Below are 144179 nucleotides of genomic sequence, written 5' to 3' on the forward strand. Positions count from 1 at the left end.
TTCTCCTCCTGTCTGTCCAGTAGAGTGGTTACTTCATTGTGTGTTCTGATACCGCCCTCATGCTCCTGGATCACTCCCTCTATCTTCTTCAGAGAGTCACGCATCTCTCTCTCAAAACTCTCTCTGTCGTCTCTCTCTGACGACAGAGTTTTGAGAGTATTTCCTCTCCTCTCCCCCTCTGGATCTTTCCCTCCATCTCTCTAACCTGGGCCTCTGCCTCCTGGTAGGTTTGGCTCTCTCTGTTTCCTACCACTGTCTCCTCTACCTGCACCAGCAGCTCTGGGACCTGAGTGCCAAGGGCCCTGTCCTTAATGTTGAGGGCCTGGTACCTGCTCCCACACTTCTGTACAAGCAGCTGGATGTCCCTGACTCCCTGCTTGGAGAAACTCCACAATGCTCTGCTCTTTCAGGTCATCAAGCATGGGTGAATAGAATCACAGTGTGTTCCCAACAACCCTCCCCAAACAGCTCCTCCATTCTCTCCAGCACCCCTCTATCGTCCCCTTTGGAGTGCTCCACTGGTAGGAACAGAAGGAAGGTGTGGGATGCTGTATACTGGTTGTTGGGGTGGGATTGGCATGAGGTGTGTGGGGGGGGGGGGGGGCTGTGAGTGGCATTTGATCATCCTTATTGGATTCCTCGTGTCTTGCTCATTGTTAGGAATAATTATTGTCCAAATCGGATGTTAGGTACAATATTTATTGAAGATTATATGAACGCTTTAAATAAAAATGGCCAATTGGGGGGGGTCAATCAATTAGCTTCATTTCTCAGAGATCAAATTATATTTCAACAAAATAATGTTTCAGAAATGCTAATCTCATCTGTTTCTAACTACAGAAAGGATTTTAGAACAATCTGAGATGGTGGTTGTCAGAAATCCTCTTTCTTGTGCTTTGTTTTTAGGGGGAATGACGCTGCAGTTGGACTCTGAAGTTCTCTACTTGGCTGTTCGAGTCCTGCAGGTCCTTTTCCAATGCACCCACTTCTCTTACTCTTCTCGTCCCCTTTGGTAGTGTCCTCCAGTAGTCTCTCTTTCTCTCTGACTTGCTGGGTTACAGTCCATTCAGAAAGTACTCAGATCCCTTCACTTTTTCAAAATGTTGTTACTTTACAGCCTTATTCTAAAATTTATTAAAATAGTTTTTTCCCCCCTCATCAATCTACACACAATAACCCATAACGACAAAGCAAAAACAGGTTACAATTTTTTGCAAATGTATTAAAATAAAAAACTTAAATATCACATTTACATAAGTATTCAGACCCTTTACTCAGTACTTAGTTGAAGCACCTTTTGGCAGCGATTACAGCCTCGAGTCTCCTTGGGTATGATGATACAAGCTTGGCACACCTGTATTTGGGGAGTCTCTCACATTCTTCTCTGCAAATCCTCTCAAGCTCTGTCAGGTTGGATGGGGAGCGTCGCTGCACAGCTATTTTCAGGTCTCTCCAGAGATGTTTGATCGGGTTCAAGTCCGGGCTCTGGCTGGGCCACTTCAGAGACCCGTCCCCAAGCCGCTCCTGCATCATATTGGAATGTGTTCATCACGTTTATTAATGTTGTACATCAAGGGAAAGGGATATGGGCAGTCTTAGAATGACTGAATGTTTCACAAAGCCTCTACTTCGTTATGGCATCATACTGCAACACTGGTCGGTTCTTTGTTATCAATAATCAGAACAGACATATATACATTATTACTCACCATATAACCTAGCTAATCGTTCCGTTATCCAAGATGGCGATCCATGAATAATGATCATGTAAAACAGAATGCAGGCTATTAGTTATCATTGTTACACTCGTTAAATTCCATTTCTGATAAATTACATCATTCGATCAAATACCATGCATAAAATTGGAATGACTGTTCATCAAATTCACTACTAATTTGCATAAAGGGAAAGGGATGTAAGCAGTGTGACTGTGAGCAGTCTTAGAGTGACTGAAATGCTTCATACTAGGACATCAAGCTAAATTCAAGCTGATTCTATATTCATTTGGAAGTGTTTAATGTTGAGTTCTAAGGCAGAGATCGTGTTGGAGGAGGCAGGGCTATGTAAATGCAGGACATCTAGATATTATCTAGATATGTATCATAAATGGAACAATTGGGAAGAGTGCTGATAAGTGTAGAGTACTCAGGAGCCTTGAAGAATTTATGCACTCACTGCTGTTTACAAGGCCACTCCTTCTGTATGGTATCAGACTGAAACACTCTGGTCTATTGGTTTTGTCTTATTGGGTGTCAATAAACAAAGCAGCCAAATAAGTAATCACTCACCAAAGTCCAATCGTGATCCTTCATTATCCAAGATGGAGAGTCATGAGTAATGATTTAAAAAAAATGAACGGATTAGTTATTATTAATACCTTCAAATCATTGATTATCCAATCAAATTCCAGGATGATGTGATATGCATCAAAGGGGTCATGAGTGTTCGTCACATGCATTACTAATCAGAAGGAAGGGACGTGACCAGTTACGCTGGAATGGTTCAAGCGCTTTAGTTTAGGACATCAAGCTCAAAGCTCAGAGTGATTATCATACGCATTATTATGAGTTGATGGTCAGAATCCATCTAGTCCAATCTCTAACTCTTACTATGAACTCCTAACTACATGAGGAAGTAGCAGTGTGCTGTACAGGGAAACAGACTGGTTGTTATTGTTACTTAGGTGTATATTAACATGTACTGTGGTTACAGAGCCCTTACCACTAGCAACCTCTAAACCCACTGCAGCCTCCTCCTTCTGTTCTCCATGGATGACCTGACATCTGTACCGTCCTACGTCTGACCTCCTGAAGTCTCTCAGCCTCAGGGACACATTGCCTCCCTCCAGCTCCGGCGCGGTCAGACTGACTCTGCCCTCGTAGCCAATGCTCTCTGTCACCTGGCCATTCTTATACAGGTAAATGCACTCTGTCCCTTTAAACCACCGGATCGTCATGACAACAGCACTGGTCTTGGGGGAGAGGTGACAGTGGAGGGTGACATCATCACCAGGACCAACCCTCTCACTGTCTTCAGCGGTGGTAAGTTTAAAGTCAGCTGTTCAGAGAGAGAGAAAACATTTCTGGCTTAATGTCATCTTTCTGGCTTAATGTCATCTTTGTCAGGTACACAAATACTATCAGTATATTCATGCAAAATAAAAGAAAGAAAGATAGGCATAAAATGACAGGGACAATATTAACCTCTAAAATACAAAGACACTATCCCAGGCAGACTTATTTATCTGACGGAAATGATAAATATAGGATAGCAGAACGTGAATACACTACGGGAATTGAAAGTAAATGTTTGGAGGGAGAGGTCACTGTGGAGCGCGCAGCGTCAACTCCTGATCTTACAAGCACATTTCATCCAATTACATTTTTACACATAAAACTCATTTCACTTTACAGAATTGGTTTAGTATTTTTGTCAGAGGAATGTGTACGAAAAGCTCAAAATGAATTCGAGCACGGTGACTTACTATGAACTCTGGACATTTTACCTGCAATCAAAAGAGAAAACATTTATACTTACACAACTCCACCATTTATTCATCAGAAAGTTTATATGTATTGTTCTCGAGCTAAAAAGATACACACATCTATTCCTCCTCCAGTCCTAATGGTTTTAAAACAGGAGTGTTGTGTCTAGTTTAGACTAGAATATACTGAGATCTCTCCATACCTTTACACGTCTTCACGTCCTCCACTTCAGAATCCAAAAAAAAGTTGATTTACATTCAACACTGCCTCACTATTCATGAAAAATATACTGTACACAAACCCATTTTTACAGACATATATTCACAACCTTTTCGTTGAATACTCCGCAGTTCAGGCCTATACAGGAAATCTACAGACTTTCACTTAAACCAGATACAGCCTCATATAAAGTCATTCTTCTCTATCACGCCTCTCTCCTCCATGCATGTCCAATAGAGAACTGTAGATAACATGAAGGCGGTTATCAATGGAACTCCTGTACTTCTTTATAGCCGCATTATGATACTGTTGAGACCCATGAACAACTCTGAGCAATTCAGCAACATTCAGTCCAGTTTATTTCTAATCGGATATTAAAGTCTGATTGGTTCTGCAGGCTTGGCTCTGAACATTCTAGTTCCAAAGTGCATGACAATGGCAAAATGACCAACTCAACTGAGGATAAACTTTGATCATAGATCCCCATTCTAAACTTAACTGTTACCTGCTGTAAGCAATTGAGCAACATTTAGTGTGTGTGTGTGTTTTGTGAAGGCAGCTCCGCTTCCTTATTAAGCCATGATGAGTGTAACACTAGGTGACCCCTGACCCCAGAGTGTTGCTGACACAGTACTGTAGGTCAGTAGGTGTGGTTTAGGAGGTCAAATCAGGCCTTCTAAGACTCGGAGAATCACAGACAGAGATAGGAGTCACAAAACGCACACGTGCGTAGCCAAGGAACATAAAGTAACATCTCTGTTTCTAGACGCACAGGTTAGACGGCATACAAACATAAAACTCTCTTCCCGGATTATCTTGCCACACAAGATGTGTTTGCACAACTGGTCCCGAGAACCGTAAAAGAGGAGCCATGAATGTGTGTGTGTGTGTGTGTGTGTGTATAGCGGACAGAGAGGACACATCCTAATGGGCTCCAGATTACCTTTATTCATCCACTGGTTAGAAATGGAGCACAAGATTATCACTGTGAGGTGGAACAGGAATCCTGCATGCAGTTTGCCACGAGGCAATATGATCTCCGGTCATCTTTGTTTCTCTCTCTCGTCGCTGTCATTGCCAAGTACCTCAACGTTGAGTGCAGACTACCACTTTATTTATTTAAAATGAACCTCTGACCCCTTCAAGGCGTTATGCGTCAATACTTAAAAAATGTCAATTCTTAAACCCTTACCATGTAGCTCTGTCATTGTGTGCCTTTGTTTGTCTGCTGAAATCAATACTTTTACAACGTTAATCAAATACAACCACCGACTGTTTCCTTGAAATTAAATTGGCACGTGCGCATTCACGCCGAATTGCCATTTTAGAGCAGCAGCAATGAGCAAACGGTGGTTGTATTTCATTATTTGATCACCGTTTTAAGTATGAATCTCAGCAACCAACGCAATGCAACAACAGAGGACAAACAACGACACAGCGAGTGTTGAAGTTGAAATTTTTGAAGTATCTGTGCATAGTAACTCAAATGAGTCAAGGATCATAAAATCTTTTTTTCTTTAAACTCTAGTCCGGGCTTAAACCAGTATCCGGGCTTAAACCAGCTCTCTAACGCCCAGAAAGCTGATTCATATTCACCAGCTCTGCAAGGGTTATAATCACTTTTATAACGCTGTTCTACACATTTTATTTGAAATGTTGCAGTTTTAAAGCTAATTTCCTGCAATTCTACACTTTTTGCCATTGGGGCAGAGATTTTAGCTGGCACTAGGATTCTTCTTAACCTCATTGAGCATTTTGCGCTGTGCTCTTGCAGTCATCTTTGCAGGACTGCCACTCCTAGGGAGAGTAGCAATAGTGCTGAACTTTCTCCATTTGTAGACAATTTGTCTTACCGTGGACTGATGAACATCAAGGCTTTTAGAGATACTTTTGTAACCTTTTCCAGCTTTATGCAAGTCAACAATTCTTAATCTTAGGTCTTCTGAGATCTCTTTTGTTCGAGGCATGGTTCACATCAGGCAATGCTTCTTGTGAATAGCAAACTCAAATTTTGTGAGTATTTTTATAGGGCAAGGCGGCTCTAACCATCAACTTCAATCTCGTCTCATTGATTGGACTCCAGGTTAGCTGACTTCTGACTCCAATTAGCTTTTGGAGAAGTCATTAGCCTAGGGGTTCACATACTTTTCCCAACCTGCACTGTGAATGTTTAAATGATGTATTCAATATAGACAAGAAAAATACAATAATTTGTGTGTTATTAGTTTAAGCACACTATGTTTGTCTATTGTTGTGACTTAGATGAAGATCAGATCAAATTTGATGACCAATGCAGAAATCCAGGTAATCACAAAGGGTTCACATTCTCTGTATGTATGTACATAAATAAATATACTGCTCAAAAAAATAAAGGGAACACTTAAACAACACATTCTAGATCTGAATGAAAGAAATAATCTTATTAAATACTTTTTTCTTTACATAGTTGAATGTGCTGACAACAAAATCACACAAAAATAATCAATGGAAATCCAATTTATCAACCCCTGGAGGTCTGGATTTGGAGTCACACTCAAAATTAAAGTGGAAAACCACACTACAGGCTGATCCAACTTTGATGTAATGTCCTTAAAACAAGTCAAAATGAGGCTCAGTAGTGTGCGTGGCCTCCACGTGCCTGTATGACCTCCCTACAACGCCTGGGCATGCTCCTGATGAGGTGGCGGATGGTCTCCTGAGGGATCTCCTCCCAGACCTGGACTAAAGCATCCGCCAACTCCTGGACAGTCTGTGGTGCAACGTGGCGTTGGTGGATGGAGCGAGACATGATGTCCCAGATGTGCTCAATTGGATTCAGGTCTGGGGAACGGGCAGGCCAGTCCATAGCATCAATGCCTTCCTCTTGCAGGAACTGCTGACACACTCCAGCCACATGAGGTCTAGCATTGTCTTGCATTAGGAGGAACCCAGGGCCAACCGCACCAATATGTGGTCTCACAAGGGGTCTGAGGATCTCATCTCGGTACCTAATGGCAGTCAGGCAACCTCTGGCGAGCACATGGAGGGCTGTGCGGCCCCCCAAAGAAATGCCACCCCACACCATGACTGACCCACCGCCAAACCGGTCATGCTGGAGGATGTTGCAGGCAGCAGAACGTTCTCCACGGCATCTCCAGACTCTGTCACGTCTGTCAAATGCTCAGTGTGAACCTGCTTTCATCTGTGAAGAGCACAGGGTGCCAGTGGCGAATTTGCCAATCTTGGTGTTCTCTGGCAAATGCCAAACGTACTGCACGGTATTGGGCTGTTAGCACAACCCCCACCTGTGGACGTCGGGCCCTCATACCACCCTCATGGAGTCTGTTTCTGACCGTTTGAGCAGACACATGCACATTTGTGGCCTGCTGGGGGTCATTTTGCAGGGCTCTGGCAGTGCTCCTCCTGCTCCTCCTTGCACAAAGGCGGAGGTAGCGGTCCTGCTGCTGGGTTGTTGCCCTCGTACGACCTCCTCCACGTCTCCTGATAGCGCCTCCATGCTCTGGACACTACGCTGACAGACACAGCAAACCTTCTTGCCACAGCTCGCATTGATGTGCCATCCTGGATGAGCTGCACTACCTGAGCCACTTGTGTGGGTTGTAGACTCCGTCTCATGCTACCAGTAGAGTGAAAGCACCGCCAGCATTCAAACGTGACCAAAACATCAGCCAGGAAGCATAGGAACTGAGAAGTGGTCTGTGGTCCCCACCTGCAGAACCACTCCTTTATTGGGGGTGTCTTGCTAATTGCCTATAATTTCCACCTGTTGTCTATTCCATTTGCACAACAGCATGTGAAATGTATTGTCAATCAGTGTTGCTTCCTAAGTGGACAGTTTGATTTCACAGAAGCGTGATTGACTTGGAGTTACATTGTGTTGTTTAAGTGTTCCCTTTATTTTTTTGAGCAGTGTATATATACTTACCCCAGAAATATATGGGGGATTGGAAATGATGCAGACAATTACACTGATGGAAGCAACAATCTATCTGTAATATTAAAGCTGATCCACCCCCTATTTTTTATATATAAGAAAATGTACCTCTATTCATGAGTTTTTGCACTGCTGGGATGGTTTATATAGGCTACACTGCATTACACACTGCAATGGCGTCCCCAACCATGAGCCCCGGCCTGCTCTCCTCTTGCTACCCTTTTGTACTACGTTAGCTAAACATAAGGCTAATACGGCATTGAATTTATTATCTGAAAGAGGTAGTCTAGGACATGTACTGTATATATTAAACCTGAACAGGATTACATACTGTAGTAGGATGCCATTTGAATGGAATTGATGGAGAGAAAGAAGGGCTGCGAGAGAGTGCACTGATTTAAAGCAATGATATTTGAGCGATAGGCTGTTTTTTTTTTTAACTCTGCAGCTGCAATTTAAAATAATAATCTTTCCAATTAAAAAATGAGACCCCCCCCCCCCAAAGCCAGATGGATATACAGTATGTAAATTAGACTGGCATTCAGTCCTTATACTACTGTATCATAGGCTATGCTGCAGCAAATGTAGGCCTACCTGTCACTAGAAAAACAGTTACCATGACGAGATGAAAGGTCTACATGCATTGTGAACTGCGCTCCATACTGAGATGGGCCGTCTGTCCCCAGCCTGATCATTGATGATTTATCATGCAGATAGCGGAGAGGAGGACATAGAGGAGCCAGATTAAGACGTGTATATCATTTAAACAGTTCCGTTTTATGTCATGCTGTTCATATAAATAACGTTTCATAATTTACCGGTTTCTCAGTTGTTTTTTTCCTGGAAAAGGGAGTGGGTTTGGGCGAGCAATCTTGGTAAATCTCTGTAACCCAGTTCCGCAACTTAACCCTAGTCTCCATGCACTCCTTAAATATCTGTGTCAGTGAAGAGCTTGGTGTGTCATGTTAAAAATCAGAGCTCGAATTGAGGGGGTATGTGAGGGTAGTGTGGCTTTTGTTACAGAAAGCTTAGGATTTTGATCTATAAACAAGGCTTTAGTCTACAATGCTTTATGCTAAAAACAAGCTGCAAATGTCTATGATATTCAGAGGCTACCTTCTATAGGAGACACAACATTGACTTTGCTTGGGAAGTAGCCTAATGTGCGATTCTGTCACAATCAATTGATGTTAGTATGTTGTTTAATAGCTTATTGAAATGTCTAACTTGAAATCAGTCAGGAGCAAGCCAGGTAGCCAAGAAAGAACAAAAATGAATTATTATTATTTCAAGGCTGTGACCTGTCATTTAAGAAACCTATTGTGAAGTATGTTATAAACGCAACATGTAAAGTGTTGGTCGCATGTTTCATGAGCTGAAATAAAAGAACAGAGAAATTTTACGTATGCACAAAAAGCTTATTTCTCTAAAATTTTGTGCACAAATTTGTTTACATCCCTGTTAGTGTGCATTTCTCCTTTGCCAAGATAATCCATCCATCTGACAGGTGTGGCATATCAAGAAGCTGATTAAACAGCGTAATCATTACACAGGTGCACCTCGTGCTGGGGACAATTAAAGTCCAGTCTAAAATGTTCAGTTTTGTCACAACACAATGCCACAGATGTGTACAGTTGGCATGCTGACTGCAGGGATGTCCCCCAGAGCCATTGCAAGAGAATGTAATGTTCATTTCTCTACCATAAGCCGCCTGCAAAGTCATTTTAGAGAATTTGGCAGTATGTCTAACCGGCCTCACAACCGCAGACCACGTGTATTGTGTTGTGCGGGCGAGTGGTTTTCTGATGTCAATGTTGTGAACAGAGTGCCCCATGGTGGCAGTGATGGTATGGGCAGGTATAGGCTACGGACAATAAACACAATTGCATTTTATCGATGGCAATTTGAATGCACAGATACCGTGACGAGATCCTGAGGCCCATTGTCGTGCCATTCATCCACCTCCATCACCTCATGTTTCAGCATGATAATGCACTGCCCCATGTCGCAAGGATCTGTACACAATTCGATGGCCTGCATACTCACCAGACATGCCAGAAATGGAGCATGTTTGGTATGCTCTGAATCAACGTGTACAACGGTGTGTTCCAGTTCTCGGCAATATCCAGCAACTTTGTGCAGCCTTTGAAGAGGAGTGGGACAACAATCCACAGGCCACAATCAACAGCCGGATCAACTATGTGAAGGAAATGTGCGGCGCTGCATGAGGCAAATGGTGGTCACACACACCAGATACTGACTGGTTCTCTGATCCACATCTGTAAATCCACAACCTTCTGGCTACTTTGGCTTCTAATGCTTACAAAAGAAATAACCGTTTCTAAAACGGCATATCTAAGGCTCTAGTGTCTGTCCTAGGAGTAAGAGTAAAAACGGTAGGTTCTCTGCTATCCACTTTGATTTCATTATTATTTTGGGTATAGGGGAGGGTCGGGTAAAAATATATTTTACTGAAGAGAAATCAGATTTTCTGCAGGTATCCCCTATCATAAGGCTCAGTCCCTAACAGGATTACAAATGAAGATAGTTGCCTAGCGAAACACCATATTTGGTGATCAACTAACGTATTTTGTTATAGCGCTTGCCGAGCTGGTGAGTGAGATTGACTCAGCTTCCTGGGCGTTAAGAGAGGTCGCATCGTACAGATGATACTGGTTCAGTCTGCGATCAACTCTGTGGAGGAGTTGAGGTACTTGCCAATCTGTCCCAGTCTCGCTCTGTCCTTTTGTTTGTTTCTCCAAGTCTGTACCTCGCATCTGTTAAAGACAAAAAAAAAAAATTTTGGGTCAATCAAAAAGATAAATTATGATGGATTATGATCCACAACAAGCTGATCAACTACGTTCAGAACTCTCCTCCAGTTCCTTTGATTTCTACTGACCTCTTCTTGTCTACAACTAGTAGTGCAGCTTCGAACACCTTTCCAGAAAAACACCATTCAGAACAAAGGAGGCTGTGGAGTTGACTTTAGAATTTTATTTAGCGTTAATACAATATACAAAACAAACTACTCAACATGCAACTTGAAGGAGAGACAGAGCTTCTGTACAGTAAAATGAAATTCAGGGCACCAGCCGTCAAACTTTACAAAATATACAAACATCCCTTAAAGACTGCTCACTTTCTTTAAATAACTTCAATTTATACCATTGTCAGAAATGAGCGAGACCAATTTCATATTGATTCTCAGTGTTTTCTACTACATACTTGTGTCATTGATTCAAAAGTACAAGTTCAAGCCACAGCCCATCTCAAAACAAGCACAGTTCACGACGCTTAATTCCACCGACTGACTCTCTCACATTTAGCAGTTGATGCATTTTTTTGCTCTCCATTGTTTTCAAGCCAACAAATTATTAACAGGAACATTCAGGTGCCATTCGTTTAGATTTTCAAAAGAGGAAGAACAACAAAGTAGCTCAGCATACAAACATTCTCTCACATGCAGGCACACAAACTTTCACAGGCATAAACTCAAGACACTAACAAACCACAAAGAGATGACTGACTATCAGTCTAAAAGGAAAACAAGAAGGTATATATTTTAAAAAAGGAGCCTAAAAAAATTTGCAGAAAAACAACAGGTATCCTGCAGCAACAGAAAGGAATATCTCACCTGTCTCTGCCTTGCCCACAATAGTATTCAAATGAACAGCCAGTTATCCTTGTTAAGACTTCACTTTGACTTCACGAGCTTCTACACCTGCATTACCTGCTGTTTGGGGTTTTAGGCTGGGTTTCTGTACAGCACTTTGAGATATCAGATGATGTAAGAAGGGCTATATAAATACATTTGATTTGATTGAAACACACGTGCATCCACCCTTCTCTAACGACCCCCCAACCCCTCTTCATGTCACACTCAATAGGGTGAAAGTCACAGGCAGGCTCACGGTTTACACTCAAAACAAGGAAGTTAGAGCTTATGCAGGACCTTCTCGCCAACACGATAATGAATAAAATACAACTAAGAGGACGACACACAGAACAAAAAGATAAACAAGCCACTCTCGGGATCAGAAGGCCTAAAACACTTGTGGGTGGGTGGGGGAATTGCTTTTCACTCAATCATACAACGAATACTCAGGCTATCAGCGTCGACACATCCATACAGCATAGACCAATGATATTACTGGGAGATTTCGCCTGTTCTTGGGGCGTTTGGAGAAACAGGGATTACTGGACCGGTTCAGTTAAATGCACAGCATTTTTAACGTCAAAACAAGACAATCAGTTCACTCACAAACCATAGCCTTATATAATACAGAGAGGCCTAGACCAGAGCGGTGTCCTGTAGATCAGCGAGCTTGGTCATGCACGTAAAGAGCACTGAATATCTTGATATTATCCTAAGGAGTGTTAACTGTAACTGAGGTACTGTATATATCCCCGCTAGAAAACCAAGGCTGGAGACGAGCTAGCTCTCTCTCACTGGAGTCAGTTGTTAGCATACAGCTCAACTAGCGTGCATTTGCAGGTCTGAGAGCATAGGGCTTTTGGGGGAGTGGGTGGATATGTATACAGACGTCCGTGTGTGATGCGGTGTCTACGTTAAGTGCAACGTTACCACTAAAGCAAGGGACAAGGATAGAGGCTGACATTTAGGTCGCTGTCATCTGGCTCTTTGTTTATATTATAAGGTGTTTTGAGTACAAATGATGTTATCAAAAGGCCAGACTTAAAAGCTACCACAAGGCTGTGAGACAGAACGTGGAAGAAAAAAAAATCGAACCAAGACGCCAAACCTGATTTCTGAGACACTTCCTTGTTTAGAAAACGGATGGGTTTACACTCACTTCTTGAGATGAATCAGTCTAGACGATTCCCGAGGTGACAACGTTGTGGAATGCGCAGCACTCATCAACACTACCAGGTCTCACCACCAGAGAGCAGACTGACCACTGACTGGTGGCCATTTCCACCGGACCGGTGCAGGGTTCAGAACAAGTGTTTTGTTTTCATTAAGGGTTAAACATTTCTAACGGTATTTGGATAAATCCAGTGAATAAATGAGTCGTGTACGTTTATTGATAGCTACAGCCATTAGAGTCTTGGTGAAGGGAATTGACTTGCATCAGAGGGAGTGACAGAAACTGGATGTGGAATGTACACAATGTATAGGCCTCGGCACTAACATATAGAGAGACACTAATATTCATATGCACACACACACACTTCAAGGAAAGTTTGCAAACACTTGTATGGTGACATGACTAAGTGGTGTGGGGTCAGACAGACACAGAGACAGGAGTGTATTAATAAAGCCACTAGGGTGGGCGGAGTTACAGCCCTCGGGGCAAGAGAGAGGCGGGGATTGATGGATGAGAGGAGAAGGATAAGAAGGTGATGTCATAAACCTCTAGATTCCACAGGATGTAGATCTGCGCTGGGAGCTGGACGGAACTGAATGAAACCACTTAAACACAAGCCTCTCATGTCTACTTCCTGCTTCCAACTACTATGACATCATTGGGCTCATCCTTCTAGGTCTCATCCATAGAGAATGATAGAGGCCTCTATTGGCCAAGAGCCCGTTTTAGCATGGGCAGCGCCATTGAGTGCTTCTGCCATTTTAAGCCAGGGGAGGGGGGGGGGGGGTTCTACTAAGCTATATGGAATTGTTTTAAGAGGTCATACCAAGGATGATTTTGTTATTTGATTTTTAAATGTGAAGACCCCTTGAAGTATAATTTTTATTAAATGTTTTGAGCCTTAGTGCTCTTAGCCCATACAAACGCATTGAATATCATTCATTACATGGAACAACAGTCCCACCCAAAAAATCTAACAGAAGTTTGTTGTGTCTGTCCTATATCAGAGATATTAGAAAGATCAGGAAATATGTTCTTTTTTATTACATGCATCTAACCCCTTATTTCTGGCACTAAACAGTCTCCATATATACGTCCATAAATATTTTAAACTTGTACCGGGGCCTTCAGACGAGTCTTGTGAGGCCTGTGGGCGTCCTAGAGAAAAACAACCGACATGTTCGTGATCATGAGAGTACCGCTTTTCCACAGAGGGGTATTAATGTGTAGCCCAAACTGTTCGGAAATTACAGACAGAAGTTGGCAGATCGGCTGTACCGACCTCAAGACGAGTCCCAAGATGGTTGTGACGGGGGTCGTAGAGCAAAAAAATAAACATTGTGTTCGTGAGAGTCCCATCTTTCCATAGATAGTTTTCTAGGCCAAACCATTCGGACGCTACGGACGATTTTGTGAGGTGAACCATTTTTCAGGACGTCTCTTGGTCTGACAAACACCGCTCTAGCTCCGTCACCTTTCACCGCAGATGCGGAAGTGTGGCATGGGCGCATGCGGTGGACTGAGACGCAGCCAATACACGATCTCCCTGGCTTAAACTGACACATTTTTACGGGGATTCTTTTGTTACGCTTGTTATGTTAATGCTAATTACATTTCCGTGGGGGCGCGGACAGCGACATAAGGGGGTTAAAGAAAACAAAAAGTAGTCAGCTGGGTCGGTATTTTTTTTTAATGGGTTGTAGCCTCAATGGCACTGCCCCATGCTGTCACAGACGACTACAACGCCACAGATGCAGAGACGAGCCCTCTACCTCTCTCTATGGTCTCATCCTAGTCATGCGAATAGAGCTAGGTTAGGAGGGCAGGGAAGCTTGAGCTTGGCTGGGGGGGGGGCTGGATTAGACAGAGTGAAGAAATAGGGCGAGCTCCAGGGGCCAATCAGATCTGTTGCTTGAAGGCTCCGCTGGCGGCGTTGGAGGCGGCGGTAGCAGCGGCGGTCTGGACCGTCTTGTTGGCCATGACGCCCGTGGCGAACTCGGCCTGGGCCTTCTCAAAGCTGGCCCCTGTGGTGCGGTACATGCCATGGACCTGGAGGGATAAGAGGGAGAGGAGGGACAGAGGAGAGGAGAGGGAAAGAGGGAGAGCAACGAAGAGAGAGGAGGAGAGGCGATTATTGAAATGAGGTCTATGAATACCCCAAGTGTTCGTCATCTCAAAGATGATGCCTGATGTTCTGATGCCTTTGAGTCTAATCTTCACAAACCTGCTGAAAGGCAGAGTTGCATTCACACCTTTATGATTATGATGAGGGATTGTGTGTGTGTGTGGGAGTACCTTTTTGAACATGATGAGCGACATGGCAGCCAGGGCGGTGAAAAGAGCAGCGATGAGGATCATGATGATGCCAACAGGGATGCTCTTATTCAGACCAGTCAGAGCGGAGATCCACCCGCTGTTGGAGAGAGAGGACAACCAGAGAGAGGATGCTAGGTACTGAATCTCTATCCATAAACAGGGTGAATAACGTCGATTCCGGGTGATGTCAGAGAACCGTGTGGCCACGTCACTTCCTGTTAATGTCTGTGACAGTGACTGTCCTCACCTGGCGCCCCAGCCGGAGATGCCGACGGACTGCATCACGTGAACGCCAAACTGACAGATGTACACGAAGAAGAATACAAAGAAACGGAACGAGCTGTCACTCCTGGAGAGAGAAAGACACTGCCGTTTAATGAACGGCATCCAAGTGTGTGTACATATGTGTATTTTGGGTACATGTGTGTGTATGTCTGTGTGTCTGTGTGTTTGTACACCCACCTGAAAGCTCCATAGAGGGGTCTGTACCAGCAGACGAAGGAGCAGGGGGTGAAGATCATGAACCAGAGCATGGCCAGACCGAAGTCCACTCCCCTGGTCGCATCCACACAGAACCAGGCCAGACAGCCAAACATGTTGGCGAACAGCGTCCCCGTGTGGACTTGAGGGGAACGACAAACACAATACCTCTGATTAGTTTCAATTAAAACGTTGCAGATAGAAATGCCAGTTGAGTAGAATAGAGATGTGCATCAGCTCTCTAAGTTAAATTTCTATGTGAAAGAGAGAGAGAGTACTTGAGACAGGTCCTATGCCGCATCCCATTCCATCTCTATCTGAAAGGGAGGCCCTGATAGGCTACGTCAGGGTCCTGCCAAGTCACGCTAACGAAGAACAGGAGGTTAGGAATAGGAGGACAAGGAAAGATGGCTGCTTAATAATTGAACACCACGGAGCCTGGTGGTGCGCGTACGCACAGTCAATTAAATAATTCACACACTGAGCAGAACTCTACTTTGGGGCTGTAATAATGGCAGGCCTCTGGGCATTGTGGAGAGTCTGGTGTGCTGCAGTCCACAGTCACTTTGGCATATAGCTAGATCGGCAGGATTCTGCACCATACTGAGGCATCTAACACTCACACTCTGGGTGAGAGAGAATACATCACGTGTAGGTAGAGGAGAGGGTGAGTGAGGGGGGGTGAGAGCCACAATGAGGGTAGAGCGAGGACGAGTGAAAGATAAGACAGAGTCACCTGACCCGGCCGCATAACCGCACATGACCTAACCATGTGGTGATGGAATTGCAAGCTGTGCGATTGGCCCATGTCTAACACATTTCCTTTAGAATCCCTCTCAATGGCCTTTTCATATTTAACAGACTGGCTGTCAACAAAAAAAATAGTATTTTCCGAAGCTGACAACAAAACTCAAGACAAAGGTTCAGGCATATTGAAAGAACAATTCTAAAGTGTACATTCACCATACTAGTGTCCGTTTTCCGACGTTACAAGCACTGAGCGGGATGGGTGAGGGTGGGGAGGGGGCAGATGACTTGACAAGAGGGCAGAGGTCACTCACACATCCAGATGTAGTACATGATCTTCACAGTCTTCTGGAACTCCACAGGGATGTCCACTGTGATGTCGTGGTAGAAACATGGGCCCACGGGGAACTTCTCCGGAAGAGGAGGCCAGTTGTTTTTCCTACCTGAGCCAGAGAGAAAGGAGCAACGCTTGAATGATTCTGCCAAACGTTGCGTGAAGGTTTGGGCTTGACAAAGCTTCTAGGTAGTTTGAGCGCAAGACCATTGATTGAATGTTGTGTGAAGGTTGGTGCCAACCTCCTGATGTGCTGAGCGACTGCATCTCTCTCTCGCGGCGGTCTAGCTCGGCGGCCTTCCTCTCTAGCTCTTCCTGTCTCCTCAGCAGCTCTGTAGCCGCCCACGCCTGCTCCTACACACACACACACACACACACACACACACACACACACACATCAAACAGTGCCCACTAACACTACACTAAACAAACAAGTGATATACAGTACAGAGAGATGTTTTAGATGTTATCCAGGCTAGATCACACTCCACATGGCTGACAAGGTGGATTTGACCGAAAACAGTGAACGTCAAGTCAACTTGAAACTGACATTGAGGCAGCTGACTTTTTGTTTTAGTAATGTGTGTGTGTGTGTGTGTGTGCGCGCGCGCGCTCGGCAGACTACTGTACCAGCACACAGCACAGTCCCAGTAGTCGTCTCTACCTCCTCTCTTTCCATGCGATTCAGAATAATTTACACTCCACTTTTAATTTGACTAAAGGCAAATCGCTGTGCAGGCTTCGCTAGTGTTTGTGTGTGTGTGTGTGTGTGTGTGTGTGTGTGTGTGTGTGTGTGTGTGCCCGTCCCACCTCTAGCAAGCAACAACTGCAGGTGAAGCAATGGCTGTATTTGATGTCACTAGCCAAACTACTGACAAAAATGCTGCCCAATGCAACTTCTTTATTCATTTATTTAACTAGGCAAGTCAGTTAAGAACAAATTCTCATTTACAACGACGACCTACCCCGGCCAAACCCGGACGACGCTGGGCCAATTGTGCGCCGCCCTATGGGACTCCCAATCACGGCCGGTTGCGATACAGCCTGGAATTGAACCAGGGTCTGCAGTGACGCCTCTAGCACTGACCTGCAGTGCCTTAGACCGCTGCGCCACTCGGGAGGCCCCAATCGTTAAAAAGGTAGGAAGATTTTTCAATAGGGCAAGGGACAGGATAGTAGTCACATGCCTTATTGCCAACTTCCTAGTTGCAGCCTGGGTTGAAGATGACAACGGTTAAGACAAAGGGATTCTAATATCCCATAGTTCCATTGTTGCAAGGAGTTATGCTAGTTTGCAGCGGCGCTGGTAGTTAGCAACGGCGCTGGTCCCAGATTTGCGACGGCGTTGTCTTAAGCTGTATATCCGATCTAGGTTGCAGTATCCTGATATAATCTTTGTGTGTGTGTGTGTGTGTGTATGCCCAAACATAAAAGAAGGTATATGCTTCAGTAGAGGTAGAAAAAGAGGAAGTAGAATAAGGAATAGTCTTCCTGTGCTACCTGTCTGCTGAGGTCTCTCTATCGCTCTCTTTTCAGCTGCAAACACGAAGTTACACATGTCCCTCAGAAAGCCGAGGCGTGGAGCCCACATTCATGTTTATGAAGTGTCTCTGTGGCTTAGAAGCATCTCCACACTGTCACAAACAGCTTTATCTGGAGCACGCCACGCTCTGTGGAGAGCCTGCTGACAAACCCACCAGAGCAGGGTGTGTGTGCGTGCGTGCATGGTGTTTCTATGGAAATGCAACGCTACATTGAGCCCTCTTTCTTCAGAGGGGGGGGAATAGCACGGAGTGAAAGGGTAGAACAGGATGTGAGGCACGTGTGGGGTACCTGTGACTGCGAGTATGCAGGAGGTTCTTCAGTAGGCTTCATGATGGCTGGTTGTGTGTTGGTGGTGGGGGCCGGTACTTTAGGCGCTGGGCCAGGGTGGACCTGGGAGAGAAAGAAATGTGCTACATCTTTTAACAATCCCACGCTGGCTGTGTCTCAAACCATACCCTTTCTCAATAGCAAGGCTATGCTCACTGAGTCTGTACATAGACTGCTCTCATCAATGGTCTCTCACACCTACCCGCCACCTCTCCTCTCACACTGTGACTTATCAACTGTACGCAGGATTTTCCTCTGTGTTGATCTCACCAACCCCCATTGTCTCACCTCTGAGAAGCAGAGCTTCCATCCCGTAGGTCTGATATCTGATTGGAGGTTAACTTTATAGTAATGCTATTGGTCAACAACTCAGACTGAATCCAAACAACTCAAATGCTTATAAGAGGGTCTTAGATTCATTGTTCTTTCTATTACATGTTGCTGACTTTCTGTGGTGAGATCCCTTCTCCCATGAGCAATTCATTACATTTTATTTAACTAGGCAGGTCAGTTAAGAACAAATTCTTATTTACAAAAGACGGCCTACCGGGGAACAGTGGGTTAACAGACTTTTACCTTATCAGCTCGGGGATTCGATCCAGCAACCTTTTGGTTACTGGCCCAACGCTCTAACCACTAGGCTACCTTGGGCCATGGCACAAGCCAGGGTTTTGTCGTCCCTGGCTTTCGTTCTCTGATCATGCTTAGAATAATGCCTTGTAATGATTTGCAAGTTAAGCTATATGCCTTGTATGTGAATCCATTCATTTAGCAAAGTACTTAAATAGACTTTTATTTAGAATTCCATCCTCAGACATTTTTTCCATTGTCTATTACTGTAACTCCACCCTAGCGTTCCGTTACTGTATTGCAACCCTAGCGTTCCGTTACTGTAATGCAACCCTAGTGTTCTTCCATATTGCTAAAATGATCTTTATGGAGTCAGATACACATTTTAGTAGGCTAATTACGAGTCGCATGTGAGGTTTTACAGTATCCCACACACACACACACACACACACATACACACGTCAAATATTACTACACTACACTGTACTCACCGGCTTGGCATCTGTGAAGGGGTTGTACTCTTCCAACCCCGGAGGAGCATTCTGTGTGACTTGGGTCACCGACGGATCCTGAGAGGAGAGGGAACGAGAGAAACTCAGTCTTCATTACATATGGCACACCGTTCTATAGTAAGGATGAGGAGCCTTGAGAGAGTCCGTCAACAGGCTACACTCCCATGTAGTAACCCAAGTCGAAATAATAGGCACTAAAAGCCAACATGAAGTCAGACAGACAAGTACTTTTCATCTGAAGAAGAGAATACCTCCACAGACAGAAAGACCCTAACAGCAGGCTACCCTTCACTGTCAACCCTTCATGGTCTATAATCTAGGGGCCGATAAAATGTTTTTTTTTTGCCTAGTTGTGTTTTTTCCCCTGAATTCCGTTTTTTCAGGTTTTCACTCTCAAAAACAACTTTTGTATTTTTTTTTTATATATATTTTTTTAAACGTCCACAATAATGTTTAAACCAAGTTTAAGATCTGGAGGAGAAAAAAAGTTGAACTGAGCACCACCAAGAGGCTCATTTGGTTCACGCCGTTTCTGTAGCACACATGTAATTGCATTTTGCTAAACAAATCGCCAATGTATTGATGCAAATAATCATGATATCAGGTAGGCATACTTTGTAGTTAACATTTAATTGACAATATTTTTGGGAAAGCTTTTCCACCTACCAGAAGACTTAACATTATTAGCATCCTATAGGGAGGAGGTCAGAGACCTGGCCGTGTGGTGCCAGGACAACCTCTCCCTCAACGTGATCAAGACAAAGGAGATGATTGTGGACTACAGGAAGATGGAGCACGCCCCCATTATCATCGACAGGGCTGCAGTGGAGCAGGTTGAGAGCTTCAAGTTCCTTGGTGTCCACATCACCAACAAACTAACATGGTCCAAACACACCAAGACAGTCGTGAAGAGGGCACGACAAAACCTATTCCCCCTCAGGAGATTGAAAACATTTGGCATGGGTCCTCAGATACTCAAAAGGTTCCACAGCTGCACCATCGAGAGCATCCTGACTGGTTGCATCACTGCCTGGTATGGCAACTGCTCGGCCTCCGACCGCAAGGCACTACAGAGTACATCACTGGGCCAAGCTTCCTTCCATCCAGGAACTCTATACCAGGCGGTGTCAGAGGAAGGCCCTAAAAATGGTCAAAGTCTCCAGCCACCCTAGTCATAGACTGTTCTCTCTGCTACCGCACTGCAAGCGGTACCAGAGCTCCAAGTCTAGGTCCAAAAGGCTTCTTAACAGCTTCTACCCGCAAGCCATAAGACTCCTGAATAGCTAATCAAAGGGCTACCCAGACCCTTCTTTTACACTGCTACTACTCTCTGTTTATAATCTATGCATAGTCATTTTAACTCTACCTACATGTACAATTACCTCGACTAACCGGTGCCCCCGCAAATTGACTCTGTACTGGTACCCCCTGTATATAGCCTCACTATTGCTATTTTACTGCTGCTGTTTAATTGTTACTTTTTATACCCAACACATTTTTCTTAATGTTTTATAGCATTGTTGTTTAATGGCATGCAAGTAAGCTTCTCACTCTAAGGTCTAGACCTGTTGTATTCGGCGCATGTGACAAATAACATTCGATTTGATTATCGCTAATGGCAACACCGTGGTCGACAAACACGCACACAGACAGCGGCTTTCCTTCGTTACAGAGTTGAAGGAAAACATGAATCACTGATGCATTTTGTTCATGTCTTATGATAATCTTGGGCATATTAATACATTTTCTAATCAGTTCAATACATGTAGTTGTTTTCCTACTAAGTGCAATACATTTCTTAATATTGTTAAAATGCGTTTTAATGTCCGCGTTCTCTGCTTCGTGGATTTTATTAGGCCTCAATACTCTGAAACTGGCAAAGACGAGATGATTACAATCATTTTCACCGCCACACAGAGCTATAAATAGGGCTGAGCCCACGAGTTAAAGACAACACTTTCCTCTGCTAGGACAAAGGACTCGCTGTGCTGAAGTACAGACACCGGCTAGGCTAATTGTTTTATTTAAAATCAACCTTTATTCAAGCTATGCAGATTCTAGGTTGGTATCAGCGAGTACAAATCTCCGTTTCATAGGCCACTTTCCAATCTCCATGTGAATCCGGGAGGCTACGAGTAAGCTATTTGAAAGTGTAGGCCTATATGTGCACCTCCCGGGACTGACGCACTGTTTAACTAGTGTGTGTCGACGGTGTCTACAGGTGTGTGTGATGCCGTCCTCTCTGAAACGGAGAATTAAGGTGTGGCTTGCAGTGGTGTAGCCCATCATCGCCGTGTGTGCGTACTGTGCACATGGATACGTGTGTGTGTGAGGTGTATTTCAGGTGGCTAGCTCACCATGACTAGTTCACGCATGCAGCATCAACTCAGACGGTACTTCGGTTCAGTGCAGCCCAAGAAGGCCTGTCCAATAAATCCAGTATAGCAGTCCAGCGTAGACCAGTATAGTCCAGTTACAGCCAGTACGCTCCAGTATCAGTCAGTCCGTCCCAGTCCAACCCTTCTCCTCTCTCCTTGGCTGTGAGGTTCTGTTCTGACTGGGAGGCTCATGTCTGTGTGTAACAGGAGGCAGGCTGTGCCTTGTCCCGAGGACAGGCATGTCATCAATACTTCAGAGTGCATCGTGATGCAACTTTAATATGGTCCTGATGCACAGCCAGATTGACACACAGTGCTCACGTACAAGCTCGGTACACCCCACGGAACTACAGGATAGGCTACATTACGATATAGATTGGGCCAATAATGCGCTAGGCCAACCTGTTGAGTTTATGTGAACAACAACACTCGCTCTGTTAATATTAGAGATAAAGGAGGGGGCTCCACTAGAAGCTGTTAGTAGATCTATTGCTCTGGGGGGGGGGGGGGGCGTCTCGCAAAGAGAAAACAGCAACGTTGAAAGACAAACGTGTGTGTGTGTGTGTGTGTGTGTTAGATAGGCCTACAAGTTCTCTCCCTCCACAACCATTTCGCTGTGACACGGACACTGCTGTGTGTACTGAATGTCCGGTAGATAGGTTTTATGAGCGCAATTGATTTGATAAGAGACTACCAGGAAGGAACAGAGAGTAACTCAGGGGAAAGCAGCTGATGTAACACTAAGCACCGGCTGTCGCCATGACAGCACCATATGATTTCATGAACTATTGAAGAGAGCCCGGAGTTGCAATGCATGAATCATTAGGCTACTGGCCGCAGGGCTGAAACGGGGAGTCAACTAACAATGCCATAACTAGGGCCCTAAAAAACAGTTAAATTTTTCCCCAAATTCCGTTTTCTCTCATAATCACACAAGAAATACAAGAGTTGGATGTTCTAAGTCCCCAAAATGCTTAAACTACATCAGGAGACCAAGTTTGAGGTCTGGGGGAAAAAATGTAATACATTTTTGGGTGTCGATACCCTTCAATTCACATGAGCACCAGCAAGATACTTGTTTGGTTGGCAGTGTTTGTGTAGCACACATGTAGCAGTTTGCTAAACAAATTGCCACTGAATTCATGCAAATAATCATGATACCAGGTAGGCATAGGCTACTTTGTAGTTAACATTTCATTTAGAAGGTATTTGGGAAAGCCTTTCCAACTACCGGAAGATGCTTATCATTATCCGTGTGGCTCAGTTGGTAGAGCATGGTGGTTGTGGGTTCGATTCCCACGGGGGACCAGCACGGAGAAAAAAAATGTATGAAATGAAATGTATGCATTCACTACTGTAAGTCGCTCTGGATAAGAGCGTCTGCTAAATGACTAAAATGTAAATGTAGCATCATCGCTAACGGCTAGGTTACACAAAGTGGTAGACAATCGCTCAAACACAGACATGGGCATTCCTGCGTTGCATCTTCAAAAAGTTTAAGGAAAATACGATTCACTGATGCATTTTGTTAATGTTTTATGATAATCCTGGGCATATTCATTTTCTAATAACTTCAATACATTTTGGAATATTGTTGAATTTCGTTTGAATGTCTGGATTCCGTGATCCTGTCCACATTGCAGATTTTATAGGGCTCTACTTAACAGACAGTTTCAGAAATGTTTTTTTCCCCCCTGATAGGTTAGCCTAGACCCAATACAGGGGATACAGAGATCCGGTCATTGAGGACTGCAGTGTCTGCTGGTTTTCATACATGCCTTTCAATCACTTTCAGAGAAACTAGGTGTGTGCTGTGCACTCTTGTAATTTATTGACCCATGAAGTGACAGGGAGGAACCAAAACAACCAACAGGGCAGCGACCCACTAGGACCGGAGTCAGGCAGACACCCATGTCCTTTTTCCAAGACACTGAAGTAACAGACTGAACGACTTCAGATGGTTACACGACGGCCTTCAAGCTCTGAAACCTGACGGTTCTAATATCTGACCAATCTTGTTTGTTCTCACACACACACACACACACACGTAGGGTTCCTAAATAATTACGTGGTGCGGTGGTCAGCGGCAGCTCTAGTGTTGAGTTACACACACATTTCTATACAGCACAGTCAGGCTAGCTGTTCATTCATTCACTAACAATAAAACCCATGCTTACGATCAATTATCGATAATCCTTACACATAAGCATCAACCTACAGACCGAGCCATAATCATCCAAACAGCAAGGAGGAGGGGACCCATTTTCCTGAGGGCAACTCCGCAGCTTCCTGGAGTGATAGAGCAGTGATTAAAGGACCAGAAAGTGCAAAGGTGTGCATGTCAGAGGGCGAGAGCCAGCGAGCAACCTTGCATTGAGAAAACTATAATTGAATTGATATAGAGAGAGACAGAGCGAGAAAGAGATAAAGGATACTAAAACAAGGAACACCAACGAGCCTGGAAAGTAGCCTAACCTAAACAACACAAAGCAGACAGGGGGAGCTTAGTTTATGAGGATCAAAGACAGTTTCTCCCCGGTGAGCCAGTCTACAAAGACACATTCTAAGTAATACCATTTTCATAATGAAACCAATGCAACATGTCATTTTACAACCGCCGCAGAAGCTGGTATCAAAGCGTGGTTTCCTGGAAAGAAAATGTGGTGGGATCACAGAATATGATGTGACATTATGACAGAACATCAAATGACTGTTGGCATCCGTCACATCATGTTGTTTTGAAGAAATGGCTGAGACTGGAATAGAGTATTTCACCTGTCAATCACAATGTGGCCTGTCCTGGATTCCAAGACAACAGCTGGGACGATTGATGTCCCAAAAAGTGGGATTATCATTCCCAGAACCACTGACAACAAAAGCCCGTCTCCCCGCAATGCTTCCATTCACCCACTCTTCAAATCCCTTGGATTATTTATTTCAAATAAATCACACACACATTGCCATAGCATGAGGATTGTGCTCAGACTTCTAATCTGTAGACTTGTTTACAGGGTAAATGAACATGGTAAAGATAAAAATCTAGCTGGTTTGTCTATATAAAATCGGCAGGACAGAACGGTGGCGCCGGGGATCCAGGACAGGCCACATTGTGAGTGAACTCTAATATAAAGATAGTCTCAAGGTTCTGCTTGCCTGAGTTAGAATACCTCATGATGAGCTGTAGACCATACTACTTAACAAGAAAGTTATCAACATTTTTCGTAGCAGTCTATTTACTACCACAAACCGATGCTGGCACTGAGGCCGCACTCAACAAGCTGTATAGGGTCACAAGCGACCAAGGAAACGCTCACCAAGGTGCGGCGCTCTTAGTGGCCAGTGACTTTAACGCAGGAAAATTGAAATCCGTTTTACCTCATTTCTACTCGCATGTCACCTGTGAAACTAGAGGTGAAAAAAACTCTAGACCCAAACACAGAGATGCATACAAAGATTTCCCTCACCCTCCATTTGGCAAATCTGACCATAGCTCTTATTCTTGCTTACATTCAAAAACTCTAAACAGGAAGTAGCAGTGATGCGCTCAATACGGAAGTGGTCCGATGAAGCAGATGCTAAGCTACAGGACTTTTTCGGTAGCACAGACTGGAATATGTTCTGGGATTCATCTGATGGCATTGAGGAGTTTACCACATCAGTCACCGGCATCATTCATTAGTGCATCAACGACATCAACCCACAGTGACCATACGTACATATCCCAACCAGAAGCCATGGATTACAGGCAACATCCGCACTGAACTAAAGGCTAGAGCTTCCGCTTTCAAGGAGCTGGACACTAATCCAGATGCTTATAAGAAATCCAGCTACGCCCTCCGACAAACCATCAAACATGCAAAGCATCAATACAGGACCAAGAACGCATCCTACTACACTGGCTCTGGCGCTCGTCGGATGTAGCAGGGCTTGCAAACTATCACGTATTACAAAGGGAAACCCAGCCACGAGCTGTCCAGTGACACTATTTAACTATCTGCATTGATTTTTTTTTTTTAACTCTTTTGACTCATCACATACAATACGGCTACTGTTTATTATCTATCCTCTTGCCCAGTCACTTTATCCCTACCCATATGCACATATCTACCTCAATTACCTTGTACCCCTGCACATCAACTCGGTACTGGTACACCGTGTTTATAGCCAAGTTATATTTACTCATTGTGTAATAATTGTGTTATTATTTTGTCTATTTTTCTTCTCCATGCATTGATGGGAAGGGCCCGTAAGTAAGAATTCCACTGTTAGTCTACACCTGTTGTTTACAAAACATGTGACAAATTTTGATTTTGAAGATTAACCTGCATTGTGTCAGTCGGGAAAGGGTGTATTTTGGACATGTATAAAGCTACATTGTTGCCCCATAACTATACAATTTGTCAGTGGCACACAGTCCACTACAAGCTACAATTAGGTCTGATGAAGTCTCATCATGTAGGCCCTGGGCTAGCTGCCTACCAACCTCAATGTCAATGAGTTGTCCTCCTTAAATTGAAAAACTCACATGTAAACGTTAGTGAATGAATCATCAAGAGATGAGGCAACAGTTAACGTTACCTTTGTGTGAGTAATGTCAGACCCTAGTTAACTATCAGATGTTAAACTTCAGGTGTCAAGACGTACCCAGAGAGATGGGTGACAAGTCATAAAATACCTAACGTTTGCTAGAAGTAGCAACTAGAAAAATGATGCCTGGCTGAACAGGACACAAAGTGATAACTCCACAATTGAATGGCAATAAGCGACATCATCAGCTAGCTTGCTTGCTAGTTAGCTATAGTTTGTAAATAAATTGCTTGATACAACTTTCTCTTTGTTGAAAGTAACGACTTGCTGACATTAAACGTTTGTTAGCAAGTGCTACAGTTAAGCAATAATGCACGAGGGGGTGTGGTATATTGGTCATATACCACCAACCCCCGAGGTGCCTTATTGCCATCATAAACTGCTTTCCAACGTAATTAGAGCAGTAAAAATACTTGTCATACCCGCGGCTGTCAGCCAATCAGCATTCAGGGCTCGAACCACTCCGTTTATAATGAACGTTCGCTAGTTAGTTTGGGCGTAAGTTATTCATTACGCCGCTTCTGTTACAAAACGTTTTGAAGCAAACGAAACCGGGAGGGATCTACCTGCATTTTCTCAATAGAAACTATCGTTTTAAATGCAAAAGCAACTGTTTCAACTAATGATTACACCGCTGGCGTAACTGCTGTCATGCCAAAGGAAACGGCTTGACACTGTCATCGCTAGAAAGCGAGCTAAATTCAATTAAACATAACTGACATTAGCAGGCTAACAAATTAGCATAGACAAATGACAGACCTGTGAGTTAGCTATTTCACTTACCTGAAAAGGGTTATTGAATTCAGGGTCCGCGAACGGGTTGTGGTCGAAATCTGACATTCTACTTTGATGACGTCTTCAATTGTTAAAAACTGATTTAGTCTTGTTAAAAAAAAAAATCGGCTGTACTTCAAAACAATGGCTGCAGCCAGCACCAGCTAGTCTGGACGCGGCTTGCTCTGAGCATCAGCAGCAAAATGGCAGGATCTCGGAAGTGATGTCTGCTTTGCTTGCCCCTGTAAAATGTGATCAACATCAATGAGTACGGTTACATGTACAGAATAATATAATTATTGTGGATTGTCAGATTAAAATAATAGTTCGTGTACATGCTTTGCAAGAAGACGGATTTCCCTATTAATAATGCTGTTTACATGGACACATCTGAAATCAGACCACTTGATCAAAATAAACATTCCACCACAGCGACCATGTTATTTTTTGCAAAGCCTATTTGATTCGGAGGTCGGACACCCCTTCAAATTAGTGGATTCGGCTATTTCAGCCACACCCATTGCTGACAATTGTATAAAATAGAGCACACAGCCATGCAATATCCATAGACAAACATTGGCAGTAAAATGGCCTTAATGAAGAGCTAAGTGACTTTCAACTGGGGCTGTTTTTCATGGTTCGGGCTAGGCCCCTTAGTTCCAGTGAAGGGAAATCTTAACGCTACAGCATAGAATGACATTCTAGACGATTCCGTGCTTTCAACTTTGTGGCAACAGTTTGGGGAAGGCCCTTTCCAGTTTCAGCATGACAATGCCCCCATGCACAAAGCAAGGTCCATACAGAAACAAGTTAATGGTTTGTTCAGATCGGTTTGGAAGAACTTGGCTGGCCAGCACAGAGCCCTGACACTTTTGTGCATTCATTTTGTGAATTGTTTGCCCTTTAATTGTACTTTTGTATTTTGATCAATTCTTCAATTCTTCATCAATTCTTCATGGAACAAAAATCTAAAAGTGTTGGTTCCATGTTTCATGAGCTGAAATTTTTTCCCCCTTTTCCATACGCACAAAAAGCTTATTATTCACAAATTTGTTTACATCCCTATTAATGAGCTTTTCTCCTTTGCCAAGATAATCTATCCACCTGACAGGTGTGGCATATCAAGAAGCTGATTAAACAGCATGATCATTACACAGGTGCACCTTGTGCTAGGGACAAAAAGCCAATTTAAAATGTGCATTTTCGTCAAACAACACAATGCCACGGATGTTTTAAGTTGAGGGAGCGTGCAATTGGCATACTGACTGCAGGAATGTCCACCAGAGCATCAGATACATGGTCTACACACACTGAGACAAAGGGGTGCTGTTTCGCACGCTCAATGCTTTATCTTAGATTGATGCATCTTTCTGTCGTTGTGCGTCTCAGTCAAATAAATGATAAATATTTCAATATTATATTTGGAAAGGCAAGGAGGTAGTGTAGGGGGGGCGCCCATTACGGCGACACCTATTACCGGCAATAAATCCTAGACAATAGTGCAGCTCTAGCGCCCACTACCAGCTGCTTAGGCTAATAAGAGGGAGGCATGCACTACCGGTGCTGGCACATGCGCAGATCAAATACACAGCTAGAATGCTGATTCATCTGTTTACATGTCCTAATAATTCTAAAGATTGCTCAGAAAACCAGGTGCTTTAATCAGCGTACGCTTGCTTTGTTTCTGACCTTTTACGCCGATTAAGATAAGCAGAGTAAAGTGGTTTAATGACTATTGCCATGCTCTGCCTACTGCCATAATCAGTTTAATATCAAATTATTAGTGTGCATGTAAACATACTCAATCACTGGCCAGCTAATCATTGAATCATCATAATTGTAGGGTTATTTTGAGGGCTACATGGAGTATTCTTCAGGGAATTATTAAATGCATTAAACAGTGGCAATGAAATATAACAAAATAGTAATCTCTATATGAGCAATGTACTGTATCTTTGATGACGCAATCCCAATACCAATTTTTTCTAATTTCCTTCATCTGCACTGATCTGGAAACATGGGACAGGAAGTCTAATATGAAATTACCATCATCTGTTCAGTTCTCTCAGAAGGAAACAAGGAAGCGATTTCCAATCTATCTAGATGCAGCCTGGTCACAAGAGAAGGGTGACCACAGGCTATCTCCAAGAAAGTCCTAGCTAGCCTCAAGCAAGAGGAAACTGAAGAAAAAAAAAACTGGGTAAATCAATGAGTATCCAAATGTTACAGCACAGAAGATACCGACACTACCAGTACGTTTGTTTACTGAGCTGCACTGGGTCGTAGCGCATTCATGGTTACATTAAGACACTGTGGAGCCGGCACCAGATATGTTCCGAAAAAATGATCCCTTTATCCACACTGCTCCATCCAGAAGATTGAAATACTGCTAGCTATCAGTAGCCACAGCAGACATTATGGAATAGCACGTCGCAACGAACAATGTTCCAAAATGGTTGCGGTGGCTACTGTTAGCTAGCATAAGGACAAAAAGGGCAGTTTCCGGGAAAACCAGCAGTATTTCAAGCTTCTCGATGTATCAGTGTGGATAAAGGTAACATTGAGTACAGAGGCATATCCCATTCCTGCACTGAAGTACGTTTTCCGACCCATATCTCACGCCAGGCTTCACGGTGTCTTAATGTAACCATGATTGCATTCTGACCACAGTGCAGCTCACTAAAAAAGCATAATGGTAGGGTCAGTATCTTCTGTTCTCCTTTTGATGATGTTGGTGAACATGGCTGGCTGAATGTGCTTCTATTTCACAGTCAAATTAAGTCAGCAGTTTGCAGTCATGCCTAATCAAATACTGGTCCATTGCTGCCATCTACAGTAACAGACATTCTTCAGGAAACAAACAGTTTCATTGATGAAACAGTGAAACAGTATTATGCTGAGCTCAGATCCAGATGGCAGCGTGAAGAGATTTATCAGAATAATAATAATATTAATAAAGAGTGACTTGCGTCCGGTTAAAAATGAATTGTTTTAATCATGTCTTAATGGACTCATTAACCTTTACATAAAATATTCTCTTCTCTCAAGACAAAAAAATGGCACAATGAAAATATATCTTGGTAACATATCAACATGAAACATCAACTAAAATCCAAATGAACAGAGCATTTTGCTTACAACAAATGCAACTTGTATCAGCTGGTTCTGACTGCAGTTCCACTAAAAAACATCAAAAGACACCAGTTTTCGTGATCTGAAAATGACAGACAAAGAAGCATTCTTCTTCAATTCATCTTCATTCTCAGAGTCTGGATCAGCTTTACACTTGACAGGTGATATCACTAACGTTACCTCCCCAGGTAAGATCGTCAGAGGGTATTTGCTGTTATTACCAAGATGTGGAAAGACTCTCTCAGTAAAAGTGTGTGTGAACGTGTGTATATTATGTGTGGCATTATCAGGGTTAGAGAATGAGAGTGTTCCTTTGTCACAGTCCAGCTGCACTCTAATTGTCCTGGTATAGTCTACAGTGAGGAGGATTTGGTCATTTGGTGGGGGAAAAGCTTTGTATGTACCATACAAGTGTGTTAAATCCCAGGACTGGTCTCTAGTCTTTATTTCTCCCTTCCTCAGGGCAGACTCTGATAGAACACCCACCATCCACTCTTCATTTTCCACAACCACAACATCCTAAGTGTGTAAGCCTGAGTCAAAGCCCTCAGAGCCCAGGACCGAGGGCCATTTATCAAACCTCTCTGGGTTGTCAGGAAGCTGCATGCTGTGCTCCAAGTGTGTGCCAATGGTAAGATCATCAGACAGGACAATTTGTGAGTGGGCAGTGTTGGGGTCCAGAATCACAGGAGCTGAGTGGAAAGATCAGAGATACTTTAGTGTTAAATCAGTGCGTGATTTTTGTTGTGGTTGGTTTTCTCGTTGTTTGCACCCTCTTCGGTCTTCTTGTTGAGGCGACAATGAACGAGTCAAATTCATAGTAGTTGTGTAATTCAGGGTAGTTCCCTACTCTCAGTGATGGAGTTAGCGTGTACATTACATAGTAACATTTGTATGCCCTAAGCCTTAGGCAAAGGCACAGATAGCTGTTGGTTAATGTGTACACCTGGGTACCAAGGCACATACCAGTGATAGTATTTTTCTGAAGGAATAAACTTCCGTGGGAAAAGTATTTAAGAGTGATGGGCACCGATATGGAAGAAGAAAAAAATCGATATCAAGATCATATCGGTTTGTAGAAAATTAGGGCTGTCGAGTTAATGGCATTAGTTAGTCGCAATTTTAGAATTTGCTAAAATTTTTCCCATTAAAAAAGCAATGCATTGAGTTACAGGCATACTATGTTTTGACAGTAAGGGACGGAACAACTAAATTATCTACATCTAAATGTTAATAGAATTTTACCATTAACAACACAAATGTCACTGTAACATACAGCTATTAATCCTCCCAATGTTTAAGTAGGCCGTCTTCCTCTTATCAATGTTCTTGAAGTTGAACACTTGTGCACAGCACACACACACACACACACACACACCACACACACAGCTTTAAGTACTGTTAAAGCTTTAGGCATTCTAAATGAGTGTGACTATAGGAGAAAAAAAAGAAATTGCTATATGGATACAAAAGAACCAGGAGCTTTTAAACTTGTCCAACAATGTTATGAAAACTCTGTAGCAATCTGTACTGTTCCGATCATTTTAGTCTTACACTCTCTCCCTCCCTCCCACACCCGCTCTCTCACTTACTCTAGCTTTCATTATTCTGTAAGTAAACCCAATACACTCCATTTAGTATGATACGTTACATTTCGTATGGTCTGTATTCACTTGTGGTTGTCCATCACCCTTTTAGTATAATATGTTACAAATTACAATTCACATTTATATATATATGATTTATATTACAAATTTTCTAAATGTACAATATGTTACGAATTCTAGCTAGGTGGCTAACATTAGCTTGGTTAGGGTTAAGTTTAGGAGTTAGGTTAAAGGGTTAGCTAAAAGGGTTAGGGGAAGGGTTAGCTAACATGCTAAGTGGTAAGTAGTTAAAGTTGCTAATCAGCTAAAATGCTAAAGTTGTCCGTGACAAGATTCGAACTCACAACCTTTGGGTTGCTAGACATTCGCGTCATACATCCACCCCGATAAACCACCCTCCTTTTTTTTGAGTAGCCTATTCCTTTTCAGTTCTTCCTGTGCCATCCAAATTTGTGCATCGCCTAGTCAGTGGTCAAGTTATCGGGTTGCTAGCTAGCTAGGTAACATGACTAGCTAGATAAAATGTTTATTATCAAACTCAAAAATACCGGCTTGCGACTAGTTTAAAACGGCCCGCGACATGCTCATGAATTCATGACAGAAAGAAAAAAAACATATCTCCGGTAATATTGGGCATAACTTTTACATGATTTTGGCAAGAGGCACACAGTCTTCAGAAATGTAAAGGGGTTGTCACTAGTTACCATAGCCACAAAGTCATAAACACCACCTATTTCAATTTTTTGTTTTCATGAAAGCAAATGTTTGTTATCAAACATTTTTTACGATATATAGGCTATATCGTAAAAGTGAATGAAAACAAAAATTTGCTTTTGGTCTTAATTTAAGGTTAGGCATAAGGTTAGCGGTGTGGTTAAGCCAATTTTGACTTTGTGGCTGTGGTAACTATAGACACAATCATGTAAAGGCGCAAGCATTGACTGTAGGCAAAGACTATGGATATACTGACAAGATTACGTCTCTCCGCCCTAACAATGGGAATCGTAGTCCACAAAGCAGAACAGCAGGATGTCTAGCTCCCGGCTATCCTTTCTTTGGATTGGTAGATACATCTCATTATTGTAATCCTTTTTTGAATATTTGATCAAGGTTGTTGACGTCAACCGCCTGTATTCAATGGAGATAAACGCTATCCTACTAGCCTCATACTACGAATATGCATAGCCACCTGGAGACAACTCCAATATAAAGTGTTTTTTTCTCAAAGTTGCCGTGATGTCACGTGTCATATACAGAGCATTCAGAAATTATTCAGACAACAAAAATGTGAAAAAAAATTCAAGGTACGTTACAGCCTTATTCTAAAATAGATACAATTATGTTATTTCCTTATCAATCTACACACAATATACCCCAAAATGACAAAGTGAAAACAGGTTTAGACATTTTTGCAAATGTATTAAAAAGAAAAAGACAGAAATACCTTATTTACATAAGTATTCAGACACATTTCATATCAACCATATCTGAAGCACTCTATCAATCAGGCCTTTATGGTAGAGTGGCCAGACGGAAGCCACTCCTCAAATCAAAATCACATTTTATTTGTCACATACACATGCTTAGCAGATGTTATTGCGGGTGTAGTGAAATGCGTCTGTTTCTAGCTCCAACAGTGCAGTAATATCTAACAATTCACACAAACTAAAGTAAAAGAATGGAATTAAGGAAAACATAAAAATTAGGATGAGCAATGTCGGAGTGGCATAGTGTTCCATTATTAAAGTGGCCAGTGATTTCAAGTCTATGTATATGGGGCAGCAGCCTCTAAGGTGCAGGGTTATGTAAACCAGGTGGAAGCCGCCTAGTGATGGCTATTTAACAGATGGCCTTGTGATAGAAGCTGTTTTTCAGTCTCTCGGTCACAGCTTTGATGCACCTGTACTGACCTCGCCTTCTGGATGATAGTGGGGTGAACAGGCAGTGACTCGAGTGATTGTTGTCCTTGATGATCTTTTTGGCCTTCCTGTGACATCGGATGGTGTAGGTGTCCTGAAGGGCAGGTAGTTTGCCCCCGGTGATGCGTTGGGCAGACCTCACCACCCTCTTGAGAGCCCTGCGGTTGCGGTCAGTGCAGTTGCCATACCAGGCAGTGATACAGACCGACAGGATGCTCTCAATTGTGCATCTGTAAAAGTTTGTGAGGGTTTTAGGTGCCAAGTCAAATTTATTCAGTCACATGACAGCCCGCTTGGAGTTTTCCAAAAGGCACCTAAAGGACTCACAGACCATGAGAAACAAGATTCTCTGGTCTGATGAAACCAAGATTGAACTCTTTGGCCTGAATGTTAAGTGTCACATCTGGAGGAAACCTGGCATCATACCAATGGTGTAGCATGGTGGTGGAAGCATCATGCTGTGGGGATGTTTTTCAGCGGAAGAGACTGAGAGACTAGTCAGGATCGAGGGAAAGATAAACGGAGCAAAGTACAGCGAGATCCTTGATGAAAACCTGTTCCAGAGCGCTCAGGACCTCAGACTGAATCGAAGCAAACAACCAAGACAACGCAGGAGTGGCTTCGGGACAAGTCTCGGAATGTCCTTGAGTGGCCCAGCCAGAGCTCGAACTTCAAACCGATCTAACATCTATGGAGAGACCTGAAAATAGCTGTGCTGTGATGCTCCCCATCCAACCTGACAGAGCTTGAGATGATCTGCAGAGAAGAATGGGAGAAACTCCCCAAATACAGGTGTGCCAAGCTTGTAGCGTCATACCCAAGAAGACTAAAAGCTGTAATCGCTGCCAAAGGTGCTTCAACAAAGTACTGAGTAAAGGGTCTGAACACTTATTTAAATGTTATCAGTTTTTACTTTTACTGTTTTTGCTTTGAAATTATGGGGTATTGTGTGTAGATTGGGGGGGGGGGGGGGGAATGTAATCAATTTTAGTATAAGGCTGTAATGTAACAAAATGTGGAAAAAGTAAAGTGGTCTGAATATTTTCTGAATGCACTGTATATATACAGTGCCCGTCAAAAGATTGGACAAACCTACTCATTCCAAGGTTTTTCTTTATTTTGACTATTTTCTACATTGTAGAATAATAGTGAAGACATCAAAACTATGAAATAACACATATGGAATCATGTAGTAACCAAAAAAAGTGTTCAACAAATAAAAAAATATTTTATATTTGAGATTCTTCAAAGTAGCCACCCTTTGCCTGGATGACAGCTTTGCACACTCTTGGCATTCTCTCAACCAGCTTCATGAGGTAGTCACCTGGAATGCATTTCAATTAACAGCTGTGCCTTGTGAAGAGTTAATTTGTGGAATTTCTTTCCTTTTTAATGTGTTTCAGCCAATTAGTAGTGTTGTGGCTCAGTTGGTAGAGCATGGTGTTTGCAACGCCAGCATGGTGTGTGCAACGCCAGTGTTGTGGGTTCGGTTCCCACAGGGGGCCAGTACAAAAAATAAATTAATAAATTAATAAATAAAATGCATGAAATTAAATGAAATGTATGAAATATATGCATTCACTACTGTAAGTCACTCTGGATAAGAGCGTCTGCTAAATGACTAAAATGTAAATGTAAATGTAGGGGTGGAATACAGAAGATAGCCCTATTTGGTAAAAGACCAAGTCCATATTATGGCAAGAACAGCTCAAATGAGCAAAGAGAAACGACAGTCGATCATTACTTTAAGACATGAAGGTCAGTTAATGCAGAACATTTTAAGAACTTTGAACGTTTCTTCAAGTGCAGTCGCAAAAACCATCAAGCGCTATGATGAATCTGGCTCTCATGAGGACTGCCACAGAAAGGAAGAACCAGAGTTACCTCTGCTGCAGAGGATAAGTTCATTACAGTTAACTGCAGATTGCAGCCCAAATAAATGCTTCACATAGTTCAAGTAACAGACACATCTTCGGGGGAGAATCAGGCCTTCATGGTTGAATTGCTGCAAAGAAACCACTACTAAAGGACACCAATAATAATAAGAGACTTGCTTGGGCCAAGAAACACGAGCAATGGACATTAGAGCGGTGGAAATATGTCCTTTGGTCTGATGAGTCCAAATTTGCGATTTTTGGTTCCAACCGCCGTGTCTTTGTGAGAAACAGAGTAGGTGATCGGATGATCTCCGCATGTGTGGTTCCCACCATGAAGCATGGAGGAGAAGGTGTGATGGTGCTTTTCTGGTGACGCTGTCTGTGATTTATTTAGACTTCAAGGCACACTTAACCAGCATGACAACCACAGCATTCTGCAGCGATACGCCATCCCATCTGGTTTGCGCTTAGTGGGACTATCATTTGTTTTTCAACAGGACAATATGACCCAAAACACACCTCCAGGCTGTGTAAGGGCTATTTGACCAAGAAGGAGAGTGATGGAGTGCTGCATCAGATGACCTGGCCTCCACAATCACCCGACTTCAACCCAAGTGAGATGGTTTGGGTTGAGTTGGACCACAGAGTGAAGGAAAAGCATCCAACAAGTGCTCAGCATATGTGGGAACTCTTCAAGACTGTTGGAAAAGCATTCCTCATGAATGTCAAAGCTGTCATCAAGGCAAAGGGTGGACACTTTTTTGGTTACTACATGATTCCATATGTGTTATTTCTTGGTTTTGATGTCTACACTATTATTCTACAATGTAGAAAATAGTAAAAATAAAGAAAACCCCTAGAATGAGTAGGTGTGTCCAAACTTTTGACCGGCACTGTATATATACAGTGCATTCAGAAAATATTCAGACCACGGTACTGCACATACACACATCAGTACACTCGTAACAACTTTGGCATTAAGAAACTTCTATTCGATCAAATAAACCTCATGAGGCAAATAAGCCATTCAGTTTTTTGTTGACCAAATTCGACACTCTCATTGATCTCCATACAAAAACTCCTTACCTGGTGGGCAAAAAAATGAGAGAAAAAACGCCCCCTGTTGGAGGGTAACAGGCTTTCCGCCGAAAATCTGGTATGAGGATAGTAGCAAAGCACCTCTCCATTGAATACAGGCGGTTGACCTCAACAACCCTCATTGAGTATTCAAAAAAGTTTTACAATAATGAGATGTATCCACCAATCCAAAAAATGGATAGGCAGGAGATTTTTGGACAACAACTCCCATCGTTAGGGCGGAGAGACATGAATCTTGTCAGTATATCCATAATTTTTTACCTCTCTTCCTCTCTGCTGTAGCTGTGTTCCGTGTCGTGTTCTGCGCCTAAAAGGGCCCGTGCGGAAACACGTGCGCTTAAAAAGTTCTGTGTGGTGAAGAAATGGAGACGTGATTAATGGCATTAAAAAAAATTGCGGCCAAAAAAACATGTAATTCCTTAACAGGTTATTAACGTTAACAGCCCTATATAACATTTTCACTTTTCTGTTCACTTCCACAGCTCTGTGAAGTCCAGACAACTGCTTGCGGATTGCCCATTGGGCCAGGTCAGGTTAACAGGAATAATAAACCTATCACGATATGCCTTGATCATATCAATATCATATCGAATTATCAATATTGGTGTCCACCACCAGTATTTACTAAGATAAAAAAATGTATACAAACTGTAAGTGACAATCCCATTCCTCTGCATCTTCTCCCAAGCTTTGAACTGCAGATTGCCCAGATGTTTAGCCATGTCAATCAGTGCTCCTGAGACCAGCTGTGTATCTGGATCTGGCAGTGTGCACTGGAAGAATCTTCAGGAGTCAGTGGGGGTTGTGCTGTGGCAGTTCCGAACACACAGAGAAGAGAGAGACAGGATGCAGCTCACTTACCTTTCCATTATAGTATTGTAGTTATGCAGAAGAACAAACTACCAGATTCAATTCCGATATTTATCTATCACTATTTATCAGTATAAATGCACCAACAAATCATGTTAACTTAGAGCAGTCCTGACCTGAAGGAATGAGGTGTCTTCATCTCACAGCTCATCCTCTATAGCTTCAATTGTGTTTACAAGTGATGACATCTCTTGTCTCCACTGGTCAATCCTATTAACCCATTGCTGAAGTCTTCACAAACTGTTCCTGCCTCAGTGTGTCAATCCTGGCCTTCTCTTCATCTCTAAGAAACTGCTGAAACTCCTTGAATTCATGCTTGATCTCCATCTCTGTGTCTTGGAATTGTCTCTGGAGACAGTGGGAGAACTGTTATTACATTACGTTACTGGAATTCTCACATTTCATCCAGAAAACCAATTCCCTGGTTTGGTTGACGGACTCTGGTCTGATTTTAGCTAGCCATCAGTACAGTAGTGAATTAATTAGTCCTACTACAGAGTCTAGCTGTGCAAAATTATGATTTAGCCATCTCTATCAAACATTTGGCAACCAAATGCAAACGTAATTCAATATTGATCTAATACATTATTGCTGCTTTCTCTTATATTAGACTCAATGTCGTCCTACCTGAATGTGAGGCATTGTGGGAGTACAGATTTCTGTAGCTTCTTTGAACACCTTCAGCATCTCCTGTGAGGGTTTTAGTGCTCTCTGGAGTTCACCCTGAAACGAAAGGACATCTTATCTTACAGTAGAATAATCTGTATACAGTATTTATAAACACCTCACATAGAAAATGTATTATGTTCAATAAAAACGTGACTCTGTAAAACGCATGTCTTTACGTCGTTGTACCTTGTCCTTGAGGTCCTGAACAGCTTCCTCTATGGGGCAGCAGTCATTACTCTTGTGTTTTCTAGAAGATTGACACACTAAACAGATGGGCTGCCTGTCCTCCAGACAATAGTACTTGAATTTCTCACCATGCAGACTGCTGAGCACTTTAGACTCTCCTCAAGGTAGGCCTCACACAGGTTCTATAGTGCCAGGTTACAGGGAGGATTACCCATTGAAAATCTCTTTCTGCAAAAGGGGCATTCCCGAAACCCCTTCAACTCCCAGCAGTGCTGCGCACAGACTTTACAGTAGCTGTGGCTACATGGTAGGAGGACGGGATCCTTGAAGATGTCAGCACACAGGACAGGTGAAATCTTCCTCTGGAAGAGATGATCTGGAACATGAAGCCATTTTCTCAGCCCCACTCACAGTCCAAGCTCCTAACGTTAGCTACATGTGGAAGCAAGATGCAGGTATTTAGACACACAGCTAACCATCTAGCTCTGACGTTTACTTGTGACAACGCTAAAACAAAAGTACTGGACGCTTTCGTTTAGCGCGCACGCGCGTCACTGAGTATACCCCCATAACTCATTTGATTGGCTTGCGGCCAAAGTTGCCATGGCAACGGGGCTACCACAGCTGCAAAGTCAACATCGGCTATCGTAAATATGTATGAAAACTAAAATTAGCCTTTTGGTCTTCATTTTAGGGTTAGGCATACGGATAGCAGTGGGGTTAAGTTAAGCTTAGGGTTAAGTTTAAAATACAATTTTAAGTAGAGAATTGAAGAAATAGGCGGGGTTTATGACTTTGTGACTGTAGCAACTAGGGACGACAGATTTCTCTTCCCCCTGTCATGTGACTCTGACACAACGTATCCAACTCATACTTCCGGTACTGCGTGGATAAGCGGAAAAAAGTTGCACGTTCAGGACAAAGTTTTGTTTTGCGTTTCTCTTTGTAATTGGCATCAACAAACTGTTAACGACTGGGATTTTGGTTCCGATAGTTTTACTTTATACAATAAAACATTCTGTACATTTGTGAAACGTCAAATGTTGAGCATGTCGACGAACAACTTGTCGTATAACGACCAAGGAGGATCGGATTCAGCGGTGGAGGTTGGTCAGGAGACTACCCCGACCTCCTCCAATGCTGGAGCTGGATTTGGCCTGTTCAGCACCAACTTTAAAAAGTAGGTAAATTAGCTAGCAAGGAAACATTTTATTAACCTACTTGTGTGTAAACTGTGTTTGCAACTTAATTTTCTATCTAAGATGGATGCTAGTGGTAACTAGTTGGCTAGATATGGAGCTGGTAGCTTCACGGTTTAAAACGCTTTTGTTGACAGCAAGCAATGTTTCATTTATCGAAGATGCCGTGTGTAAGGAATACATGTTTACATGAACAAAAAAGCAACACGTTGACAGAGACACCACCAGACATTTTCTCTAACATACATATATTTTACATTCAATGTTTTTCCACCACGTCGTTTTGTGTTTGTGCGAGAGTTGTGCGAGGTCAATGTATTCTAAATGAACATCTACACGGACATAATGCTAGCTGTGCTATGCACATAGGCTAAGCTCTGTTGTAGTTGGTCTGGCTACCCAAGTCAATTGACGTGGTCCTCCAAGGTCCTCGGTACAACGCAGGTAAAAAAAATACCCCATCTTTTCCCCCTCACTGTCATAAACTCAAGTGATTAGGATAAGTGCCAAACAGTAGCATATCATTGAAATATTGTTTAAAATCCTTGTAAACAACCCATTTTAAATAAATGGTAAAAAGTGAGATGACAAGGAACTGATTACGTGTGAAATGTGCTCTATGTCATCAATCAACATCACGTTATGATACCACTAGAGGGCAGTTCCATCACTAGGTCGGCCATCCTCATCCTGTAGTCATGATGTGTCTCTTACTGTAAATCAGGGCCTGTATTCATGTTGGATCTCAGAGAAAGTGTGCTGACCTAGGATCAGGTACATATAGCCTAATCTTCTTCATTATGATTTTGAATACATGCCCAGTAGTTGACTTACTCAGCTGTAGGATTGGGTTTACTGTGAATCAGTGTTTCCCAAACTGGAGTTGGGATCAGTTCTAATTTCACTATCAGTAGGTTAGTTTTTCCCCAGCTGGCTCCAGACAAGGCCTCAAGGCACTGTCTTCTCTGAAGGCCATTTTCTCCCGCAAAGTCTCCCCAACAGTCAGCCATTATCATATGAAAGTTTATTTAACCTGATTTATCATGGAAGCTTTGACTTATCCACTTACTGTTAGTTTGTCTCTTTCTCTACACTTGGGTCTGTTTCCCTTATCTATCAGTTCTATCAGTTTTAAGAGGTAGCCCACCCGTAGAAAGGTTTCATTGAAAATGTTTGCATTGTGCTCGTGTCATCATTATACAATGGAATGTTTACTGGTATGTCTGTTCCATGTAGTCTAGTGCTGCTCTTCATAGCAGCGGGCAGTAGAACACTTTCAACCATCTGTCTCCGTCGAGCAGTGACTTGCGTCAGCCTAATATTTAACGTGGTTTGGCCCTAAGGCAGTCTCTTAAGGCCTCTCACATGATCAGATGGTTGGTCTGTTGAGCAGCGAGGCAGGGCCAGTAGGCCAGGTCTGGTAATGGAGACTAGATGACTCTTGGTTGGGCTGCTGGAGCCTGCCGGGGGGGTGTGTGTGTGAATGATTCCACTGTCCACACACAAACTATGACATACAATAACCTCGGCAGTACTATGAGATATAGTAGGGAGTCTGTCCTATCAGTATCACATCTTAACATAATCTAGGTGTTTGTCAGGCATTCATAAGTTCACTCGCTCTATATTCACCATGAGCCTAATTCCCTTTCCATTATAGTTTTCAAACGAAGAGTGTTTTTTTCTTCTTCTTCTGTACTCCCCAAGCTCAAGTCAGTGACTGATAGCGTTGTTCTATGAAATCAACCCAGTAGTCCCACATCGCTCGTAGATCTGAATTAAATGGCTGGATGTAAGCCTAAGGTATGGTGGAGGTTTTTATCATATTGGGTACACCCATTCAATCCTATTATTTCTTCAGGAATAGCTTCAGAGGAGGGTCATGGGGTTGATTTCTGAGAATATGTTGCTCTGTGTAGTTCTCTATCTTGCTGTGATTGCACCATAGCACTAGATGGCAGCCTTGAATGGTAAGTCAGAAAGCAGCGAAGAGCTGATGGAGCTTTCATTTTTTCTTTTAAATGAAGCTATCGTCAATGTTACTTTACTTGCCTTTGACGTATATGCATGTAACACCCGTAAGCTTAATCCTCTCTTGCACTTTATTGCTCATAAAGATATCGATAGGTGGCCTTTTTTGTTAGTCCGCTTTCTCCAATGAAATGAAACCACAGTCAGTTTGCTGTTTGAATAATGTCATGTGACACAGTCAGAGTCAAAGTCACGTTCCTGTAGATTATCCTGTATTGGCTGGGCTCTTGTTACCTCACGGTCCACTTTACTGCTCTGGCCTTGACAGAAGCACAGCAACATGTCACTGGCTGGTTGTCCCCAAGTGATCACCTGCTTCCTAAAACGCCATATTATTTCACTGCGGTTCAGTTTGCCATGTTTTTATAGGGCCTCCACGTGAAGTCAGATTATTTATTAGGCTATATCACCTGAGACATGTCCGACAACATTATCATCCTGGTTATAAACACTAGAGGACATGGCACACAGTAGTAGGCTAAATAGTGTAAGCTGATTGGAGCTGTTTACAGTGCTTTACCATACTGGTCGTTATGTGAATGAATGACCAGAGAATCTTCCCGGGCTGGTTGGTAGTAGACTTGCTTGCCAGTCTTGAAAACCTGGAAAAAGAGACTAGGCTGGTTTTAAACATGAAGAGAGACATGTAGAGTTGTTGGGTGTCGTTCTAACTCTGTGTGGTTCTTCTGGTGGTGTGTGAGGCTGGCAAGGCCTTTTTTATCTAGACCTGGCAGCAGTTCCCTTGAAGGGCCCTGGGCAGGTGTGAAGCGTTGTGCTGTGGACTGGGCAGAGGTGGTGAAAGCTGCTCACTGTTTCCCCCGAGGCTGATAAGGCCTTCCTGTTTCCCCTGGAGGAAGTGGCCACAGGCAGAGAGAACCAAACTACCACCCAGCTACACACAGACGCAGAGAACTACAGTACGGTCAGAGAAGAGAAGGAGAAAGTAGCTCCTGTCCGAGAGCTACAGATCCATCAGGCAGGCAACTTCAACCCGTCTCTGGATTGCATTTACAAGCAACGAAGACTCAAAGCCTACTAGTAGCCATTTCAAAAGAGGGCCACTTCATCTTGCCACTCCCGTTATCATCTTAGAGCTAAGGATGTGGTGGTCCCTTAATTGCTTAGTAGCCTGATACGTTAGATTAAGGAGAAGGTGCTGTCAGTCACAGCTTCAGTTTACAGAGAGGGAGAGAGCATACCAGAGAGAGCATGACTAGTGTCTGTCTGTGTGTGTAGCAGAACCACTAATGCTAGATCATTAGCCGGCAGAATGGGTATCCTGTGACCACTACAGTTGGTCTCTGCCTGTGAAGTTGGAGGGAAGTAGCCACAGCGAACATTACAGCCAGCTGACAGTCAGGAAACGTGCGTGTGTGTGTGTGTGTGTGTGTGTGTGTGTGTGTGTGTGTGTGTGTGTGTGTGTGTGTGTGTGTGTGTGTGTGTGTGTGTGTGTGTGTGTGTGTGTGTGTGTGTGTGTGTGTGTGTGTGTGGACTCGCGGGTACAACCGGCTGGCCAGGGGGAGCTCTGTCTGTGCCAGGGTGAGGGCCGGAGCTTTAGCCAGCAGAGAGGGCATCCTGTGACTTCTCTTATCAGCTGAGAAAGGAGGAGGGGGAGCGAGGAAGATGGACAGAGAGAGGAGAGCAACAGACGGGCCTGTAGATGCTGTAGCAGAACGGTCACCGTGATTTTTCTCGGTGCTGAGGCTGCCTGTGAAGTGCAAAAGCGGTTGGAGGGAAGTAGCCACAGCGATCGTTACTGCCAGCTGACAGTCAGGAAACGTGTGTGTGGACTCGCGGGGACTGTGAGGACAGCTCTGGTGTCTGCTGAGAACGTCCAGCTCACCTTAAAGACCGAACTTCGCCAGGAGGAGCAGCCCTCGCACGCCAACGGAGGCCCCGACGAGGCACTCGCCAAAGGGTTCTCTACAGTAGTATCACATGCTTGTGTGTGTCTTTTCAAGTATACCAACTCGCCTAGTTTCCTCATCTCTCTAAGCTGATTATTGATTGTGACATTATCTTGAGTCACAATGTGACTTTCTTTCCTCTGTGCCTGGCAACAACTCCCAATATGGTTAATTTGTGTTGTTTTTCCATTCGCTCTCTACCCATGCGTCCTCGTGTTGTTGTTCAATGTGAAACATCTGCCTGGTGTGTTGTTGAACCCAATAGTCCATTCTGATGCAGAAACATTTTGTCTCTGTCTCTCTGACCATACCTCTCTCATTGAGTGGCCTTAACCCTCTCTCTCACTCTCTCTCTCTCTCACTCACGTGTGTGTGTGTGTATGTATGTATATTTTTGTGTGTATCTATGTATGTATATATATATATATATATATATATATATATATATATATATATATATATGTGTGTGTATGTCTATATATGTGTGTGTGTGTGTATGTCTATATATATGTGTGTGTATGTATGTCTATATATATATGTGTGTATGTATGTATATATATATATGTGTGTATGTGTGTGTGTGTGTGTGTGTATATATATATATGTGTGTGTGTGTATATATATATATACATACATACATACATACATACATACATACATATACTGCTCAAAAAAATAAAGGGAACACTTAAACAACACAATGTAACTCCAAGTCAATCACACTTCTGTGAAATCAAACTGTCCACTTAGGAAGCAACACTGATTGACAATCAATTTCACATGCTGTTGTGCAAATGGAATAGACAACAGGTGGAAATGATAGGCAATAAGCAAGACACCCCCAATAAAGGAGTGGTTCTGCAGGTGGAGACCACAGACCACTTCTCAGTTCCTATGCTTCCTGGCTGATGTTTTGGTCACTTTTGAATGCTGGCGGTGCTTTCACTCTAGTGGTAGCATGAGACGTATTCTACAACCCACACAAGTGGCTCAGGTAGTGCAGCTCATCCAGGATGGCAAATCAATGCGAGCTGTGGCAAGAAGGTTTGCTGTGTCTGTCAGCGTAGTGTCCAGAGCATGGAGGCGCTACCAGGAGACAGGCCAGTACATCAGGAGACGTGGAGGAGGCCGTAGGAGGGCAACAACCCAGCAGCAGGACCGCTACCTCCGCCTTTGTGCAAGGAGGAGCAGGAAGAGCACTGCCAGAGCCCTGCAAAATGACCTCCAGCAGGCCCAAATGTGCATGTGTCTGCTCAAACGGTCAGAAACAGAATCCATGAGGGTGGTATGAGGGCCCGACGTCCACAGGTGGGGGTTGTGCTTACAGCCCAACACCGTGCAGACGTTTGGCATTTGCCAGAGAACACCAAGATTGGCAAATTCGCCACTGGCGCCCTGTGCTCTTCACAGATGAAAGCAGGTTCACACTGAGCACGTGACAGACGTGACAGTCTGGAGAAGCCATGGAGAACGTTCTGCTGCCTGCAACATCCTCCAGCAGGACCGGTTTGGCGGTGGGTCAGTCATGGTGTGGGGTGGCATTTCTTTGGGGGGACGCACAGCCCTCCATGTGCTCGCCAGAGGTTGCCTGACTGCCATTAGGTACCGAGATGAGATCCTCAGACCCCTTGTGAGACCATATGCTGGTGCGGTTGGCCCTGGGTTCCTCCTAATGCAAGACAATGCTAGACCTCATGTGGCTGGAGTGTGTCAGCAGTTCCTGCAAGAGGAAGGCATTGATGCTATGGACTGGCCCGCCCGTTCCCCAGACCTGAATCCAATTGAGCACATCTGGGACATCATGTCTCGCTCCATCCACCAACGCCACGTTGCACCACAGACTGTCCAGGAGTTGGCGGATGCTTTAGTCCCGGTCTGGGAGGAGATCCCTCAGGAGACCATCCGCCACCTCATCAGGAGCATGCCCAGGCGTTGTAGGGAGGTCATACAGGCACGTAGAGGCCACACACACTACTGAGCCTCATTTTGACTTGTTTTAAGGACATTACATCAAAGTTGGATCAGCCTGTAGTGTGGTTTTCCACTTTAATTTTGAGTGTGACTCCAAATCCAGACCTCCATGGGTTGATAAATTGGATTTCCATTGATTATTTTTGCGTGATTTTTGTTGTCAGCACATTCAACTATGTGAAGGAAAAAGTATTTAATAAGATTATTTATTTCATTCAGATCAAGGATGTGTTGTTTAAGTGTTCCCTTTATTTTTTTGAGCAATATATATATATATATATATAGGGTCATTGATTGTTTGTGTGTGTGTGTATATATATATATATATATATATATATATATATATATATATATATATATATATATATATATATATATATATATATATATATATATATATATATATATATATATATATATATACATACATACATACATACATACATACAAACAATGACCTGCCGTGTGGCTTCACGTTCTTCTGTGGAAGGGTAAGGGTTGTGTAGGCCTGGCTGGGTGAACATCACGTGAGATTCTGCTCTTTCTCCTGGTTGACGGCGTTTCCATAGCGACGCTGTGCTATTTTCAATGCGTCCACTTGAGATGTGGCGGTACGGTAAAGGGATGAACCGTTGAAGCGGTTGTTGATAGTTTGAGCTTCGTAGACCGCGTGGAAGAGTATCCTCAGAGAATAGGTCATCTGAGACCCTATGTTGACGTTGATGGAACTAGAATCGTTCTCCTACCGGTATGTGTTAGCTACACTCTCTTGAAAATGGCTGTTTATTGCGGAGAGGTTCTCCACATGACTACCAATTTCTAGCAGGAGCCAAGTTAATGCAGGACATAATGCTCTCCATAGATCAGTATTAGTCTGGGTCTTGGCAGACCTTTGGCCTGTCTCCCACCAAGGACACGGCTAGAGATCGATCAAGTCAGGCTGCATCTCTTCTTTTCTTTTCTTTTTTTTGTGCGATAGGATTGTAATTTGATCAAATAACTCAAATCTCTGTTATAAGTGTACCGCAGTTTTCCAGTCCCAATTCAATGACGTTCTTCAACTCCATTAGCCTAATGGATTTTACACCGGTGGAAGTTTGTCAGGCGTAAAGAAGGCAGTCCGCTATGCAACAAAAAAAGCAGTGTGTTGATATTAAACAGCCTACAGCACATGTTCTGATCTCTTTCTCTTCTCCACCAGGAATGATGACCTTAAAGAGATGCTGGAGAGCAATAAGGACTCCCTCAAACTGGACGCCATGAAGAGGATCATTGCGGTGAGCACCACCTGCACACACATTCCAGGCCTGATGAGTGCACTTCCGCTCAGTGCCGTGCATTCTCAGTTCAAGTGTACTTCGGTGTTCCCGTCTCAATTAAATTAGGCCAATTGTAAATTCCTCCTTTTGAAGAATTGATGGACAATTTCCAAAATGCAATTTACAGTGCGGTACATTGTTAATAACACATTGAATACTGTGAAACATGCAAGTGATGTTGTCAACAGCTGATCGCCAAGGGGAAGAATGCCTCCGAGCTGTTCCCAGCTGTGGTGAAGAACGTGGCCAGTAAGAATATAGAGGTATGAGTTCCATTCTGTTTGCATAACGTTTAGTAGATTCTATCTAAGACAAGATGGATGAGTTCCCTCCCACTGCCAGGAGGAGACCACCGAACCACTGCCTGGTAATATTGATCAGCAGAATAAACAGGCTGTACGAGGGGGTGTGTGTGTGTGTGTGTGTGTGTGTGTGGGGCAGGGCAGCCCATGGTAGGGAACTGGAGCATGTGGGTGGGGGTAATTGGCAGAGGAGAGCCCGTGGCCACGTCTCCTCTCTCTCTCTCCCCTCACACATACCAGCTGCTAGGGTAGTGCTAGGTCCTTCTCTGTGTGTGTGTCTCTCTCTCTCCACCTCTCTCTCTCTCCACCTCTCTCTCTCTCTCTCTCCACCTCTCTCTCTCTCTCTCCACCTCTCTCTCTCTCTCTCCACCTCTCTCTCTCTCTCTCTCTCCACCTCTCTCTCTCTCTCTCTCTCTCTTTACCTCTCTCTCTCTCTCTTTACCTCTCTCTCTCTTTACCTCTCTCTCTCTTTACCTCTCTCTCTCTTTACCTCTCTCTACCTCTCTGTCTCTCTTCACCTCTCTGCGGGCAGCTCAGTCAATCTGTCTCTCTTGCCCCCCCCTCTGCTGCTGTGCTGTGTGTTATTGATTGTCTCTAATCAGAAAGCAGCACTGGAGGACACAGAGTATTGACGGACTAGTGTGATTTAATATCAGGATGCTTTGTTTACTTCAACCAGCGCTAGCAACAACAACCCGAGACTTGAAAGCCTTGAGGTGTGTGGGCGAGAGGGATGGAGGGCTATACGGAGTACGGTTATTGGCATTTGATAACTGATCAAATAATAGAAATGAGATCACTAGCATATTTGATTACTATTCCTAATTTTGAGCATCTATTTTCTGCGACGTTTTCGATAAGACGTGATTCCCCTCAGACGAGGCCAGATGGGTTATGTCCCCTCTTAGACTCGGTAATGATGTTAATTCACCCACTAATTACAGCAATGATGATTGAAAACCACAGCTGTACACCGAATAACACTGAAGTGAATCAGGGCCAACCTTTAAAGGGATACTTAGAGATTTTGCCAGTGCGGCCCTTTATCTACATCCACCAGATTCCGATGAACTTATGGATGCCATTTGTCTGTGTCTGTCCGGTATGAAGGAAGTAAGAGGTCATTTCGTGAGCCGGTATCTGGCAAGATACCCATAGACTTCCAGTCATTGCGCTAACGCTAGTTAGCAGTTGCGCTAGTTAGCACCTTCCTTCATACTAGAGTCTAGACTTGGAGACATTAAAAATGGTATCCACAAGTTCATCTGACTCTGGAAGTAGATAAAGGGCGTGGGTGTTTTGAAGGAGCTGGCAGGAGGAGAGCGGGGGCTGCACTCAGGCTCATTGCCAAAATCCAGAAGTATCCTTTTTAACTCAGTCGGACACTGGACTAATATTAGCTCAGTCTCCGCTACGTGTGAGGAGCGAAGAGGGGGAGGAAGTCAAACAAAAACTTTCAGAAACTTTCTGAAGTCAAATAACTTATTTTTTTTTAAATTTATTTTTATTTTTTAGCTTATTCTCTGCTCTCCCCGAAACAACATGCCATCTAGACTGTAATAATATCCAACAGGAACACTTTCAACCTCCGCTTTCCCCCCTCTAAAACAACCAGCCAAAGAAATACATCCGTGGTCTAGCCAAAGCCCCATTCTCTCCACTGTGTGAAAGAATAGTGTTACCGAAACATTTTGGAATGTGTACTGAGCTCAACCCAGAAGTGAATCAATAGACTTGGGATTTCTTCATTGACTAAATTCAACGTGTGTGTGTGTGTGTGTGTGTGTGTGTGTTCCAGCTGAAGAAGTTGGTGTATGTGTACCTGGTGAGGTATGCAGAGGAGCAGCAGGACCTGGCTCTACTGTCCATCAGCACCTTTCAGAGGGCGCTCAAGGTAACACGTGGTGTGTGTGTGTGTGCACAGCAGGCTTTGATGCAGAGCGTTTTTTTTCTTTACCATTTTGAATCCCCACACACTCATACAGGTGTTGGAGGAAAGTGTCATGTTTGGTATGTACATGTATAAAGGTGTGAGAGTGTGTGTGTGTGTGTGTGTGTGTCTGTAGGACTATTGAGCCATTTATAGAGAGGCTGTCTGTCTCTGTGTAAGTTCTATGGACAACAGAGTTGTTTTTTAGACAGCCCACCCCGTCACCCTGATGTGTCTCAGGACCCAGAGCTGGAAAACCCATTTCAGCCCCTGCTAGCTCTACACCATGCTTCACTTCCTCCCTGTGTGTGTGTGTGTGTGTGTGTGTGTGTGTGTGTGTGTGTGTGTGTGTGTGTGTGTGTGTGTGTGTGTGTGTGTGTGTGTGTGTGTGTGTGTGTGGTACTGTATCATATCTTCAGTATCTCTTAACCCAAACCACATGAGATTTATGTCCCCAGTCCCTTTATTTTTTTCTCTTTTACTTTCCTCACTCTGTCTCAATGTGTACATCTTTGTGGAAGTGTGTGTGTGTGTGTGTGTGCGCTCGTGAATGTGTGTTAATATTATCCTTATATCCCCTATCTGTCCTCTACCAGGACCCTAACCAGCTGATCAGAGCCAGTGCTCTGAGGGTTCTGTCCAGTATCAGAGTCCCCATCATCGTTCCCATCATGATGCTGGCCATCAAGGAGGCTGCCTCTGACATGTCCCCTTACGTCAGGAAAACATCCGCCCACGCCATCCAGAAACTCTACAGGTTGTGTGTGTGTGTGTGTGTGTGTGTGTGTAAAGCACTGGAACTGGGCGTTGACTCAAAGCTTTCCTTCTCCTCAGCCTGGATCCGGATCAGAAGGAGCACCTGATAGAAGTCATTGATAAATTGCTGAAGGACAAAAGCACTGTGAGTAAAACCAGCTCCCATTACCAGCTAATCCAAATAAGTTTTGGGATGGTCAAATGTTTTCATTGTAAACATAAACGACTACAACCAGATATAAAGTATGTAGAAAGATAATGGAGCTATATATCTTTTTATAAGATTATCTTTGAGACTAACGATCACCGAAATAAAAACTTGACAGTCGGGGAGAATCTAAAATTCCCCAAATGTCATTACGTGGGGGCCCTCATTGTTTGAGTCACTCAGATGGTGAAAGAACATGACAAAAAATTTAGGAGCCTAGGAAACCAATTTTAAAACTGTTAAATGTTCTCTCCGCCCCATGGCAAAATATGTAGAATTGCAGGAAATTAGGTTTAAAACAGCAACATTTTGTCTCTGCTACCAAGAGGAACCCCCCCCCCCCCACGCTAACTTTGCCACCGCTGCTGGAAAAAAATCTTTGTGGGAAACACTGGAGACCGCATAATCTGAACAAAGCAGTAATAAGTATGGATTCAACTGTAATCACTCTGAATCAGATAGGTAGGTTTACGTCCATTTCATTCATTTGATATCAGCCGGGTTCAGCAGTCAGTACTCAATGCATTCATTCAAACCAAATCCATGATGTCACTGGTCTACTAGGTGCAGTAATCCCATCCAGCCACCAGAGGGTAGTCCAGTCCAACAGAACAGTCCCCTCCTCATCATTATCCCTCTCTCTCCTCTCTCTCTCAGCTCATTCACCAATGCCATGCTTTGTTAGCGCCCACTTAAATCCACACATCTTCAGATGCTCCTAGTTAACTGTCGATTTAGAAAGGCATTCTCTCACTGATGCTGGTGTCACCTTAATTTGCTTTCTAAGGCAAGTTATTTTTTTTTCTTCCTAGATTAGCCTGATGGCATTCTCCAAGTCCAGTGTTTTGAAGCACAAATACAGTGTCTCCTTCCACTATTAGGCTAATAGATGGCGCATATTCTCCAGAAGGTCACTATAAATGCATATGCTCCTATAAAGGCTAGTTAAAATAATGAAAATTGTGCACGTGCTGAAGTTAGCATATAGAATGCCCTGTGCATGTTAGTAAATACAAGCCATACACGGTCTTTCTCTCTCTCTCTTGCAATTAGGTATTCATTGCATGCATCTCTCATTATATAAAATAACCCGTAGCACTAAAAGGGGGGGGACCCAGGACCAGATGCATAGCATATTTAGCTTCAGTCACTAACGAAGATGGATGATTTCTCCCCATTGAAACACTCTCTCAATGAGGCTGGCTGGCTGGGGGGGACACTGAGAAAGGGCACAGTCACACAATCCGTGCGCTGTGTTTTGGACTGGAAGAAAAAGATTAATAAGACCGGAATGCTAATGTCCTTTCTGGAATAGTTGTTGTTGTGTTATGATTTGTTATTAGAATTTCAGAGAGCTTCTATACCAATTTATTTACTGCCAGTTTTAGCTCTTTGCTTTCTGTCGGTGATCCATCGTGTTGTGTCTGTCCTGTTATTCAAAGGACATCTGCATTTATATGGATAAAATTCCCTTGATCTTGACCAGAGCATCATAAGAACCATCTTTGAATGTGTTTTACAAATGCCTTGTATTACCTGTTTTATCACCGTTCATCCCACAGTAGTATTTCAAATCAAACTTTTTTTAAAGTGCATTTACACAAGATGTCATACAATATACACTTGGCAGACTAGGCTTTTTTTTTTTTGCCTGGAGGAAAAATAAAGCTTTAAGCTTATATTCCCCTTCACTTTGAGATGGCAACTTCCTATCATTCTGGAGAGTGAGAATCACAGGCTGACCATGTAGATATGGACTGTGTCACATGAGTGTCTAGGGCAGTATATAAAGCTGAGGTGTCCCAAACATGCGGCCCAGGAGCCAAGTGTGGCCCACCACCATCAGATCTTATGTGTCCCCTACCTGTGCCCCAAAACTAGCCTCCACGATTATTAGAAATGATTGTGCGTTGTAAAAATAAGAATTATCACCAAGGTGGGGAAATCACAGTTATGTTGGGTATGTTACAATGTAAGTATATTTGGAGAGATATAAAAAATATATATATATTTAGCTGTCTCTGTTGTAGCCTTCGTGACATTGGTCTGAACGGTGATGGCCCCTTTACGCTAAATTAGTATGACACCCCTGGTTAAAGACAGGATGAAGAGAAGGGCTATAGAGGGGGGGGGAGAGAAACACAACACAGGAGGTTGTGCAGCTGTTTTACTGTGATGGATCTATTATCCAGCCATTACAAGATAAATGATCGATCCCTCCCATCCCGCCGCCCTGCCTCTCCCTGCACCTCCTGCAAAATTGAAATGAGAACAGGGAGGAGTGTGTGTGGTAGTGTGTGGTATGATTAGGGGCTAGGTGGGATGCCCATTCATTTAAGAGAAAGAGGAGGGAGGAGATGGAAAAGGCAGGGAGGGTAGGCCGACCGACCCTGCGCCGTGCCATCAATCAAGGCGGCGCGCCGTCTCTGGCGTGATGACCCAGCACTCGCCGCCTCCCTGGCGCCCTAATTAGAATTCATGACAAAATAGATGCAAGGAAATGGTTTGGGCCCTTCATAATTTTATACGAAATTTATTGTTATTAGAGGAACCATTTGCTTAGTGTGATTTTTCCATTACTGGCTTGTCACGTAGTGTAGATAATACGGTGGAAGTGGATGGGGGAGGGAGGTGAGGGAGGGAGGGATGGTTGTGGACTCCATAGATTGGGGTGTCAGTTTTGTTGATGGCGCATGTAGTTTACCTGCGTCTAATGGGGGAAGTTGAGAGGGAGGTGGGGGATGGAGGGATAATGCACAAAGAGAGGCGGAGGCAGGCCCAGAGACACTGTAATAGGCTAAGAGGGAGAGAGAGAGAGAGAGAGAGACACGTCGAAGGGAACATAAAACAGGGCTGAGATACTAGGAACCTCAGTGTATCCGTTGACTCACACAGGCACAATTTTCGCAAAATTCCTGTTCATTCCTGTCAGTACTTTACTCCAATATAAAGGGCTATGCACTAGATGAGGTTTGCGGAGTTGGAACTTTACATCAAGCATCTGTTAGTTCTGAGACCATCCACGCTGTGCATAACAATTAAAATCCACACATACATTTCCCAACTAGGCCCCTTTCCAATTATAAACCACAAGCACGTCCGTTAAACTCTGCTTATATGAGGTTTCTTATTGCCTGTGGGTTTCTTAATTGCTTGCTAAACCAAGTGTTTAAACAATGTGTTCCTTGCCTCTGTTTTGATTTGTTTTCGCCCATTTAAAAAAAAAATAATAATTTTAACGAACAGCTTGTTTTTAATTTTAAAAAAATGTAATTTTGGTTGCCAAGTTAGGCCAATTCCAAACACGTATTTTACCTCGCACACCTTTTCTATGGTTTTACCAGTCATTTAGAAGCCTACCCCCTAAAGCTGTCCAGATTGTTGAATGATTAGCGCTTCGGTTCCCAGCTCCCCAGTTGTCAGAGGGCCTCAAACGCATACGCACACACACCTACATAATCAATGCAGCTGCACGGCAGGGATGATGGGTAAATGTACAGGGTTTCCACAGGGGCCACCAGGGGCCAGTCTTTTCTGATGGGAGAGACCGGATTCCGCTACCCCTCTCCTCGCCTACTCCTTCCTAGTCCCCCCCTCCCCCCCTTGCCTCTCTGCGTTAATGCTGTTTGCATATTAATACACAGCCATGTCAATCAGTCAGTCTGCCAGCCAGCAGCGCTATAGGAATAGAACACGGACCAGACAAATGGATTTTTCTCCCAATAAAATGTACTTGATTGCCTCCCTTTCCTCCCTCTCTCCCTCCATCCTCCCGTTTCCCCCTTTCTCTTGTCACACGAATAGAACATTCAATTAGTTATGAGCTGAAGGAAAAATTAAAAGTCTGTGGTGAAATATGAGAAATGTTTTGGATGTGTATGAGCGATTTTAGAACGCTGCCTTTTACCATGGTGATGCCAAATTAGATTTGTTCAGTAAAGACTTTAAATGTGGTCATTTTCCACCCAGTTACTCCTGTCCTGTTTGGTGCCTGGCTCTTAGATTATAGCTAACTGTTCATAAACAAAATTCTTGCTCTTAGATCATGAAGTACACTGTCTTTCTAACCAAGACGTAACCAGGCATTTCCATAGGCCGTCATTGTGAAATAAGAATTTGTTCTTAACTGACTTGCCTAGTTAAATAAATACACATACAATGGGACTCTGGCTAAAGCAGGGCTGCTCAAGACGGATCCTGAGAGTTACTGGGTGTGCAGGCTTTTACTCTAGCTCAGCAGTAACCCAACGTCTCCTCCTATAGCTGGTAGCGGGCAGCGTGGTGATGGCCTTTGAGGAGGTGTGTCCGGACCGTATTGACCTGATCCATAAGAACTACCGTAAACTCTGCAATCTGCTGGTGGACGTGGAGGAGTGGGGTCAGGTGGTCATCATCTCCATGTTGACCCGCTACGCCAGGACGCAGTTCACCAGCCCCTGGAAAGAGGTGAGAGATGGGGGGAAGAAAGATGGGGGGGTGGTCATCGGCTCCATGTTGACACAGCGCCCCAGCCTGTGGTGCGAGATGGAGGGATGGCGAACGAGCGCGAGGCAGGCGAATGTGTGGTTTGTGTCAGAGCGGCGTCGTGTGGCGTGAGCTCTAATGAACGTTTTTTTTTTCATTTAGTTTTGAGATGATTGAGATGTAGTGGCTTCTCTTGAACGTCTCATCAGCGAACAAGGAAAGGGCTCAGTTAGGGACTAAACACCAGATATCTATCAAACATCAACACTGAAGTAATAATGTCATTATTGCTTCAGTGTGACGAGTCAAATATAGCCTACAGTAAATGAATCAAAAAAGACTAAGTAGACATGTCAGTCAGTGTGTTTTTTTTATTTTTTATTTACTATTAACTTATTTCAATAATAAACAAAAACTCTACTCAAGATGTGCTTTCAGTATCCATCTGTTTGTCGTTACTTGACGAAGGTCGGAAAAGCAAAACGTTAGCGCAGTAAAAAAGTGATAGTTAGCGAACGCACTTCTGGAAGCAACTTCTAGATGCGAGTATGCATCTGGCTTGGGTTGGCTAGCAGGCGTTGGCTAGCAGGCGTTGGCTAGCAGGCGTTGGCTAGCAGGCGTTGGCTAGCAGGCGTTGGCTAGCAGGCGTTGGTAAATAGCACCTGAAGGTAAATATGCGGGTGATGTGCTATCAGATTGGCATGTCTGCGGTGAATAACAGAATGAAAGACACCTGTGTGTGTTTCAGGACGGCCTGTTTGATGAGAACAGTGAGACGGCGTTCTATGAGTCTGATGAGAAGAAGACGAAAAATGGGGACGAAAAGAAGTCCTACGTGATGGACCCCGACCACAGACTGCTTCTCAGGAACACCAAGCCTCTACTACAGAGTAGAAACACTGCTGTGAGTCTCACCACACACACACACACACACACACACTGCTTTGAAGCACACTGGTCCGAGTCTCTCTCTCTCTCACACACACACAAACAGATGCATAAACACACACGCATGCAGCAGTAAAGTGTGTGTGTGAAAGTGTTGACTACTGTTCAACCTGCTGGCTGTGAGGGATACAGGCAGCCTTGATGAAGGCGTCTGAGCATGTGGTTCTGTTGTCACTCCTTCCGCACAGCTGTCTCCGGAACCGAGGCTACACCACGACTGATGCTGCGCGCACACACACACACACACACACACTGAGCAGGTCTCCATCACCCAGGAGACTCAAGGTCTGTGCGGCTGTGTAGCAGCGGGAGGAAAAATGGTCCCAAATGAGCTTGTTGATTGAAAATGTGACGTGTTGTGTCTTTTAACAGAGAGAACGCGATGCGGCTCTCCATCTTACCAACACTTACCGTCACGTCTTCCAAATGTGACTCCTCAGTCCTTACTCTGGCTGTCTGTTACCTTCTTACTCTGGCTGTCTGTTACCTTCTTACTCTGGCTGTCTGTTACCTTCTTACTCTGGCTGTCTGTTACCTTCTTACTCTGGCTGTCTGTTACCTTCTTACTCTGGCTGTCTGTTACCTTCTTACTCTGGCTGTCTGTTACCTTCTTACTCTGGCTGTCTGTTACCTTCTTACTCTGGCTGTCTGTTACCTTCTTACTCTGGCTGTCTGTTACCTTCTAAATGACATTCCTCACGTAAAAAAAATAAAAAACCGCATGACTTCGGTGTTGCTATTTGATATATGGAGCTTTCTAAAGAGCTTTGTGTCCTGAGGGAGGATGAAAGACCCGTCCTACACGAGGAGTAGATACAGCACTGCCTGATCCCAGGTCTGTTTGTATCGTCTTGCCGAATCCTAGGGTCTATGACGCCAAACAATGGCATGACAATAACCGCAGGACTCGGCAAGACCGCACCAATTCAACGTGGGACCAGGCTAGAAGGGCGTGACTGGAGTTGAGAAACAACCGCCTGTATTTGAGGCGTGGCTGGGCGGCCATGTTGGAGGGGGAAAAAACCTGTTGACGTCTGTCATTTCAGGTGGTGGTGTCAGTAGCTCAGCTGTACTGGCACCTGGCTCCTAAACACGAGGTCGGCGTCATCACCAAGTCACTGGTCAGACTGCTCCGAAGCCACAGGTACACCCCAAACCCTCTCTTTACGTTTGTTGTTTCTTTTCTCTCTCCGTCTCTGTGTGTCTGTCTCTATTGTGAGGACAAAAAAAAAAGGTACTCCATAATGTTTCCCCTCTGTCTCTCCCTGTCAGAGAGGTGCAGTACATTGTGTTACAGAACATAGCCACCATGTCTATCCAGAGGAAGGTAAGCTCCTCTCTTCAGTGTCTGCTGCGGGACAGATAATGGTGTGTGTGTTACCTGTCACATGATCGACATGTTGTACGCACTTTGTCCGTTGTAAACGTCACGATTGTGACGACGTGGACTACTACCTTCTGTTGTGACTAATAAACGACACGTTGGGCAAACTTGGCCGTCGGTTTTGAACGAATAACATTGCAGTATTACAAAGCGGTGGGCAGAGCAGTTCAATCCAGTCGCGCGGCCTCTGCCTTTTATTATGAATTAACATTCTGGTTTTATTCTCTCCTGCCAGGGCATGTTTGAGCCTTACATGAAGAGTTTCTATGTGAGATCCACAGATGCCACTCACATCAAATCACTCAAGGTAAGCTCCCTCGTGATGACCAAGCGAATGTAAAAGTAAACCATGAGGTCAGGTGTGTGTGTGTGTGTGTGTGAGTGTGTGATCAGACCTATCTTGTCTCCCCAGCTGGAGATCTTGACCAGCCTGGCCAACGAAGCCAACATCTCAACCATCCTTAGAGAGTTCCAGGTAAGTCTCTCTCTCTTTGATTCTCTCTGTTACATTCTCTCTCTCTCTATGATTCTCTGTAACATTCTGTCTCTCTCTCTCTCTCTCTGATTCTCTGTAACATTCTCTCTCTTTGATTCTCTCTGTTACATTGTCTCTCTCTCTTTGATTCTCTCTGTCACATTGTCTCTCTCTCTTTGATTCTCAGTTACATTCGGTCTCTCTCTCTCTTTGATTCTCTCTGTTACATTCGGTCTCTCTCTCTCTCTTTGATTCTCTCTGTCACATTCTGTCTCTCTCTTTTATTCTCTCTTACATTCTCTCTCTCTCTCTCTCTATGATTCTCTCTGTTACATTCTGTCTCTCTCTCTCTCCATACACAATATCCCGTTCCCTCACTGGCAGCAGTTCCACATATATTATCACCTTTTAGCTACAATGAATGGCTCCACCTTGTGCTTTGAACAGACTTATGTGAAGAGCCAGGACAAGCAGTTTGCAGCCGGTACCATCCAGGCCATCGGCAGGTGTGCCACCAACATCTCTGAGGTGACAGACACCTGCCTCCAAGGACTGGTGCTGCTGCTCTCCAACCGAGACGGTACGGAACCACTGACCGACTGATTGGTCCTCTTCGTCCAGAGAATCAGTCCATCGGTTGTCTTTGTCCAGCTCCTGTTCATAGTTGGACCTATATGTCAAACCCTCTCTTTTGTATGTATTGTTTTCACCTCTTAGATGTAAAGTCTCCAGTTTTAGGCACTTGCGTGGTTCTGGTACAAGTTCTTCTAAATGGATATGTGGACACCATAGCTTGAAGTGGTTTGCATTGAGCGGTAGCCCTGCTTCTCATGGACAGAGGATTATATGTCTCTTCTGCCTGTGTGAAGCAAGGTGTGAAATCTGACACCAGTGTCCAACACCAGTGTCCAACACCTGGCTGAACACTACTTCACAGCCACTAACATTGCATATGCCTGGAATCCTTACATTGTAATGCAGCAGGAGAGATTGGTTTTGTAGCTGTGGCACGTTCAGAGATCGATTTAAAAAAAAAAAATGTATAGCCAGTAATCAAAAAATGATTCATTGATTTTGAAACAAACAACTTTCTGTTTGTCAGGGACAAGATTAATGAGATGAAAGGCGAGTCCCTGACGAGTTCAGGAAGCCAAGCTAGAGCTCTGTGAGACGCGATGGGGGCAGACGTTTTGCACATTTTATGCACATTTTCTCTAACACAATATACAAATATGTATTTTACAGTTATAAGGAAGGTGAAATCTCATTGTTAGTCATTTTATACATTTATTATACTATATTTAGAAAACATATGTAACTTCAAGCCTTTTTCATACTTTTGTTGAATAGGCAATACATCATATACAATATTTGTATTATGTTTGTACTGTGTACTTCAGCTTGTGTCCTCCTTGTGACTACACCCAGCAATTGATAAAAATGACCAGAAAGGTGAGATTTGAACCTTTCTTGGAGTATGCAGCAACGATCCCCAAAAAGTTATGATTTATCATGAGGGCCATAAACAATAACTAGTAATTGTTTATGGCCCTCCTCATGATTAATAACTACTTTTTGGGGATTCCGTATATATATTACATTACCTTTAGTTACGTTTTGAACTGGAAATGTGTTGTCCCCTCACAGAGACGGTGGTGGCTGAGAGCGTGGTGGTCATCAAGAAGCTTCTCCAGACCCAACCCACCCAGCACAGTGACATCATCAAACACATGGCCAAGCTCTTCGACAACATCGCTGTACGTCTACCGCGACCTCCGTGCGTCTGTGGACTTGCTGTTGCGCCCGAGCGAGTCGGGACTCAAAATGCACGCCCCCCCCAAAAAAAAAACTAAACAGGACTAACCCCTCTTGTGTGTCAAGGTGCCGATGGCGCGGGCCAGCATCCTGTGGCTGATGGGAGAGTACTGTGAGAGGGTCCCTCAGATCGCCCCCGACGTCCTCCGCAAGATGGCCAAGAGCTTCACCTCCGAGGAGGACATCGTCAAGCTGCAGACTGTCAACCTGGCTGCCAAACTCTACCTCACCAACTCCAAACAGGTACATTAGCCTACGCTAAACAGGTACATTAGCCTACGCTAAACAGGTACATTAGCCTACGCTAAACAGGTACATTAGCCTACGCTAAACAGGTACATTAGCCTACGCTAAACAGGTACATTAGTCTACGCTAAACAGGTACATTAGCCTACGCTAAACAGGAGCTACACACTCTACCTCACCAACTCCAAACAGGTACATTAGCCTACGCTAAACAGGAGCTACACAGAACAGTCGAGTCAGCAGTACACGTCGCAGCATTATTCTGCCCTAAAACAATTCATCTTATTCAACTTTTATTATGGTGGAGGAGAAAACAAAACGTCATTAGCCTCCAGTTTCTTGTTATTTGGCTACTGCGATCTAGTTTTCCCCGCTTCCTTAAGAGCAAGCTTTAATGTTGCGCGTCGTGCCATTGCCTTGCCTCTGTTTGGTAACTACAGATCCGTTCTATCAGATGCAAAGCAACATGGCGGCCAGGCTGGGTTTATGACCACACTGCAGATGCTGCTGCTGCCTCCTCAAATGAGCACGTTATTAGACCTCTTTCCCCTCGCTAATGTTTCAGAGAGATGAGGATGGATGGACGGAGGGAGGGCTGGGGGAAGAGGGAGTGGGATGGTGAGAGATTCGAGGTGGACGGCGAGGGAAGAGGTAAAAAAAAAGGGATGAAGAGAGAGAGAGAGAGGGAGTGTGAGAGAGTGCTAATGTCGTCCTTCTGGGGGTAGTAACTTGTTTTTATACCTCCCTAAATAATATATGTTAAAGGCAAGCGCTCCCCATCTCGGACCATAAACCCACCTGGCACAGAGAGAGGTTGTCACTCATACAGCTGGAGAGGGGGAGCAGGCTGGAGGAGAACAGTGTTTGTATGAAGAAAATGTAGCGTGAAGCGCCGTACTGATTCATGAGCTTACCTTAATGGAGCTGTGTGTTTTTGTTTTATGTTGGATTGGCGGCGTCTTCTCTCCCGATCTCCCTCTGCTCCTTCTCCCGCTTCCTCCCCTCCATCTTTCTCTCCCTCTCCTCCTTCCCTCTCTCCCCCACCATATCTCCCTCTTTCTTTCTGTCTCTCCCAACATCCAGACCAAGTTGTTGACCCAGTACATTCTGAACCTGGGGAAATATGACCAGAACTATGACATCAGAGACCGCACGCGCTTCATCCGCCAGCTCATCGTGCCCAATGAGAAGAGCGGCGCACTCGGCAAGTACGCCCGCCGCATCCTGCTGGCGCCCAAACCAGCGCCCGTCCTCGAGTCCACATACAAAGGTACCTTTGGAAGTAGTGCACTAAACAGGGAATAGGGTGCCCTTTAGGAGACGAGGGTGTTTTTAATATGCTGGTGTGAGTCTGTGAATGGCAGAGGGTCCAGGGCACTCTCTCTCTCCCGGCTCTGATGAGATGGGTGAATTATTACCTGGCTAATGATAACCTTTGAGATGCAGATAACACACACACACACACACACACACACAGTTAACTTGAATGAGAGAAAGACAGAAGCCGCCTCCGAAACATTATTATTCTGCGGTGGTCTCTGCGTCTACTAGATGTTTATGGAAAACGTTACCACTCCTGTCATTCTTAATATTCGCCCTTTTAACTCTTGATTTCTTTTCTCCCTCTCTTTTTCGTTAGAGAAGGCCGACCTCCCCAGGCACTTTGACTGATTACACCTCCTATATTGACCATTAGGGAGGGAGAATCGTTTTACTCTTGTGCGTGTGGGCTCCTGGACCCTTTATTAAACAGCAGTGTGTGTGTGTGTGTGTGTGTGTGTGTGTGTGTATAGAGTGACATTTCAGAGTGTTTAATGCCAATTACACTCTGTCCTGTTGATTGAGAGCGCACTGCTGTGACATTGAGACCCCTGCCTCTCTTTCTCTACCCCCTTCTCATCCTCCAATGTTACTCATTATGTTTCTCTCGTCCCTCTTTTCTCCCCTCTATCCCCCCCACCATTTTCCCTTCGTCCTCTCACCCCCTCTCCCTCCTCCAATGTTACTCATTATGTTTCTCCTCTGACATTTTTCCCCTCTCTTTGTCTACCCTTTTTCCTTTACTTCCTCCCTCTCTCCGTCTTCTCCATTTCTCCTCTCCCCTCCATCACTCTCTGTCAGACCGTGATCGTTACCAGTTGGGAACCCTGTCCCACACCATCAACACCAAAGCCAGCGGCTACCTGGAGCTCTCTGATTGGCCTGCCGTGGCTCCTGACCAATCAGTGAGGAACGTGGAGGTGATTGAGCCGGTAAGGATAGACAAACATTGGCAATAGAACAGCCATACTGAAGAGCTCAGTGACTTTCAACGTGGAACCGTCATAGGATGGCACCTTTCCAACAGTTCGTCAAATTTGTGCCCTGCTAGAGCTGCCCAGGTCAACTGTAAGTGCTTTTATTGGGAAGTGGTAACATCTAGGAACAACAACGGCTCAGCCCTCGAAGTGGTAGGCCACACAAGCTCACAGAACGGGACCACCGAGTACTGAAGTGCGTAACATGTAAAAATTGTCTGTCCTCGGTTGCCACACTCCCTACAGAGTTCAAAACTGCCATTCTAGACAATTCTGTGCTTCCAACTTTGTGGCAACAGTTTGAAGGCCCTTTCCTGTTTCAGCATGACAATGACCTCTCCCAACATCAGTGCCCGACCTCACTAATGCTCTTGTGGCTGAATGGAAGCAAGTCCCCACAGCAATGTTCCAACATCTAGTGGAATGCCTTCCCAGAAGACTGTTGGTCTTATAACTTTGTTATAACAGCAAAGGGTGGACCAACTCTATATTAATGCCCATGATTTTGGAATGAGATGTTGATGAGCAAGTGTCCACATAAAATACCAGTCACAAGTTTGCACACCTACTCATTCCAGTGGTTTACTTTATTTTTCTATTTTCTACATTGTAGAATGATATTGAAGACATTAAACTATGGAATCATGTAGTAAACAAAAAAATGTTAAACAAATCAAACTATATTTTATATTCTTCAAAGTAGCCACCCTTTGCCTTGATGACAGCTTTGCATTCTCTCAACCAGCTTCATGAGAAATGCTTTCTTGAAGGAGTTCCTACATATGCTGAGCACTTGTTGGCTGCTTTTCCTTCACTCTGCAGTCCAACTCATCCCAAACCACCTCAGTTGGGTTGAGGTCAGGTGATTGTGGAGGCCAGTTCATCGGATGCAGAACTCCATCACTCTCCTTCTTGGTCAAATAGCCCTTACACAGCCTGGAGGTGTGTATTCGGTCATTGTCCTGTTGAAAAACAAATAATAGTCCCACTAAGTGCAAACCAGATGGGATGTCGTATCGCTGCAGAATGTTGTTGTAGCCATGCTGGTTAAGTGTGGCTTGAATTCTAAATAAATCACTGATAGTGTCGCCGGCAAAGCACCCCCACACCATCCCATCTCCTCCTCCATGCTTCACGGTGGGAACCACACATGCGGAGATCATCCATTCACCTACTGTGTTCATGAAATTTTCCGAATTGACTGACTTTCATGTCTTAAAGTAATGTTTCTCTTTGCTTATTTGAGCTGTTCTTGCCATAATATGGACTTGGTCTTTTACCAAATAGAGCTATTGTCTGTATACCACCCCTACCTTGTCACAACACAACTGTTTGGCTCAAAGGAAAGAAATTCCACAAATTAACTTTTATCAAGGTGCACCTGGTTGAGAGAATGCCAAGAGTGTGCAAAGCTGTCATCAAGGCAAAGGGTGGCTACTTTGAAGAATCTCTAATATAAAATATATTTTGATATGTTTAACACGTTTTTGGCTACTACATTATTCCATATGTGTTATTTCATAGTTTTGGTGTCTTCACTATTATTCTACAATGCAGAAAATAGTAAAAATAAAGAAAAACCCTGGAATTAGTAGATTTGTCCAAACCTTTTGACTGGTACTGTACTTTTTGTTTCAATCTTTCCTTACTTCCTCTTACTGTACCTCCCTTCCTCTGACCTCACTTCCTAATCCGTTGCCAGGTGAAGGAGTGGGCTCCGTCGCTAGGGAAGACTGGAAAGTCCAAGCTGTCCAAGTCATCAGATGATAAGTTCTACTCTGACTCTGGAGAGGAGAAGGAGAAGGCCTCAGGGAGCAGTAGCAGTGATGACAGCAGCAGCAGCAGCAGTAGTGAAGGTCTGTGTTTGTCCATGTGTGTACCATAAAGTATAATGTTATTTTGTAAGTGTTTGCAATGCCAGTCAAGGTTGTATTCATAATCGTACGAGATGAACCTGTGTGTTTGTGTGTGTTACAGAGTCAAGCAGTGAGGCGGAGAGCGATGAGGAAAAGAGCAGTAGTCAGAGCAGTGAAGAGTCCGACAAGTCCTCCAGCCAATCGGAGAAGAGTTCCAGTGAGTCCGACTCTGAACAGAAGAAACCACAGAAGAAGACAGTCAAAGACAGGTACCACACTATAATGAAATATTCAACACGTACAGTGGCGGTTAGGTATGTTGGCACCCTTGTACGATTCACTATTTTAGTGCTGAGGGGCTAGTGCTTTCTGAGGTCGGCTCAGTCTTTGAACACTCCTCACGGTTTTTGATTTGGGTTATGATTAATGCATTTATTGCAAAAAAATATATGAAGTCAGTTGAATTCTGTAACACAGAATACAACTATTAATAAAAGCCCATTGCTGCTTATCGCTTATTCGGGGGGGGGTTTTTCACATGACTTAAAAAAATTATTTTAGTTGGGTATGTTAAATATTTGTTTTAGTATGATGACTTTAGTAGCAGTTTCATTAATGAAAGCAATGCTAATGACTACCCATCTGTTATCCCATGACTTTAACACATTTCAGTTGTGTAATATTCCATTATTTTCATATGACTTTGGTATTTCATGCCGAGTCATCACACCTCTGCTCAGGCAGTAGCAGCCACCATCTATTGCTCTGCTCCCCAATGAGTCATCCTAGTTAGGCTAGCTAGCTGGTGGACGAAATCACTATTTTAGTAGTTCTTCAAAGTACATAAGGCATACCTTCAAACCTGTTTTTAATGCCAGCTATCAGTCAATTAGATGTATTATTGGCTAGAGATGGGGCTACCTCATGAAGCAACTGTTATAATTTCTGTCCCACTCCCTCATGTCACGCTTTTCTCTCTTTCTTGAGTGTGTGAAGAAGGCTACGTAATGGCCGTTTTAGTTAAGTACCACGTTTTCTGCGGTAAACCTTTTGAAAACGACGACTTCCTACTAAGTCCGAACACAGTGCTTTGAGCTCACAGAAAATACCAGAACTAAATGGCATTAGACTCATTGGTCGATTTTTTTTGTTGTTTTTTTTACAGGAAATAAAACGACGTTTCAGCTAATCGCACAGCTCAATATTAATTCAAAAGTTGAAATTCAAACTTTTGGTGTTTTTGTTTGATTTACAACCGCACAGGACCAAGAAATTCAAATGAATTTGGTTGGAGGCAAGTGATATTTATTTACTGTGTAATTCATCTCCCCTGTGGTAAATAGCCGTTCAACTAGTTTTGAAAAGAGGAACTTTGCTTTATTGTGCTCCATTGTAAAGTGCTCTCATACGGCAGTGCAGCTGTGGATTGGTCATTTAGCTTCCTGGTGGTAGCAATGAATGAGATCTGAGACATTACTGTTGAACACAGACACACACTGGCAAATTTTGTTCCTGACACGTTCTATTTCACTCTCTCACACAATGCTCTCTCACACATAGACACACACACCCTACCTGCTCGCGCTGTGTGACAGGCCGGCAGCTGACCCTGTTCCCTCCATTAGAGGGTGTAATTATCCCAGCTCACCCCAGTGCTTCCACACACGCACGCACCCACACATGCTATACCCACTATCCCACACACACACTATCTCGCTCTCAAACACACACCCACAGTAATTATCCCAGCTCACCCCAGTGCTTCCACAACAAACACAGCATAATGCCCTCATTACGGCCCAGTCATTCCAGGCAGGGCTTAATCAGGCCCGCTCTGATTTATATCGCTTTTTCCTGTTCGCAACAAATGAAATCTGTAGGCCAAATTAATACTGGCTTCTCATCATCGGCCAAGTTAAAAAGCCAGTTACCGTCACAATTCTGCTCGTTAATTTAACAGCTGAAAATCCCAGGCAGCCCGAGTAAACACTCATTATCAGGACAAATTGGAGAGAGAGATGGAAAGAGGAGAGCGAGCGAGAGGGAGGAGGAGAAAAAAGTTTCAACGAAAGCGATATTAAATTAAGTGGGCAAACCAAAACAGATTGATCTTGGTTGTTCTGACAGAGTTTTTAGCATGAGCTCCAGCAGACTGCAGTACGTGGTGGGGGTGGAAAGGGTTTTGGTTAGAGTGCCTTTAATGGATAGATTCATAACGTGTTCCCCTTTTTATAATGAAACTTTTCATGTTTTAATATAGGAAAACCCCAAGTTAGTTATATTTCAATGTGTGTTTGTAGATGGAATCCGCGGTAGGGGAAACAGCGCCACCGTCTGCCCCAAGGCCGTTATGTTTTGTTGTCGAAGTGGAGATGAGGAGCATCGCACAACGCCATATCCAAATGTCATTTCGGTACATATTCTCCTGTTTGATCACGCGTGCAATGATGTCGGAGTGGGGAAAAACCCAGTGTTCATTGTTTGCCATAACTTGTTTGTTATATAGCAAACGGTAGTGGCAGTTTTCACCACTAAGGATTCCATCTTTTGACGCTGTAATATTACTCTTTTTGTTTTCCATCCACGGAATAAGCCTTCAAGATGCACTCCTTAATCTCACAGGTACGTATAGAAGACGCTCATGGAATTTTGGATGACGGTTATTGGCCAGCCAATTAATTTTTTGCTGCAACTCCTGGCTACATGTGCTGCCATAGAAAGTCAATGGTTTAATAATGGTTTAATAATGGTTTAATGGCATAACGGGTGGACTGGCGGCCATTGCCAGTGTAATAAAAAGGGGACCACCGAGCTGTCCCAGAAGCTTGGGCGCTGCACAAAAACCCCGCGAACCCAGACAAACAAATGGTGTGATGGTTCCGCACCAAAAAAAATACATATTGCATAAAGCTTACTTCAGTTTACTCCGTTGCAAGCATACCCATAGGCGAAATTATAGATTTTCCACCTAGCCCATAAGAGCACAGCAGGAAGTAAAAGCAAAAAGTTTACCCATCAATCTGTGCTGTGATTTGTTGATTCAACTCCACTGACGAAACAAAACAAATGCATTCCATTGCACAAGCCGCATCAGTAAACGTAATTTGAATGAAAATGTTACATGGAAATTATTGCATCACATTACCGGGCAGCCATTGCGAGTTTACCAGTCAAATTGCCAGGGTTAAGGGATACCAAGCCAGTTTTTAATCATTCTATCTCTGTGTGCTGTTGCTGCGGTAAGGGGGGCGTTGCCTAGGCAACCGAAGACTTGTTTGCTCCAACACCTCGCTGGTTTCAGCTAGGAGCAACAAATTGTTACAACGGAGTCAACCACAAGAATGTCCATCCCGTCGTCCCACAACAACAACAACAACAACAAAAAGTCACGACGGTTATTTTATTTTCATGACTGTCTTCATCCATAACCGTCGGTTATACGGTAATTGTACCAGCCCCCCAGTTGTATTGTGATTAGGCAGTTTTAGCTCTCTAACACCCTTTCGTGTTATTTCTCCTCCGTGTCAGTGATTCGGATGAGAATGGGAACGTACCTAAAGAAGCCAGCAGTTCGTCTGCAGAAGAGACCTCGTCTGGTTCCGAATCTGGTTCCGACGCAGACTCCCACTCAGGCACCGAACGCAAGAAGAAAACCAAGTCTAAAGCCAAACCCAAGGTGAGACAACCAACCGTGAGGGCGACCGCTTGCTGGGTGCGTCAGTTTTAACATGGTTAACACCTCAGAAATAACCCCTAGTGGGGTTTTCCTTTACCTGCAGCTGATTGAATTGAGGCCATGGTCTGAGTCTGAACTTCTGTTGACTTGTGGCCAATCTGAGCTCTTCTCCACACTGTAAATAAGACTGTTTGAACCAACCTTCTGTTTGTCATAGTACAGCGCTATATAATGTGTTAGCGTGAACTGTGGGAGAATCTCAATTGCATCCTCTCTCCTCACCACCTTCTCAAATCCCATTGGAGGAGAAGGTCCGATGGCAGGGACTTCTGGCCTTGTCATCCAATGGGTTTTGAGAAGGTGGTGAGGAGAGAGGACGCGAGGGAGTATGCTATTGAGATTCTCCCACTGTCTTTCTCCGAGCTAGTGGAGGCCGAGAAATCAGATTCTACACAGTGGAATAGGATTTGGTCTGCTTCTACCTCAACCCCCCCCTCTTTTCCTTCACTCATCCTTCCTTCCCTCTCTCTTTCGTTCTCCGCTATGAAATTCTCATTTTGCATACTTTGCTTCTGTGACCTATGCATCTCTCTTTTGCTCTTCCACTTTCTTTCACCTCGCTCACTCCGCCTGCAAACAAGGGCTCCTTCTCTATTATACCGCCACCAAGCGTCAATCAGAGACGATTTGATAAGATACGCCTTCGAACTTCATTGTTTGTTTTCACGATTACACCTTCTCTGTCGCTCTGTCTGTCTGTTAGTGGATCCCGCAGTAAGGAGAGTGTAATTTTACGGTTCTTTTTATAAGATGTGAACAGGGCCGTGGTTGGTTAGGAGGGCATGGAGAGCGAGAGAGGGCCGTAAAAGCGCTCGGATGTTTAAGAGCGTTTTTAATGCTGCCCGTTTGTAGTGTAGATCTGGCGACGCACGTCCTAATATTCCGAGTCGCCGTTTGACAAGCCTGGCCTGGCGGTTGGCGGTAGTCACTAGAGTGCATCGGGTTGTGACGGGACACGCCTCACTGCTGGCCCATGCAGATCAGAGACACGCTTCAGATGTACTGTGTGCATGCACAGCAGCCTGCGAAATAGAATTGATCTCGAATTGAATTTTATGTACATAGCAGATATGTTTAGAAATGTCATGTTACATTGGATTGACGCTGTCAGTCAAATTAGGTAGCGTAGGCCACATCCCCTCCCCCCCACCCCTAAACAATACATACGGCGTTTATTTCCAATATTCTGCTTGTCATCTTTTCTCTCCTCCACTTGTTCCTCTATCTCTTTCATCTATATCCTTCATTCGTCTCGCCGTTCACGTTGAAACATTTAGCTAAAAAGGGAAACTGTATATGTTATGATATACCGTTCTGTCCTCTGCCAAGTGTGTTTTACTATACATTTGTTTCCCAATCCAACAAAGACCTAAGGGTCGCACATTTGAATGAGTATTTATTTTGTTTTCCAGCACCTGCTCCAAGCCAGTGGATATCTGTATGCTCTAGAGTTTGTTTCTCACGTAGGTATCTGTTCTTCCCCTAGATGGAGGTGAAGTCAACGAAGGAGGTGTCCCTGTTGGATTTGGATGACTGTACGTTTTCTGTCTGCACTACAGCACGTAACAGCACGTAACATCAACATCAACTGTTGTCGTCACAATATTTCCAGTGGGAATTAAGCCTATTTCTGCCGTAATAAAAAAAAAATATATATTTCCCATTTATTTATTTATATATATATTCCATTTAGCAGACACTTTTATCCTAAACGACTTACAGTAATGCGCGCATACATTTTACGTAAGGGTGGTCCCCGGGCCTTCTCTTTGTCCTGTAGTCACTCCTACACCAATGACCCGGCCCAAGATGTCTGTCCTCTCCCCCAGCCTGCTCGGAGACCTGGAAGGCCTGTCTCTCTCCAACATCTCCTCCACCATACAGGTGTGTGTACTGTCTGTGTTGGTTTGTCTATCCCTCCCTCTGTAAGTCCACTGGGTCCTGTGTGTGTCTGGTTGACAGAGCTTCGAGAGAGACAGCATCCAGTAGTGTCTCTGAATGAGTCGGGTCTCTCCGGTGGCTGAGATGTCTCCTGAGGTTGGCTACTGACCTTTTTTTTTTTCCTCCTCCCTGAACATATTTAGTACTCCTCTCTCCTCCTCCTCCCCGTCCCTCCTTCTCATCCAGGTGCAATGCCTGTGCTTTTCTGTCTCTCTATCTGCCCTGTTCATACAGCCTCCGATGCCACCCTCCGTCCATCCGTCTCTTTCCACCTGTGTGCGCGTTGGCCTCGCGCTAGTTTAGCTGAGGACCGTGCGTGACCAACCAATCAGCTAATCCGTTAGAGGGGAAGAAGTTCCCTCGGGGAAGAAGTTCCCTCGGGGAAGAAGTTCCCTCGGGGAAGAAGTTCCCTCATGTAGCCAGTCTTTGTGTCCTTTTTGAATTGTTCTGTCATGACTCGTCCAAGGCGTGTGTGCGTGTGTGATTGACAGCCCTTCCCAGGCCTGTCTGTATGCAGAGTGGTGTGTGTACTGAAAGGTGAAAGCCCGGGCAGTAATGGAGAATAGAATTGCAGATTAAACAGGGGGCTGTTTGTGCATCAGCGTCTGATTTGAGAGTCAATCCTATGCATACATACATGATGGCCATCAGGATTCATAGACTGGGGGGTAAATAACCTCAAAACCCTCTATTGATACTTACTTTCAAAAGCGTACGAACAGACGCGCACACACACACACACACACACACACACACAAACACGCGCGCAGTGTCACTCACTCACTATCTCTCTCTCACACACACACTTACCCCTGTGTCTTTTCTATATCATACCAATCCGCCCGCAGAAGCGGTGTGTGTCTCAGCTGAGCGCTTCGGCCCTTTTTAGAGAATTACTGCCTGGTTATCAAAGATATTTACATTAACCCTGGTCACCGTCTCTGACCCCCCCCCCCCCTCTTTTTCCCTTTCTCTCTCTCTCCCCTTTCTCTCTTTTCTCTCTTTCATGCTCCCTCTCTCTCTAATAACATTTTGACATTAGAGAATCTCTCAAATGCCTTTTTAACCAACCCACCCTGCCACACACCCTCCGTGTGTGTGTGTGTGGGGGGGTTGACTAAGGCTGATAACTTTTCATTCATAATTAGCATTGGGCGAATGGGGCTGCGTTGGGGGGAAATTGAACTGTCAGCAGCAGGGCGCGGGCCGTTTGACCCCATCACACCCAGAGGGGGCCATCATAATTTGTTCATTTGGTGCCCATCAGACGGGCCTCTCCTCCCCCGTCTCCCCACTCTGACCTCCCCCGGTGTGGGCGCGATGGGTTCAGGTCTAATTATGAATCAGCAGTGGACTGGGAAAGGCTGGAATATAGCAGCCCTGCCCTCCACACACCCCTACCTGCCACTCTCTCTCACACACACACACACACACACACACACACTGGCTGGGTATAAATAGGTTTAAATGCCCTGTAGGAAATAGTGCAATATGCAATCGTTTGGTTTTGATGGGATGTGGCTGGGTGAGTGTGTCGGGTTCTCTGTCTGTCTCTGAATCAAGTCCCTGATGCAAAGGCTTCAATTAAACTGGTGTACTGTACCATAACTATCCATGATGGTTTGAAAGTAACCAGATGAATCACTTAAAACAAAATCACATTCGGTGATGATTTACCCCAGATGAGCTAACCTCTGTCTGGGCTCTGGGCTAACTAACTCCTGTTGGCTTAATATGGTTGTCGAGTTGACTCCTTCTAGTCAAGGTCTTCTGATAGACTGACTCAATTAATTGTCAGCTCCTGACTGACTGAGGGGGGGGGGGCACACGTCTCTTACACACCTTTCGTCTGTCTCTCTCCATCGCTCTCTCTCTCTCCATCGCTCTCTCTCTCTCCATCGCTCTCTCTCTCTCCATCGCTCTCTCTCTCTCCATCGCTCTCTCTCTCTCCATCGCTCGCTCTCTCTCTCTCCATCGCTCGCTCTCTCTCTCCATCGCTCGCTCTCTCTCTCCATCGCTCGCTCTCTCTCCATCGCTCGCTCTCTCTCCATCGCCGCTTTCTCCATCGCCGCTCTCTCTCTCCATCGCTCGCTCTCTCCATCGCTCGCTCGCTCTCTCCATCGCTCGCTCTTTCTCTCCATCGCTCGCTCTCTCTCTCCATCCATCGCTCGCTCTCTCTCTCCATCCATCGCTCGCTCTCTCTCTCCATCGCTCTCTCTCTCCCCATTGCTCTCTCTCTCCCCATCGCTCTCTCTCTCTCCCCATCGCTCTCTCTCTCGCAGTCTCACAACGTAATGACATCCTCTTTCGGAAGTAACAAGCCGCCAATGTCACAAAAGCAGAAATGGATTTTCAATACGTCCTCGTACATCTCCTAACACGCACTCTTTCTCTTTAAATTGGACATCTTATGCGTCCACATGCTCGCCAGACGCCCGGTTACGGTTAGCCCCTTTTTGAATATGTCAGCGGGATTTTCAGGTCATTTACCAGAGAGGATGCCGGGAGGGAGTGAGCGCGTTGTGTGTGTGTGTGTGTATCCGGGCCCTGAAGGTGACTGGCGTGTGTGTATCATCCATCACAGTAGCATCCTTTAAGTTGAGACATAATAAAGCCTCTCAATCAACTTCCTCCCCCCATTGTCAGCTTCCCTCAAGTCCAGGAGAGCCAGAAAGAGAGACCCTGTGTGTACGCCACAGGGGAGTCAAGGTTACATTCCTAGCCTGCTGTTATTTACACTTTGGGTCCGGGGGATGCCTCCGGGGGGGGGGGGGGTTGTGTGCGTTAAGCCGTCACTGTCCGTTGTGTGAAATTGGTGATGATAAGCCCTTTAAAGCCCTGTCCTATCCTGCCCTCCTCTCTGTATCGCTCCCTCTTCTCGGGTTGTGTTAGACAGGACCTTGAGCGCGGGTTGGAGGCAAGGATGTGCTTGTCAGGAAGGTAAATCTGCTTTGTGACGGGGTGGCAGACGTTACGGCCAGCTTTATCGACAGCGACTGCTCTGACACGGGCAAAAGTGGCCCGATAAATTTCCCTCGTTGGCGTGACGGGCGAGTGTGAGGGCGCTGGCAAATGTTTGTTTGACCCCCCCCCCCTTCCTGTCTGTGTGTCCAGGATGTCTGAGGGTACGCAACACAGAAACGTCACGTCAAGGCTGACTGTTACCGTAGGAGGTTTGAGAACCTCCTCTTCTGTGTCGTCGTATGAAGATTACCACCTCTCCTACTGTATTTTTTTGTGTATATTTTTTATTTAACAAAGCGAGTCAGTTAAGAACAAATTCTTATTTACAGTGACGGCCTACCTGGGGAACAGTGGGTTAACTGCCTTGTTCAGGGGCAGAATGACAGATTTTTACCTGGTCAGCTCGGGGATTCGATCTAGCAACCTTTTCGGTTACTGGCCCAGCGCTCTAACCACTGGGCTACCTGCCGTCTGTATTAAGAAGACCCTTTGACTGTGATTAGCCAGTTTCTGTTTTACTAAAGTAAGCAGTGTCATTGAACGCTGAGTCAGTTAGGGATCCAGGGCGGTAACGCCCCAGAGACGGCACTTTTGGCTTCCAGTTCTTCAGCACCCTGTTGTATTTCAAACCTGATTCTCCACACGCCATGACAGCCCTGAGAAATGTTTCACACACATCTCTTCTCTCCCTTCTCCTTTCGTCTGACCCGCCTTATCTCCTGTCAAACAACGTGTTTCTGACACCTCTCAGAACCGTGTGTGTGTGTATTCCCATTTCAGAAATGAGGAGTTATATTCGCCCCCTCATTTCACTCTCACCGTTTCACACGTTTGTTTTCTTGGGCCCGTTTTATCTTGCTTTTTGACACTTTTGACGTTTTGTTGTGAGATTTCTCACCTCTTTCTATTGTTCCTCTCTCGCTCTCTCTCGAGCGCTCTCTCTCTCCATCCCTCTCTCTCTCTCTCTCTCTCTCTCTCTCTCTCTCTCTCTCTCTCTCTCTCTCCATCCCTTCCCCTTTCTTCCTCTCCATCTCTCAGCTTGTCGAGGTGAACGCGTGGCACCAGCAGCCACAGGTGTAACGGAGGGATTCGGGCGTTAACTACTCGTTTTAGCGTTCTGTCACTTTACTCTCATTAACACAGTTGATATCTGTGTGTCTGTTTGACAGAGGTTCATGTTAAGCTGGTAGAGTTATGGGCGTTCTATAGCCTAGTTAGTATATATGGCCATGACAGTCCTCATATTTAGTTTTGACAGCCTTTACACTCTGAAGGCAGCTTGGCTGTCGAAATGTTGGTTATAAAATTATTGCAGCTGAGCTCCTAGAGTGTGCGACTCTCTCTCCCTTATTTATTTTTCAAGTGTTCTACTCCGTTAGCCAGCACCTCGCCGAAACAGGTGTGCGTTTGTTTCGCGTCCTGATAGTTTGACAGTTATGTGTATACTGCATGGCTGGGCTGAGTGTCACCAGGGCAGCCTTTTACTGCTCATGAGGATTGAGCCACAAAGCAACGTCACATTTGTATGAGTTTACTTCCTTATTTGCACGTGGATGCGACATGAGGGGTTACACATCAATGTTACAAAATGCTACTTTTCAATCCTCATTAAAAAGTAGTTTTTTGATTTTTGTAACAGTTGTTGATGGGGATATTGCAATGGAGGGTGGTTTTGTGCCTATGCAAAGTGTTAGGAAACCACCGAGCAGACTTAGGTCTCTTTGTTTTTGCATGTAGCTTAATTGTTGTTGCACCCGTCTTCGTCTGTGAAGTAGATGACTTGTACTACAACACGTCGGCTTTGGTACAAGTCCATGTACAATGCTAATGTAGGGTAGGTCCTCTTGAGTCGAGAGGAGGCCGTCGCCACTGTCAAACGGATGAGTCGAGAGAGCGAGAGAGAAAGGGAAGAGTCGAGCCGGTTTATGAAAGGACCAGAATAAGAGCGGGACCATGCTAATGCAGGGAGCGGGAAAATAAAGAAAAAGAAAAACACTCCACTTAAACCCAAGAATGTCTCTCTAAGTTTCTTCTCCTCCTGGCGTGGTGTTTTGTCCTGCCTTTCTGTGCTATGGTAATTCCATTTTCTGCTGGTGAAAAGGTAAAAGCTCTGTTTAATGGAGAGTTGAATGGCAGGCCTCTAGTGTTCCCATTCATTAAGCCTGAGCAGTCCTTCAGCCTGCCATCAGACCCACTCACTACTAGTCTGCCTGATTGGGGAATAATACCAATAATAATACAGTGGGTTTATATGGGGCTTTTCTAGGACATTGGAACGGGCCCTTTTCAAGGGAGAAAGGTTGTGTTTTAATGAACAGAGCTAAGCTTAAGTTGTCAACAAACCCTCAGTTCTTTTGCGGTCGAAAAAAAAATCGAATAGCATAACCACTGAATTGTAGATGGTGAATAAATATTGAGTGCTGGGCCTACGCTATTAAAGCTATCAACCAACAAATGAAAAGAGTAAATAAGTGTTTGTACGTGTACCTTTTTACAAAGACCATGTCGGTCAGAAAGTTATCAACCAACCTTTTTTAAGATTATACCTTCTTCATAGTGCCTGTGCTCTATCTGTGGTCTCGCTCTCTCTGTTTTCTCTCTGTATACTCACCCCCTGTCCTCCTTTCCTGTGCCGCCCTCCTCCTCCAGGTGAGCGGCCCGGCGTTTGTCCCAGAGAAGAGCCATGACCTGCTGCACCGTATGACAGGTAAAGGTCTGTCAGCCCAGTACCAGTTCCCAAGACAGCCTTGTCTCTACCAGCCCACCATGGTGTCAGTCCAGATCAGCCTGACCAACACCTCAGACCACCCTCTGGAACAGATCCACATCGGAGACAGGAGCCCCACAGGACTCAACATGCACTGCTTCAATACTATAGGTGGGTTAGATAACAGCATAATACACTGCTTCAATACTATAGGTGGGTTAGATAACAGCATAATACACTGCTTCAATACTATAGGTGGGTTAGATGACAGCATAATACACTGCTTCAATACTATAGGTGGGTTAGATGACAGCATAATACACTGCTTCAATACTATAGGTGGGTTAGATGACAGCATAATACACTGCTTCAATACTATAGGTGGGTTAGATGACAGCATAATACACTGCTTCAATACTATAGGTGGGTTAGATGACAGCATAATACACTGCTTCAATACTATAGGTGGGTTAGATGACAGCATAATACACTGCTTCAATACTATAGGTGGGTTAGATAACAGCATAATACACTGCTTCAATACTATAGGTGGGTTAGATAACAGCATAATACACTGATTCAATACTATAGGTGGGTTAGATAACAGCATAATACACTGCTTCAATACTATAGGTGGGTTAGATAACAGCATAATACACTGCTTCAATACTATAGGTGGGTTAGATAACAGCATAATACACTGCTTCAATACTATAGGTGGGTTAGATGACAGCATAATACACTGATTCAATACTATAGGTGGGTTAGATGACAGCATAATACACTGCTTCAATACTATAGGTGGGTTAGATAACAGCATAATACACTGCTTCAATACTATAGGTGGGTTAGATGACAGCATAATACACTGCTTCAATACTATAGGTGGGTTAGATGACAGCATAATACACTGCTTCAATACTATAGGTGGGTTAGATGACAGCATAATACACTGCTTCAATACTATAGGTGGGTTAGATGATAACATAATACACTGCTTCAATACTATAGGTGGGTTAGATGACAGCATAATACACTGCTTCAATACTATAGGTGGGTTAGATGACAGCATAATACACTGATTCAATACTATAGGTGGGTTAGATGATAACATAATACACTGCTTCAATACTATAGGTGGGTTAGATGATGGCATAATACACTGCTTCAATACTATAGGTGGGTTAGATAACGGCATAATACACTGCTTCAATACTATAGGTGGGTTAGATAACGGCATAATACACTGCTTCAATACTATAGGTGGGTTAGATGACGGCATAATACACTGCTTCAATACTATAGGTGGGTTAGATAACAGCATAGTACACTGCTTCAATACTATAGGTGGGTTAGATGATGGCATAATACACTGCTTCAATACTATAGGTGTGTTAGATAACAGCATAATACACTGCTTCAATACTATAGGTGGGTTAGATGACAGCATAATACACTGATTCAATACTATAGGTGGGTTAGATGACAGCATAATACACTGCTTCAATACTATAGGTGGGTTAGATGACAGCATAATACACTGCTTCAATACTATAGGTGTGTTAGATGACAGCATAATACACTGCTTCAATACTATAGGTGTGTTAGATAACAGCATAATACACTGCTTCAATACTATAGAGTGCATTCAGAAAGTATTCAGACCCCTTGACTTGTTTGATCGCTCTGGCTGGGGCACTCAAGGATATTCAGAGACTTGTACCGAAGCCACTCTTGAGATGTCTTGACTATGTTCTTAGGGTCGTTGTCCTGTTGGAAGGTGACTCTTCGCCCACATCTGAGGTCCTTAGCTTTCTGGAGCAGGTTTTCATCAAGGATCTCTCTGTATTTTGCTCCGTTCATCTTTCCCTCGATCCTGACTAGTCTCCCAGTCCCTGCCGCTGAAAAACATCCCCACAGCATGATGCTGCCACCACCATGCTTCACCATACGGATGGTGCCAGGTTTCCTCCAGACGTGAAGCTTGGCATTAGGATGAATAGTTAAATGTTGGTTTCATCAGACCAGAGAATCTTGTTTCTTATGCTCTGAAAGTCTGTAGGTGCCTTTTGGCAAACTCCAAGCGGGCTGTCATGTGCCTTTTACTGAGGAGTGGCTTCCGTCTGGCCCCTCTACCATATAGGCCTGATTGGTGGAGTGCTGCAGAGATGGTTGTCCTTCTGGAAAGTTCTCCCATCTCCACAGAGGAACTCAAGAGCTCTGTCAGTGACCATCGGGTTCTTGGTCACCTCCCTGACCAAGGCCCTTCTCCACCGATTGCTCAGTTTGGCCGTGTGGCCAGCTCTACGAAGAGGCTTGGTGTTTCCAAACTTCTAACGTTTAAAAATGGAGGCCACTGTGTTCTTGCGGACCTTCAATGCTGGATAAATGTTTTGGTAATTCAATGCTTCAATACTATAGGTGAGTTAGATACTTTTGGTCATGTAGTGTATGTGGACACCTGCTCGTCGAACATCTCATTCCAAAATCATGAGTATTAATATGGAGTTGATCCCCCCCCTTTGCTGCTGTAACAGCCTCCACTCTTCTAGGAAGACTTTCCACTAGATGTTGGAACATTGCAGCGGGGACTTGCTTCCATTCAGCCACGAGCATTAGTGAGGTCAGGCACTGATGTTGGGCAATTAGGCCTGGCTCGCAGTCGGCGTTCCAATTCATCCAAAAGATGTTTGATGGGGTTGAGGTCAGCGCTCAGTGCAGGTCAGTTGAGTTCTTCCACATAGATCTCAACAAACTTTCTGTATAGACCTCTCTTTGTGCACGGGGGCATTGTCATGCTGAAACATGAAAGGCCCTTCCGAAAACTGTTGCCACAAGGTTGGAAGCACAGAATTGTCTAGAATGTCATTGTATGCTGTAGTGTTAAGATTTCCCTTCACTGGAACTAAGGGGCCTGGTCCTAACCATGAAAAACAGCCTCAAACCATTTTTCATCGTCAACCAAACTGAAGTTGGCACTATGCATTCAAGAAGGTGGTGTTCTCCTGGCATCCGCCAAACCCAGATTCGTCCGTCAGACTGCCCGATGGTGAAGCGTGATTCATCACTCCAGAGAACGTGTTTCCACTGCTCCATAGCCCAATGGCGGCGACCTTTACACCACTCCAGCCGACGCTTGGCGTTGTGCATGGTGATCTTAGGCTTGTGTGTGGCTGCTCGGCCATGGAAACCCGTTTCATGAAGCTCCCGACCAACAGTTCTTGTGCTGACGTTACTTCCGGAGGCAGTTTGGAACTCTGTACTGAGTGTAGCAACCGAGGACAGACCTTTTTTAACGTGCTTCAGCACTCAGCGGCCCCGTTCTGTGAACTTGTGTGGCCTACCACTGAGCTGTTGTTGCTCCTAGACGTTTCCACTTCACAATAACAGCACTTACAGTTGACCAGGGCAGCTCTAGCAGGGCAGAAATTTGACAAACTGCCTTGTTGGAATAGTGGCGTCCTATGACGGTGCCACATTGAAAGTCGCTGAGCTCTTCAGTGAGGCCATTCTACTGCCAATGTTTGTCTATGGGGATTGAATGGCGGTGCGCTCGGTTTTAGACACCTGTCAGCAACGGGTGTGGCTGAAATAGACAAATCCACTAATTTGAAGGGGTGTCAACACACTTTTGTCTATATAGTGTGTCTTCATTCATAACACACACACACACATCCCTCTGACCGCAGACATTAAAGAAAAGCAAAAGAAACGGGGGGACCAAAATGAAAAGGTGTGCACTCAAGCGCGTTAAAAGCATCAATTGGCTGTGGATTGATTGGGCATTGAAGGAACTCCGGCAGCCAAACACTGGGTAATTGGGATCGATTGAGCTTAGAGTGTGGGTGTGCGTGAGAGTGGAGTTGCTTTTCATATTGAGCAGGAGAAAGTGAATGCAGACAGAATACCTTACTTTACCCCACAGTGTATTTAACCTCATAAAGACATGTTAGACTAGCACTTGGCTATTCCTACTGCAGCATAGCCCACAGTGTGTTACAATAGATCTGTCTCTTCTACATGTCAGCACCTACTGGAGTAAAGTCCACGTTTCTCTTTAAACTAAAATGGAGAGTGAGAGAAATGGGAAGACGCAGACAGAGGGGTGATGGAGGGATAGAAAGCAGCTTTGAGGAGAGTGGAGAGAGAGTGTATGATGGCTCTGGTGTCCAGGGTCCTCTCCTCTGTGTGACAGAGTTCCACTCCGCAGAGACACAGGGAAACACATGGTTGCTCAGGAGACCGTCGAGGATCCTTCTGTCTCCTCCTAGCCAATCTCTCCCTCATTCTTTCTCTCTCCCCTCTGTCTCTCAGATCTCTCTCTCTCGTTCTGTCTCTCTCTCTCTCTGCTTCATGTCTTTCTCTCCCCCCTCAGTCTCTCAGATCTCTCTCTCTCGTTCTGTCTCTCTCTCTCTCTGCTTCATGTCTTTCTCTCCCCCCTCAGTCTCTCAGATCTCTCTCACCCCCAATCTCTTTTCCTCCTTTATACATATCCATCTCCCCCCTCTTTCACTATTTCTCGCTCTCCTCTTTAGACCCTGACATTCTCTTTGACAACCCTGTTGTTTTGGAAATATGCTACTCCTTCATTTTTTTTGTGTTCTGTCTTTCGTCTCGTTGTGGAGGGTGAGATTTGAAGGATGGATTTGTCACACGCGGTGGCCTTGCTTTGTGAAGTAGAAAACACTAGTGGCGTCTGCATGCCTGTCTGTTTCACTCTAATGACCTCCCCCTTTCCCTCTCTTCGTCCTCTGCCCCTTCCTCCTCTGCCCTTGTCGCTCACTCCTCTCTTTTCATCCTCCTCTCCTTCCTTCTCTCCGTTCTCAGAGTGTCTGCTGCCAGAGGCCTCGGTGACTGTGTCTTTGGGCGTCGACTTCAACGACTCAACACAAGCGGCCAACTTCCAGCTGTGGTAAGATACTCTGGCGTCTAGTCGTTCTAGACAGTGAGGCTGAAACAGCTATAGCCTCTTCTTCCTTGTTCCTATCCTGCTTTTCTTCCAGCTGTAGAAGGAACCTCTTCTCTTATCCATGTCTCTGCTCTGCTTGCTGATCAATAGGTTGATCAGAGAACCTGTTTGGGACCGAGCCAATCAATCTTTCCTAAAATGCCAATTGCCCAGTGTGTTTTGCATGACAATCGCAACAGAGATGGAGAAAACGTCAAACACACACGCAGCTGTACACACACACACCACTAATTTCAAAGAGGGACTTGTTGGTCTGTCGTCCTGTTTGTCCATCAGTACGAAGGAGGACCAGTTCAGTGTGTCCATCCAGCCTGCCGTAGGAGAGCTCTTCCTACCCGTCACCATGACTGAACAGGACTTCCTCAAGGAGCAAGGTAAGTTATCATACGCTGTTAACTCCCCCCAAAAATATCCAAATCCTTATCTTGCACAATCAGACAGAACATTAGCTGCCTTATCGTCACCGTGACCAATCACGGGTGTTTAGGATTAGTCACTGTTAAAGATGTGTGCCTTAGTCCAAGCAGCAACATATGTAGTATGTAGGTAATGGCTTCATAAGTGGGGCCAATAATTACTGGCCTGCTTTCAATGGAGGCTTTCTATCAATTGAATCAATAAGAAACATTCAGCTTTGATTCGCCTCCCAAGAGCGGTTGAATATCTTTTACACACACACGCAGAGAGAGACAGACACACACACACACACACACACCTCACTCTCCTGTGAATATAAGAGGCATTGAGAGAATGCAGCGCTCTTAAGTGCCTGCTAAATGCCTTCCTCGTCTTGTTAATTCATTAACGAATCTTCATTCACTCTAGTCCTATTCTGGGCTCTCCTCCTCATAGCAATCAGAGGGAAGAGGATAGGAGACCGAACGGCTAGATTTAACCCGCCCTTCTCTTTTAAAAGAAGAGTATTTCAACCAAACCACTTTACTTCTCTTCAGGTGGTCTTTAGAAACAGATTTGTTGTTATTTCGACCTGAATGGGGTATTTTCCCTTAGCTAACTTGTACCCCCACCAGCCCACTCACTCTAAACTCCATCCCTCCCTCCCCCGGTCCTCATTAAATGCTCTTTCTGGAGTGTTGGGAGCTCTTGTGTTGTCCAAAAGTGCGCTTTCTTTCTTCGTCTTCTTCACAGTCAAGCTCTTCAGCACTATGTTAATTTCCTGTCGTTTGTCACAATCAGACTGGCTGTGTGTGTTGAGCACAGTGAACAGTTAGTGAGGATTCTTCTTCAGCGCACCTGCAGCGCAACCTCCTCGATGTGATGCGAGTGCATCATTTCACTTGTTTCTGTTTCTCACCCAATCAGGGAAACTGCTGGGCATGAACGAGAGCTCGGCAACCATCACCATGGCAGCAGAGAACACGATCAGCCAACCAATCAGCAGACAGGTGGCAACCGTGGCCAACCTGGGAGTGGTTCCATCCGGTCAAGACGACATCCACAGGTGAGATGTGTGTGCGTGTCAAGGCTTGTTGTGTAATTGGTGTACACATGGTGTGCTAATGAGCGTCCTCCTCTGTCACGCACACCCACACACCTGATGGATAATTACCCCTCCCTCTTTCTCTCGCTCTCTGTTTCCTTATGTCTCTTTCACTTCCTCTCTGTCCCTCTTCCTGTCTCTCCTTTTATCTTTCCCTCTGTCTCCCACTCTGTCCCTCTTTCACTTTATCTTTACCTCCCTGTCTGTCTCTGTATCCCACTGACTGAATGTCCGTCTCTCTCCCTCCTTCCCTTTGTCTCCCCCGTCTCTTTCTGTTTGAGAGAGAGGATGAGAAACAGGGAGGGAGAGGATGAATAAGAGAGCGAGAGCAGAAGAAAGAGAAGTGGATGGAAAAATAGAGGGGGGTATAAAAGGTGAGAAGGAGAAAGAGGAGAGTGGGAGGGAGATGATAGGAGACACCAGCACAAGGTTACAGGGAGCTGGGAGGAGAGGAGAATCAGTGGAAATCAATGTTAGCCGGTGGGAGAGGCCTGCCTCCAATAACCCCATACTTCATTTAGAATAACCAATAGGACAAATGACTCTGGACTATCAATCTCTGTCTCCTGGCTGGCTGACGACTGGTGAGGAAGCTGCACTCTACTCACCGTCCCTTAATGATGACACGCTCTCTTCTGGTCTCACAATGATGACCTGGGCTTGTATCCACAAAGGGTCTCAGAAAAGTTCCTAGGAATCCTGTTAACCTGTTTTTTAAGACAAAAGGAATCCCACCTCAGAGTAGGTTTTAGGATGTTCAGACAAACGGTTCAGACACTGAGCCAGGAGTAAAATCACCTCCTAAAATTATCTCAGCTGGTCATCACGACAGTTTTTAGGTATCGCAAAGGAAAGGTGACAACCAAAGATACAAGGAGCATCTATATTCTTCTCCCTCTCTGATCGAAATAGAATCAGTGGTGCTAATTGACATTGTTGCAAATGATGGGGAATAACCAATCCCGATGAGGCATCGCCAGCTTGATTGTGAATGTACATCCAAATGTAGCGATGGTAAACCGTTTGATATTGTTTTCACCTGACACGACCACTTTGCCTACTCTTAATTTTTGGTTAATATGTTGGCATGCATAACCTTTTAATTTTTTTTTAACCAATTCTAATATTTAGAATAATGTGAGGCATATTGTACTGAATCATACAGTATAATGGTTGTTACAAGCAGGATTTTAAACGTTTTCTACACTGCATGGCAGTTTTCCCAGAGTTTTTCTGCTTTCTTGAACATACTGGTACGTTTGCTCCGTTTGGTGGGTGTGAGTTGAAGCGATGAGTGACGTATTTAAAGGGCAGGCGGTGCACAATCCAACCCCTCCACATTTCAGAACATGTCCATAGTCTCATCACACTCCAGCCTGGAAGGTGTCTTTTTCACTGGTTAGTATGGCTCATGAGGTCTCCATAATTACCTACCGACTAGGTGAGACTCTTGTGGCTGAAGAGGCTTGCGTAGCTTTTATTTTTTACCCGTAAAAGTCGGGAGTAAAATGTTTCTATTATCACTTCGACTCTGAAACGCTTCCTGTATACGACCCAAGGCCTAGCGGTAGTCTTGTGCAGTATACTGTATACATTCGGAAAGTATTCCGTCCCCTTGACTTTTTCCACATTTTGTGACATTACAGCCTTATTCTAAAATTGATTAAATCATGTTTTACCACATCAGTCTACATGTTGATTGTGTAATGACAAAGCAAAAATATTTTTGTTGTTGTTGACATTTTTGCAAATGTGTAAAACATGACCTTGTCCCATCGTGCTCTAGCAACACCTGTGGCGTGGCGGGCCAGGCGAATGCACGCTGACACGGTCGCCTGTTGTACGGTGTTTCCTCCGACACATTGGTGTGGCTGGCTTCCGGGTTAAGCGAGCAGTGTCTCAAGAAGCAGTGCGGCTTGGCAGGGTTGTGTTTCGGAGGATGCACGGCTCTCAACCTTCGCCTCTCCCGAGTCCGTACTGGAGTTGCAGCAATGGGACAAGACTGTAACTGCCAATTGGGGAGAAAAAGGAGTAAAAATATATATTTATTATTAATAATAATAATAATAAGAATAATAATAATAATAATAATATTTAAATATAACAATAAAAAACAGCAATACCTTATTTACTTAAGTATTCAGGCCCTTTGCTATGAGACTTGAAATTGAGCTCAGGTGTTTCCATTTTTCATCCTTGATGTTTCTACAACTTGGAGTCCATCTGTGTTAAATTAAATGTATTGGGCATGATTTGGAAAGGCACACACCTGTCTATGTAAAGGTCCCACAGTTGACAGTGCATGTCAGAGCAAAAACCAAGCCATGAGGTCGAAGAAATTGTCTGGAGAGCTCCGAGACAGTAATGTGTCAAGGCACAGATCTAGGGAAGGGTACCAAAACATTTCTGCAGCATTGAATTTCCCCAAGAACACAGTGGCCTCCATCATTCTTAAATGGAAGAAGTTTGGAACCACCATAACTCTTCCTAGAGCTGGCCGCCTGGCTAATCTGAGCAAGCTGGGAGACTAGTCGGGATTGAGGGAAAGCTGACCGGAGCAAAGTACAGAGATCCTTGATGAAAAGTCTCAATGTCCTTGAGTGGCCCAGCCAGATCCCAGACTTGAACCGGATAATGACCATCGTTATGTTTGGAGAAAAAGGGGGAGGCTTGCAAGCCGAAGAACACCATCCCAACCGTGAAGCACGGGGGTGGCAGCATCATGTTGTGGGGGTGCTTTGCTGCAGGAGGGACTGGTGCACTTCACAAAATAGATGGCATCATGAGAGGAAAATTAGGTGGATATATTGAAGCAACTTCTCAAAACATCAGTCAGGAGGTTAAAGCTTGGTTGCAAATGGGTCTTCCAAATGGACAATGACCCCAAACATACTTCCAAAGTTGTGCAAAATGGCTTAAGGACGACAAGGTATTGGAGTGGCCATCACAAAGCCCTGACCTCAATCCTATAGAAAATTTGTGGGCAGAACTGAAAAGGCGTGTGCGAGTAAGGAGGCCTACAAACCTGACTTGGTTACACCAGCTCTGTCAGGAGGAATGGGCCAAGATTCACCCAACTTTTTGTGGGAAGCTTGTGGAAGACTACCCGAAACGATTGACCCAAGTTAAACAATTTAAAGGCAATGCTACCAAATACTAATTGAGTCTGTAAACTTCTGACCCACTGGGAATGTGATAGAAATAAAAGCTGAAATAAATCATTCTCTCTACTATTATTCTGACATTTCACATTCTTAAAATAAAGTGGTGATCCTAACTGACCTAAAACAGGGAAATTTTACTAGGATTAAATGTCAGGGATTGTGAAAAACTGAGTTTAAATGTATTTGACTAAGGTGTATGTAAACTTCCAACATCAACTTTATATAGGGCAGCAGCTTCTAATGTGCTAGTGATGGCTGTTTAACAGTCTGATGGCCTTGAGATAGAAGCTGTTTTTCAGTCTCTCGGTCCCCGCTTTGATGCACCTGTACTGACCTCGCCTTCTGGATGATAGCGGGGTGAACAGGCAGTGGCTCAGGTGGTTGTTCTAGATGATCTTTTTGGCATTCCTGTGACATCGGGTGCTGTCAGTATCCTGAAGGGCAGATAGTTTGCCCCCGGTGATGCGTTGGGCAGTCCGCACCACCCTCTGGAGAGCCCTGCAGTTTCGGGTGGTGCAGTTGCCGTACCAGCCGGTGATACAGCCCCACGGGATGCTCTCAATTGTGCATCTGTAAAAGTTTGAGGGTTTTAGGTGCCAAGACAAATATATTCAGCCTTCTGAGGTTGAAGAGGCGCTGTTGCGCCTTCTTCACCACACTGTCTGTGTGGGTGGACCATTTTAGTTTGTCAGTGATGTGTACGCCGAGGAACTTGAAGCTCTATCTGCAAGTCTCTGTTGTGCGGCGCACATGAGATGATGACGTTACACTTGTATGCAAGTCACTACTAAATATTTGCCATCATATCTTATGGCTTTCTGCCAGAAGTCAAAGAGCTCTGGTTGAGTTGTCATTTTTTCCCCTGTACTTCCAACTAGTGTGTTTTTCTTCTTCTCCTCTGTTCTCGTGTACACATGCTGCCCTTCCTTCAGAAAAGCATGCGTCACAACTTTGTTCATTTGCAGAATTTCACTCATTCACTTTTTCTTGTAAATGGCCATACTCACCGAATATTTTATTTGATAGCAACTAGCTCTTCTTGTATAAATTTATGAGCGGGATTTGCTTGTCTTTGCAAATTCTTTAACTAACAGCGTCTGTGATTTTGCTCTTAGTTTGTGCTGATTTGGATAGTATTCTGTTAGAAGCCTAATGGGATTTTCTAGCGTTTTTAGCGCCCCCTTGGGTGCTATGCCGGTAATACCATCAATTCCTGTATGGGAGAAGCATGGTATGACAATATGAAAATCTGGATACCACCAAATCCTACTGAAGAGCCTCCCCTTCTGTGTCTGCAGAGCTCAAGGGGTTAGGTATATACTGGAAGGTTAGGTGGAGCCATCTACGGTTTCCTTCAGATGTAAAAATCCCACATGGGTGGTGGTATCTCATAGGTGAGGTATGTCGATGCTGCACAACTACTAGTGCTCACAGACACCACAGACTAATGCTGACACAAACGCACACAGTAGGAATGAGAGGGATCCATATGAGTGGATACACACAGAGAGCTCATTGTGGAGGTCACTTTTCATTAATATTACTGTGATGGAGGTGACCTCCACTAGGACCCCATCTCCTCACCACCTCTCCCCAGGGACAGGCCTCTCTGGCCTGGGCACCAGCACATCCATGCCTGGGGGTCAAGGTTCAGACTTAATGTAGAAATAATGATCTGAAAATGGTATCATGTGATACCATTTATATTGTGTGGTGCTATTAGCTACAAAACTATGTTACATTTGTTGTGGCTATTTGAATATTATTTTGGGGTGCTTTACTGCATATCTCCGGTTATCTTTGGTGTGTGTGTGTGTGTGTGTGTGTGTGTGTGTGTGTGTGTGTGTGTGTGTGTGTGTGTGTGTGTGTGTGTGTGTGTGTGTGTGTGTGTGTGTGTGTGTGTGTGTGTGTGTATCAACACCTCTACCTCTCAGACATGTAGTCCCGTTGATCACCAGCAGGGTGCAGCCCTGTTGTAACTGAGGAAACCCTAACCACCACTTCAACACAGCCCAATTGATTGCTGGAAAGGAGGCTGGCAATAAATCAAGCAGAAAAGCAAATGTAGAAAAAGCTGTTCTTGTTTATGTCTAAACAGGAGGAATAGAATAAATCTGCTCTATTTTTCACTCAGTTTGAAAGCAAATTTGATTGTATTTGTATGCTTTGGTTGGTTAGAGACCTTCATTTTTAAAAGTGCACCTTTGGAATTGTGAGCTATGTTTTCGCTTTGCTTCAATATAATCTATTCATATATCCAGTTTTGTTTCCATTTGGTGATAACTGATATATGACGTTAAATACAAGTAAACTTTTTGTTCCATTAGTCTTAAATGAATGAGGATGTTGAATATGTTATTCCATTATTTAAATAACCATTATAACTGTCATAATTGTTATTTGATTAGCACTTCTAATACCAACAATTTGCAGTCTAAAGAACTTTCATGACGTAATAATATTTATTTGTTTTATTATTCTGCGGCATCCAATTTGTGTCGGGTTTGTGAACTTTATTGCTGAATGTGCAACCAAATAATTATAGCTGTGAGCTGCAATGAATGGGATTCACAGGATGACAAAGGGAAAAAATATTATTCGGGTAACAAAGCAAGCACTATCATGTAGGAACTATCTTCCTTAATGTGCAATCAGTGAAAGCATTACGTTTCTCTCAATACCACAAGGATGATGCAAGTGAAGTTTAGTCTGTAGGTTTGATGAAGCAGGTAATCATTCTTAAAGTATTGCATTTATATACCAATTCTGGGGTAAATTTGACTGATGGTTTAGGTTAAGATTTGTGAAAATATTTCAATCTTAGTGTATTGGTATACAGTGCATTTGGAAAGTATTCAGACCCCTTACCCTTTTCCAAATTGTCACTTTACAGCCTTATTCTAAAATTGATTAAATCATTTTTGCACATGTATTAATAATAAAAAAAAAACTGAAATACCTTATTTACATAGGTATTCAGACCCTTTGCTATTAGCCTCTATGGGCTAGGTGGGACGCTAGCGTCCCCCCCCCGTGGTGCACTCCATCAACAGCAGGTGCATTTCAAGAGCGGCAAATTTGAATCCAAATAAATGTCAAAATTCAAATTTTTCAAACATACAACTATTTTACACCCTTTGAAAGATAAACATCTCCTTAATCTAACCACGTTTTACGATTTCAAAAAGGTTTTACGGCGAAAGCATAAATTTAGAGTATGTTAGGACAGTACGTTTACAAGAGTTGTGTGTAATGTTTTGTCAATTCAAAGACAGGGTCACCAAAACCATAAAACCAGCTAAAATGATGCACTAACCTTTTACAATCTCCATCAGATGACACTCCTAGGACATTATGTTAGACAATGCATGCATTTTTAGTTCTATCAAGTTCATATTTATATCCAAAAACAGCGTTTTACTATGGCATTGATGTTGAGGAAATCGTTTCCCTCCAATAACCGGCAGTCAAGTCAACACCACAAATTAAATAATTAAAATTAGAAAACATTGGTAAAATATTATATTGTCATTTAAAGAATTATATATTTACATCTCTTGAACGCAATCAACTTGCCAGATTTAAAAATAACCTTACTGGGAAATCACACTTTGCAATAATCTGAGCACTGCGCCCAGAAAAATACGCGTTGCGATACAGACTAGACGTCATGTTGGGGAGATCTAAAATCGAAAATACTATGTAAATAATCCATTACCTTTCATTCTCTTCATCAGATGTCACTTCCAGGTATCACAGGTCCATAACGAATGTAGTTTTGTTCAAAAAAGCTCATCATTTATGTCCAAAAATCTCCGTCTTGTTAGCACATGATCTAAGCCAGCCGGACTTCTCGTCATGAACGAGGGGAAAAAATATATTTACGTTCGTTCAAACATGTCAAACGTTGTATAGCATAAATCATTAGGGCCTTTTTTAACCAGAACATGAATAATATTCAAGGTGGACGAATGCATACTCTTTTATAACGTATTGGAACGAGGGTACCCAACATGAACTCGCGCGCCAGGTGTCTAATGGGCCATCATCGTTCCATGGCTCTTGTTCGGTCAGATCTCCCTCCAGAAGACTCAAAACACTTTGTAAAGGCTGGTGACATCTAGTGGAAGCAATAGGAAGTGCCAAAATATTCCTCAGCCTCTGTGTTTTTCAATGGGATAGGTTTAAAGGTAATACAACACATCAGGTATCCACTTCCTGTCAGAAAATGTCTCAGGGTTTTGCCTGCCAAATGAGTTCTGTTATACTCACGACACCATTCAAACAGTTTTAGAAACTTTAGAGTGTTTTCTATCCATATATAATAAGTATATGCATATTCTAGTTACTGGGTAGGATTAGTAACCAGATTAAATCGGGTACATTTTTTTTATCCAGCCGTGCAAATACTGCCCCCTAGCCCTAACAGGTTAGACTCGAAATTGAGCTCAGGTGCATCCTGTTTCCATTTGATGATCCTTGATGTTTCTACAACTTGATTGGAGTCCACCTGTGGTAAATTAAATTGATTGGACATGATTTGGAAAGGCACACACCTGTCAATATAAGGTCCCACAGTTGTCAGAGCAAAAACCAAGCCATGAGGTCAAAGGAATTGTCCGTAGAGCTCCAAGACAGGATTGTGTCAGCATGGGGCAGGGTACCAAAACATTTCTGCAGTATTGAAGGTCCCCAAGAACATAGTGGCCTCCATCATTCTTAATTGGAAGAAGTTTGGAACTACCAAGTCTCTTCCTAGAGCTGGCCACCTGGCCAAACTGTGCAATCGGTGGAGAAGGGCTTTGGTCAGGGAGGTGACCAAGAACCCGATGGTCACTCTGACAGAGCTCCAGAGTTCCTCTGTGAAGATGGGAGAACCTTCCAGAAGGACAACCATCTCTGCAGCACTCCACCAATCAGGCTTTTATGGTAGAGTGGCCAAACCGAAGCCAGCCCTCAGTAAAAGGCACATGACGGGTACCTTTTGGCAAACTCCAAGCTGGCTAAAGAACTCAGACCATGCGAAACAAGATTTTCTGGTCTGATGAAACCAAGATTGAACTCTTTATCCTGAATGCCCAGCTTTACGTCTGGAGGAAACCTGGCACCATCCATACGGTGAAGCATGGTGGTGGTAGCATCATGCTGTGGGGATGTTTTTCAGCAGTAGGGACTGGGACACTATTCAGGATCAAGGGAGGAAAGATGAAAGGAGCAAAGGACAGAGATCCTTGATGAAATCCTGCTCCGGAGCGCTCAGAACCTCAGTCTGGATCGAAGGTTCACCTTCCAACAGGACATCGATCCTAAGCACACAGGCAAGACAACGCAGGAGTGGCTTCAGGTCAAGCCTCAATGTCCTTTAGTGGCCCAGCCGGAGCCCGGACTTGAACCCGATCGAACATCTCTGGAGAGACCTGAAAATAGCTGTGCAGCGTCGCTCCCCATCCAACCTGACAGAGCTTGAGAGGATCTGCAGAGGAGAATGAGAGCAACTCCATAATACAGGTGTGCCAAGCTTGTAGGGTCATACCCAAGAAGACTCAAGGCTGTAATTGCTGCAAAAGGTGCTTCAACAAACTACTCAGTAAAGGGTCTGAATACTTACGTAAATGTTATCAGGTTTTTTTATTTAAAATATTTAACATTTGCAAAAATGTCTAAAAACCTGTCTTTACATTGTCATTAATGAGGTTTTGTGTGTAGATTGATATGGGGGGGACTATTTTAATCCATTTTTAAATAATGCTGTAACAAAGTGGAAAAAGTGAAGGCGTCTGAATACTTTCCAAAGGCACTGTATTGCGGTCATCTTTCAATTATGGGACTTTAATAAAATAAAATTAGTTAAGGCAATTGAGATTCTCCAGAATTTCTGAAGGCAATTCGTCCAGAGGCAACGAGGTGGGATTAACACACATTATGGTTAATTTCTTATAGGGTGTGAATATGTTATGCCACTGGTGCCAATCTAAGGTTGCGGAGACCTTTTTTTATATTCGCACAGCTTCTAAGGACATATACATAAGGTTTACATACCACATTTGTTGGCCCCATGTCCGTTGGTTCAGTTCTTATAGCCCTGGTGTGGTATGGTGTCGTCTCGTGGTGTAGCGTGGCCATTTTTTTAAATGCGGCAACTAATGATTCTCAAGTTCTTTAGAGGCTAATTCATTGAGTGTATATGCTAAATCTATAGGTACAGTGCAGCCATATTTGAATGCTGCATCAACAAAAAAATATCTATAGATATCCGTTGACAATTGGTAATAGAATGGCCGAACTGAAGAGCTCAGTGACTTTCAACGTGGCACAATCATAGGATGGCACCTTTCCAACAAGTCAGTTTGTCAAATTTCTGCCCTGCTAGAGCTGCCCTGGTCAGCTGTTAGTGCTGTTATTGTGAAATGGAAACGTCTAGGAGCAACAACGGCTCAGCTGCGAAGTGGTAGGCCAGACAAGCTCCCAGAACAGGGCCGCTGAAGCGCGTAGCGTGTTAAAAATCCTCTGGCCTCGGTTGCAACACTCACTACCAAGTTCCAAACTGCCTTTGGAAGCAAAGTCAGCACAAGAACTGTTTGTCGGGAGCTTCATGAAATGGGTTTCCATGGCCGAGCAGCCACACACAAGCCTAAGATTGCCAAGCGTCGGCTCGAGTGGTGTAAAGCTCACCGCCATTGGAGCAGTGGAAACACGTTCTCTGGAGTGATGAATCATGCTTCACCATCTGGCAGTCTGATGGACGAATCTGGGTTTGGCGGATGCCAGGATAACGCTACCTGCACCAATACAAATTGCCAACTGTAAAGTTTGGTGGAGGATTAATGGTCTGGGGCTGTTTTCCATGGTTCGGGCTAGGCCCCTTAGTTCCAGTGAAGGGAAATCTTAACACTACAGCGTACAATGACATTCTATACAATTCTGTGCTTCCAACTTTGTGGCAACATTTTGGGGAAGGCCCTTTCCTGTTTCAGCATGACAATGCCCCCGTGCACAAAGAGAGGTCCACAGTGTGGAAGAACTTGACTGGCCTGCAAAGAGCCCTGACCTCAACCCCATCAAACACCTTTGGGATGGATTGGAATGCTGACTGCGAGCCAGGCCTAATCTTCCTGAATCAGTGCCTAACCTCACTAATGCTCTTGTGGCTGAATGGAATTAAGTCCCCGCAGCAATTTTCCAACAGCTAGTGGAAAGTCTTCCCAGAAGAGTGGATGCTATTATAGCGACAAAGGGGTGACCAACTTCATATTTACTCTGGCTGCTATTTACTCTAACACATTTTTCTACTCATTGACTGAAAGTCAGATTCACTCCATATTTTGTATTTTAACTCATCACAACGCATTCAAAGATGGTCACACTATACCAGCAGACGCATATTAGCCATATGCTAATATGCTCAAATGTGCTAATGTGCTTAAATATACAAAAATCCTTATTCTCATGAACCATAGGTCCATATGGCTAATATGCGTCTGCTGGTATAGTGTGACCATCTTTGAATGCGTTGTGATGAGTCAAAATACCAAATATGGAGTGAATCTGACCTTCAGTCAATGAGTAGAAAAATGTGATTTTAAGCATTAACATTAGATAGTTTAGACTGTCATAGTTTCCTTCATTTTTTTTTTTTTAAAGGTATCATTGCCAAACTTATCATGGTTCATCATAATAATGTATTGATGACCTTAAAACGTTTCAAGTTTTGTAGAACATTGTGGAGGGGATTTACAAAGGATTTGAATGGAAATGTGAAATCTGATTTAATCAATACCTTAGAGATAAGCTAAGTTAAGAGATGTACCATGGGTCTACATACCAAATTTGTGTTATTTGGACTTACGGTTCATGAGACGTTTTTCCAAAGGTTTTCAAAAATGTCAAAGATGGAGGATAATCTATCCTGGCAGACCTTATGGGACCTTGAGGCAAGTTCGTTCAGCACCTACATACAAAGTTTTAAGTTTAGGTCAAACGATGCGACGGATATGAGGGTTTAAGTGAGGCTTGTTGTAACAGCTCCCCCTGTAGGCCAATCAGTGCCATTCTTTTTGACCAAATTGCTTATGGCCTCTACTTTCTGTGTTCCTAATGAGTTATTTGACCGTGTAAAGAAAATAAATTCCACAGAAAATAACAATAGGTATTCACAGCTTTGCTGTGAACCCCTAAAAACACTGGTAGCAATGGTTATTTATGAACATAACCAATAACAATGTGTGAGTACTCTCTCTCCCCAACCCCAGCTCTGCATTAGTTAACACATCTGTCTACTGTCCTTGTGAAGTGGACACTACTTTCTTTTTCCCCTCCTCTCCCTCCCTCCATCTAGTGGTGTGTCCATATGGGCCGTAGTGTGGTCAGTCAGTGACCGTATTGGCAGTGTCTTGTGAAGTGTCCTGCTCTCCTAATAGGCGCTAATAACAGTAGGAGTCTGGCTTTAGCTGGTCTGATCTGACCACCCTGCTGAAGGACACTTGGTCTTGGACACTCGTCGGATCACGTGGCCAGTGAAGCCCACCTAAGCTCATTCAGGACAGAGTGTGGGGTTGCTGGGAGCGCGTTGCCGCGTTAAGGGTTTTAACCAGGCAGGGCCTAGTTTAGTCCACCAGGCAGGGCCTAGTTTAGTCCACCAGGCAGCTGCTGTCTGTCTGACCACATGATTAAGATAGATTTCTGTTTGACCACTAACTAACCAGTCAAAACACCATATGTTTGTTTTTTTGGTTGAATATGTCCACAAAATGCAAAGTGCTTTGAGCACCTGGAAAAGCTTTTCTAAATCCAACCAGGCATAATTGTAAAGCATCTCAAAGCCAGTTGGTTGTGGTGGGTGGCAGACTGAACCTTGTTCTTCCTCACCCAGCCTAAGGTTGAATGTAAAGGTGAAGCCCACTTAGTGTTTGCATGGTGGAGGAGAATGGAGGGAGGGAGGGAGGGATGGAGGTGTAGGAGGCAGATGGCAACAGGGTGAGGCTCTTTCCACTGAGGAGAAACGCAGATAATTGGAGAGTGATGCTTAGCGGCAGCCTGGCGATCGATGCCAATCTCCCCTCTAAGTCCAGGGGTTATGATTTTCTTTTCATGCGCTGCAATTAATCCAGTGTTTAGCCCCACACACGCCTGCCTGAAGAGAGCACGGGCATACCAATGACCTGGTTTAGACCACGATCACCGCCGCTGATCGCTCTCTCTGTGGTTGTGTGTGTAAGTAAAGAGTTGGGTCACGTCTGGTTTGTAAATGGATGCTCCTCGGGTCTCCACTGTGTGCCCCGTTATGATTTTTCTCCTCTAGTCGTGTGTGTGTGTGTGTGTGTGTGTGTGTGTGTGTGTGTGTGTGAGAAATCAGAACCAGGCAGCATCCTGCCCTGAGGCCTTCAGCACAGAACTAATGGATCAAGTAATTGTCCACCACTACCAAACTGACCTGTACAGAGAACACACACACAGACTCGCTTAGAAGTACAGAGCACACACACACAGACTCTCTTAGAAGTACAGAGCACACACACACAGACTCGCTTAGAAGTACAGAGAACACACACAAACCAAACTCTCTTAGAAGTGCACACCATCCAGTGACAAATCCAACACAGTCTTCCCCGGTTCCAACACAGTCTTCCCCGGTTCCAACACAGTCTTCCCCGGTTCCAACACAGTCTGCCCCGGTTCCAACACAGTCTGCCCCGGTTCCAACACAGTCTGCCCCGGTTCCAACACAGTCTTCCCCGGTTCCAACACAGTCTTCCCTGGGCTGCAGTGTTCCAATCAGTGTCTCCAGAAAGAGAGAGAGAGAGAGCCCCCAGCCTCAAAGAGCAGCCTCGGGGCAGTGTTAGTGTTAATGATAGAATTATATCCTAAACCCATTAACTAAGCCACAGGGACCACACACACCACACACACACACCTCAGGCTGCTTGCATGGAGAGAGGCTAAAGCACAGAACACAGTGGCGAGGTATGACTTTTTTTAAACGCTCGTTTGTGCAATTACATGTGATGTCCTGTGATGAATAACAAAATTGGCAAAATTACATATTGAGGCCTATACAACTGCTGAACTTACATCACACTTTTTGGCTAATACTTAATATTTAACAATAAGAGAAGAGGGGGCAAGATGGGCGAGGGGAAAGAGGGGCGAGGGATTAGTGGTGTTTTCAGTGGAGTGTGTATCCTGTTGAAGTGGCTAATATTTTAATTAGGTCTGAGAGGACTGAGCGCTGCCTGATAAACTCCCTCTCCTCTGTTGATGGTAATTTAGCCGCTCCCCAGGGGCACAGCCAGACACACTACTGTGTGCGTGTGTGCGTGCCACCGTGTGTGTTAATTGGTGGTCGTGCCGTTTATCTGTACCCGGAGACGGTGACAGCTGGTGACCCCTGGTCCAGCCTACAGGCTCTGCTCCAGCTCGATCTGCTGTGAGGGGCTCCTCTCTCCTCTGCTCTTTACTGGGGTATTATCAGGCCTGAAGGAGGGTCTTTGTGGCCTGGTTGTCAGTCCTAAGAACGGTTATTTGTGAGGCCTAACCAGGGGCACGCAGGGGGTCTTTGTCCCAGGGATGTAGTGCTAAACGGAGGCAGATGGCTGGGTGGTGTCAGCCTGTCAGCCACGTGGGGCTCCAGAGGACCAGAGGGAGCAGGAGAGAAGGGGCTCAGCCCAGACCTGTCACCCTAAATAGGGGCTGGGTCACCCCGGGTCAGGGCCCCTGCTTGGCTCTTGTTAGCACCCTCAATGGGCACCATGTGCACCCTATTTTGGTCCCCTGTCTGCGGGGCTGGTGTCCTAGGAAACTGGGCTGCTGAGAATTCTCCCAGGGGGAAGGAAGGGTGGGGGCTGTTCCTCAGGGGCCCACACCCTGCTCTCAGATTCCCCACACTGGGGAAAAAGGGGGTGAATGTGTTTGATTGACAGAATGGTGTGTCTCCTCCCTAATGGCTTTTTAGTTAGCTGGATAATAGACTGTCTCTCTCTCTCTCCTGTTTCTCTCTCTCCTCCCACTCACTCACACACCTTCTTATTAATGCTGTGTAATTGCAGGATTTGTCATGTTTTGGAATGTTTCTTAGTTGAGGATTTATGACGGGCTCGGTGTGCATAGGCAGCTGGCCCCCACATTGATTTTTCATTTCATGCAGTTTAGTTATAGGTCAGCTATTCAGCTATTCAGCCTTTACTTTGGTCCCTGAACTTGGAGTACTAGCCCCAGATTAAAGACTAAATGTGTGTTCAGTAATTCTCTCTTTCTTGTATCCAGTCAGTCATCTTACCCTGTATCTACTCATTCCTGTAACCATTTCTCATGTATTTAGTCTGTCCTGTTACCCTGTCTTCTACTGTATATCTAGTCCGCCATGTTACCTGTTCTGTAACCCTCTCTCATATATCTACTTGGTCGTGCTACCCTGTAACCCTTTATTCAGTCAGTCCTGTAATCCAGTCAGTAACCCAGTCTCCGATCTCCTGTTCCCTGTAGGTTTGCTGGTAAGACGGCCAGTAGTGGAGCTGTGGTGCTGGTGACGGTGGAGCTGAGGGAGGAGTCTACAGCTCTGATCACCATCAACACAGAGAAGAGTGTCATGGGCCCCATGCTGCTCCGAGACCTGAAACGGGCCCTGGCCCAGGCCTAGAGCCCCCCCCAGCCCCAGTCCTCCAACACACAGAGAAAAATACCGCTGCCATGATGACATCTCAAACTCATTCATCCAAAAACACACGCAATGTCTTTCTCTCTCCCGATCTCTCATTTTCTTCCTCTCTTGCATTCTCTGTCACACAAATACCCACTTACATGCAGGCAAGGAGATCTTAGATCGTCTCCAGAAAAAAAAAAAAATGGTATTGCTTAGAGAAAAGCACTCCTAGATTCCTTATAGCCTTATTTAAATACTGTTATTGGAATTTGAAACCTCCTGAAGCGTTTCAAGAGCCAAAAGCCAAGACGAATGAACTACCATGATGCTATATAGTGTATGACATTGATATAAACAAGATAGTGCTTTTCTTTTTAGCTGAAGGTAGCCTAGCTGTTAGAGCGTTTGGCTACTGACCAAAAGGCCGCTGGTTGGAATACCCCAAGCCAACAAGGTGAAAAATATTTGATGTGCCCTTAACCCTAATTTGCTCCTAGGGCGCCGTACTCTTATGGCTGACCCTGTAAAACAACACATTTCACCCCACCTATCTGGTGTGACAATATAAAAAAAAAATCCACTGTTACTGTGCCTCATCCATTCCAAACCCTCATATTGTTTCCAACGGAGCAACACCTGTGAAGTGCCTTTATAAATGAAGAAAGTTATGTTTTTTTAGGTAACCAAAAATGTGTTCATCAATCATTGAGGTATGTATCACTATTGGTGAAAAGAACTGAATTTATTAAAATGGTTAAGTGAACGAACAGTGGTTGTCTCTTGATTCTTGATGGCGGTGCGTATGCTGGTGTGTGTTTGTGTGTAGGGTTACTTTATAGAGTGTGTGTGTTGCGGTGCATTGGAGTGCAGTGTTACTGGCTGTATCTTGGGATTGTGCAGCGGTTTGTCTGTGTGGGTTGGATTAGGGTGCAGTAAAACTGTGTAGTGGCTTTGTGTGCAGTGTCAAATGAAATTGTATTTGTCACATGCAACGAATACAACAGGTGTAGTAGACCTTACCGTGAAATGCTTACTTACGAGCGCTTTCCCAATAATGCAGAGTTAAAAAGTCAAATTTGCTACAAAAAAATAGTAACACAATAACGAGACTATATACAAGAAGTACCAGTACCGAGCCAATGTGCAAGAGTACGAAGTAGAAGTAATATGTACATGTAAGTAGGGGTAAAGTGACTAGGCAATCAGGATAGATAATGAACAGTGTAGTGTGTGTGCATAGAGTCAGTGCAAAAATAAAGATGTCAGTGCAAATAGTCCAGATAGCCATTTCATGAACTGTTCAGCAGTCTTATGGCTTGGGGTTACTGGTAGAAGATGTTCAGGAGCCTTTTGGTCCCAGACTTGGCACTCCGGTATCGTTTGCCATGCGGTACCAGAGAGAACAGTCTGTGGCTGAAATATTTGACCCTTTTTATGGCCTTTGTCTGACATCGCCTGGTTTAGAGGTCCTGGATGGCAGGGAGCTCGGCCACAGTGATGTACTGAGCCGTACTCACTATCCTCTCTAGCGCCTTACAGTCGGCTGCCAAGCAGTTGCCATACCAGGCGGTGATGCAGCCAGTCAAGATGCTCTCAATGGTGCAGCTGTAGACCTTTTTGATGATCTGAGGGCCCATGCCAAATTCATTCAGCCTCCTGCGGGGGAAGAGCCGTTGTCGTGCCCTCTTCACGACTGTGTTGGTGTGTTTGGACCATGATAGGTCCTTAGTGATGTGGACACCGAGGAACATGAAGCTCTCAACCCGCTCCACTACAGTCCTGGTAATGTGAATGGAGGCGTGCTCTGCCCTCCATTTCCTGTAGTCCACGATCAGCTCCTTTGTCTTGCTGAGGGAGAGATTGGTGTCCGGGCAGTCTCTGACCTCCTCCCTATAGGCTGTCAACATTGTCGTGATCAGGCCTACCACCGTCGTAGAGTCGGCAAACTTAATTTATGGTGTTGGAGTCGTGTACGGCCACGCAGTCGTGGGTGAACACGGAGTGCAGGAGGGGACTAAGCACCCTGAGGGGGCCCCAGTGTTGAGGTTTAGTGTGACTGATGTTTTGTTGCCTACCCTCACCACCCGATCAGGAGTTGTTTAGTCCCAGGGTCCTGAACTTGGAGGGCATTATGGTGTTGAACGCTGTAGTCAATGAACAGCATTCTCACATACAGTAGGTTTTCCTTTTGTCCAGGTGTGAAAGGGCAGTGTGGAGTGCAATAGAGACTGTTTTATCTGTTGGGGCGGTATGCGAATTCGATTGGGTGTCTGGGATAATGGTGTTGTGAGTCATGATCAGCCTTTCAAAGCGTTTCATGGATACAGATGTGAGTGGTACAGGACGATAGTCATTTAGACAGGTTACCATGTCGTTCTTGGGCACAGGGACAGGGTGAAAGTCTCAGTGAAGACACTTGCCAGCTGATCAACGCATGCTCTGTGTATGCATCCTGTTAGTCTGTCTGAATGTTAACCTGTTTAAAAATCTTACATCGGCATACGGAGAGCGTGATCACACAGTCGTCCGGAACAGCTGGTGCTCACATGAATGGTTCAATGTTGCGTGCTTTGAAGCGAGCATAGAAGGCATTTAGCTCCTCTGGTAGGCTTGCGGTGTCTCCGAGGGCTGTAGAGAACACCTGTCAGATCATCTGTCAGTGCTGCACTGCACCGCTAGCATCCATCACCTCTCCCTACGTACCCATTCCCCCTGCCTGCTGTTCCCAGCACAAACACACACCATGGCACATCATACACACACACACACACACACACCTCGACAGTAGATACACACACGACAGGCCGCATTCCCACCTCTACATACAGTATACCCCGTTGCACGTACACACATATGCACTAAAATATAAACGTACTAACACACCCTAATGCCGTCGTCCCCTTGCACGGACAGACACCCTGGGTGCTGCTACTGTAGCTGGCAACTGTGGGGGGAAAAGGCTTGATCTTCCATTATGACGCAAGCCGTTAAGGCCTACTGCAGCCGTAACTTCCAGCTCACACAGAGCTACAAACACACACGCGTTGGCATATAAATCTGGAGCTTTTACACTCCCGGCATGGTGACGTTTTTATGTCACATTTAGAGAGGGAACGGTCTGATGCTGATACACACCGACTTCGGGCAGCGAGGGACGAATGTTTCACTCTGCCGTCGTCTTCACAAACACACCTCCATCACCACTCTGTTGGTCCTAATGGAACTAGGCCATTAGGCTGGAACACATAACAACCCATTCTATCCTGTCGAACATTAGGCATGCTATCCGGACTATAAGCACCACGGTCGGTTTATAGTTGGTGTTAGAGTTGCTCTATAAATCAGCGGTATTCTTCAAACACTGGCAGACTGCTGGTTACGTACACGGACCTAGTGAGGCTGAACCGAAGTCATGTATGTTTGCCTTCCATATTTCTCCCACTATGAAGATAGTCGCAGTATTGTTATGATGAATGTGTTTTTAAGATGTTCTCATGTTCAAATTCACTTTGTTAGTAATTTATAGTAATCTGCTTTGTGTGAGCGACTGAGTTTGAACTGGGATTGACTGCGGGTCACAACACTGTGTAAGCCCGCTTAAGTACTGTGAACACAATTTCCCTTCACATTCAGTCATTAGGTGCGGTGTAGAAAAGAGCATCTTAGTGGTAGAGTTGTTTGACTAATGGAGTGTGTGTCTGTGTGTTTGAGAGGACCTTTCATCTGTACATTGACTAGATTGGTATTTCCCATTAAAACACAAATCATGAAATATGGGAGAAAGAGAGTAGTCATTTATCATGTGATAACAACCAAATAAAGCGAACTCGACTAGCATGGTGGTCGACTACCACACCCGTGTTCTGTTTAATTATTCAGAATGGCTGCTCTTCCCGATTTTAAATTATCATGCATTCTGTACATGTGCTACTATACATTGAAAGGCATGTTCTTCTTTGTCTGCTGTAACTCTAATGACATATTACAAACAGTATTACAAACAGTCACAGTCTAAGTAGTGATTTAATGTTGTACATTTTTTTTTATATAATGGTTTTCATCTGACCGGCTACATGGTCTGACTGATTACTGGAACGTAAACAGAGTCCTAATTATACCGGGCGTCGGTGGCTGTTTGTCTACTTGTTGTGATCACCACGGCAACAGCGCCACATCTACTATCTCAAAGTTCAGTCGCCTTCCTAATTTGACGTAGGCAGCGGCTGAGTTGTGTGGTTGTAGCTAGAGGAATGGAAACGACACGGAGAATAGCTACGCGGAGCCCTCGTGGTCTTGTATTCAATGCCTTTGACTGAGTGTTAGCCCTCGTAAGAAATTGTATATAGGCTGAGGTAGACAAACTAAGCGAACATTTACATACATTACATTTAAGTCATTTAGCAGACGCTCTTATCCAGAGCGACTTACAAAATGGTGCATTCACCTTATGATATCCAGTGGAACAACCACTTTACAATAGTACATCTAAATCTTTTAAGGGAGGGGGGGGTAGAAGGATTACTTTATCCTATCCTAGGTATTCCTTAAAGAGGTGGGGTTTCAGGTGTCTCCGGAAGGTGGTGATTGACTCCGCTGTCCTGGCGTCGTGAGGGAGCGAACACACGTACAACCGCTAGTCTAGCTTGTAGGGGTTGCTACAGTGGCAGTGTGGATGCGTGTGTAGCCTCTCCCTGTGTGTCTGATCCTTCTCCCAGGTTGGCACCAGCTATAATGGGCTGGGGGGGGGGCTGCCTCGCTATTCCTCCTCGACCCCTCTGGTCGGCGGTGACAGCTTGATTTTGTGCTCTCTCAGGGCGGCAGAGCGGTGACATGATGGGCCTGTTAATATGGACTCTTCGTGGTGTCTGAGGAGAGGGAGGGGGGGAGAAGGATGGAAAGAGAAAGGTCCCGGTAAAAGAAACGCCTGTCTTATTGCTGGAGGGATGGAGGGAAGGTGTGTGGGGGGGGGGGTAGAAGGATGGCTAGAAAGGGTCCCGGACAGACAGTAAAGGAAACGGCTGCCTGACCTGAGCAGAGAAGGCACTTCTAATTAACCACAGTGTCTCCCTCTGCCTTCATCATCTGATGACAGGGAGACAGATGTGCGGACACACACACTACAATTCAAAGACACCTTCACTAGCAGCTTGCACTAGCGCACCTTTGTATATAAGTAATATACGGTATAATATGGGGCCATTTCAAAGCCTAAACCTGGACTGAAAGGTGACGTTTTAACCTTTTTAGGTCTTCATCCGTACACTAACAGAAACGGGGCCTCCTCTCCAGACGCCTTCCTCACAGTCAGACCTCCTGCTCTTCTTTCGTCACCAACTTCAAAGCGTTTCCTTATCGTTCCATCCACTTATTCTAGCTCTACCTCAAGCCATCTATTACAGCAACTGTATTTGAAGCTGTACATTGAATGTCCCTCTCTTTCAATTGCATTTGTTTTAGCCAGACTCCCCACATTGATTTCTCCTAAATATGATAACAAACCAAGGGAAATAGTTGCAAACAACAACTCACACTTTTAGGCAATACGTGGACAATTTACAAACCATAATACTTAAATGTTGATTTTATTCATTTGTGAGCTAAAGTGGAACAGTAACAGAAGCGCGATAACAGAATAGGGTGTAATGAATACTGTGTGTTTGGAGGTAAGTGGAAAATGACATATCTACACCAAATACAATCTTCTGCCCCAAACCCATCTCTTGTCTGTAACCAGGGGACCCCTGGGGATGGTGATTGTGGTGATTAGTCTTAAATGGATGCTTCACTGCTTATTGTGTCTCTCCTTTCATTGTAATTAGATTTTTTTTTTTTCTTCCCTGCACTGAAGTTTATTTTAAATGCTGCTCTGAAGCGTGGAGCCTAATGAACTACATGTCCCCCCGCAGAAATGTTCAATCAGCTCCTTGTTAGGGCCACAAGACACATTCAGGCTTTCAGTACTTTAGATTTTCCCGCTGTTACTTTTCGTTGCATTCGCATATATCTGTCTGCCGTGTGGAGACGAGTAGGGGAGGAACATGTTCTGTAAGAATAAGGGGGGGGGTTGATGGAATGTGTGCACATGCACGTGTTTGTGCGCGGCGGCCCATTGCACGCACACACACACATTCACACACTGATGGAAATGTCCATGAAGTGATAGAGCAACCCAGTCTCATGAGCTATACGTTCAACGTAGAAGAAAAACAAATCCAAGTAGTTGCATTTTAACTTTTAATTTTTATTTTACTGTAGCGTATCGACTTTCCTTTTATAACGGGCGTATAAACCATTTAGAAAGTACAATTTCATGTGAAGTGTTACCAAACCCGGGTTTTTGAGGAGCAGCATGCAGCCAGGTGCATTCTCCCTCTCCTCTCCTCTCCTCTCCTGCCCGTGTCTCTTCTCTCTGCTCTCTAAGTGACTGCACCATGGAAACACAGAACGCCTTTATGATCGCTCTCTGTAAGAACCCCCCTCCACCCTACCCAGTTCTTAATTAGCGTTTGATTGTGCTGTAAAAACCAACGGAGTGCATTAAAGAGGGATCAACGCAGTCCAAACGGAGACTGGCTTCATTAACACGGATGGGGGAAGTAAAAAGCTTGAGTGTGTTGATTCAAGCCGAGGTAAACACATTTTGTGCCTCACCTACACACTCACTTTATTTTCTTGCGACCATCATTTATTTGCAAGCAGCGGGGATCTCAGGCACGAGGCCCCTGACAGGTTAAAATGAGTTAATGTAAGTTAATAAGTTAAAAGGGGTGAGAGGAAGGTGAGTGCCTTTTAAAGTGCTTGCCTGTCCTATTCAGGAGCAATTTGGGCCCATAAAGGCTTGCACTAAAACAGACTCCGTCGGACGTAGTGGAGTGTTAGCGACACAAAAGACATAAACCTCTGTGATTCACGCTCACAAAAGCCTCTTGGCGCTTCTCCTGTCCAGGCAGGCCCCTAATGAAGACCTGTATTTCACAGCACCTACACAATAAAGCGGAGTGGAGTGCTCAGGGCTGGTACTCTGCCCGACCTATACAAGCACTTTGCATCTGCCTCTTCCTCCCTCTTCACTCTTGACTCTAAAAGCCACAGCAGGGAGAGCGATAAGACACAACCAGGCAATATCTATTTGGGTTGATCCGCCATGTTGCTTTTTAAATTATGGGACTCATTGATAGACAATTAGGGTTGTTAAAGCTCTGACCTGAGATACCAAAGTGTGTGTGTGTGTGCGTGCGCTCACATGCTCAAGAGGCAAGGTGAAATTCGACGTCCTCCCAGGTTTCTCTCCTTATCAGGAGATGACTTTAAAAAAAAACGGCCACTAGGGGCATCGGTAAGCGCTATTACTGTCAAGCAGACCAGCGGTTTGCGATGGCGTCGTGAACAGGGATGGCAGATGGGCATAAGATGCGCGCTCCGGCTCTGAGGGTCGGTTTCCCAGTCCTAGGCACTCATTTTTATTTGGGGGTTTTAATCCTGTCCCAAACCTTAACCCTTACCTTAACCGTTCGGAACGAATGCCTAAACTTAACCTTCGAAATTGTACGTTTATGGACAAACGTTGGATTCTGAAGTGAGACTGTGAGAGCTTGTTTGTGTGTGTGTGTGTCTGGTGTATTTGTATTTATTATGGATCCCCATTAGCTGCTGCCAAGGCATCTGCTACTCTTCCTGGGGTCCACCCAAAAACTATATTTTGGTATTTGTTTCAGTAGTCCATTGTTGACATGCTCCCAAAATGTTTTGCTTGTTAGCAGTCAAGTTTTCAAGATATGTAACTTTCAAAATACAGGAATCATCTCCATGTGATGCATTTTGCATCATATGGTGCTACGTTTTGCATTATATGATGCAAAATACATTATACAGGGACGATTTCTGTATTTTGAACATTACATATCTTGGAAACGTGATTGCTGACATGCAAAATATTTTGGGAGCATGTCAACAATGGACTACTGAAACAAATACCAAAAGATTGTTTTTGGGTGGAGTTTTCCTTGAAGGCAGTTATATATGATTGAAACATTACATCACATTTCACAACAGATTTCAATACCACAGATTTCAATACCCTATTCCAATACCACATATCTACAACACAAAATCCATGTGTGTGTGTGTGTATAGTGTGTGTTATCGTGTGTGTGTGTGTGTGTAAAAGCATGAAAAAATACAAAGTGGCTACAAAAGGTACAGAATACTTTAATTTGCACCAAAGGAAAAAGGAAATGGGCTGCTTATTTTATTAAAGAAGCGCATGTCTATGTTAATGTAAGGCACATGTTAATTCAGTGTGTATTTTCTGTCTTGTGAACTGAGAACACTGTGTACTGTACATAGCGTGACTGGAAGCAGCAGTGCAGTCAGATCCATGGACTGTTCAAATGGGGTTGCATTAAATGTTTTAACATGTTTCTTAACCAAATTTAAGTTGTTTCATGGTCTATCATTTATACAACACGACAAGAAATGAGGGACAACATGATATTTCGTTCCATATTAATCGTGTGTAAAGATGATACACGTTGGTCAATATGACAGAGCATTTGACATTTTGAGTTAGTCGCTCTATGAATGGTGAGAAGATTACTAGAAATTATATTGGGAACAAACCATTAGCCTGCTATAATTTAGAACACAACAAGCTCTCACAGTCTCACTGCAGAATTAGACGTTTATCCACGTTTCTCCAAATGTCAAATTTACAAGGGTAAGGTTTTGGTTAACCTTTCAGTTACGCTCTAACTGCTAGGCTGTCCACCTTCTGATCCAGAATGGTTAAGGTAAGGCTTAAGGTTTGTGATAAGGTTAACACAAAAAAATTTAAACCAACATACAACCTTCTGATCCAGAGTCATGGGATTAGATCCAGAGTCATGAGATTACGCCCATCCTCCACCCCATCCACAACACCCTAGCAAAACCCAAGCCTACTTGATGGTAATTGCGCTCACTGTTGCCACTAGTGGCCGGTTTTGAAGGCATTTACCGACGTCCTCAGGACATGGATAGACGTCCAATTTCGAAGTCACTCTTGATTGAACTGCCTGTGGGAACAACCAGCTCAAACAGTGCCAAACCCATTCCAAGCACAACCACCCACCAACCTCGCCAGATCAGAATATGTTTTACAAATTGCCTATTTGTGTGAAAACTTAAAACCGATCCAGCAGGGGACTAGGCTGTATAGCGTGTCCATGGCGGAGAACTCCATTTTTAGCATGGAGGGGCTGGAGATTATGTCACGGAAGTGCGCGCAGAGTCATTAATATACCTCCTCCCTGCTCCCTCTCTTTTCAGAGGCGTGGGGCCTCCCGTCCCAGTGCCTCCCTCCATCCATGCAGCTCTCATCTGAATGCTAATTTCCTATTTATAATCCACCCTCGCGAGCGGGGATGGGGTGTGTAGGGGGGACGGAATGATTCTTCTAGAAACCACAGATGTAGAGTATCAAACCCTGGCTGCTGCTGGCCGCTCCTCCTCGTGCTCTGTCGCATTCAGGACCAATTAATTAACCCGCGGGGCGAGCAGGTACCCTACTCCTGCGGTGGCCACAGGCGGTGGACTTGCTAGCGCTCTCAGATTTAAATGCGCATCTCATTTTCACGCGATGAGCACGCATGCACCGCACAGCCAGGCACTTTTGTGTAGAGAGAGAGAGAAAAAAAAGCACAGTTTTGATATCCCTCCATCCCTCCCTATCCACCCCTTAATCCCTGAGGTCCATGGCCTGCGGTTTGGAGGATCTCAGAGGCGGCTCATGGGACGGTCCAGTCGATCAGCAGTTTTGGAAACGCTTTTTAAAGGGTTCTATTGTTCTCTCCACGCACCCGCCTGGCTCTCCATAGAACGGCTCAAATAGAAAGTGACTGGCCTTTAATTGAAGTGGTCGGTAAGCAGTTGTCATATGGAAATATTTGAATAGAGATTATGTACGGCACTTCACTCAAATCCACTCCGTTTAGAGAATTAGAAGTAACCTATTTGGAAGGGCAGCGGCGAAGCCAAGGGGATTATATAAATGGACTATATTCAGACAATTAACACTTTAACGAGATCAGGAACAGGCTGGTTAACATTTGAAAGGAGTTCGGGGCACTTCGGTAGAGACCGTCTCACGTGGTGAATGACAGATGTGTCATAATAGCCTACCAGGGATTACTCGCTTTAATAGTTGTAATTGTGTCACTCATCACGCCTATAAATCCTGCTTCCAAATCACATATAAATGGACTACCAGAAAATAAGTCCACTGTAGCCTAAATAAAACAGTAGCCATATATTGAAAAATGTTACTAATCGTCAATTTCATCTAGTTTTTATTGCAAATGATTTCATATCTACTTTTCCAAACAACAACAAGGAAAAGCGGAAACAGCAGGCAGTGTCGTTTATATCGGGTTTAGTTTATATGGCATCCCTAATCATGGCGTTTCCAATTGTATGATTTATGTTGGGTCTCTAAATGTAGGCTATGATTAGGGGGCTTGGTGGTGGCGAGGCTTGGAGCCGAGTGCAGTTTGGATGTCTCCATGAGGCGATGCAGTAAATGGGCGTTTTATTTATCGCCGTGCCAGGGCCCCCCTTAGCGGAAGAGCGCTCTCCCAAATTGAAATATAGCGGAGTTTACTCTCCTGATTAGGGCCTCACGCAGCCCAAGGCTATCATCAAACAGAGAAGCCCCGCGCGCTCTGACACCTAATTGCGTGTGGATTAATGTGGTCGAGAGTGACAGCGGTAAAGCCTCAGTCTCCTTCCCTCCCTCCTCTCCACCCCTCGCTCGGACACAATAACCACCAGCCAGACAGCAGGACCCTAAATCGAGGACTGGCCTTTTTGAAAAGGACATGTGCTAATCCTTGGGACGTCAATACTCAAAACCCTAACCTTAACCCCTACCCTTACCCTAACCTTAACCATAACCATAACAATAACCCTTACCTAACCCTTTACATTTTAATTTCAATGGGGTAGGGACGTCCCAATGATCCCGGACCTTTTAATAAAGCGATTAATCCATCTCCGATTGGTCATTTCTTTGATTAGGCTACATTACATTTTGAGAAGCGATTCTGAACATTTTTAAATATAGGCCATAGACAGACCCATGTATTGCCAAATTCTTTGAATGGCCTATCCGAAAACATTTCCCAAAAGACAATGTCAGGTGTAGTGGCAGGAGACACTTGAATGCTCAGATGGTTAGAGTACATTTTTCTATCTACATTTATTTTAAAAGACTGTGATATAAACAGCACTTGGGGGGGAAACGGCGGTTCAGATCAAACTCTGACCCGCCACTGTTATGACAGGTTCCTTAATTAATTCAGCAATCTATAACAAGATAATTAAAAGCAGGCCTACTACCGTAATTACATAATCAACTTAGAATATTGTTCGCTTCAGAGCTCGAGCCAACCAAAACGACTGCAGGCTTACACGTGCAATATTGTTATTTTGTTACTTTTGATTCAGAGTTGTTTATTGTGCCCACATGGTGGAGATCCCAAGTGGTACATTTTTTGGTGTATTGAATCATCAAGAAAGGCAAGCGGGGTTGCTTTCAATTCGTTGTTTTCCATTGAAACGTTTCTGTAGGCTACCATTTCAGAACCACGGCCAGCGACAGAATTGGTGGCTTGTCTGATGTTCAGCAACACAAGGCAGTGGACAGCGACGGTCTCAGGTGAAGCTGCAAATTACTGGCCTCTCTGGAAAACCCCATTTAATGGGAGAAGAGGCCTACACAGCCAGGAGTTGGCGCCCGGTGCTACTATCTTCATCCATACTGGTTTAAACCTCCGAATTGTGAAAAGGGAATAGGCCTGTATCTGCGAATAATTGCAACAGACTTCTCCAGTGAAACTGCATCTACAAATAGCTCAAGTTCATTGGGAAGCCATTCAGGGCACCCTGCCTGTCTCTGCCCCTCCGAGTGAGAAACACCGTTAACCTGAACGGAAATGTGTCTGCGGCGCGCGGCCCTGGAGGAGCTCACCTGAGCGTTGCTGTGCAAACCGGAGAGGGCTCCCATAAAGTCGCGGCATGCTGTGACCTTTACCGTAATTCATCAGGCGCCGCGGTGACAGGGAGGCCCTTCACGCGCCGATAATTTGATTACTATAACATCTGTAACATCAATAATGTCTGATGAGATTGTTTTGCGCAACCAAACATGCAGAGGCCGTAAAGGATGGCGAGAGAGAGGGGGGAGAGAAAGAGAGGGGGGGACAGCGAGAAAGGGACGGGTGAGCGAGAGAGATATAGAGGGGGGGGGAGAGAGAGAATGGAGAGATGGGTGTCATATCGTCATTGACGTTTAACCCACAGCATAAGGCCACCTAGCCATTAACGTTGAAGAGGGTAGGATTTTAAAGGTGACGTCTTCCTCAGATGATGATGATGACGACGATGGTTATGACGATGATAGTAATGATGATGAAATGGCACATGTCATGAAAATGTCCCCCCCCATTATACATGAATCTAAACTGTTTGGCACAGCAGCATTAAACATTTATCCAAACCAACATTAATCAATGAATCATTATGCCTGATTACCATCAACATGCTCTAACTGCCATGAACGGACAAGGATGCATCGAACAAGATCAAACTAACTAGCCTATCCCTGCAAAATAAAGTGCAGTGAGAGCGTGCCGCACTCAGGTCTTATTTTGGCCCTCATTGTGCGCACGTGCATCTCCCGAAGCCCAGTTCCCCGGTTTCCCCTCACACTCAGAGAGAGAGAGAGAGAGAGAGAGAGAGAGAGAGAAATGTGGCGGATATAAATGTTTTGCTTAACTAGAGGAAACATCGCTGCCGCTAACCGATCGCCGGATCCATTAAGCTAATTTATTAAACGCAATTTGCCTTGTGTCATTGGGCTGTGTAGCGCTGCAGAGAGAGAGGGTTGAAAACGGGGAGACAAGGGGCCGATGGCGGGACAGCGGGGGAACACTGTTCTGACACACAGAATTAGAGGCGAATTAAGAGCCTCAATGAAGAGGTGGTTCCAGGATAAACACAGAGGAAGAATAGACAGAGAAGAGAGGAGGATAAGCGTTTCACTGTAAGATCTACACCTGTTTTATTCGGCGCATGTGACAAATCGCATTTGATTTGAAAAGCGATAGACAGAGAGGAGGAGTGTCAAACACAGAATAACCTCCACCTGTAATATATTCAAATAGCCTACATAGGCCTATGTCATTAGCAATCGACTTATATGGAGGCGGCAGGCTAGCCTAGTGGTTAGAGCGTTGGACTAGTAACTGAAAGTTTGCATGTTCGAATTCCCGAGCTGACAAGGTACAAATCTGTCGTTCTGCCAAGGCAGTTAACCCGCTGTTCCTAGGTCGTCATTGAAAATAAGATTTTGTTCTTAACTGACTTGGTTAAATAAAGCTAAAAAAAATATTCATTGACTTTAGGCCTGCAGGTATAGTCTATTTTTCATAGCCTACTTCAGAATCCTGGATACATATCCATTGTGACTTGAGCTCGTGCTTGGCAGCGTTCCCACTTGCAGGTAATCATGATTAGCGCGTTTCTCTGCTGGCTAATGTGGTCCTAGTTGTTTTCCCCACGCATACAGCATTAAATCATCCCGCAGTTTGTTTTGCAACCCCCTTTGTTCTGCTCGGAGGGTTCCACTCATGAGGGTTCCCATCGTTCTGGTTCCACTATTAGGGATATTTAAGGCGCTCTGTAACAAGGCTCCAAACCTCATTTTTCCAAGGTTGCCTTATTTGTTGTGCAAAGCCACACCAGCTTTTTTTTTTGTCTCAGCAGTCATAGCTGTTAATGTTACATTGGGTGTTTGATATTTCATCAGTTTAACCAATATTGTTCCCAGATAACGAATGTAAAATGAAACCGCAAGGAACGCGTTCGAATTCCCTCAGAAGGTTTCAGGGAGAAGAGTAACAAAATAAATAAATAAAAAATCCCATTCACCATGGCTATTAGCTTGGGTGATTTATTTTGTGTATGTCAGAAAACAAGAAGGCAAGAAAAAGAATACGGGCTTTATTTTCTATTACCAAACATTACACTCGTATTTCCATCACTGCACCGTTAAGTAATTTGCGAGAAGAAGGGAAAAAAAGCCGATGGACTCTGGCGGCATGCTCGTGGCATGTGTTTAAACCCATTACTTTGCCTTTTAATCAAACCGCGCGCTCGTGTCAAAACGCGCTATTTTCGCAATGCATCTCCTCGCGCTCGTTCCAATTCACCAAGTGACCTTGAAAATGTTTGCTCTCCTAAACGTCTTCCCCCGCTCCTTCCCTCTCTCTCTCTCTCTCTCTCCTCTCTCCCCCCCTTTTCCCCTTTTCCTCTCCCTCATCCCCTCCAAACCTCTCATCCATTTCTGCCTTACCGGGGAAATACACATCCGTGTGAAACGGGGGAGAGCGTGTATTGGCAAAATCATCTATTTTTATAAGGTGATAATGATAACGATGATGGTGCGCGGGGAAGAAAGCTTGGCTGTGTGTGAGAAACTTCTAGCGCACTGACGCTGCAGCAGACTGTAACAGACTCCTGCCTGAACTAAAGTGCCATATCGAAACCAGAATTCATTCACACCTTGAGCCCGAGTGCCTCGGGTCCACATTTCGCGAGTTTAATCGAGTTATCTACATGTATTTATGTTACATAAATCATGATTAACAGAAAGAATTAGATTAATATTCGCCATAATTGTTCCACCGATGTTATCACCCCAGGCTCCAGGCCTTGATAATGGATGGGCCTACTATATTAGTAACAATTACACTGGTGATATCAATTGATTTAACCCGAGCGGACATGGGTTAGTGAATTCAAGCAACACAATGTGAATTTGGCCTATAGGAGAGACTTTTTGGGGGCTGTGCGTGGTTCTCAGTGGAGATAGCTAGTGTAGTCCTATTGGTATATTTCACATCGACAAAAAACGCGCCTCTAAAACAGGCTATTGTTGTTCCAAGAGCTTGCCATGCACGGTTTGTGTGTGTGTTGATAAGGGGGGGGGTAAACAGCAACATTCGGCCATATGATTTATCGCAATCCGGGGAAGGCAGCTCCGGTGTTGGGCCTGCGCTGTCCTAACGCATTTCGCCTCAGCCATCAACCGTGATTAAACACCTGCTGTTGCCGGGAAACAAAACGCGCTAATCCAATATGTATTTCTGACATATTAAATATCACCCAATCCCCTGACATCACGCGCCGCTTTTCCGCGGCATGGAATTCTAAAACATATTTTTCTAATTTATGGACGGACGATAAATCAAAATTAAGCTTGCGGACAACGAAATATACATCAGTGCAAACTGACGCTGAAGCAAGCTCATAGGTATATAGGCAACGTGCCCGGAGACAGCGGGAACATATGCTCTGTTCTGTGGTAGCAAGCTGTGTGTGAGCTGAGCCGAACTCTGTTCTGTTGTGTGGATACACTTGTATGCCGAGGCCACTCTTGTTCCCTTGGAGCAGATGGCTTCTCTTGAAACTCTTGTGTTAAACTAGGAGGTTATTGCGGTCCTAGTCCTACCTACGTCTGTAAGGGACCGTGACAATATATCTGGAAAGTTAATGTCATTGCATATTGACATTAATTAGGCTTACTGAAATATCAAATGGGACTCCCTCTTAAAATAGGCGAAAGGTCAAATTAAACATTTAAAAAAACATCTAATGGTAAGCAGGGTTGAGTTTTTAGAAAACTACACCACAGAAAAAGTTCAGATGCTTTGAATCGCCTCCACGTTTCAGATAAAAGAAGGCTATTAATCCAGCTGTTTTGTATTTGGCCTAATTCATTCATTTACATTGCAATTTATTTACGTAATTAAGGCATAAGCATCAACACGTATTTTTGTGAGGCCGGTCCCTACAAACAGGCCCGAGTTACAGGCAGGGGGTGGAGAGGGAAATGCAAATGGCGTAAAACGTTATCATTGGAGAATGTCTATAGAGCCCTGAAATAATGTATCCAGATATAGGCTTATACCAACAAACAAATAACATGTTAGTCCAATATCATGGATCCGCATTAACGCACAGTGCTTTTTCCCTTTTTCAGTAAAACGATACAATCCGCAGAGAAGTGCAGTTTCCTTCTGTGTAATATAACACACTCAGCACAAACACACTGCTAAACCTCTACTACAGATTTGTCACTGATGTTGAGGTCGATCCCCTGGCCTACACTCGCTTTCTCTCTCCCTCCCTCTCTCTGTCTGTCCCCCCTCACCTCAGAATGTTGTTACCATGATGACAGACACCAAAGAGCACGCGGCGGGGTCCACTCTCCCCCTCCGCCACTGTCCTCCGTGCGGTGTGACACTCATTGTATGTGACTCCTCAATTCCGCTGCTTCCCCGAATCTCCTGCCCATTCTTACCGCGCTATGAGCTATCTGGACAACTAGTTAGTCTCTGCCCACTGTGCCCAGGTAATGGATCTGCCGGACCCGTCTGCTGTGCGGAAAATATCAGAGAAAGACGCATACACACATGCCGGAAATGATACAGGCCCCATCAAAAGGCAGACTTGTATTCCATTTGTTGCATCTCTGCCCCTTAAGGTAACCTAACTATGCTAAAATGGCCTCTGTATTAGTGGACATGTTTAAAAATGATAGGCCTACTGTGAAGTTTCTTCCATCACCACAATGACCCATTACAGGATAACGGAAAGGCGAACCTGGGTAATTGTTTATAGTGGCCTTTAATGAATGCATAATGATCGCATTTCATGCTTCCTAATGAAAATAAAGTATATTTTCAGGCGTACAAGGTTTGTGGCCAGTATGGCGGGTAATTCGCGTAATATTTTGTTATTGATATTTATGTAAATAATCAACTATTCTTAATTCAATCATTTAAGATAGATGAAAACGTTTGAATAGCACACAGGAATTCATTTAGCTTGTGGAAAATGAGGGCGACAGTAATTTTCAGCACCATGGACAACATGCGTCAAAAAAAGAGACGCATTCGGCTAAATTTGCTCACTCAAATCTCGCATTGTGTAGTCATAAATCATTCGGTGTTATTTGAATGCTTTTGATTTTCCGCAGTAACGGGACTTTCATACGCTCTATCATTCGGCTGAATTATTGGACTTTTATTCTTTGTAATGATGAATTTAACCTAGATGTAAATAGGACTGACTCTTGGCCTCCAACCTGGAACTATTTTCTCGTTTCTCTAGTTTCTCTAAATCTTTTCTTTTCTCAATATTTCGATAAAGGTGCTATATCTACATGCCAGGCCTATTATGTTGCGTAATGAAAATGGAGGAACTTTTAATGTGAGATGAGCAGTTGAAGGATAACCAATTAATCGAGCAGTTGAACATGGAATGATGATATTTGTCCCCAACGGGTGTTCAAAAAGACATCACCTTGTCAAAATGTAATTGCAGAAAAAAACAGTAGGCCAACAAAAAGATAAATGGAGAGTAGGAGAGTGAAAAATTTAGACATTCCTATCTATTCAGAGACATTTATGTCAGACAGCACAATTTAAAGGCGACGTCAATGTCCAGAAAATGAATGCTTGCTTTAACTGTAATATTCATTTCCCTGACAAATTGCCTTCCTTTTCCTAACATGCTTCCCACAGCTCCACTTACCTTCTAGGGAGCAGGGTTCTATTCTCTATTTTGCAGTATTTGTGAAGCAAGCCATAACAACACAAGCTCATTATGTGATGGACCCTTTGCAAACACAATACAAGTTATTCCTTCCACTTCATATTTTCTTATTTGTTTAACAATCATTTGTGTGAATTACAAATTAAAAGTCCTATGAATTACAGAAATGGTGCAGTGCATTCACTAGGAACTACATTTCCTGAATGGGGAGACTTGTATAGACCAACATAATGAGGCCTCTGAAGCCAGTGTGTGTGTATGTTTACTGCCTGACCATTGGCCTTTTTTCTGTAAAGCATCTTATCATGACTCCTGCTTCTTTCAGAGAATGGATTAATGGAATATGTACGGATAATGCGTTTCAAAAAAGTGTGTGTTTGTGTGATCCGCGAGCGTATATACAGTTGAAGTCGGAAGTTTACATACACTTAGGTTGGAGTCATTAAAACTCGTTTTTCAACCACTCCACAAATTTCTTGTTAACAAACTATAGTTTTGGCAAGTCGGTAAGGACATCTACTTTGTGCATGACAGAAGTAATTTTTCCAACAATTGTTTACAGACAGATTATTTCACTTATAACTCACTGTATCACAATTCCAGTGGGTCAGAAGTTTACATACACTAAGTTGACTGTGCCTTTAAACAGCTAGGAAAATTCCTGAAAATTATGTCATGTCTTTAGAAGCTTCTGATAGGCTAATTGACATAATTTGAGTCAATTGGAGGTGTACCTGTGGATGTATTTCAAGGCCTACCTTCAAACTCAGTGCCTCTTTGCTTGACATCATGGGAAAATCTAAAGAAATCAGCCAAGGCCTCAGAAAACAAATTGTAGACCTCCACAAGTCTGGTTCATCCTTTGGAGCAATTTCCAAATGCCTGAAGGTACCACGTTCATCTGTACAAACAATAGTACGCAAGTATAAAAATCATGGGACCACGCAGCCGTCATACCGCTCAGGAAGGAGACGCGTTCTGTCTCCTAGAGATAAATGTACTTTGGTGCGAAAAGTGCAAATCAATCCCAGAACAACAGCAAAGGACCTTGTGAAGATGCTGGAGGAAACAGGTACAAAAGTATCTATATCCACAGTAAAACAAGTACTATATCGACATAACCTGAAAGGCCGCAGGTAGCCTAGTGGTTAGAGTGTTGGGCCAGTAACCAAAAGGTTGCTTGATCAAATCCCCGGGCTGACAAGGTAAAAATCTGTCATTCTGACCATGAACAAGGCAGTTAACCCACTGTTCCTAGGCCGTCATTGTAAATAAGAATTTGTTCTTAACTGACTTGCCGAGTTAAATACAAAAAATATACGGTGCCTTCAGAAATTATTCAGTCCCCTTGTCTTTTTCAACATTTGGCTATTGTAAAATGGATTTTAAAAAAATCCTCAGCAATGACAAGGTTTTCAGACATTTCAGAAAATGTATTAAAAATTAAAAACAGATACCTTTTTTACATAAGTATTCAGACCCTTTGCTATGAGACTTGAAATTTAGCTCAGTTGTAGCCTGTTTCAATGAATCATGCTTGAGATGTTTCTACAACTTGATTGGAGTCCAGCTGTGGTAAATTCAATTGATTGGACATGATTTGGAAAGGTCTATATAAGTCTATATAAGGTCCCACAGTTGACAGTGCATGTCAGAGCACAGATCTAGGGAAGGGTACCAAAAAATGTCTGCAGCATTGAAGGTCCCCAAGAACACAGTGGCCTCCATCATTCTTAAATGGAAGAAGTTTGGAACCACCAAGACTCTTCCTAGAGCTGGCCGCCCGGCCAAACTGAGCAATCAGGGAGAAGGGCCTTGGTCAGGGAGGTGACCAAGAACCCGATGGCCACTCTGACAGAGGTCTTTGGCCTGAATGCCAAGCGTCACGTCTGGAGGAAACCTGTCACCATCCCTACGGTGGAACATGGTGGTGGCAGCATCATGCTGTGGGGATGTTTTCAGCAGCAGGGACTGGGAGACTAGTCAGGACCGAGAAAATATGAACGGTGCAAAGTACAGAGAGATCCTTGATGAAACCTGCTCCAGAGCGCTCAGGACATTAGAATGGGGAGAAGGTTCACCTTCCAACAGGACAACGACCCTGAGCACACAGCCAAGACAACGCAGGAGTGGCTTCGGGACAAGTCTCTGAATGTCTGTGAGTGGCCCAGACATCGAACATCTCTGGAGAGACCTAAAAAAGCTGTGCAGCAACGTTCCCCATTCACTTGACAGAGCTTGAGAGGATCTGCAGAGAAGAATGGGAAAAACTCCCCAAATACAGGTTTCCCAAGATTGTAGCGTCATACCCAAGACTCGAGGCTGTAATTGCTGCCAAAGGTGCTTCAACAAAGTACTGAGTAAGGGTCTGTGATATTTCAGTTTTTTATTTTCTATCAATTAGAAAACATTTCTAAAAACCCTGTTTTAGCTTTGTCATTATGGTGTATTGTGTATAGATTGATGAGGGATGCAAATAAAAAGTTAGAATAACAAATGTGGAAAAAGGCAAGGGGTCTGAATACTTTTCCGAAGGCACTCTATACGCTCACATTTGCATATGTGTGTGTGCAAGCTTGCCTTTCTGTGTTTCTCTGTGTGTCTAAGTGAAAGAGAGAAATAGTGTGCAAGACCAGAGATGATTTTTCACTGTGTTTCGCTCCAGCCTCTTCCCCCTCCACTACAGAGGATCTAATCAATCTGCCAGCTATTAAGTTTGTTAATTGATAATGCATACTAATTAGGCCGGCCGCAGTTACTTTGGAGACTCTGAGGAGGTAATTGTAGGCTCAGGTCCAAATGGAGTTTACAGCAGGCTGTGCCAGGTAAAAACTCATTAAAGGGAGGGGCGAGGAGAGGAGGGAGGAGGTTGCGAGGAGGTTGAGAGAGGAGTGGAGGAAGGGGGAGGATGGAGGAAGAGGTTGAGAGGAGGAGGAAGGATGAGACGGAGAGTAAGAGGAGAGAGAAAAAGGGTGGAGGAAAGGAGGAGAGGGAGGATGGGTCAACTCCAATGTCGGTCTACAGGTACAGAGATCTCCTCTGAACTACAGGCTCTAATTACGGTTTTCCATTGTGTCGCTAGATGAGAGAGTGTAGCTGCAGTTGAAGGCGGATGTTTACATATACTTTACCCAAATACATTTAAACTCAGTTTTTCACAATTCCTTACATTTAATCCTAGTATGTTGCTTCAATATATCCACATAATTTTCCCTCCTCATGATGCCATCTATTTTGTGAAGTGCACCAGTCCCTCCTGCAGCAAAGCACCCCCACAACATGATGCTGCCACCCCCGTGCTTCACGGTTGGGATGGTGTTCTTCGGCTTGCAAGCATCCCCCTTTTCCCTCCAAACATAATAATGGTCATTATGTCCAAACAGTTCTATTTTTGTTTCATCAGACCAGAGGACATTTCTCCAAAAAGTATGATCTTTGTCCCCATGTGCAGTTGCAAACCGTAGTCTGGCTTTTTTATGGCGGTTTTGGAGCAGTGGCTTCTTCCTTGCTGAGCGGCCTTTCAGGTTATGTCGATATAGGACTTGTTTTACTGTGGATATAGATACTTTTATACCTGTTTCCTCCAGCATCTTCACAAGGTCCTTTGTTGTTGTTCTGGGATTGATTTGCACTTTTCGCACCAAAGTGCGTTCATCTCTAGGAGACAGAACGCGTCTCCTTCCTGAGCGGTTTGACGGCTGCATGGTCCCATGGTGTTTATACTTGCGTACTATTGTTTGTACAGATGAACGTTGTACCTTCAGGCGTTTGTAAATTGCCCCAAAGGATGAACCAGACTTGTGGAAGTCTACAATTTTTTTCTGAGGTCTTGGCTGATTTCTTTTGATTTTCCCATGATGTCAAGCAAAGAGGCACTGAGTTTGAAGGTAGGCCTTGAAATACATCCACAGGTACACCTCCAATTGACTCAAATGATGTCAATTAGCTTATCAGAAGCTTCTAAAGGCATGACGTCATTTAAAAAAATTCCAAGCTCTTTAAAGGCACAGTCAATTTAGTGTATGTAAACGTCTGACCCACTGGAATTGTGATACAGTGAATTATAAGTGAAATAATCTGTCTGTAAACAATTGTTGGAAAAGTGACTTGTGTCATGCACAAAGTAGATGTCCTTACCGACTTGCCAAAACTATAGTTTATTAACAAGAAATGTGTGGAGTGGTTGAAAAAACGAGTTTTAATGACTCCAACCTAAGTGTGTGTAAACTTCCGACTTCAACTGTATTTAGGTCATAAAGACTGGGCTGTCATCGGTTTACAAATGACAAAAAAAACGTGTGGCGTGTATGTCCTGCTAGAATAGGCCTGGGCAACTCCAGTCCTCTGGGCCTGATTGGTGTCCCACTTTCCCCCCGATCCCTAGCAAACACACCTGATTTGAACTAATTTCATTCTAAACTTGAAAATAAAGATAGTTGATTATCGGAGTCAGGTGTGATAGCTGGGCCTGGGGGAAAAGTGTGATGTGTGTGTATTTGAAATGTGGATAAGAGGGCTGCTTGTTAACTGAGACGGCTGTGGCGTGTGTTTACGTCTCGCCTCAGTGTCAGCCTGACGACCCTGTAATCCCTCCGTCAGTCCGAGGAACAAACAGATAGGCACTGAGGGAGGAACATGTCAAGAACACGTTCTACACTACAGCACCGCTCACTGTCTTTGTCACAAAGAGAAGATGGGAGAGGAGAGAGGAGAGAAGAGAAAATGAGCGAAGCAGTTCTCTCTGTGATCGGTGTCATGGTTCGCATTGCAAAGAAACATCAGAAAAGCAGTACATTTATATTCACAAACGCTATATGTGGTGGGACTAAAGGACCTATTCGTTCAAACTGGATGTCCAGAGGTTTTGGAATAGGAGGAAGCAACATGGAAGCAACATATACAAATCAAATATATTTTATTTCCTGAGAGGGAACTTGGTGACGTAACGCGTTGTTATATCTAGCCAGCAATCCAGGTGTATTTTTTTGTAACCTGCGGCTGTAACTTGCAAATCATGTCACTTTTTCCTGTCTCAACAAACTGTAGTTGGCCTGTTAATTAAATTAGATGAGAATGGATGTGACGGGGAAAAAGATCATCATGGCATTTCCTCGCTACCCCAGCTATGTGATAGAGCTCTACAGAGAATTATGTGTAAAACACTTTCTGTTTCATTTTCCGTCAGACAGGTTCTTTTTGGTTCTTCTGTTTCGCAACATTGTTTTTGCGGATGACAAAATGTATTAGTTATCCACTTGTGGTAATGTGAAAAAGCGGGACCGTTTTTTGTCACATCAAACTCAATGAAGAGAGAGAGCGTGTTGAGCTCACGCCAGTTAGTTTGATGTTGTCACGTCATTTCACAAGCCCTCTCCTCCATTTGAAATGACAAAACCCTTTGTGGATTTAATAATCCATTTTGAGAGATTTCACTTGCAATGTAAACTTATCATTCACTCTCTCTGGCCACTTGTTAAATCTCTCTCTCTCCACTCTCTCCTTCCTCTCTCTTTCAGTCGTGTTTGTTTCTCTCTGGCCTCGCGGGACACCCTTGAAACAGACAGCTTTTGCCAGATTCATTTTCTGATCAAAGCTGTTTGATTTGGTCAAATTTGCCACGTTGGAGCTGATCTCGATTACTGAGATAAATAGCCCCGCGCTAACTGTCAACGAAAACTTGTAAGCTAATCAATTATTCCAATTTCTTCCAGCTGGATTTCTCCTGGGAGTCGGCCTCTAGGAAATACACTTTTTGATTAGTACATTTCTGTGTGTGTGTGTGTCTGGACATTCGGATGTGTCGTATTTGATTAGTGTGCAGGCTGTTGGAGTGAGCAGGGAGGCAGAGGGAGGCAGAGGGCCTGTCAGACAGCAGAGGAGAGGAGGCCTCTAATGCATTATGCATTGACAGAGCCCTGGAACCTGGATGCTGCTGCCACCTTGGCTGGCACGCCTGGGAGAGAAGAGGGGAGATAGGAGAAGGGCTGGATTGGCCTTCTTACCTGTGGGGGCCTTAACTGGGATCTGGACTGTTCTCAGCTCCTTGCCCAATCTCTCCTGGGGGGGGAGGGTTTGACAGAACCAATAAAACAAGGCAGAGAGTCCCGTTGGATGGCGCGCACACACACACACACACACACACACACACACACACACACACACACACACACACACACACACACACACAAACGCACTTGCTAGCACATGCATGAAAGCCCACACACACACACACACACACACCTTCCCCTCCCCTAAGCTCCTGGCCTGGAAATGGGTGGCTGGCCATAGAAAGTGTGTCATCAGCAGAAACAGACAGAGTGAGAGGACGTGACTGATAGACTGGGAGAGTGAATTGATCGGCTCCCACGTCCCCTGGCCAACCCCTGGTTCTCCATCCCTCCATCCATCCATCCCTCCAACTCCTCTCTCCTCTCCCCCTGTTCTCTCCTCCATGGCCAACCAGTTTGTCCTCCTTTTCATCGCTCCATCCCCTCCATCTCTTTCTCACACCCTCCCCCTCTCCTCCTCTCTCCTTTCTCTCTCTCTCCTCTCCTTCTCCCCCCCCTCTCCTCTCCTCCCTGGTCTGTCTCTCCGCTCTGCTGGTCCTGGTGACTCAATAAGTCCCAGCATGCTCCATACCTCCCGGCGCTGCTCGACTGCGTTCGGACCAGCAGCAGATAAATAGCTGTGTGTGTGTGTACGAACGCCAAAACCACACACACCATTCATCAAGCCACCAAAACTGTCCCTAGATGATTACCTCTTCCAAACCAGCCCAGAACCAGGAGGAGGGCTGGGGGGAGGCATGGGGGAGCCAGAGGGAGATAGAGGGGAGAGGGGAGACGGTAAATGAAACTTTTGAGGGGTCAGTGGTTTTGTACTTTGGCTATTCATCTTCTCTCCCTCACATAGTTGGGGCTTGCGGGCGGGCGCAGGGAGAGGGTGCTTCTGGGTAATTACCTCTCGGAGCGCGGCGCTGCTTCATTATGTCCCGCTATTCCAATCCACTGAAACATCTTTAATTTAGTCTGCTGAAGCAGCTAGCGCGCACACACCCACACACAGACCAGGAGATGGAGGAGGTGTGTGCATGTGTGTGTGCGTGTGTGTGTACGCGTGCGTGCGTGTGTGTGTGTGCATCAGCAGGGGCCTTACCTCTCAGGGTAATGTGTGTATGCATATTAAGGGGTTGGATCACTTCTATTTCAACTCAGCCCATTTAGGAAATGAATCGAAATGCAATTCATCAGCTGCAGAGATTGCCCATTATTTTCAATGAGTATTGTTTTTCAGCTCAGGAATTGGATTTTCGTTGTTTGACCCCAAGCCGGGTAGGAAGAGAGCGGGTATGTAAAAGAGCTCGAAATGTAGTCATTATTGAATAGGACTAATTCACGATAGGTCAGGGATATTGAATAGCAATAATATGATTTGTTTATTATTAATTCAGTGTGACATTTAGTTATTTCGTACAAACTTAAGTAGTCGGCATATTGGTGTAGGTCTAGGTGTTTATGTCTACAATGACATGACCTCTGTTTAATCCTTCTTTAGCTCATTCTCATACTTTGACTTATTCTTTACAGTCATTGGTCACACTCAGAGTCAGACAGTCAGACAGACCAGTGACAACTTCTGTATGTATGAAAAGACCACCGGGCCAGAAATGACAACATGTCGCTCTGTCCTGGCCAAGTATGTGTGTATCTCGGATCTGGAACGAGACAAGAGGACGGACAAGGACAGAACGAGTGGCCTTTGTTATGACGGAGCCTTGGGGACCAGGGTTACAATCTCTGGGAAGATGTTATTCTCTGTTCTCTGTTCCCCATAACAGATCAGTCAGCCGCTGCACACAGTACTGTCACTCACACACACGCTGTAGAAAGCCTTATGACAGAGACAACTGTGTTGGGTGTGGGATGAAAACTAGACTCATTGGGAAGTTGTTTGATTCTCCTTTGTGTACTTTACTTGCCTCTTGTGGCGATTTGTATTTTTAAGAAGTAGGCAACTGTTTTAGGCATGTTTTAGTTAAATCAAACGTATTTTTTGTAGGCTTGAAAAATATGTCTTAACCTGGTTGTAATCTTGTCATCTGATGTCCATCCAAAACAGATTTTAACCAAGAAATGTACCATGCCAAATTTTGCCCGCTGGGGTGTCTCTCCTGTGGCTTCTCTAGCCGCATCATATCCTGTTCCCAGCACCTTCACTTCCTGTCTCTGTCCTGGTCTTCTGAGAGGCTCCTCTAACAAACTAACTAACCAGGGTTCTAATAGACACAACCCTGTTAGAGACTACTGGCTGGCTGGCTGGCTGGCTGGCCGGCTGGCTGGCCCTGAGTATGAGTGCTAATCAGAAAACACATTTCCACACACACACAATCAGGCGTGTGCACACACACACACACACACCTCTTCCTGTATGAGGGACCTGCGACAGAAGTGGAAGTGTAGGGAGAGAGGGAGAGAGGAAGAGATGGAGCGAAGGAGAGACGGAAGGAGGGAGAGAGGGAGTATATGGAGAGAGGGAGCGAGGGAGTGTAGGGAGGGCAGGAGCAACCAGCTGGGTTGTAGGAGTAATAAAGAAGGAGAATCAATAGGCCATGCAATGGAGCCAAGGTGCTGCCATTCATCATGCCGCCTCCCTGACTCCCATCATTCATCATGCTCAATGAGGCAGCAAATAGGAAAATGACTATTTGTATCAAACACATCTGCACTCATCCACTGAGGTATTTCATTCCCATTAACTCTCAGAGTAAAATACGCACAGGGTTCGGGCTTTTCTGTGTTGTTGTTGCTTGTGATTGTGTGTGTGTGTGTTTTCTTTGTGCTGTGGTGTGTGTTTTTGTTTGTACAGGTTGGCGGTGGAAAATGTATCTGGCAAAGAACACATTTATGGTCGTTTTTTTTGGTGTCGTTGTGGAGGTACGTTTCTACAAGGGCCTGTTCATCCCTCCAAACAACTATCCCTCCCCCAATTCCTTCCTCTTTCTCTGCCTCCCTCACCCCTTCCTCCTTCCCTCAGTCCCTCACCCTCCCTCCTACTCACCCTCCACCCAGACCCACGCCCCAGTCATCTTTTATGGGCTGTCATTGGTGAGTTTTTGTGTGTCTTTATCGCCGTCTATCCTTTCAACTCATCTCTGCTTTGTCTCCATGCACACACACACACGCACGCACGCACGCGCGCACGCGCGCACACACACACACACACACACACACGGCTGCTCTGTTTGCGTTTTGGGTTTGAGAGCACTGTAATAAATCTAGGTGCTTGACTGTAAGAATGGCTTGTATTATTCCAGGACAGCGTCTTCATGTCCTCAAGCCTTATAAATCCACCAGGCTGCCAGGTAAGACAGAGGTGCTTCTCTTCACCGCAGCCACGGGAGGCAGGCAGGATGGGATGCAAATGTGGAGGGCTATCATCATTATAGTGTAATACCCCATGAAATGGCTGGATCATTACTGTCTATGGCAGCAACATTATCATCTACTAGCTTTATGGGCTGCTGGGGCGTGGTAGAGAGGCTGTATAGAAAAGAGAGATGGAGGTGTGTGTGTGCGTGCGTGCGTGCGTGCGTGTGTGTGTGCGTGTTACTATAAACCTTTGCATTAAGCTAGTGTTGTGCATTTTTATGCGTTTCCCCTGGTGGTAGTCCCATCACATCAACAGCAGCCACTGTTTTAATTGCGTTTCAAATTCTGATTAATGTGGACCATCTTCAAAGCAAAAACATGAAACAACTGGATACTCATTAAAAAGAGAATTACGAGCCTGGAGATGTGTAAGATAATGGAAATATCAGCCAATGCTTTGCTTATAGTCGACACATTCAACCAAAAACGATATTCTCCCATTTCTGCAATGAGGCAAAAATAACATTCCTCACACAATTTGACTAAAACAAGAATGTTACGATGCTTACGAAGAAGTGACTTGTATTTCTGGCGCGCTTTCTAGATATATATATATATATAGGCAAGTTTGATCTCAACACTTCTGCTAGGTTGTCTTTGCATGAACACACTTCACTATGGAGAATAAGTAGGTGTCCAGATATGTAAATGAAGACAGTATATCCGTCTTTTTGTAAGATTTGCTGAGCCTTATTACATTTCAAAACATGCAGCCAATTGTTACGTTCGTACATCAGATGTTTTGTGTGTGTTCTCGCTGAGAGATTACGCAATTTAGTAGCCTTTTATTGATTTCCTTTCAAATAGTCCAAAAAATGGCAAGGTATTCTAAACTAAGTTTGCTCTAATTTGCTCGTGGTAAACTAAAAAGGTAGAACAAATCTACTCCCTACAAAGTTCAATATCACTCAGCTGGAGGTAAGAATGTGTGCATTGCTGTAACCCACTACTACTATCCGTCATTCTAGCAGAGCGTGGGAGAGAATAGGCAAGGAAGGTTAATAGCACCGTAATTTAGGATTTAGTTGAACGAAAAATACTGTGATTTTGCAAATGACTGAAATTAGATTATTTATTGCCAATTACCTACACCTCACTTAGCCTCCTATGGTCTCATTCACTACAGTGTCATTCATCGCAGTATGTTAAAAAGTAATTGAGGTTCCTAAGACCATTTATACCACGGCGTTTAAGAGCTGGCCGTATGCGGTTTTGAAACCACTTTAACTGCACCGTAAGTGACCGTGTCTCCGCTCTGCCCCTATAACCATATAACGGCCTATACCTGCCTTCTCGCACATTAACCCCCCCTACAATGTAGCCAAGTCTAGAAGGACCGTATTCAATCAAAATAGATCCGCGGGTTTTTCGGGGTGATAGAAAAACAACATTCCTTTTGTGCTGCGAGAAAGGATGTTTGAATTTTCCTGTTTATAACATTTTCACACAATAGTTTGATTATATCCGAACGTTCCAGAGAACCCGGAGTTCACGTAAAATAGCTCAAATCATGAAACCTAAAATCGATAGGCCCTACTATTTTGACACTTAAAAGTTCCACCTGGCAAGACATTCTTGGCTTGACGCGAGAAAAGGCCCGCTTCACATAGCTTCACGGTGCGCACGCATTTCCCTCTTGATCGTAAGTTGAGATTGTCATGTTCCACTCCTTGCGCTTCTCCTCTTCTCTCTTCCCTCTCTCATTCTCCTCCTCCTCCACACTTGGCGACGTGCCTGCGCCCTACTTTCCAGTTGACTCCTCCGGGATCAGCCAGCCAAAGTCACAGACTGCGGGAACAGACCTTTCAAATTCATAAAATTCATAGGATTTTTCACAAATGAATGAACACAATTTTATACCAATTTCCTCATTATGCAAATATGCAAAATATCACATTTAGACCAATTACGGTCCCGCACAGTTCCAAATTCACCCGTTTAAGCCGTAATTGCAGAAACTATCAAATAATTACTGCAGCTAATTGGGGATATTTGTGACAGATACAACAAATTCTAACACAAATTAGGCCTACATTTTATTCAAGGAGCCACTGAATGCCACTGCAATATTTTTTTATTGAAGTCTAATTTAACTTAGGCTACATAGCTAACGAAGTGAATTGAGTGCTTGTTATCAAATTTGAACAACTCATAACGCCCTAATGCAGAATGATGAAATTAATAGGTTCAAGATCTATACAATATTTTCCGGATTTCTTTCCTCGGCCTCTCTATTTGCGGAAAATTAGGCTATCCCCTGCTATGATTTTAGGTGTCATAGACCTCCCATCTGAGATCTGGCTGTCGTTAAAGCTGATTAAAGATGATGGCCCACATTTTATTTTATAACCAAGTTATGGTTTCTCCTCTGAACCGGGCTGCATGGATTTAACGGTGAAACGTAGTTGGCGTTTTTACACATATTTGGCAATTTGTTCCAAATTATAGCAGAGCTAATATTGAAATAAGAAACAAGAGGCAACAGAACAGACCCCCCCTCCCCACACACACACTTTACCTGAAAGCGCCGGTGTTGTGCGCCGAGGAAGGTCATTTTTGGACACGGACATCTATCCCACCTAACCAGCAGACACCAGCATTTATAACTGTCTGGCTGGTGACCCGTTAGCGGGTTATGGGTCTCCCCCTCGGGCGGTGATTAGTTTAATCCAGGGGAATGGTTCTGGCGCTATGTAAACAAGACCAGGGCAGAATAAAGGTGGCCACCCAAGTGTAGCGCCGAGGTCTATTTGTCAGAGAACCTTCATAGAATAGTCGGCTGGATTGGAGAGTTGACGTCTCTATTTTTACGCAGAGGGCACGAAGAGGCTCAGAGGGTAGACGGTTAGAGGACAACATTAACTGGGAAATATAGGCCTACCATCATTTTTTTTTTGTAATAGGCCTAGCAGTATGTTATAGGGGGAAAAAACAACAACAATCAGTCATAGCCTAATGTGTTTTTAACTCCAAGGCTTGACATGTATGTAGACCTGTATGCCCAAATAATCACGCGTTTGGATTCGACTGAGGCGCGAGGTAATAGGCCAAAGGTTTTAACCGCCAATTTAAGAACTCAAAACTTCTCAAGCTGTAGGAGTATAAATCATCCTTTCACATATAGACATTTAAAAGCATGCACGTGCATTTTAATTCACCACCATAGTCGCTAAGTAATTTCTAATTGAAAAATTACTGAGTTCTAATGAACTAAAATGTATTCTTAATGACTTAAGTGTTTGCATACGTTCAGAAATTACTCTCTTCATTAGAAGGTACATTTTTTTATTTGTTAGAAATATTTCAGATGTTGGCCTATTCAAATAAAACTGGCCGTTTGTCACTGCTTCTCACTGATCTAGCGTTGTTTGGTATAGGTCAATAATTATAAATCCACTTTGATACTAATAGGAATAATTGCCTTTTGATTGACTTTGTAAAATGTACATTTTCACTGCATGAATAATTTCTCTTTTTTTCCTTTACTAACCACATAGGCCTATATCCCCATGTTCCTCTTCAACCCATAATCCATTTTGGAAGAGAACAGATTTTTATAAGTTATGTTTCACTGTGGTGGGCCAAAATGTTCTACTTTATTTTGTCTTTCATTTTTATGAAGCTCGAGAGGAACCGGGCCAGTGGTCCCCCTATCCAGTTAGTCCATGACGTCTCAATAAAGCGCAGATAGGCTTACATGTCTTGTCCAATATCTGATATTACTGTTTTTGAGTCTCTCTCTCTCTCTCTCTCTCTCTCTCTCTCTCTCTCTCTCTCTCTCTCTCTCTCTCTCTCTCTGTCTCTGTTTCTTGGGGTGTCAATCCTCTTCCCCCTCCCCCAGTCCAGACCGCGCGGCGCTTGGCCCTTATGGAGAATCATTCTGGGAGTGAATAGAGATGAAGGAGGGGATATTAAGTGACTCTATATAACATCCAGGACACAATGACGGAGTGATTGATGGCGGACAAAGTGGGAACAGCAGGACAGGGGGACCCTTGGAGACAGCGCGCGCTGTCAACACGCGGGGAAAAAAAGGAGGAGAGGAGAGAGAGAGGACAGGGGAAAAGGAAAAAACGCATCTCGGGAGGGGCGGGCAGGCAGGCGCGTCCTGGCGGAGTTTGCAGTCTATTTGTATGAGTAATCAGCGCCCCCCATCCCCCCCTCCCCTCTCTGTCAGCCGTGTTTACTCACTGATTTTCTCAACAAGACAGGCATTGACACTGGATGGATGGGGCTAATCCGCCACAGAGAGGGACGGCTCTGCCGAGGTTACAGGTCTGAGATAGAGCACCACCGACACACTCCCCTCACCTAATCTTCCGGCAAATATTTATCACTATCAATTTGGCTGACTCCCTGACATTAAAATACCGCGTATAGATAACCTCTTGCTGGGAGAATCGATCGGGTTCCAGTCAGCCCAGCAGCCAGCCAGCCAGCCAGGCAGTTGGCTCTCACTATCAGGCCGCTGTGGAGGGAGGGAGGCCGGGGAGAGGGGAAGAAAGAGAAGGTCACTTAGAGAAGCATGGAAGACAAACGCTCAGATGAAACAGGTCACCCATGCTGCTTTGTCGTTAACAGGGGGAGTATGAAGAGAAAGCCGTGGCCTGCATTTTAATTCGATGGAGTGGTCATGTTCTAAAGATAGGCTATAATGAAGCGTACAGTTGTTTTTAAATAGGTAGGCTATCATTATCATGTGTTTGTTTCTTAAACAGATGGTGGTTGATATTCAAATTAACACTTTTTTATTTTCGTGGCTGCCGATCCTGAAATATGTGTTATTCACCTGTTATATCTCCAACTTTACTTACTCTGAAGTGGATAGAGGGAATTAGAGGGAGAGAGAGCAGTAGATGAGGGAAGAGAGAGGAGGAGGGACATAGAGAGCGAGAGAGATAAACAACAGCAGGTGCCAGTGTCCTCGCGGCTCCACGGGCAGATGCGTCATGTGCGCGTGCATACAGCTGATTTGCTCGTCCCCTTCCCTTCGCTCTCTTTCTCTCTCCCTCTCTTTCTTCCTCTCTGTCCCTCTCTCTCGCTAATTGGCCTTCCGCGTTCATACACACAATCTCACTAATTTCACATTTGCTATTCCTGAGGTATTCCGAGGCACCCTCAGTCACCGCGGACTCCATCAACGATTTTTCAGATAAATTAGCTGCTTTGTTTGATAATCAGATCTCCGTGATTCAGTCTAGTAGTTCCCCTTACCGAATATGTGCCCCCACGCTAGCAAACGAGGGCGACAACACACACACGCGCGCACGCACACACACACACACACACACACACACACACACACACACACACACACACACACACACACACACACACACACACACACACACACACACACACACACACACACACACACACACACACCGCATCAATATAAACGTATAAAATAATCAAATATATTTCCTTTTGTTACAAACAACAACGTAAGAGCAGGCTTATCTTTAGGCCTAGGCCTACCCAACATCCCATCCCATAAACATGCAGCAGTGTATTGGTTGCAGTGGAGGAGGCTGCATACCTGCACGTTTGTAAAACCACTGTCCATGGTGCTGAAATGATTGGCAGTTACACCGCAAGATTAGGCCTATGTACTGTATCGGACAACCATTATGCATTCCAATGTCAGGGGTTTTGTAGAGCTACAGAAAGTGTAGGGTTAGGTATTTATTTTTTGATATCACATCATGTCAATGCTGTAGGCTAGACCAATGCGTGTGGGGGTGAATAAGTAGGTCTAGCTTTTCTTTTTTTGCTTTACTTTACATAAATCTTGATGGCTAAACACACACACACACACACACACACACACACACACACACACACACACACACACACACACACACACACACACACACACACACACACACACCGCACTGCACACACAACGCATTAGAAAACTCCAAAGTCATCCAGTTTGCTCTAATCATTACAATTAGTCCTGAATTATCACCGGACTCTGACAGACGTTCCTTGTAACTCTCTTTTATTTCCACCCCGTGCTAATCAGCCACTCTCATTACAAACGCTGATTAAACTGCAAATTACCCAGCAGTGGCCCCCGTCCGCGCCTACCAGCGCCTCGCTCAATATCAATTAAGTTTAGCAGCCCGTCTGTAGTCTCCCAGCGCTTCCAAATGCTTGATAGTGCCACTTATTAGTTTGGAAAACTCGGAAAATACCAATAATCAACGGTCATGGAGCTAGAGGGAAAAGCGCCAACGGATTTTTTCTCTTCACCCCTTGCAGTTTGAATAGATTAGGCCTACTGTAAGGCCTGGCTATTCGACCTTTGACCTTTTTTTCTAGAGCTTTCCCTGATTTTTTGTTGTCGCTTATTGGAACCATGTACCAAGCATGCTGCAGGCCTCAGGTAATATCCACCGTCATCTACACGTGCGTGCACGTACGAGCACGCGCGCGCCTTCCATTTGTCTTTTGTCCATTTTTGAAATCTCCCAAAACGTGTCAAGTGCAAGGGAGGAAAAATGTATTCGACAAGGTAATATCTCTGGCTTTTTGGAGTCACTTTTGAAAATAATGAATCGCATTAAGGCATGACAAATCTAAAATCTTACATCATTAGGTCGTTACAGAGGAAGAGGGAATGGATACAGTTTTTTTTCCGCTGGCTTTAACCTCTGTAGTCTGCTGGAACAGAAGTTAATCATGGCTGATTTTATTTATTTATTACATTAGATAAAGATTTCCTAATAAGACTATAATTATTTATCCCTCTCTCTCTCTCTCTCTCTCTCTCTCTCTCTCTCTCTCTCTCTCTCTCCCTCGCCACATGTAAACCTGTCCAACCGGTGGAAGTGGACATGACGGAGGGATTGAGGCACAACCTCATTTTGTTTCCTCTGAATCATGGATTGTTTTTGACCACAATCATTTGTAATAATCTAATTATACCAGTGGTTTTGATTGCGGATTGTATTAGGCTACAACAATAACAATTGTGATTATAAAGACTTCAGGCCTATTGTCTATAATGACGTTTTGCGAATGTGCTTATTACTATGTAGGCTAACAGTGCTATTGTTATATTATTATTTGTAGTAACCTCGTATAATTTCGTTTTTTTTATGCTTTCATGAAACGATGATAGTCTTATAGCAAATGGAGCCTAGTAGCTGTAGCAATATAAATTGTAAATTATTATGATCATTTATCATGATAATTATCATGAGCCTTCGAATGGATGCCGTAAAACAATGAAGAGTTATCAGAACAGATTGCATTGATGATACTGTTCTTGCACCTCCTCAAATGATTTGACTTATATTCTGTGTCAAAAATGATACAATAGGTTAAAACATGTAGGGAATATTTGAGTGACTTCTCTGCAACTGTTAAACAATAAAAAAAAATAGCAGAACATACATTACGATAACAGATTGCATCGAAGGGTTTAGAGAATTCATTCTTTGTAATAGACGTTACGGTAGAACTAGTGGCTGCTGTTGGTAAAATAGAGACAATGCAGCTATTCAATTGGATATAAGTTTGAAATGTGTGGCCTATAGATCTTAAACGGAAAACGCACACATTGCGACTGTATAGAGGCTATGATACAAGATTTGCTGACGTGCTTGCATTTGTGATGCAAGTCAAGGGGACCTTGAAGAATGCTATGAAATTAAATGATTTTTCATGGATAACACAGATCAATACCAGACGAGGACACAGAGATTCAAATGGAATCTAATGGGCTGTTTTGGAAGATACACGGCCATTTGTTTATGCCCCAACTAATCAACTAGCTGCGCAGACAAATACATGTACTTGACTTATTATCCACAGTGATGAATCCGAGGTAAGGTTCTCAGACTGAGGTCTTTGAAAATCTAGGCAGTAGAATCTAGAACCTATATAGTTCAGGCGAATTCGTTTTTACAATAATTTACATTACACATATAAACATTACATCACAACATGGACTTAGACAAAATGCCTTTGAACAAAGCTCATGGAGCAACATGGAAGCAACCCATGCGCAATGCATAATAATTCAGCAGCATAAGGTTTCGCTATTGCATCTCCATACAAACGTTATATAGATGGGTTTTTAAAAATCGCTGTCCATGATGCTGAAATGCTCAGCCTCAACACATGTACAGCACACACACGGTACACAGTGCGCATGCCCAGGATCTCATGAGCGATATTGTTGTGCTGTGTTGGATAGCAACCGTTTCACAGTGTTTCAGTAAACTAGTACTTTATTGTGTCGTTTAAGAATATCAGTTAACATGGCAGATCCAAGAATACGACAGATTAAAATCAAGACTGGCGTTGTTAAGCGGTAAGTGCAGTTTTTAAGTAATATAATCTTAAAAGATAGCAGGCTAGCTAGTTAGCTTGCTAACTGACTAACATGCTACACCCACAAGGCCGCGGATACCTACGGGTCGAGACAGAAGTCAGGCTGTGCGTCGAGAACACTTCGCCGCTATAGATTTAACTATACACCGGTGCTTTAGGGAGGTGCATGCATTGTCAATCAAAATAAGGCAGTAGCAAGGACATAAGAACCTGTACTTCATAACATATTTAAATATACATTGTATGTTGTTGAATGACATTTTCGCCTTTTTATACAATGTTTTAACTTAATAGTAAGTACGCGTGTCACGTTAGCAAGTCATCCCTGTTATGTTGCCTATAACGGTAAGCGGCTAGCATACAGGCTAGCATGCAACATACGTTTGCATTCTCTTCTCGACAATTATTAAGGATGCAAATCTGATGTTATGACAACCCCTCATGTACTGTTGTCCTACTTTTTATTTTTTTTATGTATCTTATTATTTTCTATGTAAATCTTGCTCAGGCCTCGTTGTGAATAAAACAACAAAAAAATCTACTTTGACATTCTCTTGGAAGGTGCGCAATACGCAGTTTTCTCTTGTTATCTCGGTCCAAGGTGCGAGCAATGCACTCATCAGAGCCAATAGACCAGGCTTTGTTAGCTAACTTTTCAAGTGAATGTAGGCTAAAGGCCTATTTATGGTCAGTGACTGTGCAGTTGTAAACATAAGCCTAAATGCAGGCATTTGATGCACTGCAGCTGATTTTCTGCAAGCTCATTCTCATCTGAGCCAGGTTCTTTTTTTGTTGACAAGGCAATCAGTTTTAGCTTAGAGTTGCACAATTAGGCCCTGGCTGCAAATGACTGATGTTTTCCCTGACAGGGCATTCCGTTGCTACAGTCCAACATCTGACCACAATCTGTTATTTATTTTATTGAACACACAAAAGTAGTCACGATTAGATCTAATTCACTAATCATACCATTAATTACATTGTCCCCTTTTTTCCTGATGCAGCCTAATCTTTTATCTGAATGACAGAACAAGAATGTCATATTTTAATACATGTTCTCCTGAAAGCTTTTCAAGAGCTTCTATTCATCGAGAGATTCCATCACGACACTGGACATCCTCCATATATATATATCCATAAATAGAATAGTCGGCCTAAGCATGGAGAGTTTTTTATTTTTTTGCTCTCTCCCTCTCTCATCACCTCCAGGTTCGCTCCCTCCGTGGCCCTTTGTGTAAATGTGCTATCGATTGTGTTTTGATTAGGGTCACATTACTAACGGGCTCCCTGATGATTGTGGGTAATGGCGCTGGCGGCTGAGACTTCTCCCTCAGAGGGTGACGTCACAGAGAGGGTGTCTGATGCAGTGGGGAAACTGTAGGCCCGCCGGTGTAATGAGAGGTGGTGTTTATCAAGTTGGTTCAAACGCATCTCCATTCTAGAATGGCTTCATTTCCATTCTAAAACGTCTCTATTCTCATTCCTTCCCATGCGGCCCCATTCGGAATAGGTTGACTTCATCGTCGGCTGTCCTAGGAATGGAATATTTCACTGAGGCAAATTAAGTAAGGAGAGATCCATTACCCGTTCAGCACCTGTGGCCTCTAGCATGACCTTGGTATTGGAACCTGCAGCCTCTGTTCAAGGTCAGGTGGAACAGACTGCCTTTTCTCTCTTTTTGTCGGTTTCTCGTGTAATTCTGTACCTGACTATGTCCTTCTGTCTTTCCCTCTTTCTCTCATGTCCCCCTCCCTCTCTTTCATTCTCACTCTCTCTTTCTCCCCCTCTCTCATTCCTCATGTGTTATTAAAAGCCTAGCAGCTCCTTGTCCGCTCTCTCCCAGTAAGGCCTGTTCCATTGGCTTTGTGGCGTTGTACATTCCAGTCAGTGCCTCCTCTCTGCCCTAGCGAGGCGGATGCCCTTAATAAAATGACAACAGTAATTTGGCTTTGTCATTCGGGCCTTGGCATAGAGCTAGGCCGGTGCTCAAAAATGCAGTGCTGCCGGAGGAGGAGGAGGAGGAGGAGGAGGAGGAGGAGGAGGAGGAGGAGGCGGCCGAATGTGTGTCGGAGCTCTAATTCCCTTTTTTTCCTTATTTTCCAGAGAGATGCCTTTTCCATTATGTCCAGGGTGGCAGGTCTATTTAAAACCAGCCACGACGACCCCACCCCTCATTCACACACACACACACACACACACACACACACACACACACACACACACACACACACACACACACACACACACACACACACACACACAGCCAGCGTTTCCAAGACCCTGCCGGAGAGAAATAAGAAATGAACATCGGGACTGGATGAGAGGAAGAGGAGGATTGAAGGGGTGGGGGTGGACATTTAGTTATTAGACTGTCCTTCAGTTTTATTCAAATCATTTCATTCCCCCTTTCTTTTCCTTCCTCTCTTCCCCTCTCTCTTGTTGCTGCCTTCTTTCCCTCTAAATAACCTCAGAGGTGACGTCCTTACCGTGTAAAGCCTGAGCGAGAGGAGAGGAAAAGAGGAGAGGAGGAGCGCTCCTCTGCTGTTCGTTGTTGCATATGCCGCCCGTTTAAACAGCGTCTTGATGGAAACGTATTAAAATGAGCGGTAATTGACATAAAATATGACAGAGTGCCGTTGGCTTCCTCGGCTAAGCAAGGCGCCACGGGCAACACTGAGGGAGAGGGTGTTTCTGGGTAATGTGCCTGATTAATGAAGGATCACTCACACACACGAACCAACGCACACAGCTGATTTTATGAAAAATGAATTCGGCGTCGTCATCCCGACAAGCAAAGCTGCAGCCGGAAAAAGACTATTAGTCAGGAATCATTATCAATAGTGATATTTTCAAACTCCATTATGCCAATCAGGATCTGAATTTATTTAATAGATTTAGTTCCATTTGGCCCGTAATTGATAAATAATCAAAATGTATCAATGTACTCAAACCCATTTTCACTAACAATCAAGGAAAAGTGGTCCATTTACCACATGACTTGGTCCAAATTAGGGACTAAATTGATGATCAATTAATCGTAGAAAGGGCCAGTAGAGTGTGTGTCCTGCCAGAAGTGGCAGTTAAATGGAGAGCGTGGTGATCAGGCAGAGGAGGAAGGCAAGGCGCTGTACTGTAGTAGATCCACAGATAACCAACACACAGACGGCATTGTTACATGACACCAACGCTGTACACATCTGGAAACAACGGGACAAATCGATCAGGACGATTTTTGTTGTTGTTTGTTTTACCATTACTTTACCTGGTGGTAAGTTGAATGAGAACCCTTCCTCATTCCTCTTTGACATCTTGGGGCCTGAGTTTGTACAGCTTTTGTGTTTTAGGTGTTTGTTTTTTCTGTGTTTTCAACGTCATCGCGCTAATGTTGATTTTAAAAAATAAATTAAAAAAAGTCCACCCACAGCAGACGTGATCAGGACACGCAGGTTGAGATATCAAAACAAACTACAAACTCTGAACCAACTGTATTAATTTGGGGACGGGTCGAAAAGCATTAAACATTTATGGCAATTTAGCTAGCTAGCTTGCTGTTGCTGGCTAATTTGTCCTGGGATATAAACATTGGGTTGTTATTTTACCGGAAATGCACAAGGTCCTCTACTCCAACAATTAATCCACAGATAAAAGGGTAAACCGGGTTTGTTTGTAGTAATCTTCTTTGGAATTTATATGGCGGTTGGCAACCAACTTTGAGGTGCATTACCACCACCAACTGGACTGGAGTGTGGACCTCAGTTCATCTTTCAATCTCCCACGTGGGTATATGCTCCTAAAAACCAATGAGGAGATGGGACGTGTAGTGCGTCAAGCATCACAAATCGAACCAAGTTCTATTTTAGCTCCTGGCTACGCGGACGCTCGTTGACGAGCGCGAGCCTTGTGGTCAGAATGTTATTGAGCATTTCTCCATTGCCAAGATAATCCATCCACCTGACAGGTGTGGAATATCAAGAAGCTGATTAAACAGCATGATCATTACACAGGTGCACCTTGTGATGGGGACAATAAAAGGATACTATAAAATGTTTTTAGAGAATTTGGCAGTGCGTCCAACCAGCCTCACAACCGCAGACCATGTGTTACCATCATCTGAGACCAGTCACCCAGACAGCTGATGAAACTGAGGAGTATTTCTGTCTGTAATAAAGCCCTTTTGTGTGGGGGGGACGACTCATTCTGATTGGCTGGGCCTGGCTCCCCAGTGTGTTGATTTGTTTTTGTATGTTTGTAACTACGCTTTGCTGTGTCTTGTCTGTTATTGTCTCCCCAGGCTGGTGAAGGAGAAGGTCATGTACGTCAAGGAGACCAGGCAGCAGGAGGAGAAGATTGAACGACTGAAAGCAGAGGCCTGCGACGAAGAGGCCGACTCAGAGGCCAAGTATGTCATCAAGAAACAGGTCGGTGACAACTCAGCAGAATAAATAGCCTACATGAAGTTGTAAAAACATGCTTTACATAGGCCTAGACATACAAACACTTTATATTAAGTTGTAAAAACATGCTTTACATAGGCCTACACATACAAACACTTTACATTAAGTTACTTTTAAAGCTGTGTAGTTATACTATATATATATATGTCATACTATATTAACAACGTTGTATTAAGTTCATTATGATTTAGCAATTGATTTGTGATTGCGTATTCATCGATTTGGAGCCATTTATGTTATTACACAAGATAATACAATGTTGCTACTACACAGGAAAGAGTCGGCCTGATGAAGTAATGCATACAAATAATCTTGTCCTCCGACGAGGCGTGCGCTTTTAGTAACGTTTTATTTGGCATTCTAAATGACCTGTTGTGTTTTTCCTCATCAACATTTTCTTTGTCACCTTCGTGGCTAAATGTATAGAAGCGTTGTAATGTGCTTTAACACGCCCATTGTAAAAGAGAAGTATAGTACAGTAGAGAACAGATGATGCCAGTAGCCCTACATTCACTGTAATGAGGTCAGTGTAGTATCATTATGAAGAATTAGGCTTGGGGGGGGGTCCGTTAGTGATTTAGTCATTTTCTGATTTAATGACGTTATGTAACTTTGGATGAGTTTGATAATTACTGACACATGCTGGTAATTTACAGCCGCTAGGAGATCGCTGGCCCAAATCCTCGTCTGCTCCCTCCCTCTTCCTCGCTCCCTCCTTTATTTTCCCTGCTTAGTGTAGAATGAGTGAGGGATGAGAGGCTGTTAGAAGATAAAGACCGAGGGTGACTTGTGTCCCCTGTGTGCCCTACCTCATAACCTTTGTTTTCATCTCAGCTATTCTAGGGATTTTACACCTTGTGGAGAGGATTATCTGCAACGATTTCATGCCCAGTGGACAACTGGTTCTACTCTTGCGGTATGCACATTAGGTAGCTCGTGTATGTCTGAAATCAAAGTCAAATAAACGCCGCTTTTTCAGCCGTCTGTGTTTTCCCCGCCGCAGAATTACAAGTTCTCTGGTTCGACCCATTGTTAGGTTTGTTCATTTGGTGTGAATCGTTTTAGAACGTTGAGGGAGCTTTAGGTCTAGGTGTGCGTCCCAAATGGCATCCTATTCCTTATATAGTGTGCACTACTTTTGACCAGAGCCATGTGGGAATAGGATATATATATATATATATATATATATATATATATATATATAGTGGGCTCCAAAATTACTCGCACCCCTGAATGGCAATGCACAAACAATACTTAAAAAAATATAAACAATATAATTATAGAGAGAAACTCAAAATACCAACATGTGAGAAATACTGTACTTTATTAATGTTTCAATGGAACCAACCAAAATCATTCAATTATTTAATACAAAATACATTTCACCAAAATCAAGGTTTCATAATTATTGGCACTCCTCATTTAGTACTTAGTGCAACCACCTCTGGCAGGGATAACAGCATGGAGTCTTTTCCTGTAATGTTTGACAAGGTTAAGGAACACATTTGGAGGGATTTTGGACCATTCCTCTATGCAGATCCTTTCAAGATCCTTCACATTCTTGGGTTTGCGCTTATCAACTGCACTCTTCCACTCAGCCCACAGGTTTTCGATTGGATTGAGGTCCGGCGACTGAGATGGCCATGGCAGAACACTGATTTTGTTGTCACAGAACCATTTCTGTGTGGATCTTGAGGTATGTTTTGGGTCATTGTCTTGTTGGAAAGTCCATCTACGACCAAGTCCCAGCCTTCTGGCAGAGACAACCAGATTGTCAGCCAAAATTGCCTGATACTTGGTGGAATTCATTATGCCGTCAATCTTAACCAGTGCCTCTGGACCTCTGGAATTAAAACAGCCCCAAAACATCACTGACCCACCACCATATTTCACCGTGTGTATGAGGTGCCTCTCCTTGTATGCATCTCTGTTTTGACGCCAAACATGCAGATGCTGTATCTGACCAAAACGTTACATTTTGGTCTCATCTGACCAGAGCACGTTCTTCCAGTCATAATTTAAATGACGTTTGGCAAACTCCAAGCGATTGCGTCTGTGTCTTGGGGTCTGAAAGGGCTTTCTTCTGGCAACCCTTCGGTCGGTCGGTCGGTCGGTCGGTCTGTCGGTCTGTCGGTCTGTCGGTCGGTCGGTCTGTCTGTCTGTCTGTCTGTCTGTCTGTCTGTCTGTCTGTCTGTCTGTCTGTCTGTCTGTCTGTCTGTCTGTCTGTCTGTCTGTCTGTCTGTCTGTCTGTCTGTCTGTCTGTCTGTCTGTCTGTCTGTCTGTCTGTCTGTCTGTCTGTCTGTCTGTCTGTCTGTCTGTCTGTCTGTCTGTCTGTCTGTCTGTCTGTCTGTCTGTCTGTCTGTCTGTCGGTCTGTCGGTCTGTCTGTCTGTCTGTCTGTCTGTCTGTCTGTCTGTCTGTCTGTCTGTCTGTCTGTCTGTCTGTCTGTCTGTCTGTCTGTCAGTCATCTGGTGTAGGTTAGTGGTGGGACTGGGAGAGCAGATGGATTATAGTAGGAGATCGTCAGGTTGGAGGGCAGGATGAATGGACGGATTAGAGGTTTTCACTGTAATAGAATCAATAGGCCTCTAAGTGTAGTCTTTATCCTGCTACTGCTGATGGGATCATTCCACTGCACTGGTATTGGGCGGGCACCATGACCACTCTACCACTTCACCGTGTGTGTGTCACTGCCAGTGTGTCTCTCCACCTCACCACTGGAGTTTCTTAGAAGTGTGTCTGACTCCTCTGTGCTTTTTAGGATGCCAGTCAGGGGAATTCCCCATTCGCTTTGCCTGTTGAGAGATTCAGTTCTGCCTGAACCTCAGGCTCTAACTCCGCTTCCCCACAGGCGTAGCAATACCTCTCCATGCCTGATCACCGTAGTGCTACCTGCCCTGGGCGTAGTAATACCTCTCCATGCCTGATCACCGTGCTGCTACCTCTCTGCTTTAGTCTTCTCCACTCACCCAGGTGTGCCGGAGGCAGAGCGAGGCGAGGACCCCTGTTGCTGCCCAACTCCCTGCCCGATCAATAACTCAATAAAAAATGTCACACAGGCAGAGAGCTTGTTGTGGGATGTTAACCTTAACACAGCGTATGTGGGATACTAAACCAAGACATTGCCTATTGCCAGGAACGACGCAGTGGTGCTGCTGAAGCTGTAACGCGTTGTTTTTCAACCTTTTTTAATACATTACGTTCTAAAGCAGTGTTTGTAAACCTTTCTTGTACTATGGTTCTTCCGCTTGGAGGACCCATTGACGAAAAACTAACACACACAACTGATATGCTTCCAAATGGTGTAGATGATGGTGCTGACGAGTAGTATGTGTTGTCTCTGGGTTCCAGTTGGAGGTGCTACAGGAGTCCAAGATGATGATTCCAGACTGTCACAGGCGTCTGACCATAGCACACGCTGACCTGTCCCAGATACTAGTAAGAACAGCTCCGTTTTTTCTTCCGGGGGGGGGGTTAAAAATCATAAAATCACATGGAAGCAATCCTAGGGCAACAGTGACCAAGATGGACTCTGTTCGGAAGGAAGAAATGTTAAGAGGAACCAGACTCTGGAGGTGGAGCCAATCCTCCTTTGTCTTGGTTGCTGCAGGTTTATCCAGATGTTTAGTGTTTTGGACTTCCATGTGGTGTGTGTGGTTCTCAGTGACACTCTCATCATGCAGGTGCGTGTGACTGTCTGTGGTGTCGTCGATCCTGACAGATCTAAGAAGCCAGAGAGAGGAACATACACCCTTCTTCCACACACACATGCATGTCTCAGGGTCCTCACAATTAGCAGAGAGCAGGAGTCAGGCAGCCGTGGCCTCGGTGAGACACACATGCAGGAAGAGGCGGAAGGGAGAGGAAATCACAGATGACTCCTCTGAGGGAGGGTGGGGAGACGTGACAGCGACTTGTCCCTCTCCGCCTCACACCAAAATCCCCTCTCACCAACCTCAACCCCTTCCCGCACGCACGCACACACACTCATTACAGTTCATTAGCAGTTCTGTCACTGCGGTGGGCCACCATAGGAACCCAGCAGCACTCGATTAGCACAGATGTGACCCACACATCCACCCACACACACTCTTCTGCACTGACTAGAAATGTTACACTGTGGAATCAACGTATGCAGATCGTTAATGTACATTTTATTTAAATGGACTATGTTAGGGACATGTTAGAAAAACAGGTTTTGTATGATCATTTGGTGAATAGCCACGTGAATGGACTGTGGACTTTTCATGGCTAGGTTAACTATGGTTTGATTGTGGACTGTAAGTGAGATTTGGTGTTATGCTATTTGATGGGTTAGTCATTTTTAAAGTTGTGTGTGTGATGGGGTTAGTATTGATATCCTGTATGTGCTGTGTGTGTTTTTCAGGAAACGGAAGAGGACTTGGCTGAAGCAGAGGAGTACAAAGAGGCCAGGACCGTATTGGATTCAGTGAAGCTTGAAGGATGATGTTCTCACTCTCTAATGCGTCGCTTAGATGTCCATTCCGTTCGTCTGGGCTTGTTTGGAATCGTAGACAAACAGAATCGTTCAGCGCTCTTTAAAAAAATAAATAAATGATTTCTACATTTTGAGAACGACGTCGTCTGATCTTGACATCCTTCTCCGGAGTGCACACTCACACAAGCATCAAATGAACACTTCTTTCTGTTCTTACCATGGGGGTTTGCTTGGCTTCTACCATACAGCTGCAAATGAAGCCTAATTGTGTTGTTTATCTCATATTCAAGCTATTGTACTTTAGCGTCTTGCATCAAGTGATTTTAGAAGTGTTTCTCAATTTGTTGATTTGAGTATATATTGTGCTTTATGATAACTGATACAATAATTAGTATGTATGTATTCTCTCATAAGAAGCAAGATGTCAACAGTGAACATAATTAAAAAACCAAATTACCTAACAAGAGGAGAGCTAGCTAAACCGTTATTATTTAACATCCATCCTATTGTCTGTGTGGGGTTGGATGGAGAGAGACATTTAGCAGTGTTTTTGACATGGTTAGTGCTATCTGGGAGCCTTGGGATGTCCCTACCCTAAACCCTAACCCCTTACTTTAAACCGTGTGTTATTGTAACCCTAAACCATGTTCAATTTCATCTTCAATGGTGGCCCAAGGATCCCAGACAGCACGGACCGTTTTGGCATGATGCCTGTTCATAGAGGTTAGAATCAGGACACCAACCTCCGCTGGTCAATAACATCCATGCGGCCTAGTGACATCATCAGCACTGCCATCACCAACTGGGCATAGCCTGTCACATCCACTGTATAAGCATGGGGTACACTTGTACACACTATTTTCAGCCACTACGATACAGCTACGACCAGAAGGTGATTTTCGGTAAACCTTTTCCTAACCTCGATCTAATTATTTTTAACCTGTTGGGTAAGATCTAACCTGCTACGGAAAAAAATCACTTCCGGTCGTAGCTGTCTCGAAGCGGCTTGAAAAGAGTGTTTCTCATATAGGCATAGACTGTTTGCCGAATGACCAGTGAGCGTAGTTGTTGGGCATCAAGTCACTTCTTATTTTGGTCCACAAGTGTAGACATGTTAAAAATATTATTAAATATTTTATTTGGGTTAACATATATAGTTTTTATGTTCCACTATGAAATTGTCCAAATAGTTTATTTTTACTGGACCATAAAATGTTTCCATAGGCCAACCAAATAGACGAAACACCTATGGATTATATAAATACTATTATCCTAAAGGTAAACTAAACTATGCTTGAAGATGTTCAATGTAGGCTATATATGTTTTTATAGCCGACAAAACATGTATTAGGTTGTGCTCAAATTAAGCCTGTTAATAACATTGGATATGAGTAATATGATTGATTAAATGTTCAAACAAATCTCATGGCCTATTATTTCTCTCCGAATAAGTTCAGACTCTTTCGGGGTTAAGGCATCCAAGACACATGAATGCCAGTCTAATAACACAAGACAAAAAAAACCTGACTGGGCAGACATTAAGGGTTGGCTTGATCCTTATTTTACAGATTTCGATAATTATCGGGATCGCCCCGAAGTCTCATTATCGCCCTAATGAGACGCGCGCCTTTCCGTGACATCCAGCCTATCCATCTCGTTAAGGAAATCGCTCTTCAATGCTGATTATTTTATTTGGAACCATAATTATATTTCTTTCGGATGACTCACGGTCTAATCGAGTCCTCGCATAGGGCAGCGGCGCTAATTGAACCATGAGATGCGGTGGCGGGCCGCAGGCGCTACCTGGATATGTGGGCGAAGGACGCGTGTTAGCGTTTTTTTGTCATGAGTCTTGTTCTGGAGGCAGCTTACAGAGTGGCCATTACCTGGCACAGCCACAAAGTCATAAAAAAGCCTAAACCTAACCTTTACCCTAACCTGCTAACCGTATATGCCTAACCCTATACTCCAAGAAAACATGTTCTGAAAGGACCAACAAGGGTTCTATGCTTTGTTCATATATGGCACCCTTTAAGGTTCTATATAGAAACGAAATTGGTTCCATATAGAACCCTATATGGAACCAATTTTAGTTCAGTGAAGAAGAACCCCCTACAGAAGGGTTATATATAGAACCTTTAGGGGCGCCATAAATGAAGCAAGCAATATAACCCTTTTTGGTTCTATCCAGAACCTTTTTTTCTAAAAGTGTAACCTTAAATCAAGACCAAAAAGCACATTTTTGTTTTCTTGAATGTAAGGGAAATCGCTCAGTTCTGCCTCCAGGACAAGACTCATAACAATAAACGTCAACCTGCTGAAGGATGCGGCAAGGCGATGCACCTGATGGATGGAGCCCTTGCGCGCACCGCGCCTCTCTATTTCCTCGCTCCTCTCTCCTCCCCAGAGCTCAAACACAACAACTTATTACTTCTAATCCCCCGACTGTCACCAAATCACCTGCACGAAACAAGAATATAATTTGTTAAACTGGCATTTCTGCAGATGGAAGATCGATTTTCTCTTTAGAATTCTCTAATTGAGTGAATACAGACGCCTGATGACTTAGATTCACCCGCAGACCTGGGAGAAGAAGAGGAGGAGGAGAAGAAGAAAAAGAGTCAACAAAAATCATCCTCCGTGTTATCTCTCTGCACCGTGGCCCGAGACGACAATGCACGCGGGAGAATGAAGGGCAGGCGGTGATGACGGGCAAAAGGCAGCACGCGGTGTCTCTAGCATGCAACTCCCGATGCGCGAGCGAATGCCCAAGGCCCCTGTTGAAAAGAGAGAGGTGCCCTGGAAATCTACAGCTCCAGTTCTGCGTATAGAATTACATTTGTTTTTCTTGTGGTTTTATTAAAAGTCACTCCTCATCTCCAGAGCGCGTGAAAATGTCTACTTTCCACTCAGATGCGCCGCATTAACTTGCAGGTGGCGAATTTGTTTGTTTGTCTATTTTTATTTCTGTGCTGGATAAGATTGATGTTGTTATGGGGATCTCAGCCAGGAGAGAAGCCACTCTGCTTTGCTCCTCGTTGTTTACCTTAATTACAGCCTTTTCAATTCAGTGAAACGAGGACCTTCGTCTGACACACACACAAACACACACACACACTTTGTGTAAATTATAGGTTACAATTTCGTTGGAGAAATAGGCCTCAAAGTGTTCATAACCTCGATGTTCCTAATACGAAAAAATAAACAAAGTGATAATAATAATAATAGTAACAATTATTATTATTATTTGTATTATATTTACGGCGTTTTTTCTTGTGTACTATAATGTGCTTTCGATTTTTTGATTTCAATGTTTTCAAACAAAGATGTTTCTGTATGATTAACTCGTGATTTTTTTTCTATAAAATGTACTAACATGCTAACAATAAACAATAGCATATATAGGCCTATTGGAGAGAAACCATTAATTTTGTTCCGTTTTGTTCCGTTTTTATTATTATTATTAGGCTATTGTTATTGTGATTATTATTATTATTATTATTAGCATATGGCTATTATTATATTCAGAAAGGGTTAGGCCTATGGTAATACAGTGTAGGCTATTTGCAAAATTTCACGGGTGTAAACCTACTGAAAAGAGGACCTTTTGTTGCAGCGGGAAATGGTTACATTTCTTCCCACAAATGAATTTGATAAAATGCTTTGTTTTACTCCACGTTTCGCAAATAAAGCTTGAAATCCCTGTGCTTAGTTCT

General features: G+C 44.2%; 4 protein-coding genes and 1 long non-coding RNA gene across 8 annotated transcripts; 2 read left to right on the forward strand and 3 right to left on the reverse strand.

Moving 5' to 3' along the window:
* Positions 1-685: 685 nt before the first annotated feature.
* Positions 686-4046, reverse strand: LOC106596975 (butyrophilin subfamily 1 member A1-like). Of its 2 annotated transcripts, XM_014188214.2 has the most exons (6): positions 3688-4043; positions 3485-3505; positions 2722-3057; positions 2289-2306; positions 1710-1721; positions 686-1524 (listed from the first exon to the last, which is right to left on the reverse strand). In XM_014188214.2, the coding sequence occupies exons 2-6, from the start codon at positions 3498-3500 to the stop codon at positions 1397-1399; spliced, it is 510 nt and encodes a 169-aa protein (XP_014043689.2). In that variant the 5' UTR covers positions 3501-3505; positions 3688-4043; the 3' UTR covers positions 686-1396. The 2 variants fall into 2 exon arrangements, with proteins under 2 accessions (XP_014043689.2, XP_045545866.1); XM_045689910.1 differs by lacking the exon at positions 2289-2306 and having other exon boundaries at positions 3688-4046.
* A 6574-nt stretch (positions 4047-10620) lies between these two features.
* Positions 10621-27332, reverse strand: LOC106563043 (secretory carrier-associated membrane protein 1). 2 transcript variants are annotated; one of them, XM_014128255.2, is made up of 9 exons: positions 27050-27332; positions 19281-19358; positions 18181-18282; positions 16590-16701; positions 16328-16456; positions 15249-15408; positions 15034-15135; positions 14766-14883; positions 10621-14519 (listed from the first exon to the last, which is right to left on the reverse strand). In XM_014128255.2, the coding sequence occupies exons 1-9, from the start codon at positions 27104-27106 to the stop codon at positions 14370-14372; spliced, it is 1008 nt and encodes a 335-aa protein (XP_013983730.1). In that variant the 5' UTR covers positions 27107-27332; the 3' UTR covers positions 10621-14369. The 2 variants fall into 2 exon arrangements, with proteins under 2 accessions (XP_013983730.1, XP_013983731.1); XM_014128256.2 differs by lacking the exon at positions 27050-27332 and adding an exon at positions 21659-21925.
* Positions 27333-30010: 2678 nt separating this feature from the next.
* Positions 30011-38933, reverse strand: LOC106563042 (uncharacterized). Of its 2 annotated transcripts, XR_001319167.2 has the most exons (6): positions 38399-38933; positions 38171-38266; positions 37660-37891; positions 37323-37480; positions 36935-37020; positions 30011-30864 (listed from the first exon to the last, which is right to left on the reverse strand). It is a non-coding gene; the product is annotated as an uncharacterized lncRNA (long non-coding RNA). The 2 variants fall into 2 exon arrangements; XR_001319166.2 differs by having other exon boundaries at positions 37323-37891.
* A 329-nt stretch (positions 38934-39262) lies between these two features.
* On the forward strand, positions 39263-96886 carry LOC106563041 (AP-3 complex subunit beta-1). The gene is made up of 27 exons (XM_014128254.2): positions 39263-39578; positions 46708-46783; positions 47014-47088; positions 48926-49021; positions 49654-49814; positions 49892-49958; positions 54285-54467; positions 55234-55389; positions 56480-56577; positions 56706-56760; positions 57053-57124; positions 57230-57292; positions 57740-57872; positions 58940-59049; positions 59174-59350; positions 60437-60623; positions 61475-61605; positions 63353-63506; positions 63628-63775; positions 67035-67182; positions 68729-68777; positions 69023-69126; positions 74797-75025; positions 79682-79766; positions 80100-80197; positions 81147-81285; positions 95967-96886. The coding sequence occupies exons 1-27, from the start codon at positions 39439-39441 to the stop codon at positions 96118-96120; spliced, it is 3288 nt and encodes a 1095-aa protein (XP_013983729.1). The 5' UTR covers positions 39263-39438; the 3' UTR covers positions 96121-96886.
* A 34411-nt stretch (positions 96887-131297) lies between these two features.
* On the forward strand, positions 131298-141884 carry LOC106563040 (tubulin-specific chaperone A). The gene is made up of 4 exons (XM_014128253.2): positions 131298-131532; positions 135844-135970; positions 139356-139442; positions 140392-141884. Exons 1-4 carry the CDS (start codon positions 131480-131482, stop codon positions 140470-140472), a joined length of 348 nt encoding a protein of 115 aa, XP_013983728.1. The 5' UTR covers positions 131298-131479; the 3' UTR covers positions 140473-141884.
* Positions 141885-144179: the final 2295 nt, after the last annotated feature.

Source organism: Salmo salar, chromosome ssa11 (genome assembly GCF_905237065.1).
Source record: "Salmo salar chromosome ssa11, Ssal_v3.1, whole genome shotgun sequence".
NCBI lineage: Eukaryota > Metazoa > Chordata > Actinopteri > Salmoniformes > Salmonidae > Salmo > Salmo salar.

Excerpts from the sequence above, each read along its gene's own strand:
- LOC106563043 (XM_014128255.2), bottom strand. The coding sequence starts at position 27,106 with ATGTCAGATTTCGACCACAACCCGTTCGCGGACCCTGAATTCAATAAC. Across the intron at positions 19,359-27,049 it reads AATTCAATAACCCTTTTCAG|GATCCGTCGGTGACCCAAGT; the intron begins GTAAGTGAAATA and ends CTCTCCTCTCAG. Across the intron at positions 14,884-15,033 it reads ATCTCCGGCTGGGGCGCCAG|CGGGTGGATCTCCGCTCTGA; the intron begins GTGAGGACAGTC and ends TCTCTCCAACAG.
- LOC106563041 (XM_014128254.2), top strand. The coding sequence starts at position 39,439 with ATGTTGAGCATGTCGACGAACAACTTGTCGTATAACGACCAAGGAGGA. Across the intron at positions 47,089-48,925 it reads TGGCCAGTAAGAATATAGAG|CTGAAGAAGTTGGTGTATGT; the intron begins GTATGAGTTCCA and ends TGTGTGTTCCAG. Across the intron at positions 80,198-81,146 it reads GGACTTCCTCAAGGAGCAAG|GGAAACTGCTGGGCATGAAC; the intron begins GTAAGTTATCAT and ends TCACCCAATCAG.
- LOC106563040 (XM_014128253.2), top strand. The coding sequence starts at position 131,480 with ATGGCAGATCCAAGAATACGACAGATTAAAATCAAGACTGGCGTTGTT. Across the intron at positions 135,971-139,355 it reads AGTATGTCATCAAGAAACAG|TTGGAGGTGCTACAGGAGTC; the intron begins GTCGGTGACAAC and ends TCTGGGTTCCAG. Across the intron at positions 139,443-140,391 it reads CTGACCTGTCCCAGATACTA|GAAACGGAAGAGGACTTGGC; the intron begins GTAAGAACAGCT and ends TGTGTTTTTCAG.